Source organism: Pleurodeles waltl, chromosome 3_1 (assembly GCF_031143425.1).
Source record: "Pleurodeles waltl isolate 20211129_DDA chromosome 3_1, aPleWal1.hap1.20221129, whole genome shotgun sequence".
In the NCBI taxonomy this organism is placed as follows: Eukaryota; Metazoa; Chordata; class Amphibia; order Caudata; family Salamandridae; genus Pleurodeles; species Pleurodeles waltl.
This window is the reverse complement of record NC_090440.1, coordinates 1,561,200,174-1,561,344,352: the sequence shown is the minus strand read 5'-3', so window position 1 is coordinate 1,561,344,352 and position 144,179 is coordinate 1,561,200,174. Positions and strand designations below refer to the sequence as shown.

Below are 144,179 nucleotides of genomic sequence, written 5' to 3'. Positions count from 1 at the left end.
TTGCACATTTTCGTCACATAAAGCACTATCACTCAAGTTGTGTTCAAGGGTGTTTATTGTAGTGACAAATATAGAAGGAATATTGCAATGGAATGGGATGATGGTAGAGGTAAGTCCAGGGTATTGGTCCAGTCTGTTTGTAGCACAGGTCCAGTGTCCAGGGGGGCCATAGGAAGGGGAGCAATGGCAATTCAAAGTGGACAAGGTGACAGAGTGTTACAGAAGGGGGACATTCAGGAAGGTCTCATTTTTTGGCGGTAGTCTTAGTCTTGGTAAGTGTCTCTGGCATCTGTTGGGTCGCAGGGAATGTTTGTGGGGGGGCTCACCTTCTGCAGGGGGAGAGGTGCCGGTGGTCAGTGGGTCCTGGGGCAGGGCCACCTGTCCACTAGCTGCAGCAGATGTGGAGGGCTGTTCAGTTGACTGGCGAGTGGAAGGGGCCCGCTGGTGTGCTATGTAGTCCCTCATGATGTTGGCCATTTCACCCAGCACCCCTGCTAGGGAGACCAAGGTGGTGTTGATGGCCTGCAAATCTTTCCTAATCTCCTGGTGGTGTTCCTCCTGCAGCCGCTGGTTCTCCTGCATGATGTTGAACATCTGACCCATTTTGTTCTGGGATTGTTGGTAAGCCCACAGGACATTGGTGAGTGTCTCCTGGGCAGTTGATTCCCTGGCCTCCCCCTGGGGCACAGCTGTGCTCCGTGTGTCCCTGTCCCCCGATGCCTGTGTCCCCTGAACAGTGAGCCCACATCCATTGACCCCAGGACTCTGATTGTCTTGGCTGTGAGGTGTGGACTGGGGTCCTTGTATAGGTGGGCACACTGCTGATTGATGTGTTCTCGGATGGAGGTGTGGGGACTTCGGGTGGCTCTTGTGGTGTTGGATACTGAGGGGAGAGGCTCTGTGGTAGACTGGGTGTGGGCTGAGGTAGCCGACTGACCAGTGGTCCCTGATGGGCCAGGAAGTTCATCCAGATCCAGAAGTCCAGAGTTACTGTCATCACTGGGGGCATATTCTGATTGGGGACTGGGTAGCCATGACACCTCCTCACCGCTGAGATTGGCTGGTACACCTGTGGGGAGGTAAGTGGTGTCTTATGCTACATGTTTGTGACATTTTCTACATCCCTAGCTTCCCCTGTGTCATTGCTGTTGCCCTGCCACCTTTGTTTGTGTATGGTGATGTCTTGTGAGACTATTAGTTCTCCATGCTGTGCATGCATTGGTGGTGGGTGTACATGCAGGGCTGGGAGGGATGTTCATGCAATGAGTATGGCATGCAGGGTTTGGCATTCAGTTTAGTCAATTGTGGTGGTGCACTGTGTGGGATGGAGTGGAGTGATGGGTGTCAGGGTGAAGGATGGTGGTGGCATGCAGGTATATGGGGGGCTAGGTAGTAAATATTGTCTCACCAGTGTCCAGTCCTCCAGCAACTCCAGTGTGTCCCTCAGGATGCAGTATTGCCATGACTTGCTCCTCCCATGCTGTCAGCTGTGGGGGAGGAGATGGGGGTAAACCGCCAGTTCTCTGGTTGGCGAACTGGTGCCTTGCTGCCATGAACGTACCTTCCCCTGTAGGTCGTTCCACCTCTTCCTGATGTTGTCCCTTGTTCTTTGATGCTGTCCCACGGCGTTCACCCTGTCCACAATTCTCTGCCATAGGTCCATCTTCCTGTCAACGGAGATTTTCTGTACCTGTGCTCCAAACAACTGTGGCTCTATCTGACTATTTCCTCCACCATGACCCGCAACTCCTCATCAGTGAAACAGGGGTGCTTTTGTGGGACATAGGTGTTGTGTGGTTTGTGTTGTGCAGTGGGTGTTGAGTTATGTGGTGGGGTGTGGGGTGAGTGACGGATGGATGGGTGTTTGTGGTGTGTGTGTGTAGTTGTGTCTCTAATTTGTTTTGGCTATCTCTTGGCTATTCTTCGTGTTCGTAAAGGGTTGTGAGTGATGGGGTGTGTGTTTTATAGTGCTGTGGGTGTGTGTGTGTGGTGTGTGTATCAGTGTTAGGTGTGTGAATTTAGTTTTGGCCAATGTTGTGCTGTTATATATTTGGGTGGCCCTTCTGGTTGCGCTGGTGTGTACCTCCAATGGTTTACTGCCGTTGAATATCCACTGTGGTGATTTGTGGGTCATAATGTGGTTGGCGTTGTTTTGTTAGCATACCGGTATGTGTGTTCGTACTGACAGTTTACCACTAACCTTTGGTCTGGTGGATATGTGTTTGTGGCAGTATTCTGTCGGTTTAGTGTGTGTGTGTCATGATATGGCGAATGGATGTTCACCTCCGCAACAGTATGTTGGTGGCCTTCACCACGGTGGAAAGCTGGATTTACCGCCAATGTCATAATAAGGGCCTTTGTCACTTTCTACGTCGGCGTGGATGGCACTGTGTCAATCCTATGCTTACAAACTTTGCTAGAAGAAGACATTTGAGGTGAGCAAATCAATAGTGTTTCTGGTGTTGCAGGGTGCTTCTTCCTGGAGCTGCTCTCCACCTAAACTTGGTAACTACCCAGAGTTCTCTCTTTTGTTTAGCATAATTTCTGCGTCACTCTAACCCCGAAAAGGTGTTGTTTTGCCTTATACTGGGTGCTTCCTTGTGTCTGGACAAAGCTAATCCTCTCTGAAGAGATGTAATGACATCAAAACACATGTCAGGGGTTGCTTTTGCTCATTCCAGGTTGGCTTGGATGGTATTTTACCAGTGTGAAGCTGAAATACTGTGCCTGGAGTGGTGACATTGTTTTGTCTTTTTAGAGCTCTGCAAGGATGGCGCTGGGCCAATCATATGCTTAAGGGTGCTCCTTACTAGAGCTGCTCTCCACCCAAACTTTGCAACTACACAGAGTTCTCTTTTTTGTTTTGCATAATTTATGCGTCAGTATAACGGTGAAAGAGTGTTGTTTTGCCACACACACATATAGATATAATATAGGTAATAAAATGTTATAATACCGAAAAATACATTGATACACTGAAATACAGATTCAATTGCAGTTCTTCTTTATTCCTTCTTTTGTGATTATCACTGGAATCTCTCTATACAGGACATACAGCCAAAATGTGTTTCGTGCACACCGCGCTTCTACAGGGCTGTTTTTAAAATCAGTACATACAAACATCTGTATTAAATGACTTCACAACTAAAAAGATTTTTTTAAAGTGAAAAATCACTTATGAAATTATTCCAAAGTCTTTTTATAATTTATGAAATATTGCCAAATTTAACAAAACTTGTATACCACCCCATGACCCAGGGGACAGATAAGAAAGCACTGACGTTAAGAGCGTTAATAAGTCTGAATGATAATGTGATGTATGGCATTGCAGCAGGTGAGGTTGGTGGGAGAGCTAGTGCCCTCCCAAATGGATCATAGAAATGTAATAATTGCATATGCTGTAAGCATGTGTTAGATTGCACTAAGGAGCTCTCAGATAGTATGACGTGTAGGAAGTGTGCAATTGCTGCATTTATCAATTGTAATACATGTAGCTGTGTATATGCAATGACATGTATATGTGGAAAAATGTATGTGGGATCGAAAGTTAGGAAACTTAAAACTCGCTGGATGGAGCATCTAAGGGCAATTAAGAACTGGGACAACAAATATCCAGTGGCAATACATTTTTATGACAATCACAAAACTTACTGAAATTGGGGGTATACAATTTATGGGTATAGAACACGTTACTTTAAATCGCAGAGGAGGAGAGTTAGACAAAAAGACTAAAATTAGAGAGACTTTCTGGATAAATGAATTGCAAGCTGTCCCATATGGACTTAATATTGATGGGGAACTGTATACTATGAAGTAGCACTTAACATCTAGGTATGAATTTTTTGTAGGAAGTCTGTTTTGTGGAATTGACTTAGTGAGTATTGTATTTTAAATTTTGTTTTTTTATTATTGATTTGGAGAAATGGATTGTAGGCAGTGAACATGATAGATGGTTGCATAAGGGGAAAGACATGTAGGCCCTCATTTCAACATTGGCGGGCCCCCCTCGGCCACCAATGCGGCCGCACTCCTGCAGTGTCTATTTTGAGATCCCTGCTGGGCCGGCGAGCGGAAACCTAGTTTCCACCCGCCAGCCCAGCGGGGATCTCGGCCGCAACACGGGAGCCGGCTCCAAAGGGAGCCGGCGGTGTTGCGGCTGTGCGATGGGTGCAGTTGCACCCATTGCGCTTTTCACTGTCTGCTGTGCAGACAGTGAAAAGCTCCATGGGGCCGTGGCAGGGGGCCCACGACTCCCCTTTCCGCCAGCCTTTTCATGGCGGTTCATACCGCCATGAAAAGGCTGGCGGAAGGGGGACTCATAATCTCCTGGGCAGCGATGTAAGCAGCGCTGCCCTGGGGGATTACACCCGCTGGGTCAAAAGTGGTGGGAAACCGCCAGTCCCGGCGGTGCGACTGCAGCGCTTCCACCGCGGTCGCAATGCCCAGGTTTGTACCGCCAGCCTGTTGGTGGTACAAACTCCTAAACAGCCCTGGCGGTCTTTGACCGCCAGGGTTGTAATGAGGGCCATAATGTGCAGCAGAAGTATGTTGATGGGTTCGAGCCCACAGTAAGGCAGTTACCAATGAATACATTTAATTCTTGTTATTCTCCTATTTTGACTTCTGTTGCCTTCTAAGGCTGATCTATTTTATAGTTAATTTATCTTAGCTTATGACATAATGTCCTGTACTGAGAGGTTTCACTGCATTAAGTGAAGAGGAGAGATGATAGCACAAGGGAAAGACACGTCGTGTGAAGTATAAGCAGGTTTTTGGGTTCTAGCATGCAGTACGGGCAAGCCGCGTGGTTCATTAAGTTTCACTGATTTTTGTTGCAGATTTGAAGTGTAATGCTGTGTTGAGAGGTTTTGTTTTGGAAAATAGAAAAGAGACCCCATAGAATTATGGACAAGACACATCATGTGCAGTACTCACGGGTTCAAGTCCGCAGCACTGAGACAATAATGATTCATGGGAGAGCAGATTTTATTAATTTGATTTCTATAGCCTATCATGGCAGATGTATTTAAAAATTAACGGTTCTTAGCTTTTGACTTAACATAAGAATCGCTTTCAGAGATGGCAGTAGTTGGTTGGAGGAGGCAATCAGTCGATTACATTTCTCTGTTTTTAGCGTCATAATTTGGGTTTTTTAAATTTTTTTTTTTCCTTTCTGACCATCAAGTAGAGGGTGCATGAAGCCTTTGTACAGGTCGGCTGAATTGAGCTAATTATCAGTGTATAAATTGGAGTGGAAGCGTATCGTGTTCTATGCACTAACACTTTAATGGGGAGTACCCGCTCTAAAATATCGTTAAGGTGAGGGATTGGTATCGAGGTTGCAAATTTAACTAAGGAATGGGTAGAGCTTCTGCAATGTTGGTGTATACATTGCTAAGGTTATTGGGCAGTGAGGGACAAGCTGTTATGAGATATTGGAGGTACCATGTGAATTCTTTGGACTGCGTCTCTTATCGTAGGATAGGGTGCGTAGTATTGAATTTGAGACTGAATAAGCTATAGTAGTGCTGAATTTAATTTTTCTTGATTTAAAATATAAATCAATATTCCTCTATGTTTTGCAGGATCTCATAATATGGGGAGCACATGCAAAAAGTGCAACTATGATCAAGAATTTAGAATAAGAAACACAGACACGTTTGATTCGGTGAGATGACTATTTATGTATTTGGGAGGGTGACATAAAGGAATATTGGAGTTTTGAAAGTGATTTGTTGATTTGATAAATTTTTTAGAGGTGAAAAAAGTTGTGGTGATTGCAAAACATTTATTCAGATTGCCTTTTTATCATGGAGTTATAGATCATTTTCTTTACATTTAAAGAAAGTGCTTTAGGATTAAGAATTACATATATCCATTATGTAGACCTGTCTATGGGAGTGTAACATGCTGTGGATTATCACTTGCATTAATATTTGTATGCAGACTATTAGAATTTGAGACATGAAGTTGTGGCTCAACAAGGATTACACATTTCCAAAGAATAATTGTTAGCTTTACGTAAAGTGCACAGGACGAGAATAACATTGATGAGAGAAAAGAGACTAAACGTGCTATGTCCAGCCGAAAGTTACTGCTATGTATGGCTATTGTAATCTCAATTAAATTTGTCCCTGTCCCCTGGGTTATGGGGTGGTATATAAGTTTTGTTAAATTTGGCAATATTTGATCAATTATAAAAAGAATTTGGAATAATTTCATAAGTGATTTTTCACCTTTTTGAATTTTGTTTGCTGTGAAGTTAATACATATGGTCGTATTTACTGATTTTTTTATTTCGTATTTTATAAAAACAGCCCTGAAGAAGTCGGTATATATATATAAACCTTTTAAGTGCATTTATACATATATATATATATATATATATATATGTATGTCTGTATATATTTATCTATTTATGTGTTAAGTGCATATATACATATGTATATATATATGTGTGTGTGTGTGTATATATATATATATATATATATATATATATATATATATATATATATATATATGGATGATAGAGAGAGAGAGAGTGACAGGACCACCGAGGGAGCCCCAATGCCCCCCTGGTCCTAGCCGGCTGCCCCCAATCCTGTAGGAGCCGGCATTGCTCCCACAAGGAGGGAGCTGCTTTAACCCCTTCGCTGCCAGGCCTTTTCCCCCTCCTGTGCCAGGCCTTTTTTTGCCTATTTGGGGCAGTTTGCGCTTTGGCCCTCATAACTTTTTGTCCACATAAGCTAGCCAAGCCAAATTTGCGTCCTTTTTTTCCAACATCCTAGGGATTCTAGAGGTACCCAGACTTTGTGGGTTCCCCTGAAGGAGGCCAAGAAATTAGCCAAAATACAGTGAAAATGTCGTTTTTTTAAAAAAAATGGGAAAAAGTGGCTGCAGAAGAAGGCTTGTGGTTTTTCCCCTGAAAATGGCATCAACAAAGGGTTTGCAGTGCTAAACTCACCAGCTTCCCAGCTTTCAGGAACTGGCAGACTTGAATCAGAAAACCCAATTTTTCAACACAAATTTGGCATTTTACTGGGACATACCCCATTTTTACAATTTTTTGTGCTTTCAGCCTCCTTCCAGTCAGTGACAGAAATGGGCATGAAACCAATGCTGGATCCCAGAAACCTAAACATTTCTGAAAAGTAGACAAAATTCTGAATTCAGCAAGGGGTCATTTGTGTAGATCCTACAAGGGTTTCCTACAGAAAATAACAACTGAAAAAGAAAAATATTGAAATTGAGGTGAAAAAAACATCAATTTTTCTTTACGTTTTACTCTGTAACTTTTTCCTGCAATGTCAGATTTTCGAAAGCTATATACCGTTACGTCTGCTGGACTCCTCTGGTTGCGGGGATATATAGGGCTTGTAGGTTCATCAAGAACCCTAGGTACCCAGAGCCCATAAATGAGCTGCACCCTGCAGTGTGTTTTCATTCTATGCCGGGTATACAGCAATTCATTTGCTGAAAAATAAAGAGTAAAAAATAGCTATCAAGAAAACCTTTGTATTTCCAAAAAGGGCACAAGATAAGGTGTTGAGGAGCAGTGGTTATTTGCACATCTCTGAATTCCGGGGTGACCATACTAGCATGTGAATTACAGGGCATTTCTCAAATAGATGTCTTTTTTACACACTCTCCTATATTTGGAAGGTAAAAATGTAGAGAAAGACAAGGGGCAATAACACTTGTTTTGCTAATCTATGTTCCCCCAAGTCTCCCGATAAAAATGATACCTCACTTGTGTGGGCAGGCCTAGCGCAGGAAACGCCCCAAAACGCAACGTGGACACATCCCATTTTTTAAAAAGAAAACAGAGGTGTTTTTTGCAAAGTGCCTACCTGTAGATTTTGGCCTCTAGCTCAGCCGGCACCAAGGGAAACCTACCAAACCTGTGCATTTTTGAAAACTAGAGACCTAGGGGAATCCAAGATGGGGTGACTTGTGGGGCTCTGACCAGGTTCTGTTACCCAGAATCCTTTGCAAACCTCAAAATTTGGCTAAAAAAACAAATGTTCCTCACATTTCTGTGACAGAAAGTTCTGGAATCTGAGAGGAGCCACAAATTTCCTTCCACTCAGCATTCCCCCAAGTCTCCCGATAAAAATGATACCTCACTTGTGTGGGTAGGCCTAGCGCCCGCGACAGGAAATGCCCCAAAACGCAACGTGGACACATCACATTTTTTTAAAGAAAACAGATGTGTTTTTCGCAAAGTGCCTACCTGTAGATTTTGGCCTCTAGCTCAGCCGGCACCTAGGGAAACCTACCAAACCTGTGCATTTTTTAAAACTAGAGACCTAGGGGAATCCAAGATGGGGTGACTTGTGGGGCTCTGACCAGGTTTTGTTACCCAGAATCCTTTGCAAACCTCAAAATTTGGCAAAAAAAACACATTTTCCTCACATTTTGGTGACAGAAAGTTCTGGAATCAGAGAGGAGCCACACATTTCCTTCCACCCAGTGTTCCCCCAAGTCTCCCGATAAAAATGATACCTCACTTTTGTGGGTAGGCCTAGTGCCCGCAACAAGAAATGCCCCAAAACGCAACGTGGACACATCACATTTTTTTAAAGAAAACAGAGGTGTTTTTTGCAAAGTGCCTACCTGTAGATTTTGGCCTCTAGCTCAGCCGGCACCTAGGGAAACCTACCAAACCTATGCATTTTTGAAAACTAGATACCTAGGGAAATCCAAGATGGGGTGACTTGTGGGGCTCTGACCAGGTTTTGTTACCCAGAATCTTTTGCAAACCTCAAATTTTGGCTAAAAAAACACATTCTCCTCACATTTTGGTGACAGAAAGTTCTGGAATCAGAGAGGAGCCACAAATTTCCTTCCACCCAGCGTTCCCCCAAGTCTCCCGATAAAAATGATACCTCACTTGTGTGGGTAGGCCTAGCGCCCGCGACAGGAAATGCCCCAAAATGCAACGTGGACACATCACATTTTTTTAAAGAAAACAGAGGTGTTTTTTGCAAAGTGCCTACCTGTAGATTTTGGCCTCTAGCTCAGCCGGAACCTAGGGAAACCTACCAAACCTATGCATTTTTGAAAACTAGAGACCTAGGGGAATCGAAGATAGGGTGACTTGTGGGGCTCTGACCAGGTTTTGTTACCCAGAATCCTTTGCAAACCTCACAATTTGGCTAAAAAAACACATTTTCCTCATATTTTGGTGACAGAAAGTTCTGGAATCAGAGAGGAGCCACAAATTTCCTTCCACCCAGCGTTCACCCAAGTCTCCCGATACAAATAATACCTCACTTGTGTGGGTAGGCCTAGCGCCCGCGACAGGAAATGCCCCAAAACGCAACGTGCACACATCACATTTTTTGAAAGAAAACAGAGGTGTTTTTTGCAAAGTGCCTACCTGTAGATTTTGGCCTCTAGCTCAGCCGGCACCTAGGGAAACCTACCAAACCTGTGCATTTTTTAAAACTAGAGACCTAGGGGAATCCAAGATGGGGTGACTTGTGGGGCTCTGACCAGGTTTTGTTACCCAGAATCCTTTACAAACCTCAAAATTTGGCCAAAAAAACACTTTTTCCTCTCATTTCGGTGACAGAAAGTTCTGGAATCTGAGAGGAGCCACAAATTTCCTCCCACCCAGCGTTCCCCTAAGTCTCTCGATAAAAATGGTACCTCACTTCTGTGGGTAGGCCTAGCGCCCACGAAAGAAAATAGCCCAAAACACAACGTCGACACAACATATTTTTTCACAGAAAACAGAGGTGTTTTTTGCAAAGTGCCTACCTGTGGATTTTGGCCTCTAGCTCAGCCGGCCCCGGGGGGGCAGAAATGGCCTAAAATAAATTTGACCCCCCAAACCCCCCCTGCCCGGGAGCGACCCTTGCCTACGGGGTCGCTCCCCCTGCGTGACATTGGCGCCAAAAAAAAAATCCCTGGTGCCTAGTGGTTTCTGCCCCCTTGGGGGCAGATTGACCTAAAATCAGCCAATCTGCCCCCAAGGGGGGCATAAATGGTCTAAATACAATTTGCCCCCTAGGGGAGCGACCCTTGCCTAATGGGTCGCTCCCCATCTCTAAAAAAAAAAACAAAGCAAAAAAAAACACACAAAAAAAATTGCCCTGGCGCCTAGAGGTATCTGCCCCCAGGGTGGGCAGAAATGGTCTAAAATAAATTTGCCCCCCAAACCCCCCCCCCGGAGCGACCCTTGCCTACGAGGTCGCTCCCCCTGTGTGACATTGGCGCCAAAAAACAAATCCCCGGTGCCTAGTGGTTTCTACCCCCTTGGGGGCAGATTGACCTAAAATCAGCCAATCTGCCCCCAAGGGGGGCAGAAATGTTCTAAATACAATTTGCCCCCCAGGGGAGCAACCCTTGCCTAATGGGTCGCTCCCCATCTCTAAGACAACAAACAAACAAAAAAAAATAGCCCTGGCGCCTAGAGGTTTCTGCCCCCCCTGGGGGCAGATCGGCCTAATAATAGGCCGAACTGCCCCCAGGGGGGGCAGAAATGGGCTAAAATAATTCCCCCCCCAGGGAGCGACCCTTGCCTAAGGGGTCGCTCCCCTTGCGTGAAATTCACGTAAAGAAAAAAAACTCCCTGGTGTCAAGTGGTTTCTGCCCCGCATGGGGGCAGATTGGCCTCATCAAAATAGGCCAATCTGCCCCCAAGGGGGGCAGAAATGGCCTAAATATAATTTGCCCCCTAGGGGAGCGACCCTTGCCTAAGGGGTCGCTCCCCACCTAAAAAAAAAAAAAAACATAACAAAAAGAAAAAAAAAAAAAATCCCTGGTGCCTATAGGTTTCTGCCCCCAGGGGGGGCAGAAAAGGCCTTCCCAAAAAAATGCCCCCCCTGGGAGCGACCCTTGCCCAAGGGGTCGCTCCCTTATGTCTATTTCAAACCAAAAAAAAAAAATCCCTGGTGTCTAGTGGGGTTTCAAAGGGAAGGAAATACATTTCCTTCCCTTTGAAGCCTCTCCTGGCCTCCCCCACGTGATTGAAAGAGAAATGCTGAGCAGAGCAGAGCTTCCAGCGCGATGGGGGAGACCCTGTGACTAATCAGCGCGCGCTCGCGAGCTGACGTCACAGGGGGGGTGGGCGGGGTCGGGGGTGGAAGGGAAAGGGCTTCCCCTTCCATCCCCGCCTTGGGGAGGAGGGTGCACAGGGGGGGCGCGCTAGCACTCCCCCAAGTTCCCGTGCCTTGGACGAGGTGACCTCGTCCAAGGCACACGGGAACTGTAGCCCTGGACGAGGTCACCTCGTCCAAGGCACAGAAGAGGTTAAATAAACACACTGACGTACCCACTCACAAACCCACTCAGACCCTCATGCACTCCTCAGAGACCCACGTCGACACGAACGCACCCACTCACAGACCCACTCAGACACTAATACACTGACTCACAGACCCACTCAGACCCTCATGCACCCATTAACAGACCCAGTCAGACACTCATGCACCCACTCACAAACCCACTCAGACACTCATGCACCCATTTACAGACCCAGTCAGACACTGACATACCAACTCACAGACCCAGTCAGACACTGACACACCCACTCACTAACCAGCCTCGGACCCTCTGGCACCTACTCACCAACCCACTCAGACAGTAATGTACCCACTCAAAAACCCACTCAGACACTCATGCTCCCATTCAGAGACCAACTCAGACCCTGACGCACCCACTTACAGACCCACTCAGACATTGGTGCACCCTCTCACATACCCACTCATACACTCACACACCCACTCACAGACCACTCAGACACTCATGCACCTACCCACAAGCCCACTCAGAGACTGATGCACCCACTCACAGGCTCACTCAGACACTGGCACAACTACTCACAGACCCACTCAGATCCTCTTGCACCCAGTCACAGACCCACTGAGACACTCATACACCCACACACAGACCCACTCAGACCTTCATGCACCCACTCATAGACCCACTCAGACACTGAAGCACCCACTCACAGGCCCTTTCAGACCCTCATGCACCACTCATGGACCCACTCAGACACTCACGCACCCATTCACAGACCCACTCAGACCCTCATGCATCCTCTAGCAGACCCACTCAGACACTGACACACCCACTCACAGATCTCATCAGACCCTCATGCACCCACTCACAGAAACACTCAGACCCTCACTCATCCACTTTCACACCCAGACTGACACTTTTACACCCAGAGAAACCCTCTCACACCTATTCTCATATGAAAAGAGGCAGACTGTTTGGCTGTGCTTGGTGGGGGTTGGGTGGTTCTCAGGGATTGGTAGCAGGGCCTGGCCACAGGCCTGGCCCTGCGGCCAATTCCCACTGTGCATGGCTGAATGCAGTGTGCCATGGTGGTTGGATTAACATATAGCACTGAAAACTACTATACATTAAAAATAATAGAAATTCACCGAAAAAAGCAAAGGTTACAGGGTTTTTATAGTTAGGAAAGAGAATTTTTAAAAACATAGAAATTCACTGAAAAAAGCAAAGGTTACAGGGACGTTATAAATAAGCTCACATTTTAAACGTTCAAAACCATAGAAATTCACCTGTTATAGTTACAGTTATCTCAAGTAATTGTAAGTCATGCCCTAAAGTACCTATAACTCAAGTTCCTGCCATGCACAGTTTTTTCATTTTTTTTTTTACAGCAAATATCATATTGATATTATCAGTGATGTTATCAAAGATGTCATGAGTGCTGTAATTTGTGGGGTAATTAGCATGCAAGGTGAAGGTGCGAGTTATAGTTACTTGAGATAACTCTACCTATAACAGGAACAGGTGAATTTCTATGGTTTTGTATGTTTAAAATGTGATCTTAACTATAACGTCCCTGTAACCTTTGTTTTTTTCAGTGAGTATATAGCTGGTCAGCCTGCCAGGAACATTGTAGTACGGCCAGGGGGGGGACTCCACCGTGTGGTGGGACCGCTAATGTTGTAATCAGGCCGTAAGCGTTTTCCCGATGAGTTCTTTTTAAAGTGCAATATAGTTGTAAACTTTAAAAAAAAGTAAGGTAGGTATGTTTTTGCACCCCCGTAAATATTTGTGAATTCATAGCAAAGTTACATGGGGGCCTTCTTGAAGGTCGCAACAAATTGGTGAATGATCAGAAATAGGCTTTCATTTAAACTTTTTCACAGTAGTGAAGAAAGGGTAATAAACAGCAGCCATTCAGAAGTGCAGTAAAATGAGATAAAAATGGAAGGTATCTTTTGATTTGCTGCCTTTAGCAATATTGGAGAGTGCAAAGCTGAAAAGGTTTCCATTTATGGTTGCTTTGTATGAGAGTGGTATGCTATTCTAATGCTTAGTTTTAACATTTTCTTAGGGTAAACTATTGAATAAGAGCAGAAAAAATACCTTTTTGATCATCACACTCAATTTACATGTATTTAATTTCAATTACATTTAAAAAATGCTATTTAAAATATATAGGTGTATCACATATTTACAAAACTTTCTCTGAAATATATGGATCTGTGAGTGGTTGTATGACTCTTGTTATATATTTCACAAGATATATGTGTGATGTTTGTATGTACAGAATGATTTTGTGTTTTAATCTTGGCAGTTGTAGACTCCTTTATTTAATTGTAAATCAATAGTACAAGTCCCAGAATTCATAGTAGAAATAGGTAAGTGTAACAGTATTTTATATATTTGTGAGTTTTCGTATATATTTCACAGAGATATGTGTGATATGCTTACATGCCAAAATACATTTGTGTAAATATTACAAGTTGTAAACCACTTTATTCCGTTGTAAATGAATACTCTAAGTTCCAGAATTCACAGAAAAAACAGTACAGTGTAACCGTATATGATGCATTTACAAGTTAAAGTTTCTGGCTATGTACTACATACCTTTTAGTAAGGGTGTAGATTTGGCATACAGTGGGCTTCAATGTGATTAGATAGTAACACATGCGCTTTTAAATGTTAGTGAGTCATGTGTACTTTGATAGTTTCATATATATTGAAATATGTAGTGTCATAGCTATACTAAAAAGTTTATACATATGTAGAAAACTATTGTTATTCACATACTGTGTGACAGACAGTGAGAATTATGTAGATATTTAGTGGAAAAATTATACATATGTAGGCAGCTGTTGACATAGTCTAGTCTCCTATCCAGAAAAGTAGTGTTTTGAACATGGGTGAGGTGTACTTCTGCTGAGCCTTAGTGTGTAGTTTTAAACGTCATCTCAACTTAGCAGTAGAAAATCTGCTTGACAATTGTTAAACTGTGCATTTACTGTAGAAACCCCACTCCTCACCTAGGCTGTAGATAGGGCATGAACTATACTGATATGTGATAAAAAGGTGAGATATGTCCTTGAGAGTTTCACTAAGTTTGATGTGCACTGTCAAACTATTATGTCCAGTTTTACATGCAGAGTCCTACCCATACTGTAACTCATGTGCATACTTATGAGTTGATAGACACATTCAGACATGCAGCCAGACACTGGAAGAGACAATGGGAGCTGTGCATACTGGACAATCAGAACTAGTTGCTAACTGATACACTCACTCACAAATTTAGTCATCTACTGAAATAACTCAGTGTCCCATCCACAGAAGTAATGCTTTAAACATGGGTTGGGCCTACTACTGCTGAGCCTGAGTGTCATTTAAATATCAGCTCCTCTTAGCACTTGAACATTTGCTTGACATGTCTTAAAGTCAGCATTTACTACAGAAAAGCCACCTCTCACCTAGGTTGTAGGTAGGGCATGGTTTATGCTACAATGTCATTTAAAGATGATGCATGTTTGAGAGTTTCTGTAAGTTAGATGTGCATTAGCAGAGCCTTATGCCCAGTCATATATGCAGAGTCCCACCCATACCAAAAAGATAGAAGCACTCAGTCATGTACTCAGACACTAGAAAAGACACTCATACATATGTATACATCCCAAGAGCAACTGTGGATATTGCAGTATCAGAACCAGTTGCTAACTGATCCAGTCACTCAGATATATACAGGCAACTATTTAAACAGTCTAGTCTCACATCCACTCAAGTAATTGTCCAAACATGGATTGGGCCTACTACTGCTCAACATGAGTGTGTAGTTTTAAACATCAGTTTCTCTTAGAGTCTTAAACTGAGCATTTACTTGAGAAGAACACCTCCTCACCTAGGCTATGGAGGATGGTGTGATGTGATTAAAGGTGATACATGTCCTTGAGAGTTTTAATGACTAAGATGTACATAGGGAGACACCTATACCCATTTATATATTCAAAGTCCCACCCATACTGCAACTGACATACCTGCTAACAAGGCAATGTAAGCATTCAGACACCTAGGTGACAGTTATACATTCATACTAAGATTAAAAAGCAGCAGTCCATAGTACAGTAACACAACTAGTTGTTACCTGATACAGTCACTCAGATATGTACTTAACCTAGTCTCTGATTCAGAACAATAGTGCTTTAATCATAGTTCTGGCCTAGTGATACTGAGCATGAGTGTGTGCTTTTTTAAGATTAGCTGGACTTGGCACTTGGAAATCAGCTTGGCAACACTTAAAATATGATTTTATTACAGAAACTTACGCTTTAGTTACCTTGCAGGTAGTCCATGGAGTATGGTTACATTTGATTAAAAGTTGAAAACCATGTTTAAGAGTTTACTTACTTAGATGTGTACTGCAACACTCTTATACCCAGTTATATATGCAGAGTCCCACTCATACTGCAGCTGATATACCTACTTATAAGAGGATAGAAGCTCAGAGACATGCAGTGAGACAGTTAAAGAGCCACTCACACATGCCTGCAAACAGCAGCTGTGCATAGTACAGTATAAGTACTAATTGGTCATTGATACAATTACTGACATAAATAGTAAGTAGTGGCACAGACCAGTGCACAATACAATGAACTAGACCTTTAACCGGTTCTGTGCCCTGGACGAGATGATCTCGTCCAAGGCTACAGTTCCCCTGTGCCTTGGACGAGATCATCTTGTCCTAGGCACAGGGGAACTTGGGGGCGCGCTAGCGCGCCCCCGTGCACCCCCCTCCCCCCCCAGGCGGGGATGGAAGGGGAAGACCTTCCCCTTCCACCCCCGCCACCCCCTACGGCAATCCGATGACATCAGCGCGCGCACAGCGCGCTGACGTCATCTAGTGTTGCCGGGCGCGCTGGAAGCCATTTGCTTCCAGCGCGTCTTCGGAGGAGGACCTGTTAGGTGAGTCCTCTCCGTTTTTGGGGGGCGGGGGGTTGAGAAAACAGACACAGTGGGAAAGGAAAGGGTTTTTCCTTTCCCCCTGTGTCTGTTTTCACAAGATTCCTGCTCCACGATCGCGGGCAGGGCCCGCGATCGTGGAGCAGGAATCTCCACTAGCCACCAGGGATTTTCTTTTTGGGTAAATTTGGGGGCGAACCCTTGGGCAAGGGTCGCCCCCCCGGGGGCAATTTTTATTTGTATTTTGCCCCCCCCCTGGGGGCAGATCCGCCGATTTTAAGGCGGATCTGCCCCCGGGGGGGGCGAAAACCACTAGACACCAGGGATATGTTTGTTTATGTGTGTTTTTGGGGGCGACCCCTTGGGCAAGTGTCGCCCCCCCCGGGGGCAATTTTTATTTGTATTTCGCCCCCCCCCCTGGGGGCAGATCCGCCGTTTTTTCGGCCGATCTGCCGCCGGGGGGGGGGGGCGAAAACCACTAGACACCAGGGATATGTTTGTTTATGTGTGTTTTTGGGGGCGACCCCTTGGGCAAGGGTCGCCCCCCCCGGGGGCAATTTTTATTTGTATTTCGCCCCCCCCGGGGGCAGATCCGCCATTTTTTCGGCGGATCTGCCCCCGGGGGGGCGAAAACCACTAGACACCAGGGATATGTTTGTTTATATGTGTTTTTGGGGGCGACCCCTTGGGCAAGGTTCGCCCCCCCCGGGGGCAATTTTTATTTGTATTTCACCCCCCCCGGGGGCAGATCCGCCGTTTTTTCTGCGGATCTGCCGCCAGGGGGGGGCGAAAACCACTAGACACCAGGGATATGTTTGTTTATGTGTGTTTTTGGGGGCGACCCCTTGGGCAAGGTTCGCCCCCCGGGGGCAATTTTTATTTGTATTTCGCCCCCCCCCGGGGGCAGATCCGCCGTTTTTTCGGCGGATCTGCCGCCAGGGGGGGGCGAAAACCACTAGACACCAGGGATATGTTTGTTTATGTGTGTTTTTGGGGGCGACCCCTTGGGCAAGGGTCGCCCCCCCGGGGGCAATTTTTATTTGTATTTCGCCCCCCCCTGGGGGCAGATCCGCCGATTTTTCGGCGGATCTGCCCCCAGGGGGGGGCGAAAACCACTAGACACCAGGGATATGTTTGTTTATGTGTGTTTTTGGGGGCGACCCCTTGGGCAAGGGTCGCCCTCCCCCGGGGCAATTTTTATTTGTATTTGGCCCCCCCCTGGGGGCAGATCCGCCGATTTTTCGGCAGATCTGCCCCCGGGGGGGGGGGCGAAAACCACTAGACACCAGGGATTTTGTTTTTATTGTTTATTTTGGGGGCAACTCCTTGGGCAAGGGTCGCTCCCCTGGGGAGCTTTTTTTTTTCTGTTTCGGCCCCCCCCCGATGGCAGACCAGCCATTTTTTGGACGATCTGGCCCGGGGGGGGGGTGGAAGCACAGTAGGTGCCAGGGATTGTGTTTGGTGTGTGTTTGGGGGCACCCCTTGGGCAACGGTCGCCCCCCTAAGGTGGGGAAACTTTGTATTGCCCATCTCTGCCCGTAATTTTGTAGGCCCATCTGCCCCCAAGGAGGGCAGAGACCACCAATACGGCAGGGATTTTTTTGTTTTGTGTTGTGCTTGGGGTGCCCCCTTTGGGAAGGGTCGCCCCCTGAAAGGGGGAACAGAGGTGTTGCCCATTTCTGCCCCCCTTGGGGTCAGATTGGCCAATTTTTTACGCCCATCTACCCCCGAGGGGGGCAGGATCCACTTAGGTACCAGGGACAACTTCTAAGTTCTTGGTGGTGGGGTGTTTGTCAACTGGCAAAGTATTTGTATTTGTGATTATAACAATTTATTTCTTCTTTTTCTTCTAGTTCAACGCTTTTGCTTCCTTTGCTGTGGATCTTTGCGGTTTTGGCAGTAGTTGTCTTGTGGTTTGCATAGTTGCATGTTTTAGGTAAGTGAAAGCAATTTACTCCAAAGGAGTATTGTTGACATGTTTGTAGGTGGTGTACTAAATGCAGGATTGTGTGTTTGACATTGTCTTTAGATTTGAGCACAGTGATGTTTGTGTTGTCATATGTCTAAATTGCTTTTTTCTTTTTTCTTTTTAGTGGGATATCATTGGTGATTGCTGTCTGTGCAGAGTAGTTGCTTGGTGAGTAGCTATTTCAGGCAACTGAGTGGCATAGTTTTTTGTAGTACATAACTCTTTGTGATAAAGCTACACTTTGTTTATTACTTATTTTAGTGCTAGTTGTTGTTGGCAATCCATTTGTTGTTAGGATCTTGGCTAGCCGCAAAGTGACCGCTCAGCAGGTTGTTCGCATGCTCTTTGAGTCGTCTTCAGACCATGATTACGACACGGACTCTGCATCTGAGGCAGAGGAGGAAGCAGGAGATTCTGGAAGTGAGTTTTCTGTCCGAGAGTATTCTTCTGATGAGGAAGCTACTCTCAGTGCAGATGAAGGGCCTGTGTTAGAGGAGGACATTGATGTGCCAAGAGTGCAGCAGCCTGGGGCTGCAGGGTTTCCCATTGGAAGACCTGACACCTGGATTGCCCCAAACATGGAGCAGCCACAGTTACCTGCATTTACTGGTCTCCCAGGGTGTAGAGTTAATACGGAAAACTTTCTGCCTGTCCATTTCTTTCACTTGTTTATGGACAATGTATTTTTGGAAGAGATTGTGGAGCAGACAAATGTGTATGCAGAGCAATATTTGCGGGACAACGCTGCCAGACTTAAGCCTCAGTCTAGAGCTACTCATTGGGTTCCCACATATCTGGAAGAGATGAAAAGGTTTTTAGGTTTGTCTTTTTTGATGGGGTTGATCAGGAAGCCGTCACTGGCTTCTTATTGGTCTACTAGTCCCTTGATGGCAACTGCTATATTTCCTGCAACTATGACACGTAATCGGTATTTGCTTCTTCTTCGTATGCTGCATTTTGTAGACAATGCTTTAGCCTTGCCACGAGATCACCCTGATTGTGACCGCCTTTTTAAGATTAGGCCTGTCCTTGATCATTTTGTGGATCGGTTTTCAGAGGTCTATGTCCCAGGCAAAGAGATAAGTGTGGACGAGTCTTTGGTCCTTTTCAAGGGGTGTTTAGTTTTTAAGCAGTACATTCCTAGTAAGAGGGCACGGTATGGGATTAAATTGTATCTGCTGTCAGAAAGCAGTACAGGATATGTGTATAATTTCCGGGTCTACACTGGTAGGGATTCCAGTATTGACCCTCCTGGTTGTCCGGCCACTTTTGGAGTTAGCGAAAAAATTGTGTGGGAACTTGCTAGACGGCTGTTTAACAAAGGTCACCATTTGTACGTAGATAATTTCTACACTGGAGAGCAGTTGTTCAAGGAGTTGTTTAGGGTGGACACTGTTGCTTGTGGCACAATCCGTTCTAACCGGAAAGGCTATCCAAGGGAGCTTGTCTGTAAAAAACTTGAGAGGGGACAGTGCAGTGCCTTGCGGAATAATGAGCTGCTAGCTCTGAAATTTTCAGACAGGAGGGATGTGTACATGCTATCGACCATCCATGATGAGAGTACTTCCCCTGTGGCTGTTTGGGGTCAGGTTGCGGAAGTGCGCAAACCTGCGTGCATTTTGGACTACAATAGGCACATGGGTGGTGTTGATAGAGTAGATCAGAGGTTAGAACCTTACACTGCTCTTCGTAAGTCATATGTGTGGTATAAAAAGTTGGCCCTACATTTATTTCATTTGGCAACTTTTAATGCCTTTATTGTATACAAGGATTGTTCACCCGAGTCAAGGATGACATTTGTTAAATTTCAGGAGTCGGTGATAGAAAGCCTTATTGTGGTGGAACCGGCAAGAGTTCCTAGAGTAGAAGTGGTGGAGGATGTGGCTAGATTGAAAGATCGGCACTTTCCAGATCACATTCCTCCCACTCCCAAAAAAGACATGCCCACAAAGAAATGTAGAGTATGTGCCCGGAGATCAATCCGGAGGGAGAGCCGGATGTACTGCCCCGAATGCCCTTCAAAGCCTGGGCTGTGTGTGCCCAGCTGTTTTAGAAGTTACTACACAAGGAAAAACTTTTGGGAAATACCGTGAGCGTAAGCTGTCTGTTTTATATTTTCATATGTTTCACGATTGGCATCTGTTGTGTATTTAGTTAGAGCTTTTGTGTTTGTAGTTTTGTGCTTATTTTATAATTAGTAGTTTCTTTGTTGTTTATAAATAAAAAAAAGTGATTGCGGTGTGCGTGGGGTGGCGCTTGGCTGGCGGTGTGCGTGGGGTGGCGCTTGGCTGGCGGTGTGCGTGGGGTGGCGCATGGCTGGCGGTGTGCTTGGGGTGGCGCTTGGCTGGCGGTGTGCTTGGGGTGGCGCTTGGCTGGCGGTGTGCTTGGGGTGGCGCTTGGCTGGCGGTGTGCGTGGGGTGGTGCTTGGCTGGCGGTGTGTGTGGGGTGGCGCTTGGCTGGCGGTGTGCGTGGGGTGGCGCTTGGCTGGCGGTGTGTGTGGGGTGGCGCTTGGCTGGCGGTGTGTGTGGGGTGGCGCTTGGCTGGCGGTGTGCGTGGGGTGGCGCTTGGCTGGCGGTGCCAGCCAAACGGCAGTCCACACTCCCATCAGCTGGTGTGATTCTTGTATCAGGCATGTGGGCGTATGTACGTGATGGGCCCTTGAGTGGCGCGGTCTGTCGATGTGAGTGTTGTAATGTGCTGGGCCCGTGGCTGGCGGTGTAAATGGTCTTGTGCGTTTCATGTATGAAAGGTGTGTGAATGGACTGTAAAGCGGTTGGTGCCTTGTCGCGGCTTTACAGCTCACGAGCTGTGAGTCATTGGTTCACTTTTTTGCCTTTCACTTATTAGCAGTGCATTTCATTTTTGTGAAATCTCTTGTTAATAAAATTTGATCCACTGAACCATCACTCACCCTCGTGCCAAATCCAACCAGTATGTGTTGTAAAAAATGACAAAACCTGCTCCGCTGTAATCAGGCGTCGCAGCACACCTGTGACACGCTAGGTGCCTCGGGTGGGACCCCGATGATGAAGCATGCCGCCAACTTGGTTGGTGGGTGAGGGGTCTTCTTCACATAACCTAAGTGTGTTTCTTTTCACAATTTTAGTGTTTGGCACATCACGGATGTATGTGCACACATCAAAGTGATATATTCCAAAAATACCTGTGTTTGGGGGGGAGGGCCCACCTATGTTTTTGGTCCTGGGTGCGGCCTTCATGTAGGGAAACCTACAAAACCCAGAAACTTTTTAAAACTAGGCACCCCAAGGAGTCCAGGGAGGTGTGGCTTGCGTGGCTCCCATAACATTTTCTTACCCAGACTCCTCTGTAAACCTCAAAATTTGCATAAAAAAGCATATTTTCCTGATTTTTCTTAGTAGGATCACCGCTCCAGTACAAAATTCCTACTCACCCAGTTTTCCCCTCAGTCTCCCAAGTAAAATGACACCTCACTTATGTGGGTCCCCAAAGCAGAGTCCGTCTCAAGATGTATAAAAGAATATGCCCTTATAAACTTGCTGTGCTATCCCTTCTATCCCTTCAGGTTTTGGGCCTTATTCTGTTGCAGGCACCTGGCCCACCCACACAAGTGAGGTATCATTTTTATCGGGTGACTTGGGGGAACGCTGGGTGGAAGGAAATTTGTGGCTCCTCTCAGATTCCAGAACTTTCTCCCACAGAAATGTGAGGAACATGTGTTTTTTTAGCCACATTTTGAGGTTTGCAAAGGATTCTGGGTAACAGAACCTGGTCCGAGCCCCGCAAGTCACCCCTCCTTGGATTCCCCTAGGTCTCTAGTTTTCAGAAATGCACAGGTTTGGTAAGTTTCCCTAGATGCCGGCTGAGCTACAGGCCAAAATCCACAGGTAGGCAATGCTATCTTTAAAAAAATGGGATGTGTCCACGTTGCGTTTTGGGGCGTTTCCTGTCGCGGGCGCTAGGCCTACCCACGCAAGTGAGGTATCATTTTTATTGGGAGACTTGGGGGAACGCTGGGTGGAAGGAAATTTGTGGCTCCTCTCAGATGCCAGAACTTTCTGCCACAGAAATGTGAGGAACATGTGTTTTTTTAGCCAAATTTTGAGGTTTGCAAAGGATTCTGGGTAACAGAACCTGGTCCGAGCCCCGCAAGTCACCCCATCTTGGATTCCCCTAGGTCTCTAGTTTTCAGAAATGCACAGGTTTGGTAGGTTTCCCTAGGTGCCGGCTGAGCTAATTTTGGATGTGTCCACGTTCGCTTTGGGGTGTTTCCTGTCGCGGGCGCTAGTCCTACCCACGCAAGTGAGGTATCATTTTTATCGGGAGACTTGGGGGAACGCTGGGTGGAAGGAAATTTGTGGCTCCTCTCAGATTCCAGAACTTTCTGCCACAGAAATGTGAGGAACATGTGTTTTTTTAGCCAAATTTTGAGGTTTGCAAAGGATTCTGGGTAACAGAACCTGGTCCGAGCCCCGCAAGTCACCCCTCCTTGGATTCCCCTAGGTCTCTAGTTTTCAGAAATGCACAGGTTTGGTAGGTTTCCCTAGGTGCCGGCTGAGCTAGAGGCCAAAATCTACAGTTAGGCACTTCGCAAAAAACACCTCTGTTTTCTTCCAAAATTTTGGATGTGTCCACGTTGCGCTTTGGGGTGTTTCCTGTCGCGGGCGCTAGTCCTACCCACGCAAGTGAGGTATCATTTTTATCGGGAGACTTGGGGGAACGCTGGGTGGAAGGAAATTTGTGGCTCCTCTCAGATGCCAGAACTTTCTGCCACAGAAATGTGAGGAACATTTGTTTTTTTAGCCAAATTTTGAGGTTTGCAAAGGATTCTGGGTAACAGAACCTGGTCCGAGCCCCGCAAGTCACCCCATCTTGGATTCCCCTAGGTCTCTAGTTTTCAGAAATGCACAGGTTTGGTAGGTTTCCCTAGGTGCCGGCTGAGCTAGAGGCCAAAATCTACAGGTAGGCACTTCGCAAAAAACACCTCTGTTTTCTTCCAAAATTTTGGATGTGTCCACGTTCGCTTTGGGGTGTTTCCTGTCGCGGGCGCTAGTCCTACCCACGCAAGTGAGGTATCATTTTTATCGGGAGACTTGGGGGAACGCTGGGTGGAAGGAAATTTGTGGCTCCTCTCAGATTCCAGAACTTTCTGCCACAGAAATGTGAGGAACATGTGTTTTTTTAGCCAAATTTTGAGGTTTGCAAAGGATTCTGGGTAACAGAACCTGGTCCGAGCCCCGCAAGTCACCCCTCCTTGGATTCCCCTAGGTCTCTAGTTTTCAGAAATGCACAGGTTTGGTAGGTTTCCCTAGGTGCCGGCTGAGCTAGAGGCCAAAATCTACAGGTAGGCACTTCGCAAAAAACACCTCTGTTGTCTTCAAAATTTTTGGATGTGTCCACGTTGCGCTTTGGGGTGTTTCTTGTCGCGGGCGCTAGGCCTACCCACGCAAGTGAGGTATCATTTTTATCGGGAGACTTGGGGGAACGCTGGGTGGATGGAAATTTGTGGCTCCTCTCAGATTCCAGAACTTTCTGCCACAGAAATGTGAGGAACATGTGTTTTTTTAGCCAAATTTTGAGGTTTGCAAAGGATTCTGGGTAACAGAACCTGGTCCGAGCCCCGCAAGTCACCCCTCCTTGGATTCCCCTAGGTCTCTAGTTTTCAGAAATGCACAGGTTTGGTAGGTTTCCCTAGGTGCCGGCTGAGCTAGAGGCCAAAATCTACAGGTAGGCACTTCGCAAAAAACACCTCTGTTTTCTTCCAAAATTTTGGATGTGTCCACGTTGCGCTTTGGGGTGTTTCCTGTCGCGGGCGCTAGGCCTACCCACGCAAGTGAGGTATCATTTTTATCGGGAGACTTGGGGGAACGCTGGGTAGAAGGAAATTTGTGGCTCCTCTCAGATTCCAGAACTTTCTGCCACAGAAATGTGAGGAACATGTGTTTTTTTAGCCAAATTTTGAGGTTTGCAAAGGATTCTGGGTAACAGAACCTGGTCCGAGCCCCGCAAGTCACCCCTCGTTGGATTCCCCTAGGTCTCTAGTTTTCAGAAATGCACAGGTTTGGTAGGTTTCCCTAGGTGCCGGCTGAGCTAGAGGCAAAAATCTACAGGTAGGCACTTCGCAAAAAACACCTCTGTTTTCTTCCAAAATTTTGGATGTGTCCACGTTGCACTTTGGGGTGTTTCCTGTCGCGGGCGCTAGGCCTACCGACGCAAGTGAGGTATCATTTTTATCGGGAGACTTGGGGGAACGCTGGGTAGAAGGAAATTTGTGGCTCCTCTCAGGTTCCAGAACTTTCTGCCACAGAAATGTGAGGAACATGTGTTTTTTTAGCCAAATTTTGAGGTTTGCAAAGGATTCTGGGTAACAGAACCTGGTCCGAGCCCCGCAAGTCAGCCCTCCTTGGATTCCCCTAGGTCTCTAGTTTTCAGAAATGCACAGGTTTGGTAGGTTTCCCTAGGTGCCGGCTGAGCTAGAGGCCAAAATCTACAGGTAGGCACTTCGCAAAAAACACCTCTGTTTTCTTCCAAAATTTTGGATGTGTCCACGTTGCGCTTTGGGGTGTTTCCTGTCGCGGGCGCTAGGCCTACCCATGCAAGTGAGGTATCATTTTTATCGGGAGACTTGGGGGAACGCTGGGTAGAAGGACATTTGTGGCTCCTCTCAGATTCCAGAACTTTCTGCCACAGAAATGTGAGGAACATGTGTTTTTTTAGCCAAATTTTGAGGTTTGCAAAGGATTCTGGGTAACAGAACCTGGTCCGAGCCCCGCAAGTCACCCCTCCTTGGATTCCCCTAGGTCTCTAGTTTTCAGAAATGCACAGGTTTGGTAGGTTTCCCTAGGTGCCGGCTGAGCTAGAGGCCAAAATCTACAGGTAGGCACTTCGCAAAAAACACCTCTGTTTTCTTCCAAAATTTTGGATGTGTCCACGTTGCGCTTTGGGGTGTTTCCTTTCGCAGGCGCTAGGCCTACCCACGCAAGTGAGGTATCATTTGTATCGGGAGACTTGGGGGAACGCTGGGTAGAAGGAAATTTGTGGCTCCTCTCAGATTCCAGAACTTTCTGCCACAGAAATGTGAGGAACTTGTGTTTTTTTAGCCAAATTTTGAGGTTTGCAAAGGATTCTGGGTAACAGAACCTGGTCCGAGCCCCGCAAGTCACCCCTCCTTGGATTCCCCTAGGTCTCTAGTTTTCAGAAATGCACAGGTTTGGTAGGTTTCCCTAGGTGCCGGCTGAGCTAGAGGCCAAAATCTACAGGTAGGCACTTCGCAAAAAACACCTCTGTTTTCTTCAAAAATTTTGGATGTGTCCACGGTGCGCTCTGGGGTGTTTCCTGTCGCGGGCGCTAGGCCTACCCACGCAAGTGAGGTATCATTTTTATCGGGAGACTTGGGGGAACGCTGGGTAGAAGGAAATTTGTGGCTCCTCTCAGATTCCAGAACTTTCTGCCACAGAAATGTGAGGAACATGTGTTTTTTTAGCCAAATTTTGAGGTTTGCAAAGGATTCTGGGTAACAGAACCTGGTCCGAGCCCCGCAAGTCACCCCTCCTTGGATTCCCCTAGGTCTCTAGTTTTCAGAAATGCACAGGTTTGGTAGGTTTCTCTAGGTGCCGGCTGAGCTAGAGGCCAAAATCTACAGGTAGGCACTTCGCAAAAAACACCTCTGTTTTCTTCAAAAATTTTGGATGTGTCCATGTTGCGCTTTGGGGTGTTTCCTGTCGCCGGCGCTAGGCCTACCCACGCAAGTGAGGTATCATTTTTATCGGGAGACTTGGGGGAACGCTGGGTAGAAGGAAATTTGTGGCTCCTCTCAGATTCCAGAACTTTCTGCCACAGAAATGTGAGGAACATGTGTTTTTTAGCCAAATTTTGAGGTTTGCAAAGGATTCTGGGTAACAGAACCTGGTCCGAGCCCCGCAAGTCACCCCTCCTTGGATTCCCCTAGGTCTCTAGTTTTCAGAAATGCACAGGTTTGGTAGATTTCCCTAGGTGCCGGCTGAGCTAGAGGCCAAAATCTACAGGTAGGCACTTCGCAAAAAACACCTCTGTTTTCTTCCAAAATTTTGGATGTGTCCACGTTGCCCTTTGGGGTGTTTCCTGTCGCCAGCGCTAGGCCTACCCACGCAAGTGAGGTATCATTTTTATCGGGAGACTTGGGGGAACATAGATTAGCAAAACAAGTGCTATTGCCCCTTGTCTTTCTCTACATTTTTTCCTTCCAAATATAGGAGAGTGTGTAAAAAAGACATCTAGTTGAGAAATTCCCTATAATTCACATGCTAGTATGGTCACCCCGGAATTCAGAGATGTGCAAATAACCACTGCTCCTCAGCACCTTATCTTGTGCCCTTTTTTGGAAATGCAAAGGTTTTCTTGATAGCAATTTTTTACTCTTTATATTTCAGCAAATGAATTGCTGTATACCCGGTATAGAATGAAAACGCACTGCAGGGTGCAGCTCATTTATTGGCTCTGGGTTCCTCGGGTTCTTGATGAACCTACAAGCCCTATATATCCCCGAAACCAGAGGAGTCCAGCAGACGTAACGGTATATTGCTTTCCATAATCTGACATTGCAGGGAAAAATTACAGAGTAAAACGTAGAGAAAAATTGATGTTTTTTTCACCTCAATTTCAATATTTTTCTTTTTCAGCTGTTATTTTCTGTAGGAAACCCTTGTAGGATCTACACAAATGACCCCTTGCTGAATTCAGAATGTTGTCTACGTTTCAGAAATGGTTAGGTTTCTGGGATCCAGCATTGGTTTCATGCCCATTCCTGTCACTGACTGGAAGGTGGCTGAAAGCTCAAAAAATTGCAAAAATGGGGTATGCCCCAGTAAAATGACAAAATTGGGTTGAAAAATTGGGTTTTCTGATTCAAGTCTGCCTGTTCCTGAAAGCTAGGAAGCTGCTGAGTTTAGCACTGCAAACCCTTTGTTGATGCCATTTTCAGGGGGAAATCCACAAGCCTTCTTCTGCAGCCACTTTTTCCAATTTTTAAAAAAAAAACGAAATTTTCACTGTATTTTGGCCAATTTCTTGGCCTCCTTCAAGGGAACCCACAAAGTCTGGGTACCTCTAGAATCCCTAGGATGTTGGAAAAAAAGGACGCAAATTTGGCTTGGTTAGCTTATGTGGACAAAAAGTTATGAGGGCCTAAGCGCGAACTGCCCCAAATAGGCAAAAAAAGGCCTGGCACAGGAGGGGGAAAAGGCCTGGCAGCGAAGGGGTTAAACATGGTTTGAGGCCTACTACTGCTCATTTTGACTGTGTTCCTTTTAAATGTCAGGTCGACTTGGCAGAAGAAACCTGCTCGAGAACTGTTAAACTATCCACTCACAACTGAAAACTAACCATTCAGCTAAGCTGGAAGTAGGCCATAAAGCATGCTCCTTTCTAATTAAAAGGTGAGATATTTCCTTTAGAGTTTTACTGACTTACATAGGCACTTACAGACTTCTATGCTCAGAGAGTGTAGTATGGGTGAGAGACTCACCCATACTACAAGTTACATACATACTTATGAGAAGATAGATGCATTGACAAACATACATTTATTCATTCATCCAAACAGCAGTGCAACATAATGCAGCACCAAAACCAGTTGCTAATTGATACACTGACTTACATATATTGGCAACTACTAACAGAGCCTACTCTCCCATCCAGAGAATTACTCCTCTAAACTCGGGTTGGGGTTACTACTGCTGAGCTTGAGTGCGCACTTTTAAATGTCATCTGGATTTAGCACTATAAAACCTGCTTGATGAGACTAAAGCTTGTGTGTTACTACATAAATAATGACTTAAATAGTATCCAACATAAGCTAAATGTAATTATTTGGTTTTTTGATTTCGGGCATAGCTTCAAGTTAACTACACACAGCTACAATGCCAACAAAAACTGTCAGAAGTAAACAACAGAAGCAAGGATACTATCTCGTCAGAAATGATAAAGAAAAGAGTCAACATGAAGAGACTTTGTTAGAATAGAAAAGAGCTGCAGGTAAGAAAACACAAATTTATTTTTTAAAAGTATGTGGAAAATTCAACATGAGCAATATCAAGTAAAAAAAAGCAAATGTACAAGTCAACTAAGAAAGGAGAAGAAGTACATGAAATGAAGAATAAAAAAACTTACAATGAAGGACAGAGTTTACCTAGAAGACAAAGGCAGTATAAAGACATTAGAGTTATAATGTTCTGTAGTAGGGTAATTCAGAATATTTTAAGAACTATGAAGAAGCATAAAAGAAGGAGAGAAGCTGTAAAACAAAAGGAACGTGTTGAGGGTGTTGTCGATATGGCCGTTGCTCTCAAAAGGAGGCTCTTTCATTTTGATTATAAACAGAATGAAGAGTCTGGATAAAATAGTGTTGAGTATGAGGAGAAGAAGCCAAAAGAAAATGCTTATCAATAAAACTAAATTTTTAAAATTTTCCACTGGTGAATGGAGACATACTTCTGGTACTGAACCTTTCTTTAATGAAGTAAGATACTTCAAGAGAACACTTTAGAGCATGCAGTTGATGAATCTGGACAATGTCATGAGATGAAAGATGGTTCTCCTATTCCAAAAGAAGTAATGGTACCTAGTAATCTAGAGGAAGTCCTAGCTGATAAGGTACAGGTAAGGTATAGATAGTCTACAGCAATCCATTGATATGTCAAGAAAGTTCCTACAAGTCTTTCTATGCAAAAGTCTTAAACAGAAAATATGCATTTTACAAGGATTAGATCTATGCAAAGTAAGGAAATATACAAATGTACAGGGACATTCACTAGCTTGTTTATCTAAGAAAGTGTGCCAAAGCACCTTTCATAGTTTTAGAATGTTAGTTGCACATCACTCAAAAATGCAAACTTTAGTTAGGAGGCTTTACTAGCTTAAAACTCCTGCACTATGTTTAGGAGAAATTAATTGAGCTCTTTTGCATGGTTCGGTGGCAGAGGTAGAAAAGGTTTGTGGTGATGTACAGTTTTGTTTCTTTGGTCCTTAAGAGCAGTGTAGGGAAAATGAACACTTGGTATCTGCAGGTGTAGCAGAAGAGGACACAGCTATTACTGTTGAAACGTTTCAGGAAGAGACTGGAAACTTTAGCACACAGAGAAACCAAACTATGCTTGTATATGTTATTGATGCACTTACTACAAAACCTGAATATGTTATGTTATTGTGTCTTTGGAAACTGGAGAAGGCAACAGCGAGAAGTAGTAAGAATTCACAGCTTATTTACTTGAAGAGGAGCGGTTTGATTATTCTACACAACAAATTATATGTAAGTATTGTTATAATAAGCTAGAGGATAATAAAATGCCAGCTAGAGCAGTGCATAATAATTTAGAACTAATTCCAATTACCCTAGAACTTAAATATTTGAATATTTATGAATCTATACTTTTACAATGTATACATCCAGTCCAAGCAATAGTATGTGTAGAGCCAAAGACAGGGAAGTTACCCCCAACTGACCTACAGAAAGGTCTTAAAGGGAGAGTTGTGTACCTGCTATTACATGTCAAGCAGAATATTGAAACTGTTAAGGTGCAGAGAGTTTTGGAAGAAGGACTTGTAATTCTAGTGAATGGTGTCCCTACCAAGAGAAAAAACATATGGCAAGAGTTAGTAGATGTTAGTAAAGTGAAAAAGCAACATTATATTTAAAAATATAGATGTTCTTCAAGATACTACACATATGAAGGATGACACATTACCATCAAGAGGACAGACTGAGAAGGTAGATCAATCCAGATCAGAAAAAAATCATGAACACTACATTATTCATCCTCTGCATTGTAAAGAGATTATTGGTGACGCTTATAATTTGTTTCAAATGAAGGAAGGGAAAGGAGCTCCCTTTAGTTGTATGAAAAAAAAGCTTAAAAGTTCACTGTTTTCCTCATCTGTTTCCCACTGGAGTAGGTGGTCGGTTTGATGACCAGCCTGTACAAATTCCAGCAGCTGAGTATACAGGTCAACTAGAGTTTATTCAGCGGACCCTAGAATTCGCCAACATATTCTCTATATATTTAATCTACTATTTGAGAGTGACTTTCCTGGACTACCTTATGCAGAAATTCACATTCTTAAAACATGACTGAATTTGCAAAATCTGTCAGCAAGCATATTTGTTGGAAAAGTTCATTGAAAAGATGAAAACCTAGAATACAACTTGATAAACTGGGTAGCGTGTCAACCTGGTACCAATGAGTATTGGTATTGTCATCATGGTGAGCTGAAATGCATGTTGAGAAACCTTTGAACTCCTATTTGATTTCTAACACACTGTTGGACTGAGTATGCATGGAATGACCTGCTTGAATTTTTAATATAAGTAAACTCAAACATAAAAGACATCAGTCTGAAGATACCAAAATAACTGCCCGTTGGACCCTGCAAACGTTTGCAGATATTTTACCCACAGGTGTCAAGTAATGATGGCTTTCATCTGCAACAAAACTATTCCTCCTCTTGGCGAAGTGACTGATTTATTTTGGAACAAAGAGGTGCTCCACATATTCACATGCTGTTATGGGTAAAAGATGCCCTGAAGTTTGGAACACACACTGATGAGTCTGTTTTGTATTTTATAGAACAGTATGTGACACGTGCCATCTCAAAACATACTAGTGACAAGGACTTAAGACAACGAGTTCTCCAATTTCACAATCATAGGTGTGTAAAATACTGTCATTGAACATACAGATCAAAAGAATTTTTTTACACAGGATGTTGTTTCGGATTCCCACAACCTGTGATCTCAGAAGGAAGAGTGAACAGCTTATTGTCTGCAGCCAGACACTCTGACACAGAAATCACCAAAAAATATATATGACCTCAGATTAACAGATATATATAAATGGCTACAACCCTGTCATTTTAAAGATGTGAATGCAAATATGGATCTACAATTTGTTGCAGGCAACTCCATCGCTGCTGCTTTCTATGTGACTTCTTGTATAACAAAGTCAGAGAAAGCAGAGAGGAAAGAGATGTGAGAAGAGATTTCTGCAGAAAGGAGTCTTATAAATGTATTATACAGTATTAGTTTAAAAATGCTTTCCCACAGGGAAATTGGATTGCATGAATGCGCAGAAAGGTTGAGCTCGGCTAGTTTGTTCTCCAAGTCCAGAGAAATTGTGTGGCTAAGCCTAGACCTTGCAAGCAGTCGTAATAGAGTATTAAAGTGTTTCCCAGAAATAGAGTATATTGCAGAATTTGATCCTGACAGTATAGACATGCTGGATAACATACTACCCAAGTAGGAATCCACAGATTGAAAACATGTGTCTCTGTGAAGTACTTCAGCATTATACATATCGAACTAATGTAAGTGAAAACATTGAAGAAAGAATATGTGCAGTCATTACCCACAGAAAGCTTAGGCCCATATTTATACTTTTTTAGCACCGCATTTGCGCCCCTTTTTGATGCACAAACGGCGCAAACTTTCAAAATACAATTGTATTTTGCAAGTTTGCGCCACTTTTGTGTCAAAAAATTATACAAGTACGGCGCTAAAAAAGAATAAATATGGGCCTTAGTTGCCAAACTCCAGAGAGAAGAGAGTTTTTCTACCTGTCATTTTTGCAGCTGTTCAAGCCATGGCGTGCTGAATCAAATTTACTGGGACACTATGGGCCAAATTTACGAAAAGCTGCGCTGCATCTAATGCAGCGCCACTTTTCTTGCTCCCCCTGCATCCCCTCCAACGCCACCATATGTGCACTGTATTTATGATACTGCACACAATGGTGATAGTTAGAACACCAGTATCAACATTTGTGACGCTAATGTGGTGCTTTGCTACACTTGCGTCAAAAATGTTGACACTAGTGTAGCAAAGTGAAAGGAAGCCCATTGATTTGGATGGGTGCATCATTTTAATGCCTGCTCTGAGCAGGTGTTAAAAATGACAGAAAAAACGGCACAGTGAAATCTTTTACATTTCACTGCACCATTTTTTCGGGCCTCATAACAGGGGACTGCTCCCCTTGCATACATTATGTCTGGCCCATGCATGACGCGGCGCAAGGGGTTACAAAGTATATAGGGCGCAGGAAAAAGGCCGCCTTAGCGTAAAAAAATGACGCCAAGGCAGGGCTAAAATGGTGCAAGGGGCTCTTAAATCTGCCACTATGACTGTTATGAAGACTCATTCAACACTGTCAAAGACAGCATTCAGTGTTCTATCTTTCCAAAGTACTTGCAAATGTTGAAAGATGAGATTGAAGAAGAAGAAACCATCACTGCTGAGATTGACAGGGAGAGTTCACATAGCGGCCAAAATTCTGCACCAGGAAGTCAAGATCCTCTTGGAGAACCAATAATTCAAAAAGAAGCAGCTATACCAATAAATGAGGTGGACAATGCAATACAGCAAGCAAGAGAAGAAAGTGTAGATTTTGGACAGTTAGTGGAACTACTGTACAATGAACAGTGACAAATTTACAATGAAATTAAAGGTAAAATAGAGCATGGATTTTTCCATGAGACGAAATAATGTGAATGTTCTTTGCATAAATCAATATTACTGTACATCAGTGGACAAGCTGGCAGTGGCAAAAGCTTTCTAATTATCGCTCTCACCAGCTATCTACAGAAGAGTACAGATTCAAATGTGTCACGTATAGTAACAGCATCAACAAAGAAACAAAGCTATTGCATTGAGTTGTGGAGATGAAGTGTCGCTGGAGCCAGTGTAGCGTTGGTCCCTTACGGCGTCCAGGGAGTGAGGCATTGGTTCCCTACTGCAAGGCAGGGGAGGCAAGGTGTCGGTTCCATCCAGTTACAGATGGAGCTGGTACGGCATTGGTGCCAAGATGTCTGTTCCTTGCGACCCGGCGGGGTAGATGAATCCAGTTGGTCAAGACTTGATGAATGGACTTCGCAGTGTCGTGATCACACTGCATGACATCAGAGGGATCACAGCAATGTAGGACTTATGTTGCAGGCTGCGTCATTGCAAGCAGTGAGGTTCACGGGGCAGAGCAGCTGCGGCATCGGTGCTGACGTTGCTGAAGTAAGAAAACTATCTAGAAGCTAGTAGGTGAAGTCTTTGTTGGCCCTGAGACTTCAGAACAGGAGGCAAGTTTAATCCAAGCCCTTGGAGAACACTTTTGGGAAAGGCAGAGTTCTTCCAGCAAGGTCATAGGCCTGCAGGGCAGCAGGGCAACAAGCAGGGCAGCAGTCCTTCTCAGCAAAGCAGTCCAGATGAGTCCTTTGGGCAGCCAGGCAGGCCCTCTGACAGAGTACAAGTGTAGATCCAGAAGTGTCTGATGTGGTGGGGATCAGAGACCCAGTTTATGTACCCAAAAATGCCTGTGAAGTAGGGGAAACTTCAAAGAGTGGTTTTGAAGTGCACAAGTTCCCCTTTCAGTCCAATCCTGTCTGCCAGGATCTATGCAGGGGTCATCAGTCCTTTGTGTGAGGCAAGCCACTGGCCTTTGAAGTGTAAGATAGAGCCCTTCTACCCTTCCTAACCAGGGAGACCCATTAAGTATGCAGATAAATGCAGATGTGACTGAGGGGGTCATTATGACCCTGGCGGTGAGTGTAAATGTGGCAGTAGTACTGCCAACAGGCTGGCGGTACATACTGCCACATTATGAGAATGGCGGCTTGGCTGCAGCCAACCCGCCACTTCTCCACTCATACCGCCATGGTGGTATGAGCCACCAGGCTGGAGATATCAATCTCCAGCCCAGCATCCGGCACAGTACCGCCGCCGCATTATGAGCAGCCTACCACCATGGTTTTTGTGGTGAAAACCATGGTGGTAGGCCCTACCGATGAGGGCAGTTCTAATGCTGGTCTATAAGAGGAGCAGGCCTCACAGTAGTGGAAAACAAATATATGAGTTTTTTACTACCAGGACATGTCAAACACATAGGTACATGTCCTGACTTTTACCTACATAGTACCATGCCACATGGGTTACCTAGGGCCTACCTTAGGGGTGACAAATATAGAAAAATTGGAGTTTAAGGCTTAGCAAGTAGTTTTGAATGCCAAGTCGAAGTAGCAGTGCATCTGCACACACAGGCCTTGCAATGGCAGGCCTGAGACATGGTGAAAGAGCTACTTATGTGGGTGACACAATCAGTGCTGCAGACCCACTAGTAGCATTTAATTACAGGCCCTGGGCACATGTAGTGCACTTTACTAGGGACTTACAGGTAAATTAAATATGCCAAGTGGGTAGGAACCAATGTTACTATGTTTAGGAGAGAGAGCACATGCACTTTAGCACTGGTCAGCAGTGGTAAAGTGCACAGAGTCCAAAAACCAGCAAAAACAGGGTCAGAAAAATGGAGGGGGGAAGGCAAAAAGTTAGGAGATGACCACCCTAAGGCTCTCAGGTCTAACACAAGATATTTTGGAAATGTCAGCTATTGAAAAAAGTCGAACATCAGGGAGTCACTATACTACTGACAGATAAACTGCAAGTAAAATTTGAATTTTTGGGAGAAATTGGTATCCAAAACTGCAGGATTAGAGAAGCATTTACACATAAGCAAAAACTGTCATGTAATTTTATGTTGTCATTTTAATGTCCAAGAAGGGTTAGTAAATGGTGCAATGGGTAAAGTTGGTGAGTTTATTACATTTCCAAATAGGAATGAGGTTGAATACTTGACCATAAAATGTGATCAGATTGATGGTGTTGGAAAATGGGTTATTGGTAAGGGCAGGTAAGTAACTACACTTAGCAATAGGCCACTAACCTCCACTTAGGTCCAGTTAGCTCTCAGTAAATTAAACCCAGCTGAATCCTTGGTAGCTTGGCAACGAGCGACAAGGCTTAACTTAGGAGACAGAGTGTAAAGCATTCAAATATCACAAAACAATATATAAATAAAACACAGGAAACAGTTTAAAAATCCAAAATCAATTTATAAAAATAGATTATATTTTTATCTTTAAAATGACACAAAAACAAATAAAATTGGATGAGGGGAACCGGAGATATTCATTTTTAAAGAATTTTTGTTTTCTAGCGCATAGAAACAAAAAGCGTCAATTTGGTCATCTGGTCGCACCACAACCAGGGCAAACTCAAAGTTTAAGGCCGACCGCGATGGAGCCCGGCTCTGCTACAGGCCACAGGAGACCTCGGTCAAAAGTTTACCGTAGGACTTAGTCGTTTTTTCTGAAGATTTTCTTCAGCGGGACGAACCTGCCAGTCCAATCCGACCTCCTGGAACCCTTCTTCGGATACGCATCGTGGGAGCCCTCTGTGGAGATTTTTACCTTCGGACTTAGTTGTTTTTTCAAGGTGAAAATCCTTCAACCGGGGCATTCCTGGATCTTGATCCGACGTCCTTGGAGCCTTCCTCGGATACCCTGGCTGTAAGGTCCCGGGCAACTTCCTACGTTCGTTCTTAGGCCTTCATTACAACCCTGGCAGTCGGTGTTAAAGCGGCGGCAAGACCGCCAACAGTCCGGTGGTAAAAAAAGATGGAATCATGACCATGGCGGAAACCACCAACATAGACAGCCACTTTCACACTCTTACTGCCACGGCGGTTGAAACAAACAGCATGGCGGTTGCCGCCAACAGACAGGCGGAAGACAATGTACCGCCCACACTATTATGAGAGGCCAATCCACCACCTTTTCCGGGGCGGAACCAACGCAGACAAAAACACAGTGGAAACAGGAGTTGGAAGGGAAAACACTCACCTCTACACATTCCAGGAGGAACCAGGACGCCATGGAGCCAGAACTCCAAATACTCCCTGTGATAGTATTCCTGCCCCTCTACCAGGAGCACAAACAACGGCCGCTACGATCGGGAGGGGGAGGGAAAAGAGAGTGACACACACGCAACACGCAAAACCCCCACCCTCACCCACAACAACATACACACAAATACATGCTGCAACATTACCTTTACCCCCCTCCACCCCACTAGAAGAACGCAAGGACAAAATTAAATAAGTTGAATGATTGTAATCAATAAAAATCCATTAGACAAAACTTTAAATACAGTATAAACAATTATGTGCACCAACTATACAAGTCCGGATAGTGCACCATTCATAGTCCGTGGACCAGTGGGCCCAAAATGCATGGGTGAGGCCCACACTCGATACCAGACTCCAAACGGAGAGAACACTGCTGGGGCATCAGATCGAAATGAAACAGGCACCTCAGGGGGAAGGGAAGGGGGGCCGGATGAGTGCACGCGCCAGCTCCATGAGGGGGCTCCCTGCCCATTGATGTATCCTGGGGAGTGCAAAGCCACAGTCTCTCAAGTCTTTCCAGTGGGTGGTTTGCCCACTGCTTTATCCTGGGGAGTGCAGAGCCACAGTCTATCAAGTCTCTCCGGGGGGTGGGTTGCCCACTGCTTTATCCTAGGGAGTGCAAAGCCACAGTCTCTCAAGTTTCTCCAGTGGGTGGTTTGCCCACTGCTTTATCCTGGGGAGTGCAAAGCCACAGTCTCTCAAGTCTCTCCAGTGGGTGGGTTGCCCACTGCTTTATCCTGGGGAGTGCAAAGCCACAGTCTCTCAAGTCTCTCCAGTGGGTGGTTTGCCCACTGCTTTATCCTGAGGAGTGCAAACCCACCGTCTCTCAAGTCTCTCCAGTGGGTGGTTTGCCCACTGCTTTATCCTGGGGAGTACAAAGCCACAGTCTCTCAAGTGGATAACAGTCTCCACTGGTTCTGGAGGGGGCTTTGTGCCCAGAGTGCTTCATCCTACCAAGGACTGAGGTAGTGGATGCCTTTATCCACTGGTTCTGGAGAGGGCTTTGTGCCCAGAGTGCTTCATCCTGCCAAGGCCTGAGGTAGTGGATGTCTTTCTCCACTGGTTCTGGAGGGGGCTATGTGCCCAGACTGCTTTATCCTGCCAAGGACTGAGGTAGTGGATGTGACACTCCACTGACGGTGGTGCAAAATGCAAGCCTTGAACTGACCACCAGCCTCGGATGACTGACCACTGGGGATGGCAGCCATGCCTGCGGTGGTGCCACTGGTTCAGGATGTCGCAGGGCTGCTGGCGGTGCTGGCGGTGGTGTCAGTAGTGGCGGTGCTTGCGGCGGACTCTGTGGCATCGGTGCTGGCGGCGGGCTGTGTGGAATCGGTGCTGGCGGCGGCCTCTGTGGAATCGGTGCTGGCCGCGGTCTTTGTGGCGGCGGTGCTGGTGGCGGGCTCAGTGACTGCGGTGCTGGTGGCGGGCTCAGTGACTGAGGTGCTGGTGGCGGGGCTCAGTGACTGCGGTGCTGGCAGCGGGCTCAGTGACTGTGGTGCTGGTGGAGGTGTGTGTGGCGGTGCTGGTGGCGGTCTTGTCCGCTGTGCAGGTTGGCGTCGATGTGGACCTGCCCTTGATCTTCTGGCCCTTCACCACCTTGGATGGTGGTGCAGCTGTCTTGCCACTATCCACTTTTGTTTTGCCTGAGCCCTTGCTGGCAGGTGTTTTCGCCTTCTCCCTCTGGGATGTGGGCAACTTTTTTACTTTTGGAGGTGGCGGAATGTCCTTGCCCTCGCTCCGTGGAACACTGGCAGCCCTGTTGCTTGGCGCACTCCAAAAGCCCGCAATTGCTGGCACCACTGTGCCCGGATGTGGTGGCTGAGGTGCTGGGTTGGGGCCTGGGAAGGCGGGCCCTAGGGGATGGACAGGGGGGAGGTGTAGGGAAGAGGTCAACATTAGATAGGAAAAGCTTTTTAGACACACTGGGACGGGTAGATGGAGGGGGCTTGGGAGTGGAGGAAGAGGTAGTGGATGTAGGAGGTGTAAGTTCGCTGACTTTGGGTGAAGGTGCATGGGCTGGAGGCTGTTGTGAGGTGGATGGCTGTTGGGTGGGTGTGTGGCTGCGTTTGTGTACTTTGGGAGGAGGGCTCACAGACACACTGGTAGAGGACACTGGGGATGTGTGAATGGTAGTGGGGGTGGTGAGTGCACGTGAGTGGTGTGTGGTGATGGGCGTGCTGGAGATGGAGGTAGTGGCTGAATATGTAGTGCATGCAGGTGTGAGTGGAGACAAGACAGGGAGGGAAGAGGGAGACATGGAGGAGGAGGATACAGTGGAGGTAGTGGATGTTGGTATGTGTGCATGGGTGTGATGCTTGTGTGAGTGCCTGTGGGATGTGTGGTGTTTATGTTTGCCAGAGCCACCCTTGTGTGTTGAGGTGTGTGCGTGCTGGTCTGATGGTGTGCTTGGGATAGACTGAGGTAAAGGGGATTGGGTCTGGATATAGTAAGCTGGAGGGAGTAGGCTGGGCACAGGGACAATGGCTGCCATCAGTGCAGAGGCCAGAGCCTGAAATGCTCTCTGTTGGGCTGCCTGGCCAGAATGAATGCCCTCCAGGTATGCATTTGTTTGTTGCAAATGCCTCTCGACACCCTGGATGGCATTCATAATGGTAGACTGCCCAACAGTGAGGGATCTCAGGAGGTCAATAGCCTCTTCCCTGAAGGCAGCAGGGCTGACTGGGGCAGGGCCTGAGGTGCCTGGGGCGAAGGAAATGCCCACCCTCCTGGGTGAGCAGCCACGGGACACACGCTGAGGGGCTGCTGGGAGGGCAGTGCAGGTAGGGAGGTGGCGGCTGTACCTGTTGATGCTGGGGGCACAGAGGGGCCCGCCACCGCAAGGGAGCTCCCATCAGAGGAGGGGCCGCTGTCGCTGATGTCACCTCCTGTCCCTGCCGTGGAGCTCCACTCGCCCTCTGTCCCACTGGTGGCTTCATACTCGTTGTCTCGCCCTCCAGGGCCATGTGGGATGCAGCTCCCTCCTGCTCCGGTGACACTGCTCCTCCGCCTGATTATGCTAATGCACACAAGAACAGGGAGACCACAAAAAGGGGGGGAAGACAGAAGAAAGACATGTTCAGTGTATGCAATACCGCTACCATTGGCGGACACAACAGACACAGCAGCCCTCTGCACTACACCATGCACTTAGAGTTCCCTAATTAATCACAGGGACATGGGGAACAAGGCCTATGCCCGATTGCTGCTCACATGGAAGTCACAGGAGCCTGACTAGGTGGAGATGGCTCTTACCACTGGTGGGGTTGGGGTGCCACACAGCCTGCCTCACAAAGGGTCCTTGCCTACAAAGCTCCCCCTGGCCTATGGTAACCCACTGCCCACCTCCCCCACCCAGACACCTCTTAATGCATGCAGAGTCAGATGGATGTGACTATACTCACCCCCTTGTGGCTGCTGTGATGCCCTCAAACACCCATACAACTCCTGATACACCACCGCCAGGATCCGGAACATCAGGTGGGTCATGGTGCGATGGGCACCCCTCCCACGTTGGGAGGCCATCCCCAGCTGGGCCTCCGCCGTCTTCTTGCTCCAGCGGCGAATGCCCTCCCATCTTTTCCAGCAGTGGGTGCTCCGTCTGTGGTGGACCCCAAGGGTCCAGACGTCCTTGGCGATGGCACGCCAAATATCCTTCTCCTGGTGGGTGCTGACCTAGAGGAATAGTACAGGGGAAAAGGATAATCTTTAACAATCCGGACCGTCACAGTCATTGACCCATGTTCCCACCCTTGCCCTGACGCACATACACTCACCGTCCGCTCATGCAGGCCTCAGTATCCCCCCTGTATCTTCCATCCACACCACTCCAAACAGGCATTGCCCATACAGCAAGCTCACAGTTTGTCTGGAGGACCGTAGAGTAGCGTTTACTGGTGAAGGACCCCATCCACTAACTTCTCCAACTCCTCCGAAGTGAAGGCAGGGGCCCTTTCCCCAGACACATGAGCCATCGTCACTTCCAGACGGAGGTTACAGCAGCACTTGCAGTGTAGGTCCTCTCCTGTCGAAGGTCAGGTATCAAGTGAGTGAACAGACAGAAAATGGCGGTCACGTCCGCGGCGGTGCGTACCGTCACCGCCGGCGTACATCGTCATTGGCTCCTGGGACCCATAGGGTCCAATGTTAACCAATGCAGGATTGCGCCACAGTCTTCGACCGTCTACCGCGACGGTGGACATCGCCAGCGCAGTTACCGCATATCCCCTTGTCCCACATTACAGGTCAGGCAGCCGCCATTTCAGGGGGCCACATGGCATTAATTTTAAATGCGTCACATCTATCTAGGCCTTGCATACACACAGTGACAAGCACATTGCGGATTGACAAATGTGTGCAATAAATATTTTTTTTAATACCTCATTGTTGGCTGACTCTGTGCTCGCTGTTCTCGTCCATAGGGCACGTCCGCTAGGGCAGGTGAGGAGATGGCGGCATCCTCCGGTGTACAGACCGCTGGTGGACCTGTCGACAATGGAAGACAGACACATCATTATCACTTACAGACTTGATCGTGCCACAATCCAGGAACTGTTACGTAATGCGCTGGACTTCTCACCTCTGGATACCGGGTGGCGAATACACCAAGTCTTCTACAGGCTCTGGATACTCCCAGCGCGGCGTTACAGGAACTGTGTGCCCAGTTGGAGCCAGACCTTATGCCAGCTATCTGCCATCCCACAGGAATCCCCCCTCTAGTGCAGATCCTGTCAGTACTCCATTTCCTGGCAAGTGGGTCTTTTCAAACAACAGTGGCCATTGCATCAGGGATGTCCCAGCCTATGTTCTCAAACGTGTTGCCCAGAGTGTTGTCTGCCCTGCTGAAACACATGCGCAGCTACATTGTTTTCCCTCAGGTGGAGGATTTGCCCACAGTGAAAGGTGACTTCTATGCCCTGGGACATATCCCCAACATCATAGGTGCCATTGATGGGACACATCTGGCCTTGGTACCCCCGCAGGAGTGAAAAGGTGTACAGAAACCGGAAGAGCTACCATTCAATTAATGTGCAGATGGTGTGTTTGGCCAACCAGTACGTGTCCCATGTGAATGCCAAGTTTCCAGGCTCAGTGCATGACACTTACATTTTGAGGAATAGCAGCATCCCTTATGTGATGGGGCAACTCCAGAGGCACCGTGTGTGGCTAATAGGTGAGGACAAGGACCCTATATTGTGTGAATGATTGTCTGGGTCTGGGGTTGTCCCTAAGTGTTAGTGTGTGTCTAACAGTTGTCCCTCAACATTTGCAGATGACTCTGGGTACCCCAACCTGTCCTGGCTACTGACCCCAGTGAGAAATCCCAGGAGAAGGGCAGAGGAATGCTACAATGAGGCACATGGGCGAACTAGGAGAGTGATCGAAAGGACCTTGGGCCTCCTGAAGGCCAGGTTCCGCTGCCTCCATATGACAGGTGGTTCTCTCTACTACTCACCAAAGAAAGTGTGCCAGATCATCGTGGCCTGCTGTATGCTGCACAACCTGGCTTTGCGACGACAGGTGCCTTTTCTGCAGGAGGATGGTCCAGAAAGAGGTCTTGTGGCAGCTGTGGAGCCTGTGGGCAGTGAAGAAGAGGAGGCAGAAGAAGAGGATATCGACAACAGAAACAACGTTATCCAGCAATACTTCCAGTGAGACACAGGTAAGAAGACATAACTGCCTCCCACATCTCATACAATTGTTAGACCTATCATATGTCTGTCACTTTTACCCAGTGTATGCACCCAGACTTATCACTTTGCATTTCAGTTTCACAGATGTGGGTCCCACTGTGTGACCTCTGCTATATTACCTCATGGACTAGAGCTGTGTGACATAGGTATGTTGACAATACAATCGACATTGCTATTTTCCTGAGTTATAGCAAATACACATTTGTGAAAGCACAGACTGACTCCAGATTGTTTGTGATTCAAGGGTGTTTATTTAAGTGCAAATTAGTGGAGGGGGTTGTAAAATGGGCAGGGGTGATGGTGGAGGAATGTCCATGGCAGAGTTCAGTCTATTTGTTTCGCAGGTGCATTGTCCAAAGGGGCATAGGAAGTGGAGCTAGGGCAGTTGATGGATGGACAGGGTGACGAAGTGGGACAGAAGGATGACATTCAGGGTGGTCTCATTTCTTGGCGGGGGTCTTGGCATTGTTCTCTGTCTTTGTCCTGAATCTCAGGGACCGTTGGAGGGGTGGTTCTCCATCTGCAGGGGGTGGGGTGCTGGTGTCGTGGTCCTATGCGGGGCCTCCTGTCCACTAGCGCCGGCGGAGGTGGTGGGCTGTTCATCATCCAGGCTAGTGTCAGGGGCCCCTTGTTGTGCCACAGTGTCCCTCCTGGTGTTCACAAGGTCCTTCAGCACCCCTACAATGGTGACCAGGGTGGTGTTGATGGACTTGGGTTCCTCCCTGATCCCCAAATACTGTACCTCCTGCAGCCGCTGGGTCTCCTGAAACTTGGCCAGTACCGTTGCCATCGTCTCCTGGGAATGATGGTACGCTCCCATGATGTTGGAGAGGGCCTTGTGAAGAGTGGGTTCCCTGGGCCTGTCCTCCCCTTGTCGCACAGCAGTCCTCCCAGTTCCCCGGTTTTCCTGTTCCTCTGTCCCGTGTGCCCACTGCCATTGCCCCCAGGTCCCTGATGTTCTTGGGGTGGTGGGTTTGCCTGGGTTCCCTGTAGTGGTGGACACACTGCTGCTTGACGTGTCCTGGGGACAGAGGTATGGGCCCGCTGGGTGGGTGCTGTGCTGGTGTCTCCTGAGGGGGGAGGCTCTGTGGTGGCATGTGCCAGTGTGTGGGGAACCGACTGTCCCGAGGTCCCAGATGGGCTGGGCTGGTCATCTAGATCCAGTTGGACAGAGCTGCCGTCATCACTGTGGGCCTCTTCTGTGGGGGGAGTGGACATGTCTAGAACCTCCTGTCTGGTGACGTTGGGTAGGGGTCCTGCAGGGGTGTAAAGGCATGATTATTGCATCTGTGTGTGCCATTGTGTGCAACGGGTGGGTGACCCTGTACCCCAGTGCTTACATACTTGTCTAGGACTGTGTGTGATATTTGGTTTGGGGATCTGTGTGGGTATGTGTAGTGGACATGCTTTGGTGATGGGTGTCCATGCTTTGGTGTTGCATGCAGGGCTTGTGTTGGTATGTGTGGGTTGTGACAGTGGGGCATATGTGTGGTGTTGGAGTGGTAGGGGTGAGGGCGGGTTATGTGATAGCATGCAGGTACGGTGGGAGATGTAATAGTTAAGATTTGACTCACCAGAGTCCATTCCTCCTGCTACTCCTGCGAGGCCCGCAGGATGCAGTATAGCCAAGACCTGCTCCTCCCATGTTGTAAGTTGTGGGGGAGGAGGTGGGGGTCTGCCGCCAGGCCTCTGAACTGCAATCTGGTATCTTGAGACCACGGAACGCACCTTCCCCCGTAGGTCGTTCAACCTCTTCCTGATGTCATCCCTAGTTCTTGGATGCTGTCCCACTGCGTTGACCCTGTCTACGATTCTGCGCCATAGCTCCATCTTCCTAGCAATGGAGGTGTGCTGCACCTGTGATCCGAATAGCTGTGGCTCTACCCGGACGATTTCCTCCACCATGACCCTGAGCTCCTCCTCAGGGAACCTGGGGTGTCTTTGCGGTGCCATGGGGGTGATGTATGAGGTGGTGTGTGTTGTGATGTGTGAGGGGATGTGTTTGTGTGTGTTGTCTGAGGTGCGTGGATGTTGTGTGAGTGATGGTGTTGTGTGCCTGTGGATGCTAGTATTGTTGATGGTGGTGTCTCTCTCTGGGCTTCTTTCTCAATTTTTGTCGTAGGGGTTGGTGGGTGATGTGGGTGTGTGTTTTATATTGGTTTGGGTGTATGTGTATCAGGTGTGTGTATTTCGAATTGTCCAATGTGGTTGTGTTTTGTAAGAGTGTGTGTATTTTGAGCGAGGCGGTGTGTACCGCCAATGGAATACCGCGGTTGAAAGACCGCCGCGTGGATTCGTGGGTCGTGATAGTGTGGGCGTACTCCTGTTGGCGTGACGGTGTCAGTTTTGTTATCGCCAGTTTATCACTGACCATTGGTGTGGTGGACTTGTGTGGGTGTCTGGATTTTGTCGGATTCCGGCCTGTGGGTCGTAAAAGCTGTAGCGGAATTCCGCCACCGCAGCGATGAGTTGGCGGTCTTCTGCGCGGCGGTAAGCGGGATTTAGCGCCAATGTTGTAATGAGGGCCTTAGTCTCTTTTTTGGAGATTTTCTTCACTGGGACGAACCTGCAAGTCAGGCCGGGTCGCGGTTGAGGCAATCCGGCTAGAGTTGCAGCGGCGAGTCGGTCCCTCTATGGAGCTTTTTTTCAGAAGTTCTCCAAACTTCTCCAAACTTCTGGATCTTGTTCCAGATGTTCTTTTAAGGTTCTTTCTAGGTCCACAGCTCACCCCAAGGTTCCAGAAGCTCTGAGATGTTCCTTGGGGGTGTGGACTACAACTCCCAGAATGCACCTGGCGCAAACTCCTTTTTGACCACTGGGCAGTGGTCAGCTGGTTGGTTTCTTCAGGAGTTGGTGCAGGGGACTCTGGTTAGCAATTTTTCACCTGTAGCAAACAGGGAGCCCCTCCTTGAACCAGTTGAAGCCAGGCAAAGTCCTTCTTGTGGTGAAGCCCAAGTGTGCAGCTGGTGCAGTAGTCCTTCAGAGTGCAGGGTCCGGGTGCAGGCCAGGGGTCCAGCAGGGCAATCCTTCTTCTTCTGTAGTTCTTCCTGGTAGGGATCTGGTAGAGAACTGAGGTGTGGGTGCAGGTCTGCCAGTTTTATCCTTGCTCCTGGGTGAAAAACAGGGGGGTCCTGGTTCTCCAATCAGGGGCAGGGTCATTCCCTCTGTGATGACCACTTCCTGGAAAGTGTGGCAAAAATCGATCCTAGGGAGCAATATTCCTCAAAAATCCATCATGGCTGAAATTTTTGTAGGTTACATCTGGCTGAGCCCATCCACTGGTGTGGCTAAAAATCCTAAACACACCCCTCTCCTGCCCTCTCCTAATCTAATCAAGGGGGCACCTAATTGTCTGGGTTTGCAGGATGTGAGGTTGTTGCTGGGTTGCTCCAAATGTCCTTCTCTGCCTTTGAAGACCAGTTTGTCAGCCCTCCCTCTTCCTGCTTCACCATCTGCTGAGGGGAGATCTCCTCCCACAGGCACATCTCCTTGTGTGGAGCCAGGCCACTTCACACCTCATCAAAGCAGCCTGGCCAGGCTCCCAGAGGCTAGCCAATCAGAGCACAGCAGCAAAAACACTGCAGGGCTGAAGTTGGCAACTTTTCAGGTAACTTTTAAAACTCTTTACCTGAACATGTTATATTAAATCCAACAACTGGAAGTTGTGGGATTTATTATAACAATTCATTTGATACCAAACTTCTTGTATCTGTTACTTAAGGGGACTTTTAAAATTAAAATAAAGTCTCCCTATTCTAGCCTATGGAGGCCTTTCACTACAATGAGGGAAAAACAAATTTGGCTGTTATACCTCACCAGGGCTTATAAAACTATTTTGATAAGATCCCTGCTTATAGTTACATGGCACCCAGCCCTAGGGGCACATGGGGCACACCTTAGAGGTGACTTATATGTAGAAATAAGGTAGTTTAAGACTTTGGAACTACTTTTAATTCCAAAGTTGAATTTGCATGTAACTTTAATTTAAAAGCAGCCAGCAAGGCAGGCCTGCCTTTAAAATGACACTGGGCACCTCAGCAGTGCACCTACGGGGGCACCGCCTATGCTGGGGTCCCTAAATCTCCATGCCCTACCATATATTCGGGACTTGTAGGTAGGTTGACTTAGCCAATTATAATTGCCTAATTTGCATACTGATTTTACATGGCACATGCCCTGGGACTGGTTAGCAGTACCCAGGGCACCATTAGAGTCAGGAAAATACCAGCAAAAAGTGGAACATGGGGGCAAAAAGTTAGGGGGCCTCTGCAATCAGCCCTGTTCTCTCACAGATGGTGTCAAGCAAACTGGCCGATGAATTGTCCATCTTTTGTTAGTGAAAGACTCACATTTGTGGCTCTAGCAGTTTCCACTCTCTCTAGCATATGCTGTAACCATTCACAAATCAATGGGTTTAAGTGTAGATGTGGTTTTTGTTAATATTGGAAGTTCTGTATTCAAAGAAGAAATGTTGTATGTAGAATTGTTGTGAGTTAGAGCATTGTTTGGTTTGTGTTTGATTGATTTTGATAAAAGGAAAGTTAGTGCTGAGACAAGATGTGTTAGAGAAGATAATTGGTTAAGAAGTATATACGCTCCTCATTTAGGCCAGTACCCTGTTTTAGAGGAAAAAAAAAAATCTATAGTCGAAGATTACAAAACAGTCTACAGATCCTCAAGAAAAGAAAGCAAACAACAACGCAGAGGGTGCTAAGAAGAAAAAACTGGAAAATGATGGTGGTATTGTAGGATACCAGTTGGAGAACAGTTCAGGTATCAACTGCTCTGCAAATGTTTTTCTCAATGTACTGTTCCATTTACCCCATGTAGTAAACAAAATTGAACAAAAATCAGTTAAAAATGTCTTCCTCACTATATAATTTACCATAACATATAGTGACTGACATAAATGTAACACATTCTGCATTAGGGATCCAAGATCTTTTAGCTGTATGTACTGGATCGTTAATGTTTACTTTCAACATTCAACCAGACGCACAAGAATTCATGATGGTCATTGTTGAGTCTTAAAACAAGAAGAAGTAAACATTGACGATTTATTTGGAGTCAGTTACAAATAAAACCATGAATGCGAAGATTGATTTTTTACATCTAGAACTGAAATCAATTCTGAACGATTTCTCTACTTAACGTTACTGGGTTCTAAAACTGTGCCTTTTAAGAAATTGTACAGAAATGCTAACCAAATCATGCCCAAACTGCAGTTCAAATGTTATGTCTATATTGTTTCTATAAACCACTGGAAAATACCTTATAGTAATGCTACAATGATTCAGAGCAGATGGTTCCAAATTGGAAACTCAAATTACAAATTTCAAAGCTGGACAAATATCACTTTTGGGAAGAACTTTTATTACTTTGGTGATCATCCTTCACAAAGGAGTTAATACAACTTCTGGACACTTCACTGTCTATTTAAAGAGTGAAACTGGATGGATAGAATGCAGTGATATCAACCTAAAATATCAATCAAAACTTCCATTCAAACTACTGAACTCATATCTTTTGTTTCTTCAATTGAAGTTCTAAGGATGAATTCCGGCTAAAAAAGTGGCGTACGGAGATTCATTCACATGGTTCACCTCTTTTTTAGACATTGTTCGGCCTATTGAGGGTAATATTTTAAAAAAGATCTTCAAAAATGAAAGGAGTTAATATAACAACTCAATACAACACTCTCTAATTAAAATCTGAAACAGGATGGACATAGATCAATTACAGCAGCCTTAAGTTAAAACCAAAAACTGCCTTAAAAAATACAAAATTGTCCCCTTTTGTTTCTCCAACCAAATTTCTGTGCCCTAATTGTTGAAAACAACTACTGCATGGTATTTTCTGCACATGGGTCATTAGCAGTTCAGACATCATTTGGCCCACGAAGGATGATATTTTGGAAATGATCTCTAAAATTGAAGCGTAAAACATAACTATTTCTGATATTGCACCAGACATAACAATGTAAGTAATACTGTAAGATATGGTTGTTTAGATTACTGGAGTAAGTCTAGACTAATTATTGAATTGTAGTGAGTGCAATGCATACTATTATTTATAGTCATCCTCTGTGCAGGTTTCTTTTTTTTTTACAATCCCTTGGTTGTTTTTTCCCCTCTGTTCAAAGATGATGCTTTATACAGATCATCATTTTTGATGAAGTATAAAGCCTGAGAACAGTAAAAAAGTGAAAATAATATTTTTACTACATTGTAATGCAGTCTTACAGTATGTGCAATGTGTATTGTTAAATTTGTGCAACTTTGAAGATTAAATACTAACACATCTTTATCTTTCTCAGTAGTGGCTGCAGATCAATGTCATTAGATGTCTTAAAACGCTTCTTGAACCACAGACATATTACTTTGAGATATCCATGAACAGTATTTTCAAACATAAAGTGCTCTTGGCATACTTTCCTACTAATCTCGGATGCCTATTTCGCACTTGAACTTTCAGTGTAAGACAACAGTTTTTCAGATGGTCCCACAGCAACTTACTCAATCATTTGAGCACTTATTTATGTAGACACTCACACAACCAATCACTTACTTCTGCATCCTCTCACAGAAGTAGCAGCTCAGTGGTAGAGACACTCATATACTTACTATTTCACTCAAAGAGTAGATAACATCACCACTCAATCACTAAAACAACCACTGACACACCCATTCACTCACTCATAATTCACTGGCACACTCTCTCAGTAACTGATACAGCCCCTCACACATCTACTCACTCACGTGTACAGTCACTTTCACACCCACTCACTCACCCATACACCCAATGACACACCCAGTTATTCCCCAATGCAGTCAGTCACACAGCCACTTACTGACCAATTCACCTACAGAAACATCCATTCACATATCCAAACATCCACTTAGACAGCCACTAATTCACACACAGAGTAACTCACACTAACACTCACTCAACCATACTTTCACTAACACTCACTTGTCCATATACCCAGATACACTGTCTCATTCACACACACACACTTATGCACTCATTCAGTCACTGATATACTGTCCATGCATTCACTTACTCAAACATACATACATTCAGACACTCAGTCAGTCACCCATACATGCACCCATGCACTCAGTCTATCACCCATACACCACTCATCCACTCACTCACATATGCACTCATATACTCAGACAATCTCCCATACACACATTCATGCACTCAGTCAATCACCCATACACCTCTCATGAACTCACTCTCTCACCTATGCACCACTCACACACTCACTTATACATGCACTCATGCATTCATTCACTCACCCATACACCACTCATGCATTCACTCACCCATACACCACTCACACACTCACTCACCAATGCACTCATGCACTTGGTCAATCACCCATACACCACTCATGCACTCACTCACCCATACATACACTCATACACACAAGTCTATCACCCATACACACACCCATGCACTCAATCACTCATACATGACTTATGCACTCATCCACTCATCCATACATGCTCTCCTGCACTCAATCACCCATACACACACTGATACACTCACTTACTCACCTATACATGCACTCACTCACTTACTCTTACATTTACCCATGCAGTCAGTCAATCACCCATATGCAACTCCTGCACTCCGTCAATTACTCATACACCACATATGGACTCACTCACCCATACATGCTCTCATACACTCAGTCAGTCACCCATACATCACTCATGCACTCACTCAGTCATCCATACACACACACTCATGCACTCAGTTAATCACCCATACACCACTCACACACACTCTCACCCATGCACACACTCATACACTTAAGTCATCCATACACCACTCCTGCACTCAGTGAATCACCCATACACTACTGATGCACGCAATCATTCACCCATACGACACTCATGCAGTCATTCACTCACTGATAAATGCACTCAGTCAGTTACCCATACACCATTCATCACTTACTCAGCTATCCATATACACACTCATGCACTCAATCACCCATACAACACTCATGCAGTCACTCACTCATACATGCACTCATACACTTACTCAATCACTCATACACCACCCATGCACTCACTGACTCACCAATATAAGCACATATGCACTATCAATCACCCATATGCTACTCATGCACCCATCCACACACTCATGCACTCAGTTAATCACCCATACATTACTCACACGCTCACTCACCCGTACACACACTCATACACCACACATGCACTAAGTGAATCACCATACACTACTGATGCACTCAGTCAGTCACCTGTACACCACTCATGCAGTCAGTCACTCACCCATTCATGCACCCATTCACTCAGTCAATTATCCATACACCATTCAGCACTCACTCACTTATGCATATATACACTCATGTACTCAATCACCCATACACCACTCATGCACTCACTCACCCATACATGCACTTATGCATTCCCTCAATCATCCATACACTACTCATGTACTCACTCACCCATAAATGCACTCATGCACTCAATCACTTACTCATACATACACTCAGTTGCCTATACATGCCCTCATTCATTTATTCAATGGCCCATACACCACTCATACACTCAATCACCCATACACCACTCATGAACTCATTCACTCACCCCTACAAGCACTCACTCATTCACCTGTACATGCACTCAGTCAACCACCCATACAACACTCGTGCACTCTCCAGCTCACCCATACATGCACTCTGCCGATCTCCCATACATGCACTCATGCATTCACTCACTCACCCATACATGCACTCAGTCAGTAACCTATACACCACTCATGAACTCATCACTCAGCCATACATGCACTCATGCACTCACTCACCCGCTCATGCATGCACTCATGCACTTAATCACCCATACACCACGCATGCACTCACTAACTCACAATACATGCAGTCATGCACCATGTTGATCACCCATGCATACACTCATGCACGAACTCTCTCACCCATGCACCCCTCACACACTCACTCACTCCTACAAGCACTAATGCATACTCTCACTCACCCATACATGCATGTATACACTGACTCACTTAGCTATACATGCACTCATGCACTAACTCAGTCATCCATACATGCAATCTGCACTCATTTAATCACCCATGCACAATTCATATACAAACCTACCCATACCTGCACTCATGCTCTCACTGACTCACCCATACATGCACTCATACACCCACTCTCTCACACATGAACCACTCACACACTCACTCACTCATACAATCAGTCATACACTAAGTCACTCCCTCATGCAGGCACTCATGCACTTATTCAATCACTCATAAACCACTCTTGTACTCACTCTCTCACCCTTACATGCACTCATGCACTCAATCATCCATACACCACTCATTCACTCACTCACCTGCCCATACATGCAATCATACACTCAAGTCTATCACACATACACACACCCATGCACTCAATCACCCATACACCACCTATGCACTCACTCAGTCACCAATAAGGCTCTCAGGCACTCAGTAGATCACCCGTACACACACTCATGCACTCACTTACTCATTCATGTATGCACTCATGCACTTACTCTTACATGTACTCATGCAGTCAGTCAGTCAGTCACCCATACACTACTCATGCACTCACTCACCCATACATGCACTCGTAAACACAGTTATCCATACACAATTCCTGCACTCAGTCAATCACCCATACACCACTCTTGCAGTCAATCACCCACCCACTACTGATGCACTGTCACTCATACACCACTTATACACTCACCCATACACACACACATCCACTCAGTAAATCACCCATACATCACTCACAAACTCACTTACTCACCCATACACACACTCATACACTCAGTCATCTATACACCACTCATGCACTCAATGAATCACCCATACACTACTCAGCACTCACTCACTTATTCAGACATGCACTCATACACGTAGTCAATCACCCATACACAATTCATGCTCTCACTCGCTCACCCATACATGCACTTGTGCGCTCACTCAGTCACCCAAAAACCACTCATATACCCACTCACTCACCCATACATGTACTCATACACTCACTCACTTAGTCATACATGCACTCATACAGTCAGTCAAACACCCACACACCCTTCATGCACTCACTCACCCATACATGCACTTATTCACTCGTCAATCACCCTTACACCACCTATGCACTCACTCACCCATAATGCTCTCATGCACTCAGTCAATCACCCATACACACACTCATGCACTCACCTATCCTTACATGCACTCATGCACTCACGCACTTATTCTTACATGTACTCATGCAGTCAGTCAGTCACCCATACACTACTCATGCACTCACTCACCCATACATGCAATCATACACTTATTCAATCATCCATACACCACTCAAGCACTCAATGAATCACTCATACACTACTGCTGCACAAAATCAGTCACACATACACCACTCATGCAGTCACTCACTCATCCATACATGCACTCAGTCAATCACAGATACACCACTCAGCACTCACTCACTTATCCATATATGCACCCATGCACTCAATCACCTGTGCACCACTCATGCAGTCACTCACTTTTTCAAAGATGCACTCATACACTTAGCCAGTCACCCACACACAACTCCTGCACTCACTCACCCATACATGCACTTATGCACTCATTCAATCACCCATACACCACTCAGGTACTCACTCACCCATACATGCACTCATATACTCACTCAGTCATACATGCACTGATACAGTCAGTCAATCACCCACACACCACACATGCACTACCTCACTCACGTGTATACACACACTTATGCACTCAGTCAATCACTCTTACACCACTCATGCACTCACTCACCCATGCATGCACTGAGTCAATTGCCCATATACCACTCATGCACTCAGTCAGTCACCCATACATGCCCTCTGCACTGGGTCAATTGCCAATAAACCCCTCACACACCCCGGCAATCACCCATGCAACATTCATGCACTCATTCACTCACCATACATGCACTCATGCACTATCTCATCCATACATGCACTCAATCAGTCAACTATACACCACTCATGCAGTCACTCACGTTCTCACTCACCCATACAGGAACTTATGTACTCACCCAATCACCCATACAACACTCCTATACTCACTCCCCCACACATGCACTCATGCACTCAATCCCTTGCTCATACATTCACTCCTGCAGTCACTTACTCATACATACACTCATACACTCAGTCAATCGCCAAACACCACTCATGCAGTTACTCACTTGCCCATACATGCACTCATGCACTAACTCATACAAGCACTCATACACTTATTCGATCGTCCAGAAACCAATCATGCACTCACTCATTTACTCATACATGCATTCATACACTCAGCTAATCACCCATACACTACTCACTCACCCATGCACTCATTCATGAACGCACTAATGCATTCACTCATTCACCCATCCATGCACTCATACTTACTCACTCATACATGCACTCATGCACTCACTCAATCACCAATACACCACTCATACACTCCCTCACTCATAGAAGCAGTCATCCACTTAGTCAATCACCCATGCACACACTCATGCACTCAATCACCCTTATATCACTCGTGGACTGACTCACTCACCCCTACATGCACTCATGCTCTTAGTGAATCACCCATACACCACTCATGCACTCCCTCACTCATTCATATATGCACTCATAAACTCAGTTAACTACCCATACACACACTTATGCACTCACCCCTTCAGCCATACATGCATTTATGCATTTGCTCAATCACTCATTCACCACCCATGCATTCACTCACTTATTCAAACATGCACTCATACACTTAGTCAGTCACCCACACACAAATCATGCACTCGTTCACCCATACGTGCACTTATGCACTCATTCCATCACCCATACACCACTCATGTACTCACCCACCCATACATGCACTCATGCACTCACTCAGTCATACATGCACTCATACAGTCAGTCAATCATCCACACACTCACACATACACACACCTATGCACCCAGTCAATCACTCTTACACCACTCATGCACTCACTCACCCATACCTGCACTCAGTCAATTGCCCATACACCACTCATGCACTGAGTCAGTCACCCATACATGCCCTCTGCACTTGGTCAATTGCCAATAAACCCCTCACACACCCAGGCAATCACCCATGCAGCATTCATGCACTCATTCACTCACCATACATGCACTCATGCACTATCTTACCCATACACGCACCCAGTCAATCACTCATACACCACTTATGCAGTCACTCATGTACTCACTCTCCCATACAGGCACTTATGCAGTCACCCAATCACCCATACAACACTCAGATACTCACTCACCCATACATGCACTCAATCACTTGCTCATACATTCACTCTTACACTCAATCAGTGACCCATACACCACTCATGCAGTCCCTTACTCATACATGCACTCATACACTCCCTCAATCACCCATGCACCACTCATACACTCACTCACTCATAGAAGCAGTCATCCACTCACCCATGCACACACTCCTGCCCTCAATCACCCATTTACGACTCATGGATTGACTCACTCACCCCTACATGCACTCATGCTCTTAGTCAATCACCCATACACCACTCATGCACTCAGTCACTCACCCATACATGCACTCATGCGCTCACTCACTCATACATTCACTCAATCACCCATACACCCCTCATGCACTCATGCACTCACTCACTTACTCAAAGATGCATTCATGCACTTAGTCAGCCACCTGTACACCACTCATGCAGTCACTCACTCACAAATACATGCACTCATGCAATCACTCGCCCATACATACACTCAGTCACTTACTCATAGATGCATTCATGCACTTAGTCAATCACCTGTACACCACCCATGCACTCACTCACTTACCCATACATGCACTCATAACTCAATCATCCATACACACGCTCATGCACTCACTCACCTATACACACACTTATGCATTCAGTGGATCACCCATACACACACTCATACACTTGATTACTCACCCATACATGCACTCATCTACTCAATCACTTACTCATACATGCACTCATGCACTTAGACAATCACAAATACACCTCTTATACATTCATTCACTCACCCATACACCACTTATACACTCATTCATTCAACCATACATGCACTCATGGACTCAGTCCATCACCCATAAACACACTCATGCACTCATACACTCAGTCACTGAATCATACACTCAGGGTTTCTTTCTAACTTTGGAGGAGTGTTAATCCGTCCCAAAAGTGACGGTAAAGTGACGGATATACCACCAGCCGTATTACGAGTTCCATAGGATATAATGGACTCGTAATACGGCTGGTGGTAAATCCGTCACTTTTCCGTCACTTTTGGGACGGATTAACACCTCCTCCAAAGTTAGAATAACCCCCTCAATGAATTGTGCACTGAGACACTTTCTGAATCATACGAACTCTCTTTGTTATACATCCACACATATACCTTATTTATTTTTTAACCAAGAAATTAGGTTCTAAAGAGAACCATTTTTTCTGGAACTTTAAAAAAAAAAAAAAAAATTTCAGAAACCTTTGTATATTTTATTCTATTTGTTTTAAATGAAATGGGAACCAGACTAAAACAAATTCCTTAAAACTCAAAAAACAGTTGAACAAAAATCAGAAACAAAAAAAAAACAAATTTGCACTGGTGTTTTTTTTGCAGCTTCCCACAGGAGTGACTGACTGCTCGCCTGCAGATACTATTTTTTTCTACTATCAAGGCAGAAGCTCCCCACACTTTGGAATTCTGGAGCAATGTCTACAAGGTGGCTCTCTAACTGTGGTGGCACAACTTCCCCTGCAGATGGTCTTGGTCCACCTAAAGTTGAGGCTTTTCCAGCTCTTTGGTCTCTCTGAACTCTTACGTACTGCCTATTGTGGTACACCTTCTAATGGTAGAGCATGCTTGTTGTTTGGCATGAGTATTTTTTACTAGTGCCCTTAGAAAGGGTTTTCTCACACAGTGTATAGTTCATCAGTTTGCCCACTGTCTTCTTTTCTACTAAAGGGATTACAAAAAACTCCCAAACAATCAACTGCCTCTTCTGGGGTGATTCCTCATCTAAGCAAAAGGGAAGACTGGTTGTGGTCTTCGCATAAAATATAGCTGAATTCTTTGGTGTCTGATAAAATACTGCAACATCATCACGAATAATGACAACATTGTGAATTCGCAAAAACAAATAAAAAACAGTTTTGGAATTAAATTACTCAAAGAAATACTACTTTCTACACCAAATTAATGAAATACTGATGTCTAACGAACAAGTTATTTACCTTTGGTAATGCTTTTTCTGGTGGATACAATAGCTACCTGTGGATTCCTCACCTTATGAATTCACCTTGCGCCAGCATCAGACGGAAAATCTTCTTCCCAGCTCTCCACGTCGACGAGGACGTCAAAATTGCACGGCTCCACGCGACTCCGTCTGACGTCACCGTGCCAATAAGAGGTCCTTGCCTGCGTGCTGATGTCAGTTTTACCCATTTTTTACGTGCCTTTGAGGCGAACAGGTGAGAACTGACTCCAGAATAACTCCAATAAATACATATATACATAAAGTCTTCATGATACAACATAATCACAACCATCATCAATATATACAGGAAAAATATCAAAATATACATACACCTATACACTACATATCCTAGTGAAATCAGACAGGCAACAGGGAGGAGGGTGGGACTGTGGGGAATCCACAGGTAGCTATTGTATCCACCAGAAAAAGCATTACCGAAGGTAAGTAACTTGTTCTTCTGATGGATACAAACTACCTGTGGATTCCTCACCTTATGAATAGAGTCCCAAAGCAGTACCACACTCGGAGGTGAGTGCCTGTCTGATTACACCAAGAAATCCTGCAAAACCGATCGTGCAAAGTGGCATCCCTCCGAACCGCAGAGTCCAAGCAGTAATGTTTTGCAAAGGTATGGAGGGACGCCCAAGTTGCTGCCTTGCAAATATCCACCACCGGAATCCCCCTTGCCAGGGCCGAAGTAGCAGACTTAGCCCTGGTGGAATGGGCTCTGATACCCTCAGGGGGAACCTTTTTCACCAACGAGTAGCAGATGTTGATACAAAGGATAACCCACCTGGAGATAGTTCTTTTATGGACTGCTCTGCCCTTCCTCTGTCCAACGTACCCCACGAACAGCTGATCTTCCAGGCGAAAGTCAAGTCCTTTGGCCTTTCAATGTAAAAACTAAACGCCCTTTTAAGGGCCCAACCGGTGAAGCCTTTCTTCCTCCTTAGAGGGGTGAGGAGGAGGGTAGAAAGAAGGAAGGGTAATAGTCTGCCCTATATGAAAAGGAGTGACAACTTTTGGCAGGAAAGCCGCCCTGGTTTTCAACACCACTTTATCTGGGAAAAACAAGGAAAAAGGGGGTTTAACAGAAAGAGCTTGGAGCTCACTAACCCGCCTAGCCGAGGTTATGGCAACAAGAAAAACTGTCTTAAGCACTAAAAACGTTAACGGGCAAGAGTGCATGGGCTCAAAAGGAGACCCCCATTAAAAAGGTCAAAACAAGATTTAGGTCCCACTGAGGCACATGAAAAGGAATGGGAGGAAACGTATTAAGTAAACCCTTAAGAAACCTAACTACAATAGGTGATTTAAACAATGAGGGCTGATCCGGGAGGCAAAGAAAGGCTGACAGAGCAGCTAAATAACCCTTAACCGTAGACAATGCACAACCCTTCTTTGCTAAGTCCAAAGCAAATCATGAAATATCAGAAAGGTGGGCCTTCAAAGGGTCAATTTGACTATCTCCACATCAAGCCACAAATTCCGCCCACCTACCAGCATAAATGGTCTTAGTGGAGTGTCGCCTGGCCGATAAAATAACATCCACTACATCTGGTGGGAGAGAAAAGGAACTCAGGTTGCCCCGTTCAATCTCCAGCAATGGAGGTGCAGGCTCTGAAGGTGGGGGTGTAGAACCTGCCCCTGTGACTGCGAGAGGAGGTCTGCCCTGAGAGGCAGATGAAGCGGAGGGCCCAGCGATAGTTGGAGAAGGTCCGTGTACCACACCCTTCTTGGCCAATCGGGGGCTATTAAAATAACCTGAGCCCGATCTTGGCGAATCTTCCCAAGAACCCGAGGAATCAAGGGTATGGGGGGAAACGCGCAAAGCAACTCGTTGCACCAAGAGATCTGAAATGCATCCCCCAAAGCTCCTTGCACAGGATACTGGAGGCTGCAGAATGACGAGCAGTGCACGTTCTCCCGAGTGGCAAACAGATCTTTCACCGGAGAACCCCACATCTGCAAGACCAGATCCGGATGGAGATGCCACTCGTGATTGGCCGAAAGGAGCTGACTGAGAGAGTCCGCATGCACGTTGAGTACCCCGGCCAGATGATTTGCTATCAAGCAAATCCGATGATCCTGAAGCCAGGACCAGAGACGCAGAGCTTCTCTGCAGAGAGCCTTGAGAGCCAACCGTATCGCTTGCAATTCCAACAGATTGATATGAAGAGTCTGTTCCACTGGAGACCAACGACCCTTGATCTCCAGGTCCCCCAGATGAGCTCCCCACCCTAGAGTGGAAGCACCCGTCATGACCGTGGCCACCGGCGGTGGCAGTGAAAACGGCCTTCTCTGCGAAAGGTTGCAGTTCACAGCCCACCATCGCAAATCCGCTGCAGCGTCTCTGGAGATCGTTATCGACTCCTCGAGATCCCCTTTGTGTTGAAACCACTGCCTGCAGAGACACCATTGGGGAGCCCTCATGTGCCAATGTGCATGAGTGCCCAACAGAATGCAAGAAGCGAACAGACCGAGCAGGCGTAAGACCTTGAGGACTTGAACGACCGCTCCATTTTGAAACATTGAAATCAAAGCCTGAATATCCTGAATCCGCTGAGGCAGAGGATAGGCCTGATTCAATGTTGTGTCCAGTACTGCCCTTATGAACAGGAGGCGTTGAGGGGGCTCCAGGTGAGATTTGGGTACATTGATCGAAAAACCCAGCCTGAACAGCAACTGAGTTGTCATCCGCAAGTGACGCAACACAAGCTCTGGAGACTTGGCTTTGATCAACCAATCGTCCAGGTAAGGGAATACCGATATCCCTTCCCTTTTGAGACTTGCTGCCACCACTGCCATCACCTTTGTGAAGACTCGAGGTGCTGAAGTAAGACCAAACAGAAGGACCGCGAACTGGTAGTGTTGCGACCCCACCACAAACCGGAGATACTTCCTGTGCGACTTGAGTATAGGGAAATGAAAATACGCATCCTGCAAGTCGACAGACACCATCCAATCCTCTTTGTTCAACGCCAGAAGCACCTGCGCTAGAGTCAGCATTTTGAATTTCTCCTGTTTGAGGAACCAATTCAAAATCCTCAGGTCTAGGATCGGTCTCAAACGACCGTCCTTCTTGGGGATCAGGAAGTATCTTGAATAACAACCCTGACTCCCTTCCTGCTCTGGAACCAACTCCACCGCACCTTTTGACAATAGGGTCTGAACTTCCTGCTGTAACAACAGGAGATGGTCTTCTGAACAAAACGAGAGACGGGGAGGTATCGGTAAACTCCCTAAAAGGGAGAGCATATCCTTTTCTCACAATATTTAGAACCTATGAGTCCGATGTAACTAACTCCCACTCGTGGAGAAAAAGATGTAATCTTCCCCCTACAGGAGAAGTATGGTCGACAAAGGGGAGAAAACTAGGGCTGCTTCCCTTGCTGTTGTCCTCCAGAGGAAGAGGATGACGTAGGGTGCTGCTGGGTGGCTCCTCTTGTTCTAACCCTCCCCCACCCTCTAAAGGACCGATATGGGAGGCTGGTAGGCTGCTGGACCAAGGACTGGGGTCTCCCTCGATAAACTGCCCCACGTCCAAACCTACGAAAGGACCTAAAAGGGGTAGCAGAGGAGGCTTGCAATCCTAAAGACTTTGCCGTGGCCCGGCTATCTTTAAAGCGCTCTAGGGCAGAGTCTGCTTTATCTCCAAACAGTTTTTCCCCATCAAATGGCAAATCCAACAAGGTGGTCTGTACATCCGGAGAAAACCCAGAGGACCTCAACCAAGCATGCCTCCTGGTAGCAATAGATGTACCCATTGCCCTGGCCACCGAGTCCGTAGAGTCCAGGCCAGGCTGAATTATTTGTTTCGCCGCAGCCTGCGCATCAGACAGGAGTTCCCCAAATGGTCTCTGTACATCTTGCGGCAGATCAGGAACCATGGCTTTCGCGGAGTCCATGAGGGCGTGGACATACCTACCCAGCACACAGGTAGCATTTGCAGCCTTGAGAGCCATGCTGCAAGACAAAAAAGTCTTCTTTGCGGATTGTTCTATCCACTTGGATTCCCTGTCAGATGGAATCACAGGGAAGGAGCCCGGAGCAGACCTTGTAGAGCAAGAGGCCTGGATCACCAAACTCTCCGGGGTAGGATGCCGTGATAAAAACTCCGGATTACCAGGCGCCACTCTATATCTCCTTGCCATGGCTCTATTCACCACAGGCGACGATAAAGGCTTCCTCCAAAGTTCTAATATGGGTTCCGTAAAAGCCTCATTGAAAGGAAGCAAAGGGTCTGCGGAAGGCGAAGAAGGATGCTGCACCTCCGTTAAAATGTTTGTTTTAAATTCCACAGCTGGCAATGGAAGTTCTAAAAAGTCCGCTGCCTTCCTGATCACCATGTGAAAAGAAGCTGCTTCCTCTGTAAATTCCCCCGGTGAAGACAAGTCCCATTCTGGGGATGTATCCAGCCCACTGGCCAACTCCAGGCCCTGATACTCTCCCAAAGGCTCGACAATCTCTCCTTCCTCCAACAACTGCGTTTGATATTCTTCCTCTTCCAAGAGACGCAAGGCCTTCCTGCATGACCTCATTCGAGCCTCCAACCTTGGCGTCGAGTTGGACTTTGCAGACGTCGAAGACACTGGCTTCAACACCTGACGAGGAACAGGAGACGAAGGTTGACTCCATTCGAATCCATCACCTGGATCCGGCGCTGGCACGGATCCTAATGGCGCCGAAGATGCATGTGGCTCCACCATCGGCTCCATAGATCTAGAAGGCAAAGTCATGGGATTCACAGGACCTCGAGGCGATGTCAGTGGCGCCGGTCCGGTACCCTCAGCCGGATAGAGTGGCATAAACGGTGCCGCCTTGTACTGAGCAGGGGAGCCCAACGAAAATGCCAATAGACATGGCATTCAAAAATGCCGCCGTATCTGCTCCCAGAGCCGGGAAGGCAGAATACCGCTGGTCTCCCTGTTGCACCTGTGCTTGCTGAACATCAGACTCCTGAGCAGCAGGTGAAAATCGAGGACTGTCCTGAGGTGCCACAACCTCAAAAACTGACAGCACCGGAGAAGCCTCAGGACTCTGGGGTTGAGGAGTCACCGTCGGACTCACCTCCCACGTCGCACGGCGCTGATGAGATGGAGACCTCGATCTTGATCGTCTCCGAGCCGAACGGTGCCGAGAGTCATGAGGGCACCGTTTTTTATGCTTCTTCTTCGAAGAAGCATGGGAAGAGGATCGTCTATGGCTTCTATGACCCTTCTTCATCTTGGCCAAAAACTGTTTGGCCTCCCTTTCCTTTAAAGCCTTAGGATTCATGCCCTGGCAAGACACACACTCCTCAACGTCATGCTCAGAGCTAAGGCACCAAAGACAATCGTCATGAGGGTCAGTGACGGACATGCAACTCCCACACTCTCTGCAAGGCTTGAAACCGGACTTTCTAGGGGGAGACATTGTAACTACAAAGAACAACTAGATGAAACCTCCAACAGAAGCGAGAGCTGGGAGAAAAATGTTAGCGTCGAAGGCACGGAAAAAAGGGAACTGACGTCAGCACGCCAGCGAGGACCTCTTATTGGCACGGTGACGTCAGACGGAGTCGCCTGGAGCCGTGCAATTGTGACGTCCTTGTCCACATGTAGAGCTGGGAAGAAGATTTTCTGTTGGATGCTGGCGCAAGGGTGAATTCATAAGGTGAGGAATCCACAGGTAGTTTGTATCCATCTGAAATTAGATGCAAAATGTGCATACATATATTTCAAACGTTTTCAAAAACACGCCAAATTCTCAAATGCTTGCAACGACCACAACATACGTCACATACAAATTCACGGCGAAAGCACAAATATTTTTTAAACATTAGAAAAATAAAAATAAGTACACACGCTACCAAATACCGCCCTGCAAACTATAAAGTATCAGCAATTATAGATATGTAAATTAGTGATTAGCCCTAGAATATCAAATTTGCACATATGTCTCACACAGCTTACCGCTCCAAACTCAGATGGAGGTATTTGTGATTTACTAAAGTTTCTGCTATTATTATTTGGATATCAACCATCTGTACATCCCTGCTGCTGACTGGTGTTGTAAACATTATTTCAGACAATGTATAATTTGGTGCTACACTTAGACCTTTGCGTTTATCCATGTTTTCTGAATTGACATGCATTAGTGCATGCATGAATGATGCATAGAGCACTATGTCATTAGGATTCAATGTCTTACTTTTGCGTCACCACAAGACCCACTCAGTAATTGCGGGCATAAGAAATGCTCAGTCGAATATGGTGCTGGATTTTAGAGCTTAGATCAAACCTCTAATAATAAGCCGAAAATTAGACTACAGTGTCTGTAGAGTTCGGATTAGAAGCTAAGGGGTTTATATGTGGTGAGACATGCAGAAAAACAAATGCACATTGGTTCTCTGTGCCATACAACTTGTGTGTACAACTAATGTAATCTGCACTCCAGCCATTATTTGCCACTAATCCAGAACAAGCTTTATGTGTTTTCATCGAACTCCCTGCTTCCCCCACCCTACTGTCTCACCAAGTTCTCCTTACTGTATACTGATTATTAACAAAAGAAAGATCAGTCCTTTAATGCTTTTCTCGCTCCCATATTGTTTGTTACTAGTATATAACTTACCTATTATTTTACTTGTATCCTTTTACTATGAGATGCATTGATTATATCTGTGCGTATGCAATTCAGTCCAACTGAAAGTTTTTCATGAAAACTTTGTTAATTAAGAGCAGTATCGTAAAATATACTATAAACATAGAAATATTACGTAGCTATATTACCTTATGGTAAATAATATGCCTTCTGGAATATACTGTATAAAACCACGTTTCAAATGGGAAAATCCCCTATATAACATGCTAACATGCACTAAATTAATTATGAAGTGTTGGCCACAGGGCTTGGCCACTGGCCAGGCCAAGTGCACAACGACTGCAGAGCACAGCTGCAGGCCGTGTGCTCCTGGGGTTGGACTACCATAAAATAATTAAATTGCTTAGTGCTCAAAAAAACATACAAATTCACTAAAGTTACAGGAACATTTAGTTAGGAAATAGACTTTTAAAAAACCTTAGAAATTCAAAGGAAAAAAACAAAGGTTATAGGGACGTTATTGTTAGGAAATAGAATTTAAAAAACCTTAGGAATTCAGTGAAAAAAACAAAGATTACAGGGACGCTATGTATAGGTACTGAATTTACTTACACAAAACCATAGAAATTCAGCAGTTATAGTTAGCAGCCCTTAATATAACTTATGCCCCCGCAATGCACTGCTTATGACCTCACATACTACATCACTCATGACATGCTCAGTGACATCACTAATGACATCACTGATGACATCATCTAGTCTGCGTTAAGTGTGTAAAAAACTTTTACGTGAGTTAAGGATACATTGCAAGACACTGCATAAATTAAATTAGTACTCTTCTAGAGCTATTACGAGCCGGCACCAATGTTGTGGTGTGTTTCCCACTGGGCGCCGGCGAGCGGAAACGCTGTTTCCACCTGTCGGCCCAGCAGGAAACTCATAATAGGTATTGCGAGGGACAGGCGCATATGCAGTCATCCCGAAGCTGGACTTTGGCAGGCGGCCTCCACCGCCCACCAAATTTATAATGAGGGCCTCGGTCTTGTATAAGTATCTAGTAGAGGACATTTTTCTCCTGTGAAAAACATTCCCTCTTTCCTAACATTGAAATAAACAGTACGGCTGTATTTTGATTATAGGTGTTTTATTTGGCTTAATGGTAGTGCAATGATTTATATATGAGTTAACAGAATCTCCAGTTATCCGAGTATTATAGAACTGATGCCTTTTTGGAAATATATGATAGACATTTGATACATAATTTATATGGCCGCCTTGTAAAGGTTATGAATTACATTATTCTCTCTTCCTATCACTGAATCATTTGACAGTCACTCGTTCTCTCCACGAAAGTAAAGTATCAATACACAAAAGGTAAACTTACACTAGTGTGTAAATTAAATTTTTTGCTCTTCAGAAATAGTAGTTTGTGAATTTCAAAATAACTATAGTTACAAAAAACTGAAATTTTACCTTTGTGATTAAGGCTTATCAGCTTCTATTTTTATTATGACATGTTTACTCCTGCACAGATTGCCGAAGTGATTGTAAAGTATTTCCATCAGGTTAGCAAACTACAACATCTTCTCTCATTGCTCTCAAACTACTATAATACTATGGTAACTTGAGATTCTGTTACCTCATATAAATCATTGTACTACCATTAAGCCAAATAAAACATCTGTAATCAAAACATCACACATCAAAATACAGCTGTACTGTTTATTTCAATGTTAGGTAAGAGGGAACGTTTTTCACAGGAAAAGAATGTCCTCTACTAGATACTTGTACAAGACTGAGGCTCTAATTATGACTTTGGCGGGTGCCGGATGTCGCTTGCCAAAGTCCTGCATCAGGAAGACTGCACATGCGGCCGTCCCTTTGCGGTACCTATCACAAGTTTCCTGCTGGGGCGACTTGTGGAAACAGCTTTTCTGCCTGCCATCCCAGTGGGAAACACACCACAACATTGACGCCGGCTCGTAATAGAGCCGGCGGCAATGTTGCATTGTGTTGGGTGTGACTTAATTTGGGCAGTGAAAAGCATGACAGGGCTGTCCATGGGGGCCCCTGCACTGCCCATGCCAACTGCATGGGCAGTGCAGGGGCCCTCCTTGGGCCCCCGGCACCTCCTTTCTGCCAGTCTTTGCATGATGGTGGGTCCACCATGCAAAGGCTGGGGGAAACACAGGTCCTAATCTGGAGGGCAGCGCTGCCCTGGCTGATTGAGACCTCCGGCACTGCCAGGACATCGGCTGGCGGTCAGACTGTGGCGGCTGCGCCAAGGTCATATTATGGCGGTTGGACTGCCCTTGTCAGCAGCGGTCCGAGCGCCACCGCTAGTCCGGCGGTCCATGAACCGCCAGACTCGTAATGATGCCATGACTTTTGTTCAGACTACAAAGTTTCAAGGTTGACAGCAATATGACCTCTAGGTATCTTAATGAAAGAAGCCCTTTGTATCAGCCAGTGTGTTATGAATTTCTTACTTAATAAATCATTCATCAACTTCAAAGGCGAAGTAGGGTTTAACTAAATATTTGAGGGTAACCCAGAGGTGCTCATGATAAAAGCGTAGGAAGTTAAAATCATTATAATGCTATTTTATCCCACAGAGTTCTTGGTACAAAATGAATTCTTACTGTAGAAGATAGTGATAACTAAGTTAAGAAGGTAGGTGTAATACTTGATTTGGGTCTCGGGCTACGGTCACATCAATCATAACATAACTCAGACTAAAATCAGCTAAGTCCAACACAAGTTCAGACTGCACATCTTCTCCTTGGAAAAAAGAGATGTTCCCTTCTACTTTCTAAGTATGTGTTTGGGTGATTTGGAAGAAGTGTGGTAATCATTCCTTACTTCAAGGAGTTAGAATTCCATGTTTGATATGATTGCCGTATATTTAATAAGCACACTAATACTCAGGGAAGTGTCCTAGAGAAGCTATCACCACGTAGACCAAAGAAGGTAACAATTTCTCAAAAATAACGCCATATTTTTGGCCACTGTAATAAAGAAAAGTGATTTCTGTGATCAATCACCGCTAAGCAGTGCTAAAGTGCTTGTGCTCGTTACCTAATGTATGGTTGAATTTTCCTATACCAAATTGGCACATATATTTACTTGTATGTCTCTAGTAAGTGGCACTATGTGTACCCAGGGCTTATAAATTGAATGTTACTAGTGAACCTGCAGTACTTATTGTGCCACCCACAAGCACTGTCTCAGGTCTGCCACTGCAGCCTGTAGTGCAGTTTAAAACTACAATTTCAACATGCCAAATAAACCTTTTGACAGGCCCACACTTTCCTATTTAATACTTATGTGTCAAACTAAGTTAGGTTTTAACCGGCCAGAGTGCAGGGTGCATACTGTTTAAAAAGTAGGACATGTGTGTTTGAGTTTTAATTGTCCTGGCAGAGAAAAACTCCTAAAACAGTTTTTCCCTGTTGCAAGGCCTATCTCTCTCATTGACTAACACTGGGTTACCTTATTACATCTGATAACTGCTAACTTTGTATTGGGAGCAGATAGAGATATGCTGTTGAGACTCAAGTTTAAGTTCAAATGTATTTGTAAAGTGCATGGTTAATTAATTAATTAAAACAATTACACTAACAATAAAAACACAGAAAGGGCATTTTTCAGAACAAACTTTAACATTGCACAACAGATTCTCATTCATTAACATTTTAAGCGACCTTGAGATAAAAGTAAAGTGCAAAGTGTGCTCATTAGAATATAAGCTTAGCTGTGCAACTGATCAAGTTTAGCAAAGTGGCAACTGATTTAAATAGCAAGGCTCAATGACAGCAGTCTTGGCCAGATACAGTTACATTTCCAGGCTCCTTCATGCAGGGCCAGATGAAGATAGTAGTGAGTGGACGGAACACTTGTGCATGGAGTCTTTGCTCTGCTTACAATTTTCTCAGGAGGAGGTAGCCAGAGAAGGGGAGAGGAGGAATGGGATATGTGTCTGTTCAATGCTGTACCTAGGCTGTGGAAAAAGAAGTAAGAAAGTCATTATCATGTATCTGTCATCTATGTGTGCAAACAGGGCTGGGGGTTCTCAACCTTTTGTTGCTGATTATTTCCTCATACTCTACTCTCATTAGGTATTATTTCACCAGCCTACAGTTCAACTGTGTCTCGGTTGGAATGAAACAAGCTATGATGGCATGTCTACAGTGGTGTAGCCCCCTGATGTTAAACATTAGTCGACTCTCATTAGGTATTTCACCAGCCTATAGTTCAAATGTGTGTCTATCAGAATAAAACAAGCCATGATCCCTGTTTGGAGTGGTGTAACCCCCTGATAATAAACATTGGTGTTAGTATAAATTTGCTGTCCTTCAGGGTCGATTTACACAGACACATTTTGTGGAGCATAGTTTCGGGACCCTGTGTAGAACTCAATATAATAAGTAGTCTAGAAGAAATGGATGGCACTCCAGTCAATATTTCAGAAATCTCCCTTTAATGGGAAAGTTAAAACCAAGGTTGTGGTACAGTTGGGGTTTCAGCACAGAGTAGCAAGCTATTTTCATCCATGCTTGGTGTTCGTTGGAGAAAACATTTTTGTCAGTCAATAGTGAGATTTGCTCGATTTTTTTACAAACTATAGTTTTAAATTGAAGGTAGCTGGTCTGAGTGTCCCAGAGAGAATTTAGACCAAGAGCTGCTGATGACAATACAAGGTAGGCTCTAGCCAGGGAGTGGGCTCTTGTGCAAATTTCCTGCCATAGATGGTAGTTTAAGTTCTGCGTGTAGGCATTTTTTAGTCTAACCCAGCATTTGTGACACGCCCCTTGCCTAGCCAAGGTTTGTTTTGTTAGGCTGAATTCCATCCTCATCTGGGGAGGTGACATGTGTTGAGGTAGATGGAATAGAGACCATAAGATCTTGCTTGTGATCTGGTCTAGGAGGAGGCCGTCTTTTCCCTTTAGTGCTTCCCCTCTGTATGCTAGAGATGGCACCAATTTTGTGTGTATGACTTGAGGGAGTGGCATAAGTGATGCTCTGAGTCGATGAAATGCCATCATTAAAGAGTTGGCTTTCAAAGCAAGCATGCTTAATGCTGATTAAAAGACCCAAACCTATCAGTCCAAGATATCTATATTTAGTAGATGAGTCAAGTTTTGCTGTTTACAGATGCCCTGACAGGGAATTGGTGGCTCACTTTCCTATAACCATGGTTTTTGTTTTTTTAGGTTTATTTCCATTGTGTTCTTCATTGAATTGAATAGGCTGAGGTGACATTCAGGAGTCTTTGGGGGCTGATCTTTGTGTGGCTAATCAAAACCAGGTCATCAAGATACATTAAACTTGACAGATGAATACTTCTTATTTTTGCTGCATGTGCAATGACCTTATCTACGATTGGTAGTAGATCTGACAGACTCAAATGAATTGCAATTAAAAATCCTCTTTACTGGTACATTCACAGTTTAAGTCCCAATTCTAACAATCCCTCTTTTAGAACTATGACATTTTTTATCCTAACTATTTGTGCCACCTATCAGTATCCTAGGTCACATGACTGTGAATGGCTCTGCGGATGGTGTTTGTGTGTTCTTCCCAGACAGTGATACAAAGGGGACTAGATGCGGGCAGGATGGGTCATCCTGCCAGAATGGTTGGGGGTGAAGCTGTACCCTGCCCCACCTACACTCAAATGACTTCCCTCCAGCACACTTAAAGAAACCTGACACAGGCCTTTAGTCACCCCTGACAGTTTAGAGCCTTGACAAGGGAAGAATTTTACCTCCAACACAAAGGCTGGCAATCCCAGACCTGTGCAAGTTACAGAAGAAGGACTGCCATGCTGACAGAGAATTGGCCTGGTGTTTGAAGGACTGCTGTGATGTCTGAAAAGGAAGACGTGACCTGCTTGCCTTCCTCCCAGGTTAAGCAGAGTGACACCAACGGTCAGCTGACTGACCTCCAGTGTGAGCTACAGGGATACAAGTTTCAGAGGCCTCCCTGTAACTGCCCAGCTCACCTTCTGTACTCAACCTGCCTGAACCTGCAACTTGAATTGCCTGAGCCCTGATGTCGGCCTCTGCCTGGAGTAAGTCCTGATTGCCAAGAGGTGCCCCTAGGTCCTGGACCGTTAGCTGGCATCAAAGTGTATGCCTACCTGCCTAACTGTGGGCTCCATCAAATCCCACATAGAGCGATGCAGGACTTCGCCTTCTAGCCTTTGCAGCTCCTGATCGGTGACCTCATCGGAACTGACATAGTGTTGTACAACTTGACACAGGACCTCACTTTGCACCCTTACAGCTTCTGAACCAACACAGCTTGAGGCGAAGCCTTGCATCAAGGACATAAGGTAAAATAAATATAAATACTCTGATTTGTGCAGCGCAACTAATCACCCATGAGAGCATGCAGGTGCTGTTCATAAGCATGGGGTGATTACGTTATTTGCCCAGAATCACAAACTTTTGAGCCGATGCCAAGACTCGAGCCTGGGTCGCCCACTCTGGAGTGTGAAGCACTGGCTGCTGTGCCACATCTTCCCAAATCTCAGTGAAACTAACCTGGTTCCTGTATCTGGCCTGTTCTTCATTGCGGTCGACCTGACCTTGTGTCTTTGTCCTGGTCCTGTGCGACCAAATAACAACAATTGGCGCATTGGGCTTTTGCGGCTATTTTTACAAAAAACTCTAATAGTCAATATCATTGGTTCTACTTATTAGTTTTTTGTTATTCTATTTTCATCTTTTTTTAGAATGTACTCTATTTTTAAAATTAGTTTGGGATTTTTCTTATGTTGTATTTGTGGCTTTATTATTGTAAAAATACTTTGCAGTTTGCCTCTAAATTGAGCCACACTGCTTTTGTGCCAAACTACCAGACAGTTAAGCCCAGGTTAATTTAGTGATTTTTGTAGTTCATCCTGACAAGGATTGTGGATGTTGCCTCAATGTGGACTCCTAATCCCCTCAGCACCCAACCCAATTTCTTACAGGAATGTTTGTCAAACAACGAGTCATTTTCTTGGCATTTTCTTGGCATGCTGGGTGGGGAGCATTCAAGATCTGATTCATTTTCTGTTCATCTGTCTAAGGTTTTATGGTCTACAAGCACGCCTATTTAACCTGACTATCCATCAGTACAATGTGCATAACAATGCATTTAAACTGTAAGATTGTGAATATGTTGTTACTCCATGGATTACATTTTTTGATATTTTTCAGAGATTGCATCTTTCTATTTTTAAGCCTATGCTGTAACACATTTCTAAAGTGTTAGTCACAGTTTTCTCCGCTTTCATGTTTTATAGATTGCAATTAATTTGTATGGCCTGCACAATAAAGGAAAGCAAAAAATTTAACTAAAAAATCCCAAAATAAGAAAGAAGGCAGGTTTAGTCGTCCATCACACCCTTCAAACGGATTGAACTCTGTCCTTACCTTTGACCGGTCCCCTCTGTCTTTGTGTTGAGTAAGCGCTAAAGACTATCCTCTTCACCATTCACGTTCCTCCCCCAGTCATTCCTAAATTGTTTATGGTGATCTGCTCATGAACATAGGTCTACCTCTCCTCTCGCTACTAGCTTGCGTTGATCCCTAGTCATTGGTTTACCAGAGTCAACTCCGCTTATATAATTCTGTATTCTAAATCTAGTGCTCCATGTATATCTCTGTATAATGTTTTCATTGTGTCTGTAAACGTGTCTATATTATTTCAGGTCTACTGTCCCCATGAAAAGCTCTTGTGCTCTTTTGGGTGTCCACTTGGACCAATGTAATCAATATCGATCTAGTCGAATCCTATCTACGGTTTTCTGTTAACCACTCCATTGCCAACTAAGCTTGGCAAAAATTGTAAAAACACTCCAAGAAATAGATCCCTTTACTGATTAAAAGCTTATTATTTATGAATATGGTGATCAAGCATTTTCCGCCTATGATAAATATTTACTAAATATAGCTAAGTGATCTGCTTAAAATACTTGTCAGTAGAAATGTGCCTGGTCAGAATGAATCCCTATCGATGTTAATTAATACTTTCATTAATGTTTAATTTTTCATTAAAGATTCAGCAGTAAGCTTCATCAGCTGCGTTCTATACCTATCATCGTCTGGATGGTCCATCTGTGTAAATGGATTAAATAATCTGCTATTTTAGGCCTACTCCTGGGCACTACCTAACGATTCTATCCTAGCTCTGCTTGCCAAACATTTATGAAAAACACATGGCTTTCAGAAATGTTTGGCAAGCGGAGCTTTGTGACACAAGAAAACAGAGATTGAGGGGGCCTGGGAAAATTGAACAGCAGTCTAGGATCAATGAAGCCTAGACATTGTCTCTGAATAGCCCTCTTCCGGAGTAGTAAACGCCCAGCCCATCTCTGAAGCATCCACTGAGGTAATTGTTTATCATCTCTAATAAATTCAGTTCAGAAAATGAGCAGACTGGTGAAAACCCCCTTAATTGGTAAGAACGAAATTGTAGGTAAAATTGGCTCAGTGCTAATTTAACAGCAGTGTTAATAATTGTTAAATAATACTACCGTCCCATGGCTTTCCAGTATCTGTGGCTTTTAGCTGCCAGCAAGACTCCTCGGTGAAAGACCAACACTCTTATTACTTAATTACAGTGCTTGCTATCATTAAGAGAAATTTTAGTACCACATACACATTCATGTCAAGCACCTAATACTCAGTGAAGGCTTACTGAACCATTACTAATTGACTAAAACATAGAAATTATCTTTCGCTCAACTCGTGTGTTTTTAATGCCATGAAATTAAAGACGGTGGTTAAAATGAAATGCGACTTATTATGTTATTGTGGTTACCGCACTGGCACTTTGGTCCGTTAAATTGAATTGGAAGACTGTCAGACTGACTATTCTACAACATTTCCGAGGCGGCCCCACATCGATATATAGTAAATGATTTGTAATTCGTTTCTATTAGAGCATTGCACATGCAATGGTGTGTGAATCGACGTTGTCCTTTCAGTGGACAGACCTGGGTATAAGAAATCATATTTATCGAATGTCAGTTTCAAAATTTATCAAACCATAAATCACCCAACTCTCCCTGCAATATTTGCGCAGTATTATACATTTTTTATTTATGTTATTTTATATGTAACTTTGTTCCACAGTGCTGAAAGGTCAACGAGCTAGAAAACAAGCATTGGCAAAGCTAGTAGGTCTCCCCTATGCATGAGTTATTGGCTTGTCAATGTGTTTTTCCCTGTTGTACACCAATGTGGCCGCTGTTCATCATGGCTAAAAGTTAGTGGTGTGAAGTGCCATAGAGTGGAGTGGGGGAATATTGTTGTAGAGTAGATTTGTTGGAATACAGTGTGGTAGAGTAGGAGGAGTACATTGTTGTAGAGTTGAGTAGAGGGGGTTGAGTTCAGTGTCAGAGAGTGTTGTAGAGAGCAGTGTCATAGACTGGAGTGGTGCAGAGTGAAATGGAGTGAAGTGAAATAGGGTGGAGTGGGTTGGAGTGGAATGAGGTAGTGGACTGGATTGGATTTGAGTAGAGTTGATTGGATTGGGTAGAGTGGATTGAGTGGCCTAGGGTGGATTGGAGTGGGTGAATTCAAATGGGTGAGATGGATTGGATTGGGGTGGATTGGGTGGGGTGGATTGGAGTAAAGTGGATTACATTAGGTTGGGGTGGGTGGATTGAATTGGTGTGATAGGACAGGGGTGGGTGGATTGGATTTAGGTGGGGTGGATGGGATTGGAGTTGGGTGAAGTGGAGTGGAGTTAGATTGAATTGAATGGGGTAGATTAGAGTTGGTGGATTTGATTTATTGGACTGGAGTGGGATGAATTGGAATTAGTTGACTGGAGTGAGGTTGATTGGACTGGAGTGGGGTAGATTGGATTACAGTAGGGTTGAATGAACTGGGGCAGGTGGATTGGATTGGGGTAGAGTTGTGTATTTGAGTAAATTGGATTGGAGTGGAGTAGGTGGATTGGAGTAGAGTGTGGTGTATTCGGGTAGGGTAAACAGGATGTGGTGGATTGGAGTGGGGTGGATCAGAGTAGGGTGGATTACATTAGATTTGGATGGGTGGATTGAATTGGTGTGATGACTAGGGTGGGTGGATTTGATTGGGGTGGGTGGCTTTGAGTGGAGTGAATAGGAATGGGGTGTAGTGGAGTGGGATGGATTAGACTGAACTGGAGTGGGGTGGATTGGAGTTGGGTGAACTGGATTTATTGGATTGGAGTGGGGTGAATTAGAATTATTGGACTGGAATGGGGTGGGGAGGATTGGATGGGAGTTGGGTGGATTGGACTAGAGTAGTGTGAAGTGGATTGGAGTGGGGTGGATTTGACTGGGGTAGGGTAGACTGGATTGGCATGGGGATGACTGAACTGGCATGGGATGGATTGGGTTGGTGTGGTGAATTTTAAGTAAATTGGATTGTAGTGGCAAAGGATGAATTAGAATAGAGCGGGTGGACTGGTTGGGGTGGATTGGATTGGAGTGGCGTGGATTGAAATGTGGTGGATTGGGGTCTATTGGAGTGGGGTGGGATGGATTGAAGTGGGTGGTAGGATTGGATTGGGGTGGGTGAATTAGAGTAGGGTAGATTTGAGTGGGGTGGATTGGATTAGAGTGAGGTGGACTGGAGTGGGTGTATTGGAGTGGGATGGGGTGATTTGGAGTGGGGTCGAATAGATTTCAGTTGGTGGATTGTGGTGGATTGGACTGGAGTGGGGTGGGGTGGATTGGACTGGGGTGAATAGGATTGGAGTGGGGTGGATTGGATTGGGGTGAACTGGAGTGGTATGGGTTGGATTGGACTGGAGAGGGATCGATTAAGGAAGTTTGGCATGGGGTGGAATGCAGTAGGGTGGATAAAGGTGGACCAGGTTGGACTGGAATGGGATGGATTAAGGTGAATTGGAGTGCAATTGAGTGGGGTGGTGTAGATGATTGGAGTGGGTGGATTGGGTTGTGATGTATTTCATTGGAGTGGGATGGATTGGCTTGGAATGTGTGGAACATAATTGAATGGGTGGGTTGGAATGGAGTGACCTGGTTGGATTGGAATCGTGTGCGTTGGATTGGAATGGAGTGGGGTGAATTGGACTGGAGTGAAGTGCATTGGGGTGGAGTGGATTGGATTGTGGTGGAGTAGTGTTAGTGTATTGGATTGATATGTGGTGGATTGAATTGGTATGGGGTTGATTGGATTGGAGTGGGGAGTATTGTGGTGGATTGGATTGGGGTGATTTGGGATATAGTGCAGTGGATTGGATTGGGGTGAGGTGGATTGGATTCAAGTGGTGCAGATTGGAGTGGGGCAGATCTCTGTGGACTGGAGTGATGAAGTTTGGAGCGCGGCAGATTGTTTTGGATTGTGTGAGGCCCATTGGAGTGGGGCAGCTTGTTTTGGATTGATGTGGGACAGATTGTTTTAGATTGCAAGGGGGTAGATTGGAGTAGAGTGGATTGTTTTGTATTTGAGTCAGGGCAGATTGGAGTGGGGCATACTGGAATGGGTCAGATTGTTTTGAATTTGAATGGGGCAGATTGTTTTGGATTGGAATGGAAAAGATGGTTTTTGATTGGAATGGGGCAGATTGTTTTGGATTGGACTGGGGCAGATTGTTTTACATTGGAGTGGGGCCGGAATTTTGGATGTATGTGGGAAAATCGGAGTGGGACGGATTGTTTTGGATTGGATTGGGGCAAATTGTTTTGGATTGGAGTAGGGCAGACTGGAGTAGGGCAGATGGGGCAGATTTGAGTGTGGTGGGTTGGGATGACTGGAATGCAGATTTAAGTGGATTGGGGTGAGTAATTGGAATGGAGGTGGCTGGATGGTTTGGTCTTTGGTGGATTGGATTGGTCTGGGGTGGATTGGATTGAGTGTGGTGGATTGGATTAAGTGGGGTGGATTGGTATGGGTGAGGTGGGGTGAATTGACTTGGATTGGAGTGGGGCGGTTTGGATTGGAGTGGGGTGGATTGGAGTAGGGTGGATTAAGGTGGACCAGGTTGGACTGGAGTGGGATGGATTAAGGAGTATGTAATATACGTATGCATCCTCTAACGAGGACTTTATCAGTGTATCCTATCTATACTACTTCCATGCTCTGAAGGTTTGACGGACTGTCCTCCTTCCTCTACCAACCTTGACGCACAGAAAACATCTTGGGTCTCCCTTTCAGGTCTGCCATGATTTACACCTCCTCCTAACACTTCTATTAGAAAGTGGCTCAGGCTCTCATGTGTGTGACCTTCTAAGTTATCTGTGGTATGCGAGAACCAACTGTAAGTGCTTTTCCCTGCACCTGGGCTTCCCCTCCGTTTTCCTGTGTGTCCCTGTACTCCATTCTAACATGGTACTTAGGTTTAGGCCTGTACTTGTCTTTCACAGTGTACACTTCTGCATGTTTCCCTCTTAAGCCATGTACTCACCAGAGTAGGCCTTCTTTCTTTTTCTTGAGGTCTGTTACATGACCATGGCGGTGTAATGACCGGAACACAGCCAAGTCACCGCCAGTCCCGCCAGTGTGGGCAGGCCACCGTGGCAGGTGGTAGGCATCTCCAGGCCGGCAGGGAGCATGTTTCCGCCGCCCATATTACAAGGTTTCACACCTCCAGGATTTCCACCATGGTTGCCCTGCCACGAAAAGGCTGGCGGAAATGAACCATATAAAGGGGACACTTACCTTCAGGAACACAGGCACGTCCGTAGCCTCCATGGAACCCAAACTGGAAGTCTTCCCAATGCTCCTGCTGGGCATACGAGTCCAGAATCAGTGACGGCGACGAAGACACCAACCGTAAGTACAGCCACCTAGCACACACTGGGGGGAAGGACATTAGTGTACACATACAACACACACACCTGGCATGGTTAGCGACAGCTATACACATATGCAAACACCTGTAGCAGCACAGACACATGTACACACACACACATACACAAATCACACACAATAAATTGCACATTTGCAACACATACCTGTAGAAGGAAAGCCAGGACAAGTATGTTACCCTGGACACCAAGGGGTCCCTGGTGCAGGTATATTAAATCAAAATTCCTAATAAATTAATAACTATATACAATCCTATGCCTACTGGTCAGTCCAACTGTATTGTGTGCCCTAGGCACATAGGGCAATGTCCATGGCCCCAACTAGACTTCTGACTGCAAAGTGGCCTCCACATGGCAGTGGCGTCAATGGGCATGCTGGCACCTCAGGGGTGAGGGGCGGTCCGAGGTGGAGGTTTGCATTTTGAATGGGGGTACTTAGGTGGGGGAGCAAAGGGGGGTCCTTTGGTTTGGGTTGGGGCTTTTGTTCTAGATTTAGATTTTGGGGAAGGGGCTTGGCTTTTGCTTTAGGAGGGGTAACCTTGGCCTTGGTGGGGCAAATGTCCTAGGTGGGGGAGGGGCATGGCTACTTCCAGGTGACTATGGGAGGCTTGGGAGTTGGAAGGCAGGGGTTTTGGGAGTGGAACAGGGTACTTGGAGGGCCAGGTACTGGGTCAGTAGGAAGGAACAGGCAAAACTCATCTAGGAAACGTTTTTTAGGGGGACAAGGTTGGGAATGGGAGTAACGTTTGGGAGTGGAGGGAGAGGGAGTGGTAGTGAGGTGTGTACGGTGAGGTGTGTACGGTGAGGTGCTTGGGGTACATATGGGAGCATGGATGTCATGTGTGTGCTGTGTGATAGTTAGGTGTATGAGTGTGGGCATTTAGGTGTAGTGGGAGGAGAGGGGAGGAGATGCAGGGAGATGGAAGGGGGATGTGTGAATGTATGCTGTGGTGTTTGTGCAGGTAGGGTGGATGTGCTGCATGTGGGGGTGTTGACAGTTGTGCTGAGTGCGCATTTGATGTTTGGGGTGCATGCATGGGGGTCTGCTATTGTGGTGACGGTGGAAATGAATGCACTTGTGGCAGGATCTGGGAGTGATGATGTGGTGACTGCAGGTATGAGTGGTGTAGTGCCTGTGAGGGTGGAGGTGATGGGTGAGTCCATGTAGGGAGTGGATGATGTTGTGTCTATGTCTGAACATTGTGTGTGTGCATTGCGGTGGTGTCTTTTGTGGTGCCTGTGTTTGTCTTTGCAATCTGGGTCTGTTGATGTGGATGCATGTTGGTATGAAGATGTACCTTGGATGGGTGAGGTAAGAGAGATGTGGGATTTGCAACAGGTAGTTGGAGGGGGGACAGAAGAAGAAGGAACACTGGCTGCCATCAATGTGGAGGCCAGAGCCTGAAACCATCTCTGCAGGGCAGACAGGGCACTGTGAATGCCTTCCAGGTAGGCATTTGACTGCTGCATCTGTGATGCCAGTCCCTGGATGGCATTCACGATGGTTGACTGTCCGACAGAGATGGACCTCAGGAGGTCAATAGCCTCCTCATTGAGGGCAGGAGGGCTGTCTGGGAAAGTGGCAGAATGCCTGTGGTGAAAGAGATGCCCACACTCCTTAGTGAGTGGGCACGGGCAAATAGTTGGGGAACTAAAGGGATGGCGGTGCTCGTAAGGGGGTGGTGAACAAGGATGGTGCTGAGATGGTCCCAGATGGGTCCGTCCCCACCAGGGAACGTCCAATGGATGAGGAATGCGAAGATGTAGTCATTGATCCTGTCTCCCCGTGACACTCCCCTCATCCTCCATCCCACTGGTCCCCTCAGCTCCACTGGTATCAGCCTCCTGGGTCCTGTGGGCTGCAGTTTCCCTACTCATTGGTGCCCCTTCTCCTTTGCTTGATGATGCTGATGCACACAAAGACAGTGGTGGAGAGGGAGGGTGGTAGAGAAAGACAGGGTGCAATGGATCAATAACAACCCTACATACACACAGAGTAACAACAACATTATCTGATGCTATGCCATGGCAGGTGATGCCCTCACCTATACATGCCACAACAGGAGGACATCATGGGGGATACTACAGCCATGTTGATGGAAACTGCTAATGGTGGAACAGTAGCACTCCTGTACTTGATGAGGGACAACCTAGTCACTCTTGCCCAGTACTTGGCACATTTCCATGGTCGTGGATGGAGACATTTCCTGTAAACCTTACCCAACAGAATCCTGCATGCGTGGGTAGCATGCCCACTAATCCATTGACAAATAGCACAGTAACATCTGGCCCCATTGTACCTATCTACACATACGGTACATGGCAGCTGATTGAGGGCACACTAATTACCTCGCTCACTGGTAGGCTGATACCGATGGCAATGCCCTGTCACCTCACTTGTACTAATGTTGATGATAGGAGCTTAGATTTTAAACCTTGTTGAGGGCAACCACACAATTCCCAAATTAGAAGTAACTGCCCACATAAGTCACTGTCTGCATGGTATGGGCATACATCTATGAAGCAATCCTGCCAGAGTGGATGATGCCCATAGTCAGCGTACTATTAACAATGACCTACGCTGCATCATTCCACTAGTAGGAAACCCAAAGCCATACAGTCAGAACATCATCGAGGTGTCAGTGTGTACTTACCCCCTTGTGACTGCTATGTTGCCCTCAAGTGCCCATCCACCTCAGGGTAGGCCACTACCAACATGCAGGACATTGGGGGGACAGGCTCCGACGGGCACCCCTCCCTCGTTGGGAGGACACTCCCAGCTGGGCCTCTGCGGTCTTTCAGGCCCAGCCTCTCAGGTCCTCCCACCGCTTTCTGCAGTGGGTGCTCCGCCAGGCATGTACCCCCAGGGTCCACACTTGCTTGGCGATGGCACGTCAAATCCCTTTCTTTTGATGTGCACTGACCTGCATGGGTGACACAGACAGAAGGACAAAGTCATGTAGATTGGCATTACAGGGTCAGCAGTGGACATCAGACATCAAACACATTTCATGACCACAGCCACCTGTCCTCATGCCACTAAATCTTACACTCCTCACCCATCTCCATGCATCCTCTCCATCTGCCTCGTCCCAACTCCTTTCATCCTCATGCACATCACAATCACACATGACAGTTACCTGAGACTCACCTGCTGCTCTGGTGCCCCATACAACTGTCCACTCAGGGGTAGGACCCTGTCCACAAGCTTCTCAAGCACTTCCTGGGTGAAGGGTCAAAGCACAGCAGCACACGCAGTGGAGGTCTTGCTTGCATGAGTGTCAGGAGTCACATGAGCTATGTAACAGTAAACAGCAGTTACAGCCGCTGCATACAGGACCGTCACTGCCGGCGGTGATCACCACTGGCCCCAGTCTCCCGTAGGTGACAATGTCATCCAATGAGCAGTTGCATGGTGGTTTAGACCGTCTACCTCCATGACGTTTAACGCCGGCACGGAATGAGGTCACTTCCAACTGTCCTGTGCATACAGGACAGGCGGTTTCCATTTACATGCAATAAGTGAATAGTAGATTAGTTTTATGTGCGTCATGGATGATATGTACTGATTACTGCATAGACTGACAATGTCGACACATTGCATACATCAACTTCTCCTCTTTCCTGTTCCTGGAAATGGTGCAATGGTGATGATGAGATATGCCCCTGTGTACCAGCCCCTAGTCGACCTGGCTAACCTGGAAAAGAGGCACATCATTCAGATGTATCGTCTGAACCATCTGATCATCATGAAGCTGTGTAGCCAGTTGGAGTCCGATCTGTTGCCTGACATATGCCGTCCCTCCCTTAGTGCAGGTGTTGTCTGTACTCCACTTCCTTGCTTCAGGGTTGTTTCAGATGAGAGTGGGCTTGGCAGCAGGGATGTTACAGCTGATGTTCATCAATGTGTTGAAGAATGTATTGTGTGCTTTGCTCAGACAACTGCCCTGCTACATCATGTCCCCTCAACGTGTGGATTTGACCACTGTTAAGGCTGCCTTCTACGATTTGGCAAATGTCCCTCATGTGATAGGGGCCATAGATGGCACCCACATTGCCTTGGTTCCACCCAGGATAACTGAACAAGTGTACAGGAATCTGAAAAACTTTCCTTCCATTCATGTTCAGGTGGTGTGTCTCGCTGAACAATATATCTTGAAGGTTACAGCGAGGTTCTCTGGTTCTGTACATGACTCATTCTGTGGAACAGCAACGTCCCACACATGATGGCACAACTACAGAAGGACCGAGCATGGCTCATTAGTATGTATCTAATAGGATGTGTACCCCTGTCATCTCATGTCACTTCACAATCTGCCCTGTGCCCTACCTTTGTGCACACAGATAACGCTGAGTACTCAAACCTTCCCTGACTGCTGACACGTGTGAGGTATCCATCAACAGATGGCGAACACTGTTTCAATGAGGCCCACGGCAGGACAAGGCGTGTCATCGATAGGACCTTTGGCCTACTGAAGGCCAGATTCCACTGCCTACATGTCTCCAGAGGTGCCATACCCTACAATCTACTTAAAGTCTGCCAGATCGTTGTTGTCTGATGTATGCTGCACAATCTGGCCCTGAGGCGTCACATCCCATTGCTGGATGTAGAGGAGATGGCAGCTGGACCAGTGACTGATGAAGAGGACATAGTGAGTGATAAGGAGGAAAATGATGAGGATGCCGCTGACTCCATAGCAGAGTTTATTCAACAATACTTCCCATGAGAAACAGCTATGTGTCATGTGTAATGTATGTTACCTGTATTCCTGTCTGCATAGTGCCATTGCTCCTCCTGGTGTCTGTCATCAGTGGAGGCATTGAGCGCAGCTCACCCTCTTGGTGGGTTGGGAGGGCCTTTTTTCCCATCAGAGGAGGTGTTTCAGTTCAAATGTGAGTGCTATTTCCACTGTGCTGTTGTGTAGCATCACTCGTGCAATTTATTGTCCATGTGCTATGTTCCCTGTACTTCTTTGCCTACTGCAATTGTTGTGCCAAGGATAGTGGTGTCATCAGTATTGCTATTATTCCTCACAGTCCACAGTGGTAGAATGTGTAACCCAACTTTTACAGCCTGTGGAACATGCCTTTAGATGGGATTTGTCAGCTGTGAGGGAAGGACTATAGGGTATGGATGCCGTGGAAATGTAGACCTGACATGGGCATATGGTTTGTGATTCCACATGCTAACTTACACTAGGGATTGAGACATTGTTCAACATGTGTGTTGAGTGGCCTACGGTGCTTCCTATCATGATTGTTTTCACTGTCTTGGTCTATTTGCAGGGCATTCATGTGGTGCAACTCTGGTTCCTGCCTTGCCTGGTGGCTCCCTTGACACATGTACCCAGATTATCTCTGCTCTACCATCAACCTTGCTGCATATTACTTCCCCTTCTGTCTATCTCACAGACATTTGCAGGACAATGGCTTGACTGTGGTGACATCGGTCAAATGCGTATCTTACTCATTACAATAAAGACACATAGGCAGTAGGTTTTTAATGTTACTCACAAGTCCAATGTGTGATGAGTGGGGTCATGGTGGGTGTAATCATCAGAGTAGTTGTCCCGGCTGTAGGTAGTCCAGGTCCAGTATCCAAGGGGGCATGGGAAAATGGATGTGTGACAGTGGAGAGTCAACAGGGTGTGTCAGTGGCAGACAAGGGAGAATGTTCAGGAGAGGCTCACTTCCTGGCAGTGGTCCTGGTCTTGGCATCAGGTCCTGCAGGATGTCTGGATTGACGTCCTCGCTTGCGTGTGGGTTCCTCAGCTACAGGATGAGGGGTGCTAGTGGTCTGCAGGTCCTCTGACAGGGCTTCCATTCCTCTAGCTGGCATAGAAGTGGAGAGCTCATTTGGAATGTGGCTAGTGGAGGTGGCCTGTTGGTGGGAGGATGACGCACACAGGATGGTGGTCAGTTCCTTCAGTACCCCTGCAATGGAGCCATGGTGGCATTGAGGGTCAATCAATCAATCAGTATTTGTAAAGTGTGGCTACTCACCCGTGAGGGTCTCAAGGCACGGGGGAGGGGAGGGTCTGCCACTCTGCATGGTCTCCTGGTGGTATTCCCTCTGCAGCTTCTGGTTCTCTTGGATGGTTGCGAGGATCTTGCCCATAGTGTCCTCGGACTGGTGGTATGCTCCCAGGATTTGGGAAATGGCCACCTGACCAGTCATTTGTTTTGGGTGCCCCACCCTTTAGGCCATAGGTGCCCTCCCACTGCACCTAGTCCCCTGTGCCTGTGCCCCTGGCGCAGTGAGCCCACTCCCATTTACACCAGGACCTTCATCATCTTGGGTGTGCAGCCTTGACTCTGGTTCCTGTACTGTTGGGCACACTGCTGAATGACCTGTCCTTGGGACACAGGTGTGGGGATGTAGAGCTGGCTGTGCTGTGGCAGCCACATGGGAGGGGGACTCAGATGTGTCCAGGATGGGGCTTTTGGTAGTGGACTGACCAATTGTCCCAGATGTCCCAGGCAAGTGGTCAATATCCAGACATACACTGGGGCCTTCATCCTGGGGAGGGCTGTCTGCCTCTGGTATCAGCTGCCGGGTAGCAGTGGCAGCAGGACCTGTGGATGGAAAGGGAGGGAGTTACATTGTGGAGATATACTTGTTGGTATCATCGTCTGATGCTTGGAGTAGCTTGACTTGCTTCCCAGGGATGGCAATGGCAGCACTGCAGACATTGCTTGCGTGTGAAATGTTATGCCATTGTTTCCATTTGGAATTTAAGGTTGGGGAGTGTGGATTGCATTGTTGTCAGTGCCATGTGTTGGTACACAACCGAAGCATCCAGGTGGTGCGGCATGTGCTATGGTTTTCCTTGCAGGAGTTCCACTGTGAAGGGAGTGATGCATTATGGGAGTTGTGGTGTTTGGCATTGTGACTGATATCTGTGCATTAGGGAGGGACTATGTGGGGATAGTGGCAGTGGGGTGGGGTGGCATGCAGTGGAGGGGGTGATGGGACAAAAGAGTGGGATGGGGAGGATTAGCGAGTGATGGGTGGTGGGGGTGCATGCTGGGCATGAGGGGTTGGTGTCGGGGGAGTATTGTGAGCTTACCAGAGTCGAGACCCCCGATGATTCCAGTCAGGCCCTCAGGATGCATGATGTCCAAGACCTTTTCTTCTCATGATGTGAACTCAGGGGGAGGAGGTGGGGGGTCCATTGCCAGTCTTGTGGATGGTATTCTGGTACCTGAATTCCATGGAATGCACCTTCTCCAGTAGGTTATTCCTCCTCTTCCTGGTGTCCTCCCTTGTGCTTGGCAGGGTGCCCACTGAGTTGACCCTGTCAACAATCTTCCGCAATACCTCAATTTTCCTGGATATCTAGGTTTGCTGGACCTGGGCTTCAAACAGTTGTGGCTCTACCCTGACGATTCCATCTACCATGACCCTCAACTCATCATCAGTGAAACGTAGGTGCTTGTGACAGGACATGGTGGTTGTGTTGGGGGGTGTAGTGTAGGGTGGTTGGTGGGGTGAGAGTGTTTGGCTGTGTGTGCTGGTGGTATCTGGCATATGTGTGCAGTAGTGATGTGTGTATTGTGTTGGTGTAGCAGTTGTGTGGTGTGTTATTGTTGGGAAGTGTGTTGGTGCCTATGGTTTAGATGTGCAGTGTCCTCTGTTGGTGTGGTCGTTAGTCTCTCTGTTGGTAGTTGTGGTTGCAAATGATTGTGGGTGTGTGTGAGGGAGTATTATATAGTGCAGTTAGCAGGTATGTGTAGAGTGTGTCAGATGTGGGGTATTCAGACTATCTAATGTGGTGTCAGGTTCTGGTGGAGGTGATGTTTTGACAGCAGAGATTTTGCGCCACCAATGGTTTACAGCTGTGCAATTTGTTGGTCGTAGTATTGAGGGCAGGGTGTTGTTGGCATGGCAGTGGGGGTGGTGGGACCGCCTCTCTCCCACCCTTGTCGGGCTGGAGGTTTAGGATTTGTGGCTGTATTTGGGAAGTCTTAAGCTTGTGTCTCATAATACAGCGGTCACTATACTGCCATCACTGGTGGTATTTTGGAGGTCACCAGCATGGCGGTCTTTCAAAAAGACCGCCCAAGTCGCAAAGAGGGGCTAAGTGTTATCTTCAGATTGAGAAAGGATAGAAAGGATAGAGATGTACAGATAATTACAATGGTATGAAAGGATCCACACAGGAATGAAAACACATACATCAACACGTACTAGTTATCAATAGAGTATATTAGAAAAAAAATGTAGTTCAACTTTACACATAAACATGTTTTTTGGCATCAACACTGTATACCCTCCTGCCTGGATCACAATCCAAATGACATCCAAAATCCAGGATAGAGAAGTATAACACCTCTTGACTTTAACCATATTCAATCAGAGTCCCAACGTAATCAGTTCCTGGCATTTTCACAAAGTATGTCAATGAGGTGTCCTCATCTTTTTTTTGTTATCAATTGAGTATATTAGATAATCAATGTAGTTCAAATATACACATATGCACATAAATATGTGTTTTCGGCATTGTTAGACCTGGCAGCTCTTTGTGTGGATTCCCCTGTACTTTTTGCTTTTGACCTCCTCTTCTGATCCTGTGCTGAACTTTGTTTTTGCTGGCTTTAGGACTCTTGGTACTTTACCACTGCTGACCAGTGCTAAAGTGCAAGTGTTCTCTGTCTAAATTGGATTGGTGATTGATGTATCTCCGATTGGCACATTTGATTTTCTGGTAAGTCCCTAGTAAAGTGCACTAGAGGAGCCCAAGGCCTGTAAATCAAATGCTACTTGTAGGCCTGCAGCAGTGATTGTGCCACTTACGTGAGTACCCCTATAAACATGTCTCAGACCTGCCACTGCAGTGTCTGTATGGGCAGTATTGAACTGCCAGTTCAACCTGGCAAGTGTTCCCACTTCCCAGCCTCCAACCTTTCCTTTCCCTACATGTCTGTTATCCCTAAGGTAGAGCCAAGGCAGCCAGATGGGCAGAGTAAAGGTAGAACATGCACTAGTGTGTTTTAAATGTCCTGATAATGAAATACTGCTACATTTGTTTTTTTAACTAATGTAAGGCCTATCTCTTCCAGAGGGCAACATTGGGATTGACTTGAAATATCTTTTAAGTGCAGTTTACAATAGGGAGCAGATAGAGATCGGGAGTTTGGGGTCTCTGAACTCACAATTTAAAACTGTATATTTTGGTGAAGTTGTTTTTTAGATTGTAAGTTTGAAGATGCCACTTTTAGAAAGTGAGTATTTTCTTGCTTAACAATTCTGTGCCTCTGCTTGGCTGCTGAATCCACGTCTGGGACAGATTGACAGTTGGGCTGTTTGTGAATTCTTTCTAGACAGTGACACAAAAGGAGATGAGGTGTGTCCTGCATATCCTGATGAGTTTTTCTGGCTTAGAGTGGGTGGGAGGAGCTGACACCTGCACTTGAAAGGGATGTGCCTGTCCTCTCACAATACAGTCTCCCACCCCCTAATGTGTGTTTGGGGCAAGGCAAGGAAGAGGCAGGGTCCTGGCCACTACAATTAATTTCCTTTGATGTTTGCCTACTTCAACGGCAGAAACGAGTATTAGTATTGGACTGCTGACCCCACAACCTTAGAACACTTTTGGAGTGGAGACATTCTGCTAGGAAGAAGAGCTGGATGCTAGAGGAGAAACTGCTACTCTACCTGTTGTTTTACTGTGCTGGGCTGCTGCTTGCTGCTTCTGTCCTGGGAGTGAAAGGACTGGACTTGGCATTCTACATCTTCTCTGAGGGCTTGAACTGGGCTTGCCTACTGTTGTGAAGCCTCAGAGACATCAGAGACTTCATCTGCCAGCGCTTGGGCTCCTATGCTGAGAGTCCTGACTTACCAAGTGGTGCCAAATCCAGTCCCCGGGCCCCTAAAAGTGGAAGCTGGTGACCTACAGCGAAGTACACGCACAGAGGATGTTGCGCAGAAAAATCGATGCAGCACCTGCACTGCGGCTGAAAAATTGACACAGCGTCTGTCTCACGGCTGCAAAATCGACCCATCACCTGCTTCAGTGCAGATCCATCATTGCTGTGCATCTGGTTTTCCATGCAACATCCCTGGACATCATTTGCTTCATCAACACTGCAAAGCACTAAGGAATCGACGCATCGCCAGCCTAACGGGAAAATAATCCATGCATCGCCTATCTGGCAGGAAAATAATCAATACATCGCAAACCTGACCGGAAAATAATCCACGCATCACCCTACCAGGAAATAATCGACATATTGCTTGCTTTTTTGACGTACCACCTTCTTTGTGGCCTGCATCATCTTTGTTTTTGGCGCCTCCAATGTACTGTGTGCTATAAGGATACAACCACTAATTTTTCAGGATTAAGGCCGTCATTACAACCCTGGCGGTCGGTGATAAAGCGGCAGTAACACCACCAACAGGCCGGCGGTAAAAGAAAATGGAATCATGACCATGGCGGAAACTGCCAACACATACAGTCACTTTAACACTCCGACCACCACGGTGGTAGCAACAAACACTGCGGCAGTAACCGCCAACAGCCTGGTGGAAGACAATGTACTGCCCACTGCATTACAACCTGCCCATCCACCAGCTTTTCCGGGACGTACCAACGCCATCAAAAGCATAGCGGAAACAGAAAACTGAAGAGAAACGACTCACCTCTCAACACTCAAGGAAAAACCAGGACGCCATGGAGCCCGAGCTGCAGGTGTTCCTCATGCTGGTGTATCTTCTCATACACCAGGAACATGAACGCCAGTGATGAAGCCCACGGTGCGTACTGCACCCAGCACACAATGGAGGGGGGAATTAAAAGAGAGTTACACACACACACAACACCCCCACCCTCAATCCCAACACTATACACACAAACACATGCAACAGCATTACATATACACCCCGTAACCCTCTGGAATAACGCAAGGACAAAAGGAATGGAGTAAAATTAGTGTAATATTAGTAATACTTAGAAATATGTTCAGAAACAAAAAAACAGTATGTACAATATATACAATATATACAAAAGGTGGGACAATGCCCACTCAAAATGTTTCTGTGGCCCTCTGGGCCAAAACACATAGGCCAAACCCATACTTGACTCCTGCCTCAATACGGATAGAACACTGCGGGGCATCAGGTCGAAAACAAACAGGCACCTCAGGGGGACGGGGAATGGGGGGGCACCTCAGCCGGAAGATGGTACAACGCCACTGCTCCCGGAGGGGGCTCCATGCCCCCTGCTTGGTCCTGGGGAATGCAAAGCCACAGTCTCTCAAGTGGGTGGTTTGCCCACTGCTTGGTCCTGGGAGTGCAAGGCCACAGTCTCTCAAGTGGGTGATTAGCCCACTGCTTGCTCCTGGGGAGTGCAAAACCACAGTCTCTCTAGTGGGTGGTTTACCCACTGCTTGGTCCTGGGGAGTGCAAGGCCACAGTCTCTCAAGTGGGTGGTTGCCTACTGGTTCTGGAGGGGGCCTTGTGCCCAGTGTGCCTCATCCTGACAAGAATGGGCTGAGTGGATGACTTCTTCCACTGGTTCTGGAGGAGGCCTTGTGCCCAGTATGCTTCATCCTGGCAAGGAGGGGCTGAGTAGATTCCTTCTTCCACTGGTTCTGTAGGGGGCCTTGTGTCCAGTGTGCATCATCCTGGCAAGGAGGGGCTGAGTGGATGGCTTCTTCTACTGGTTCTGGAGGAGGCCTTGTGCCCAGTATGCTTCATCCTGGCAAGGAGGGGCTGAGTGGATTCCTTCTTCCACTGGATCTGTAGGGGGCCTTGTGCCCAGTGTGCATCATCCTGGCAAGGAGGGGCTGAGTGGATGGCTTCTTCTACTGGTTCTGGAGGGGGCATGGTGCCCAGTGTGCTTCATCCTGGCAAGGAGGGGCTGAGTGGATGCGTTCTTCCACTGGTTCTGGAGGGGGCCTTGTGCCCAGTGTGCTTCATCCTGGCAAAGAGGGGCTGAGTGGATGCTTTCTTCCACTGGTTCTGGGGGGGCATGGTGCCTAGTGTGCTTCATCCTTCCAAGGAGTGGCTGTGTGGATGCCTTCTTCCATTGGTTCTGGAGGGTGCATTGCGCCCTGTGATGCAGATGTTTTCCAGTGCAGGGTCACAGTCTCTCACCTGGGTGTCACAATGACAGCTTTTGCAGGGGCCAGGACGCACTGCAGCCCATGTAGTCACCACTACACTCTGCTCTCCGGCAGTGACGGCTGCTCAGTGTATGCCAGTTGCGCCACAGGTGGCGTTGCTAGCAGTTGTGGTGGTAGCCTCCAGGCCTTCACCTGCAGCCTCGAATGGCTGCCCACTGGGGCTGGTGCTGCTGGCAGTGGTGCTGCTGGCGGCGGGGCAGGTGGCGGTACTGTCCGCGGTGCAGGTGGCGGTGCTGGCTGTTGTGGTGGTAGCCTCCAGGCCTTCACCTGCAGCCTTGGACGGCTGCCCACTGGGGCTGATGCTGCTGGCAGTGGTGCTGCTGGTGGTGGCACAGGTGGCGGTGCTGGCCATGGTGCAGATGGCAGTGCTGGCCACGGTGCAGGTGGCAGTGCTGGCCGCGGTGCAGGTGGCGCTACTGGCAGTTGTGGTGGTAGCCTCCAGGCCTTCACCTGCAGCCTCGGATGGCTGAAGTGCCATGGCTGGTGTTCTGTGCCCCTTCCTGCCCTTGGCAGATGGTGGTACCTCCTTGCATCTGCTAGCTGGAGTCTTTGACTTGGCCTTGCTGGGTGGTTGTGCCTCCTTCCCCTTGCTGGATGCTGTCCCCTTCTTGCCCTTGCCAGGTGGCGGACCCTTCTTGGCCTTGGCAGGTGTTGGTGGTACACTGGCTGGGCTGATGGGTGACTCCTTGGAGCCTCTCACAGCTGCAGAAACCACAGTGGCTGTGGACTAGGTGGCTGAGGTGCTGGGCTGGATTCTAGCTTCTTAAGAACACTGGGGCGGGAAGAGGGTGAAGGTTTGGGAGTGGAGGAAGAGTGAGTGGTTGTAGGAGGTGTCAGTTTGCTGTGTTTGGGTGCAGGTGCATGGGCTGGATGCTGTTGTGAGGTGGATGCCTGTTGGGTGGGTGTGTGCTTGCTTTTGTGTACTTTGGGAGGGGGGTGAGAGACAGAGTGGAATAGGACACAGGGGACGTGTGCATGGATGTGGGGTGGTGACTGCCAGTGAGGGGCGTGTAGTGATAGTCATGCTGGCGATGGAGGTAGTGGAGGAGGATGTAGTGCATGCAGGTGTGAGTTGAGACGCTACCGGTAGGGGGAGGATGAGGATGAGGAGGGGGGCACAGTAGAGGCAGTGGATGTTGGTGTGTCTGCATGGGGATGGTGCTTGTGTGAGTGCCTGTGAGATTAAGTGTGTGCTTGTGTTTGCCAGAACCACTTCGGTATGTTGCTTTGGGTGCATGCTGGTTCTGAAGGTGTGCTTGGGATAGGCTGGGGTTGAGGGGATTGGGACTGGGTAGAGAAAGTTGGAGGGGGGAGGCTGGAGACAGGGACAATGGCTGCCATCAGTGCAGAGGCCAGAGCCTGAAATGCTCTCTGTTGGTCCGCTACACCAGAGTGAATGCCCTCTAGGTATGCATTTGTTTGTTGCAAATTCCCTGCTACACCTTGGATGACATTCAGTATGGTTGACTGCCCAACAGTGAGGGATCTCAGGAAGTCAATAGCCTCTTCACTGTGGACAGCCTGGGACGAAGGAGATGCCCACCCTCCTGGGTGAGCGGGCACGGGAAACACGCTGATGGGCTGCTGGGAGGGCGGTGCTAGTATGGGGGTGGTGGCTGTACCTGTTGTTGGGGTGGGCACAGAGGTGTCCGCCAATGCCAGGGAGCTTTCATTGGAGGAGGAGTCACTGTTGGTAGTGTCCCCTCCTGTCTCCGTTGTGGTGCTCCCCTCGTCCTCCGTCCCACTGGTGCCCTCACCATCGGTGGATTCGTCCTCCAGGCCCATGTGGGATGCATTGCCGTTGCCTCTGCTCCTCCGCCAGATGATGCTAATGCACACAAGGACAGGGTGACAAAACAAGAAGTGGGGGAAAGACAATGGATACACTTGGTCAATGCCAGCAACAACACTACCTTTGGTGTGTCCAACACACAGGGATCAGCCCTATGCACTAGGCCATGCACTACCTGTTACAATGCTAGTCACCAGCCCATGGGGTACAATGCCTAACACCATTTGCTGCACACCTGAAATCGACAGGACCCTGCCCAGTACTAGATGCCCACTAACACTATTGGGGTCGGAGTGCTTCAGATCCTGCCCAACGTGGGACCTACCCTGCCATGTTTCCCCTCGCCTAGGCACCCACAGCCCCCCCCACCCCCCCCCAGGTAAAACCTTAGCGCACGCAACTTCATTATTCTGAATCTGTACTCACCCCCTTGTGGCTGCTGTGATGCCTTCAAGCGCCCATCCAACTCCGGATAGGCCGCAGCCAGGATGTGGAACATCAAGGGGGTCAGGGTACGACAGGCACCTCGCTTTTCTGCAGGAGGATGAGCCTGGAGATGGCCGTGTGGCAGTGGTGGAGCCTGTGGACAGTGATAAAGAGGAGGCAGAGGAAGAAGATGTGGACAACAGAAGTACACTCATTCAACAGTACTTCTAGTGACACACAGGTGAGACACTGCAACTTCACCTTCTATTGCAGTTTTGTCTTTTACATTGAACATGGCAGCCTGATGTCCCTATTTACATGGCCACTTACTGTACCCTTTGGCATCTCTATTTTCAGATCTCTGTGCCCCACTCTGGCTCCTGGTGTGTTTACTGCTGCCCACTAAAGGTTACACCTATGTTAATATTACAGCAGATTAGAAATGCAATGTTTACAGTTTGTGAAACTAATACATTTGTCAAATAATCCACAGACTCCATACTTGAATTTGTTCAAAGTGTGTTTATTTAGGTTCTAATAAGTGGAGGGGGTATTGCAATGGGCTAGGTTGCGTATGGAGGAAAGTCCAGGGTAGAGTCCAGTCTATTTGTATCACAGGTGCATTGTCCAAGGGGGCATAGGAAGGGGAGCAATGGCAGTTCAAGGTGGACAGGGTGTCAGAGTGGGACAGAAGGGTGACAATCAGGAGAGTCTTATTTCCTGGCGGGGTCTTTGCAATGTTCTCTGGCTTCTGCCTGGATCGCAGGGACCGTTTGTGGGGTGGTTCTCCTTCCGCAGGGGGTGGGGTGCTGGTGGCCTGTTGGTCCTGTGGCGAGACCTCCTGTCCCCTAGCGCCAGAGGAGGTGGAGGGCTGTTCATTAGCGTGGCTAGTGTTAGGGGCCAGTTGGTGTGCCACTGCCTCCCTCATGGTGTTGGCCATGTCTACCAGCAGCCCTGCAATGGTGACCATGGTGGTGTGGATGTCTTTCAGGTCCTCCCTGAGCCCCAGGTACTGTCCCTCTTGCAGCCGCTGGATCTCCTGCAACTTGTACAGTATCTGGCCCATGGTCTCCTGGGAATGGTGGTATGCTCCAAGGATGTTGGCGAGTGCCTCGTGGAGAGTCAGTTCCCTGGGCCTGTCCTCCCCTGTCGCGCAGCAGTCCTCCCAGCTTCCCTGTTGTCCTGTGCCTCTGTCCCCTGAACTGTGTGCCCACTGACCCCAGGTCCCTGATTGTCCTGTGTTTGTGGGGTTGCCTGGGGTCCCTGTAGTGGTGGACACACTGCTGATTGAGGCGTCCTGGGGACAGAGGTATGGGCCCGCTTGGTGGGTGCTGTGCTGGTGTTTCCTGAGGGTGTTGAAGTAAGCCTCAGCAAGGCCTACTAGTGCAAGGGGTTCACCTTTCTCTGCACAAAGTCCTCAGACCATGTAGGAAGAAGTTGGCACAGAAACTGGAATAAAAGACAAAAGTTTATTAACCTCATGAGGTGGTACTACAGTTCAAACAGCACCCTAGGGTAATGTCTGAAGTAGCACACTGAAATGAGAGAGCATGGTCCTTTCATACCCACGCAGGGGCTAAAAGGAGATGGTACAATTATGGAAACAAGACTTGTATACATGTAAGGTCATGTGGAAAATGCACAGTCGACAGGTAGGAGGAGCTAACAGTTTCCAAGGATTAACAGCTGCAGACCTTACTGAGCATGTGCGAAAGTAAGAGATGCTAAATATAACTTGTCACTAGGCAGATTTCAAGAGCAGTTAACAGAAAGGTAGGACAGAGCACATGGTGAGCACATGGCAGCATGTAGCAGAGAACAATGGCTGCCATGAATACAAAATGGATTCTGCAAAATGTTCACAATAGTTACTAAATACAAGATGTCTTCTGCTAATGCTTAATCTAATCACTGCTAAATTACAACAGACTACCCTTTCAGCATTAGCTGAAGACATTCGTCTTTCTGGGATAATCTAAATATTCATCCTGTATATTTATGCTCATCATTTCAGCTATTTCCTTATCTAACATATATTGTGCCTTCATTTCTGTAATATTTCTTTTGGTAGGCATACAAGCAGTAATACACATGGAGCAGAACATTGGACCACACTGAATACAGATACAGCATGTAAAAAATATTGCAATTATTACACACAGGATAGTCAGTAGTTTCCAGCCCCAGGCGGAAACAAGAGCCCAAAACGATCCAGAAAAAGTCCAAGTACCAGTCTCTGTATGGATTTCTGCAGCAATTTTATGCAATTTAGATATTGCATCATATACTGAAGGTGAGTGATCTGGGATAAAAACACAACAACTACTACCGATGATTCAACATGCACCACCTCGATCAGCTAATATCACATCTAGTACCATACGATTTTGGAGCGCTACAATCCTCGCAACTTGGAGCTCCTCAGTAATATTCCCAAGTGCCAGAGCTGCCTGATTGGTAACAGCTTCCACAACCCTAGTCAATTGTCTCACTTTCCTACTGTTTAACGCAACACCTACAAAGGGGAACAGTCCTAAATTAAAATCAACATATTGTTGCAGGCTAGTATCCGTTTGGTCTACCTCATTTGTACCTCTTTCCCTTTTATATCTATTGTTAATGATGTCATTGAACAGTTTTAAATCTCGGTGATATGATGCAGGAGCCAAAAACACAGGGGGTAATAGAAAAGATACATAACACACACCTGACCACCCAACAGGTAGTTGGTAATATCCATAGTTACCACAAACAAAATATGTATTATGTGAAGCTGTAAAACTACTATTATTTACACTCTCAATAGTTAAAATCAAGGTACAATCGCTTATCCCTACTGGAATTCGTCCAATGCTTTGTATACATAAATCTGCTTTCGTTTTTTGTAACAGAAATCACAAATTGTTCTTTCTTGTCAGAGTCTCGTATATTTGTGAAGACATATGGTATTGAAACATTGTCCGGTTGATACTCTTCCGATTCCCATTTAGTTCCTTTAGCTTGGGGATACCCATCTTTGTCTTGGTAGCACACTTTATTAAGGCGAAAAAGAAGTCCGCCCTCTGTACGTTTTCCAGATGCAAACAAAAGCATGTACCAAGCTTGACAAGAACCATTGTGTGAAAAAGGAAGAGGAATGAAAGGTGTTCCTCCTTTCTTTTGATGCGCAGGTATCATTCCACATACCCAACAGTTAGTAGTATTTGTAGCATTATGAGTATGATGCAACATCTGAATGAAAGTATTATTGAAGTACGATTGACGGTGCTTCTGCTCCTGATAGGGAAGCGTAAAGTAATAGTGATCCTCTGGTACTGGAGTAGTGGCAACAAAAAACTCACGAGCAGGAGACTTCTTTTCAATAAACCAGGTGATTGTTGCTGTAACCACCAAAACAACAACAAACCCCATAATACTAATGATCAATTTGTTATTCATTTTAGCAACAGTGATAATCGACCCTTTCAGTAATGAATTAAAAACAATCGTTGGAGCTCTTATCCCTGGGCAGCCGCTGATTTCTTCACCAAGGGCCAAGACGGGTGTCACTACACTAATGTACGGCTGATCCACCCCCCTTGCCACATTGGCTCTCCGTTTCACTAACCCAGGGCGGTAGCTCAACCAGTCTTTTCAAAACAATTTTCAGATTCTTTCCTTGGTCTCAAATTATATCGCGACACTCCAGAAATCGTATGGTCCGGGAAGACCTCTGCAGATTCGTCAGGTGATATAGCACGGCCTTTCTCCGTAGTCAAAATCTCTCGATGATCGGTCAGCACAGCAGGTTCCACCAAGGTAGTTAGCACTCTCTTGCAGTGAGTACTATGGACCCAATTCTTTCGGTTTGTCACTCGAACTGCTGTCCTTGTCGCAAGGAGCACCTGTTCTGGGCCTCGCCACCTTGGTTCCAAGCTGCTTGATCTTTCAAAAGACTTAATCATCACCTGATCACCAGGTCGGAGTTCATGGCCTTCACCTGTAGATCTGTCAGGAAGTGCTTCTCGAACCTGTTGATGAATAGAAACCAAATTGTCGGTTAACTGTGCCAAATAATCATTCATCAGGACACAAGGTACATCATATACAGATTTTGGTTTAGGAACTCCCCAAATATTCATTGGTCTCCCAAATACTACTTCATAGGGGCTAAGGCCAAGTCGGGAGTGTGGCACTGACCTAATAGACAATAATGCCAATGGTAATGCATCCGGCCAAGTTAAGGATGTGGAAGCCTGTATCTTCGCTAATTTCAGCTTCAATGTAGCATTATACCTTTCCACCAACCCTGCTGATTGTGGGTGGAAAACCGCATGGAACTTCTGTTTGATCCCTAATCCTTTCAGGACATACTTAATAACTTCCCCAACAAAATGAGGTCCGTTATCACTCCATAAAAGTCTGCAAACACCAAACCGAGGGAAAAATTCTTTCAAAAGCACCTTCGCTGTAGTAATGGCAGTATTATCCTTTGTGGGGTACGCCTCTATCCATTTACTGAAGGCACAAACCACCACCAAGACATACTTTAAATTGTTGCAGCGTTCAAGCTGAATATAATCCATTTGTAGAACTTCAAAAGGTGCAGTTGGTGTAGCAAACCCTCCTGCAGGAGTACGTGTCCCTTTTCCAGGATTGTATTGTAAACAGATCAAACAAGACTGTACTACTCCCTTAGCTGTACTGGAAATTTCTGGATGCTCCCAAACTTGCGTAAGCAACTTCGTTATTGTTGAAGCTCCAACATGTGCCAGCCCATGTGCCATCTGAACCATAGGTTGTACAAAAGCTATAGGCAATTTCCATTTATCCATCTGCTTATTCCGCCAACAGCCCTCATCATCCAATTCTCCATCTTTAGACCATTGCTCACGTTCTTTCACAGAAGCAGATTTCTGTATATCTAATACGTCTTGTCTAGCATTATGCCAACGTTCAGCTTGTGACTTCACTACATACATAGAAGTAGTACTTCGCTGCATCGCAGTCTCACGTGCTACACGGTCTGCAAGAGCATTACCTTGCCCTATCTTATCGGTCACTTTCTTATGTGCACTACATTTCACAATAGCTAGTTTATTTGGATATGTCAATGCAGTCAAGAGGTTATGCACTAATTCTCCGTGCATTATCTGCATCCCGTGGGATGTGAGAAAACCTCTCTCCTTCCAAAGCAAACCAAAATCATGAGCCACTCCAAAAGCATAGCGGCTGTCTGTGTAAATGTTCACACTTAAATCAGTACTAAGCTCACATGCTCGTGTCAAAGCTATTAGTTCAGCTGCTTGAGCTGACTTCTGTGGTATACGAGCTGTCTCCACTACCGTGTGTATTGTGGTGATTGCATATGCAGCTGAGGTCGTACCATCTGGCAACTTCAAACAAGACCCATCAACCCACAGTTCCCAGTCTACATCTAAAAGGGGCGTATCTTGTAAATCAACACAACCCTTTGTCTGTTCTTCGGTAAGGAATATACAATCATGTGTTTCTTGTGACTGAGGCTGAATCACCGGATATGGCAACAAAGTAGCTGGATTTAGTGTCGCACATCTCTTCAGTGTAATGTGAGGAGCCAACAATGTCAACTCATAACCTGTCATACGGTCGCTAGTTAAATGTTGTGTCTTTGTTTGATTTAAAAGAGCATCAACCGCATGGGGTACTAGCACCAACAGCTTATGTGACAAAACTATCCCTTCACTCTGACGTATTGAGACAGCTGTTGCGGCAACTGAACGAAAACACCCAGGCAACGCTCGAGCGACAGGATCAAGTACTGCTGAAAAATATGCACAGGGACGCTGCTTATCGCCATGTGTCTGTACTAAAACTGACAATGCACATCCATCTTTCTCGTGTACGTAAAGTGCAAAAGGCTTCATGTAATCTGGAGTACCTAACACTGGTGCAGAACAAAGGGCTTGTTGCAGCTGCCGGAAAGCAGTCTCACATTCATCTGTCCATGGGAGGGGCATTGGAGTATCTTTAGTCAAAAGTGCTAGCAAAGGTTTGGCAATGTGTGAAAAACCTAATATCCATTGCCTACAAAAAGAAGTAAGACCAAGGAATGCATGAACATCTTTCTGAGTAGAGGGTACTGGTGTGTCTAAAATTGCTTGAATACGATCTGATGTAAGTGCATTGCCCTCCTTAGACAAAAGGTGACCTAAATAGGTTACCTTAGGTCTACAATATTGCAATTTTTTTCGTGACACTTTATGATGGTGTGAAGCAAGAAAAGAAAGTAAGGACAAAGTGCTTTCACATTGCTCCGGGGTATCAGCTGCCAACAAAATATCATCAACATATAGTATGAGAGCCACACCTTCAAGCAAAACAAAAGAATCAAGTTGTTGTTTTAACGCTTGACTATAAATACTTGGACTCTCCGTATAGCCTTGAGGAACTCTGCAAAATCTATGTGATCGTTTATTCAAAGTAAAACCAAACAAATATCGGCTGTCAGGATGAATAGGGATCGAAAAAAAAGCATTCTTCAAGTCTATCACAGAGAACGTAGTTGCTGTCGGGGGAACCAAAGTAAGGAGTGTCGTGATGTCAGATACCACAGGATATTGTGGTATCACAATCTTATTGACTTCTCGTAAAACAATAATGAATCGGTAAATCCTAGTATCAGTATCCTTTTTCAGAATAGGAAGAATCGGACTGTTACAAACATTATACAGAACTTCCTCGACAACTCCAACTGCAATAAGATCATGCACAATTCGTGTGAGTGCTTCTTCACCCTTTGTATTGAGGCAAACGTGGCAATATAGCTCCCTCCTTGACACTAATATGTACCGGTGGAATAATCATTTGTCCCACATCAGTATCTGAAGTAGCCCACAAAGTACTAGGGAGTGAAGCTAATGCAACATCCTCTTTAACAAGACAAACTCTTTCCATCACAGGATGATTATCATTTAAAATAACACGCACCCCTTCAGGAGAGCATCGTATTGTAGCCCTGAAATACTTGAGCATATCAAGACCCACAATATTGTCTGGTGTATTTGAAGAAAGCAAAAATGGACATGGAGCAGTAAATTTATCAACATGGAATGCAAGTGGCTGTGACAATGGGCTAGGGGAAGGTGTTCCATCGAAACCTATCGATGTAATGGTTAAGCCAGACAGGGGAGCCCTTGGAATCAATTGTTTAGACAAGGCGCTACGAGTAGCTCCTGTATCAACCAGAAACTGATCAGTAAGACCCAAAACATGTGCTGTAACATAGGGACCCCTCTGATCTACTGGAATTTCAACTGATTCCTTACCCCATCCTAGGCAATCCTTTGCATAAGCAGAATCTTGGAAATCAGGCTGCACATGATCAGACATCCTGTATTGGTTCCGTCTATCAAAAGTGTTAAACCCATCCTGCCCTCGTGTATTAGCATCAACCCTAGCATGATCATTTGTGCTTCTTCTAGGTCCTGAATATCCTGAGCGATTTCTCATTTGTCCCCGATCACGTGAACACTGCTGAACACGTAGTGCTGGACAATCGGCAGCCCAGTGCCCAAATTTCTTACAATACGCACACTGATCATCAGACAAATTCGAACGAGTGTAAGAAGAACCATAAGATCCACGTCCACCTCTATCACTACCTCTAAAAGGCGGACCATAAGCTTGAGCCAACATAACCTTCGTCTTTAATTCTTTAATCTTTTTCTCCTCGCTACCTCTTGCTTCTAATTCCTGTCGTTCATAATACTGAGCCATAGTCAAAAGAGAAACCGGAGTAGAGGTAGTCCATGAACTTTCACTAGCTTTTAGACGACTAGCTATTCCTGGTAACAGATTTGCAACATATTTATCGACGAACAAATGTCTGCCCGTATCATCTGACAATGACTGACCGCTAAAATCATGAAATGCTTCTTCAAAGCGTGTAAAGAAATCAGAGACCGATTCATCTGCCTTTTGTTTACAAGACGCTAAAACAGTCCAATCTATCTTTTTAGGGGGAATAATCGTTTTCAACTTAACTAATATGGCTGCAGGAAGATCTAGAATCAACTGATATGGCTTTTTCGCAGGTTCCCTATCCCCGTCCATCTGTTCTATTTCTTTCCATGATGCCCCAAAAACTGTACGATCATCAATTTTACGAACAGTTCTCCACATATCTGGCGGTAATATCAATCCGAAAAATAAATCAATGTCAGCCAAAGTCATAGTACAAGAACTAATTGCTCCCTCAACTTCCTCATAAAAGGCGGCTGGATTTTTCCGCGGGTCAGGTAATGCTGTTTTAAGTGCCATTACATCTGCCCTATTCCAAGGAGTATACACCCAATTATAAATAAAATAACCCTTAGCATCAACAGAAGTTTTATCATCATTTGTACCCAATCCTTTAGGAGGAACATACAAAGGCGCGGCCTCCCGCATTGGTTTCGCGTGAACTATCATAGTCTTATCTGTTTCAAAGATGGAAGCTTGCGCCCCTTCGGTCTGTGATGCTCGTGCAACTGCGTCCGCAGCCCTTTTCTCTTCTTGCAAACGGACTGCCACAATACGTAATTTCATTAAACGCCTGATTGCATCAGCCACCTGGGAGAAAACAAAAAGACCATCACGCATTTGCTTATGATCAGCTGCTACATCATCGGGCTCTAACTCATCAGAATATTTCCGATATAGTTCAATAACTTGTGAGCCAAATGCCTCAGTAAAATATAGCTGCTCCTTTTCCGTCCACCCTTTCATGTTGTCTAAAAGTTCAGAAGCAGAAACAACGCTACGAATTGTTTTACGAGCAATAGATCTAAGCTCAGACGCACGGTCAGCAGACAGCATAGAGCGACTGTCCCGCATCTTCTGTTGCTCCGAACTGGAGACTTTAGGTAACTCATGAGGGGCAGAAGGGACGACATACGGAGGTGGAGGGCGATCTAGTAACAATAAATCATCATGTGGTTTATTAAGGATAGGATAGAGAGGTTGCCTAACAGTGTATTGGCCAGTTACCTGTAGCTTACGTTCTTTCTCTTCTAGCTCCTTTAAGTCATTTATTTCTTTCTTTCTCATTTCCAATGCTTTCACATATACATTCTTCCGCTGCTCTTTCTCAAGCAAGGCTTGCTCACGCTTCACTCGTCCATGCGCTTCTTTCTCCCACATTCGTACACAGTCAAACATATCTTGCCTAGACTTTCGCTTACACATACATTGTTCCACATACTCAATCTTTCGCAAATCAAATGACCCATGCATAGGCCAACGTAACTCAGGATCCGCGCGGGTGTATTTATTCCATAATGTGCTGTACATTATAGAAGAAAGACCATGTTTAACATACATATCTCTATTTGGCGTCCCCTCTGGGGGTGCCGGTTGCAATTCTTCCAGTCTCAAATTGGTACCATTACAAAAGCAACACATCCTACGAAGTGCGCTAAAAACAGGCATGCCAAAAATAGTGCAGAATATGCAATATTATAATCAAAGTAGCACTTAAGGTGCCGTTCAAATCAAAATTAAATTGGAGAAAATTCTCCTCATTACCTGCCTATATAAATTGCAATTTATATATCAAATCCAAAGAATACAAATTGACTAGTCACCCAAATCACGAGAGCCACAGTAAGTAGTGCTAAACTACATTACCAAACACAGGCATTAAAACCCACAGCAAGTGCCGTAAAACGGCTCTTACCAATCACAGGGTGTCCAGGTTCCAACTGCCAAGTTCTAAAATCGACCAAATGGTCACTGCATGACGAATGAACAAAAAGGATCTCAGTCGAGGACCAGCGCCACCTGGATGGTCAAATCAGAAAGAAGGGAAAAACGCCATGGTTGCCAAGACTCGGGTCTCCTCAGGCATTGATCGTCCGCAGCGAGATTCCAATCCTTCGTCGCGACCAATCCGTTGGGCATCCGAGTCGCCGATGAGTCCCTGTTCGGGCACCAATTTGTTGAAGTAAGCCTCAGCAAGGCCTACTAGTGCAAGGGGTTCACCTTTCTCTGCACAAAGTCCTCAGACCATGTAGGAAGAAGTTGGCACAGAAACTGGAATAAAAGACAAAAGTTTATTAACCTCATGAGGTGGTACTACAGTTCAAACAGCACCCTAGGGTAATGTCTGAAGTAGCACACTGAACTGAGAGAGCATGGTCCTTTTATACCCACGCAGGGGCTAAAAGGAGATGGTACAATTATGGAAACAAGACTTGTATACATGTAAGGTCATGTGGAAAATGCACAGTCGACAGGTAGGAGGAGCTAACAGTTTCCAAGGACTAACAGCTGCAGACCTTACTGAGCATGTGCAAAAGTAAGAGATGCTAAATATAACTTGTCACTAGGCAGATTTCAAGAGCAGTTAACAGAAAGGTAGGACAGAGCACATGGTGAGCACATGGCAGCATGTAGCAGAGAAAAATGGCTGCCATGAATACAAAATGGATTCCGCAAAATGTTCACAATAGTTACTAAATACAAGATGTCTTCTGCTAATGCTTAATCTAATCACTGCTAAATTACAACAAGGGGGAGGCTCTGTGGTGGTTTGGGACTGTGGTAGGGTCACCGACTGTCCAGAGGTTCTGATGGGACAGGTTGGTCATCGTGATCCGGGAGTGCAGAGCTGCTGTCATCACTGTGGGCCTCTTCTGTGGGGGGATTGGATGTGGCTGGCACCTCCTCTCCGGTGACGTTGAGTGGGGGTCCTGTGGGGATGTAAATGCAGTGTTATTGTATCTGCGTGTGCCATCTTGTGCATGGATATGTTCCCCTCTATGGTTGTTATTAGCAAGGCAGCTTTGGCTTATGTGAGTTGTGCTTGGTTTGGTTAAGTGATTGTCACTAGTGTGCATGCTGTGGTGATGAGTGTCCATGCAGGTCTGTGATGGGGGTCCCTGCATTGGTGTAGCATGCAGGGCTTGGTATTGGGATGGGTGGGTTGTGATGGTGGGGTGTATGTGAGGTGGTGGAGTGATGGCGTCAGGGTAGGGGTATTAGTTTTCAATGGCATGTGTAGGAGGCTGGTCTGGCTTATAGTGGGTACCTGATGGTACTTACACCTTGTGCCAGGTCCAATTATCCCTTATCATTAGATTAGTAGTGTTCTAGCAGCTTAGGCTTATAGAGGTAGGTATAGCAGAGCAGCTTAGGCTGAACTAGGAGACATGCAAAGCTCCTACTATACCACTTATATCATATAGCACTATATCATAAGAAACACAAAACTCAGAGTTACTAAAAATAAAAGTACTTTATGCTAGTGACAATGTGTCAGAAATATCTCAGAGGCTATACTCCCTAAGGAGGTAAGTAAAATACACAGAATAGACACACAAACCAAAATCACGTAAGTAAACAGTTTGAAAAATAGTGCAAACTTCTAAAAGTGGAATGCGAAACACGAATGGACCCCAGGCCTAGTGTAGTGTGTAGAGGGTCGCTGAGAGTGTAAGAAAACACTAAGGCCCTCATTACGACCCTGGCGGTATAGAACCGCCAGGGCCGCGGCACGCGGGAGCACCGCCGACAGGCCGGCGGTGCCCCGCGGGGCATTCTGACCGCGGCGGCTTAGCCGCGGTCAGAGAAGGGAAACCGGCGGTCTCCCGCCGGTTTCCCGCTGCCCCCAAGGAATCCTCCAAGCCGGCGCAGCTTGCTGCGCTGGCTTGGGGATTCCGACTCCCCCTCCCGCCATCCAGTTCCTGGCGGTTCTCCCGCCGGGAACCGGATGGCGGGAGGGGGAGTTGCGGGGCCCCTGGGGGCCCCTGCAGTGCCCATGCCAACAGCATGGGCACTGCAGGGGCCCCCGTAAGAGGGCCCCAAAATGTATTTCACTGTCTGCATAGCAGACAGTGAAATACGCGACGGGTGCAGTAGCACCCGTCGCACCTTCCCACTCCGCCGGCTCGATTACGAGCCGGCTTCATGGTGGGAAGGTCGTTTTCCCCTGGGCTGGCGGGCGGCCTTTCGGCGGCCGCCCACCAGCCCAGGGGAAAACTCTGAATACCCGCCGCGGTCTTCCGACCGCGGTGCGGTATTCACGACGCGCAACTTTGGCGGGCGGCCTCCGCCGCCCGCCAAAGTTGTAATGAGGGCCTAAGTGTGTCCAATATACCCCACCCCAAGACCCTGGAACGTAGGAGTAAAGTTACCCTACTTCCCCAGAAACACACTAAAGCTGTGATAGGAAATTCTGCAAGGACAACAACTGACTGCAAAGCACTGAAGACGGATTCCTGGACCTGAGGACCTGTAAAGGAAGGGGACCAAGTCTAAGAGTCATGCAAGTGTCCAGGGGGGCAGGAGCCCACTAAACCCCAGATGAAGGTGCAAAAGGGCTGCCTCCGGGTGGAAGAAGCTGAAGATTCTGCAACAATGGAAGATGCCAGGAACTTTTCTTTTGCACAAAAGATGTCCCATGGCGTGCTGGAGGATGCAGAGTTGTTTCCATGCAGAAAGACCACAAACAAGCCTTGCTAGCTGCAAGAGTTGCAGTTGAAGAAAATGGGTGCTGCCCAGGTCCAGGAAGGACCAGGAGGCCGCCCCTTGGAGGAGGAGACAGGGAGGGTACTCAGCAGCACAGAGAGCCCATGCAGAAGCAGGCAGCACCCGCAGAAGCACTTGAACAGGTATTCAAGAAATCTGAGCATGGTGGTCATCTCAACACTACAAAATAGGGTCCCACGAAGTCCGTGGTCAACTCAGCAAGTTGAGCAATGCAGGACGGAGTGCTGGGGACCTGGGCTGTGCATGAAGGATTCCTTGCAAAAGTGCACAGAAGCCCTAGCAGCTGCAGATCACGCAGTACACAGGATTACTGTCTGCCGTGGGGAGGCAAGGACTTACCTCCACCAAATTTGGACAGAAGGACCACTGGCCTGTCGGGGTCACTTGGATCCAGCTCCTGTGTTCCAGGGACCACACTCGTCAAGATGAGAAGGGATCCAGTGGACTGGTGAAGCAGAAGTTTGGTGCCTGCGTTATCAGGGGGGAAAATTCCGTCGACCCACCGGAGACTTCTTCTTGGCTTCCAGTGCAGGTTGAAGGCAGACAGCCCTCAGAGCATGCTCCACCAGGAAACAGTCGAGAAAGCTGGCAGAATTAGGCGCTACAATGTTGCTGGTAGTCATCTTGCTACTTTATTGAGGTTTTGCAGGTGTCCTGGAGCAGTCAGCGGTCGATCCTTGACAGAAGTTGAAGAGAGAGATGCAGAGGAACTCTGGTGAGCTCTTGCATTCGTTATCTGATGAGAAACCCACAGGGGAGACCCGAAATGGCCCTCAGAGGAGGATTGGCCACCTAATCAGGTAAGCACCTATCAGGAGGGGTCTCTGACATCACCTGCTGGCACTGGCCACTCAGAGGCCTCCACTGTGCCCTTCACACCTCTGCATTCAAGATGGCAGAGGTCTGGGACACACTGGAGGAGCTCTGGGCACCACCCCTGTGGTGGTGATGGACAGTGGAGTGGTCATTCCACTTTCCTTTGTCCAGTTTTGCCCAGAGCAGGGGCTGGGGGATCCCTGAACAGGTGTGGACTGGCTTATGCAAGGAGGGCACCATCTGTGCACTTCAAAGCATTTCCATAGACTGGGGAGGCTACACCTCCCAAGCCCTCAACACCTATTTCCAAAGGGAGAGGGTGTAAGACCCTCTCTCAGAGGAAATCCTTTGTTCTGCCTTCCTGGGACTGGTCTGCCCAGACCCCAGGAGGGCAGAAGCCTGTCTGTGGGTTGGCAGCAGCGGTAGCTGCAGTGAAAACCCCAGAGAGCTAGTTTGGCAGTACCCGTGGTCCATGCTGGAGCACCTCGGATGCATGGAATTGGCACCCCAATACTAGATTTTGCATGGGGGCACAATTCCATGATCTTAGACATGTTCCATGGCCATTTGTGAAGCTACATATAGGTATTGACCTATATGTAGTGCACACGTGTAATGGTGTCCCGGCACTCACAAAGTCCGGGGAAATTGCCCTGAACAATGTGGAGGCACCTTGGCTAGTGCCAGGGTGCCCTCACACTTAGTAACTTTGCACCTAACCTTCACTAAGTGAGGGATAGACATATAGGTGACTTATAAGTTACTTAAGTGCAGTGTAAAATGGCTGTGAAATAACATGGACGTTATTTCATTCATGCTGCAGTGGCAGTCCTGTGTAAGAATTGTCTGACCTCCCTCTGGGTGGCAAAAGAAATGCTGCAGCCCTTAGGGATCTCCTGGAACCCCAATATATACTAGGGAATTATAAGGGTGTTCCAGTGTGCCAATCAGAATTGGTAAAAATGGTCACTAGCCTGCAGTGACAATTTTAAAAGCAGAGAGAGCATAAGCACTGAGATTCTGGTTAGCAGAGTCTCAGTGACACAGTTAGGCACCACACAGGGAACACATATAGGCCACAAACTGTGAGCACTGTGGTCCTGGCTAGCAGGGTCCCAGTGAGACATATAAAACATACTGACAAATAGGGTTTCCACTATGAGCACTGGGGTCCTGGCTAGCAGGATCCCAGTGAGACAGTAAAAACACCCTGACATATACTCACAAACAGGTCAAAAGTGGGGGTAACAAGGCTAGAAAGAGGCTACCTTCCTACAGCATGCAGGTGGGGGGGAGTAGTAAAGATGTGACTTACCAGAGTCCAGTCCTCCTGCTACTCCTGTGAGGCCCTCAGGATGCATGATCGCCAAGACTTGCTCCTCCCATGTTGTTAGTTGTTGGGGAGGAGGTGGGGGTCCACCGCCAGTCCTCTGTAGAGCTACCTGGTGTCTTGCAACCACGGAACGCACCTTCCCCCGTATATCGTTCCACCTCTTCCTGATGTCATCCCTTGCTCTGAGGTGCTGTCCCACGTCATTGACCCTGTCCACGACTCTCCACCATAGCTCCATCTTCTTAGCAATGGATGTCTGCTGCACCTGTGATCTGAATAGCTGTGGCTCTACCCGGATGATTTCCTCCACCATGACCCTTAGCTCCTTCTCGGAGAGGCTGGGGTGTCTTTGTGGTGCCATGGGTGTAGTGTGAGTGGTATGTGTGAGGGTGTGTGGGGTGATGTGTTGGGGTGTGTGCTGTGAGATGCGTGGATGGTGTATGGGTGATGGTGTTATGTGGCCCAGATTCAGTGGGTACTCCTGGCTTGTCTCTCTCTCAGTTGGCAATATATTTTTTTCGTTGTAAGGGGTTGTGGGTATTGTGGGTGTGTGTTTTATATTGGATTGGGTGTGTGGGTGTGGTGTGTGTAGTTTGAATTGTCCAATGTGGTGTAGTTTTGTTAGTGTGTGTGTATTTTTAGCGCAGGGGTGTGTACCGCCAATGGTTTACCGCGGTTAAATCCGCCACGGTGATTCGTGGGTCATGATGCTGTGGTTGTGTTTCTGTTGGTGTAACGGTGTGAGTTTTGGTACTGCCAGTTTATCACTGACCTTTGGGCTGGCGGAATTGTGTGGGTGTCTGTATAGTGGTTGATTTCTCTGTGTGGTTCATAATACCCGTAGCAGTATATCGCTGCAGTCACAGTATGTTGGCAGTCGCCAGCACGGCGGTAAGCGGCATTTACCGCCAATGTTGTAATGAGGGCCTAAGACTCTTTTAAACCTTCAAAAGGTGATGACGTTATTTGTGCATGTTGGCCTTGTTTTACTCAGATAAATATTGGAAATTTTTCTAAACTGGTGTTGAGTACTTTTGTGGTGTTTTCACAGTGTTACTGTGTATGTGTGTGTACAAATACTTTATACATTGCCCCTGCGACATGCCTGATTGCTTGTGCCAAGCTACCATGGGGGTGAGCAGTGGTTGTCTTAGGTGTGTGACTCCCTTGCCCTGACTATAGTGATGGTCTCTACCTGACTGTCAACTAGAGACCCCATTTCTAACACTCCCCATCTTCCATATACTGATCGTCTAACTCTTCCTGCTCATCATTGTCATTGGGCGATGGGAGATTATGGCCTGCGCATGTGTTCTGTAATGTGCAACGCAGTAGTATTGGTTTAGTTGCTATTGGTGGGGAGTAGATTTAGGGCCTGATTCTAACTTTGGAGGACGGTGTTAAACCGTCCCAAAAGTGGCGAATATACCACCTACCGTATTACGAGTTCCATAGGATATAATGGATTCGTAATACGGTAGGTGGTATATCCGCCACTTTTGGGACGGTTTAACACCGTCCTCCAAAGTTAGAATCAGGCCCTAAATCTTCCCAAAATCTATCCTGACTCCAGGAGTGATACTGGTGGACTCTGGGAGTCCCCTCCACAACGTATCTGGTCCTGTTTAGGTGATGATTGAGACTCTGCTGAGCTCTCATGTGGGTGGGTTTGTGAGGAGTAGTGACCCAAAGCTACAGACTACATAATTTGACAGTAAGTAGGGGTGGTTTGGAGGAATGATCTTTGCAACTAGTGGTCCCACATACATATACTGGTCAGTCTATGTCCTAATGTACTCAAACATATTTCTAACATCATGAGACATGAATGGACACTGTGCTGCACATACAGATGTACTGTCCTCTGTGACACACTTACTATTCATCAGACATGTGAGTGCAAAAGATGTGGATGCTGTGGTTTCTCAGCAGTATTATGAATCTTTTACCCATTTACCTGACACATATCACATACTGTTCAACTGTTGCAGTTCCTGACAACTATTTACAGAGCTTGGCATACAGTGTTGACCTGATGCATCACATAGTGATCCCTATCTATCTGTTTTCCTTTTGGAACAACAGTTCAATGGCAGCTTTGAGTGTTTTCAGATGAAGATGTTTGGCAGACAATGCAAACATTACATACCATACTTTTCAGACCTCAGTGCATTGTGTCTTGTACTTAGATGATGACAACAGTGTTCACACTATATTGATGATGCTTGTGGCCTTCTCATGATTTCATGGATGTTGTTTATCAAGAAAATGTGACTGTGACAAACACTTCAGGGCATATATTGTATAGATTAGTCCATTAACATGTTTTGCAGGCATGGCTTTCTCCACATGTTTTCAGGAAAAGAAATGCTGCACAATGTGGTCATGACACTGTGACCCGCAGCAGGGTTCTGTATGTCTGGATGATTTAGGATCTCATCCTCTTCCAGGTGAGCCTCCAGCTCCTCATCCCAGGGGACATTGTTTTTTTACGCAGATATTGTGCAATATGATAATCTTGCATTCATTGGTGGGGATTACAGCAGTCGCCCACCTGATAGATCAAGGCATAGAAAGCAAGCATTTAGCAAGCCAAAGGTCCCCTCCACAGTGTTCCAGGACCGAACATGTGCCTGGTTGTAGGTCCTCTCATAGTCTATTTGTTGGTTTGCCAAAGGTGTCATCGCCCATGGCTGGATGCCGAAACCTTGGTCAGCTGAAAAGTTAAAGGATAAAAATGGGTCATTGCTTTGGATTACTGCCTTCACCTACATCCTGGCCATGTGTGTCATATGTATTGGTATTGTCATGCACTTCTCTCAATTATGAACACATGATCTGTCAATCATGCCAGTGTAATATCATTTCTAGGCGCCTGTTTCCTCACCGTATGTGATGTCAAATGCAATGCATGGGAAGATACATTGTACAATTCAACTTCCTGACGGGCCTGTTTGTGTAGCAGGTTTGGCTGTTGGTTGATTTCCATCACTCTAATCCACTCAATGTTTTGTGTTGTCACTACATGTGTGGTGAGATGGAATGGGGCTGTGTATCTTTTTTGTAGGTCTGGGCTAGGTTGTTGGTGACATGCCAGACATGGCTGACACAGACACATCTATGGGTCCATGCTCCTCCCCAGATATTGGTGTTGCCCTACATTACATTTGGCAATGCCTTTGAGTGCCCTACATTGTCCATAACAGTTGACATGATGCTATCCACACAGTATGCCCTCACACATCCCAATTGAGTGGAATGATATAACAAATGCCATTTCCAAATCCATGGCTCAATGTCACGGTGGTGTAACATTGTGTACCTGTGTGACAGAATTGTGCCCAATTTCTGTACACAACACATATATCCTGCAGATTTGAGTGTGGTCTTCTATAGTCCAGCAACACAACTTCCTGCACTATACTACAACCCTAAGAAGAGGAACTTGAACACATTACTTGGGGCCTCCTGCAAATTTGGGGTCCATGCAACTAGATAACACACAGGTTACCTAGTGAGTACACATTCACACTTGCATCAGGAGTTGTAGGTGTTCCACTTAGCTTTCAGGATGGAATTTTATATGTGGGAGCACCTTCCAGCCAAGGCTGCTGCCTCCAAGGCATGGTGAGTGCTATCTGTATGTAGCATTACACTCCACACATGTGAGATGTGAATTCTGTGACAATGCATTGTACATTTGTACAGTTACATGTTATCTGCCTATGGGCTGTGGTTTGTCAGCTACCACCTAGGGCCTCTGTTAGGAGGCCCATGTCAAAGGGAAGGCTACCAAGGTCATTACTGTGCTGTCATGTGCCACCAGGTAAGGGCAGGAAAGTGCCATGTTTACAAGATACATCACCTTTCTATCTGCTCCCCCTGCTCTGATGCACAAATTGTTGTCTAGAGCCAATGCAGGCAGCCTTGAACCATGGTGTCAGGATGCCTGCATTGTAAGTATGATTGTTTTTGTGCAGGAAGAAACACCTTTCTACACAAAAAAGCATCACAAGAGATATTTCCATTGTACTATGTGTGCTGCAGAATGCAGCATACATGGGAAGGGTAAGATACAGGGAGTGATAAAGCTATTTCTCCCCATTGCATCACTCTTGCACCCTCCCTGAGATGGTGTAAACATATGATACATTTGCAGCCTTGTAACTCTGTTGGTACATCAGATACCTTCAACTTCCTTGGATATTGCATGGGTATACCCCAAGACACAGAATTGAGACACCCCTTTCACACAGTGTCATGTGTGTATGTTGTCTATATTTGCAAGGCTATGAAAAACCACACAAGGTGGCTTTGCATGGCCTTGTAAATGGGAAGTGGCACTATGCCAATAGAGCATCCATAATATTTTGCTTTGGTAGTGCAGAGTGGCACAAGGGCCTGGTAACTGAGGCTGCTAGTCAGTGATGTAAGGGTCTTGACACAGCCGATGTCCCATGAGTGTTGAATGTGACCACCCCCCAGTATAGATGTTACACCTTCCTTGCACACAGAGATGTAGTGCAGATATCCTATCTGCCATGCATGGGTGTGTGCCTTTAAAGCATGCAACCTGTGCAATAGTGGCTTGAGATGTGTTCACCTATATGTCAGGATGATTTGATGTGATCTGTGTACCCCTGTGCATGGTGCATGTATGTGTGGCAGGCCTCATCGTGCAGGCCCTATCTGTGCAGGTAGATAGTTGTCTTTGTATTGTGTCCACTATATCTGTTGGTGTGTGTGTTAGTTACTTGTTGTTAGCTTAACTACAAGCAGGCCATTTCCATATTGTCTGACCTTGAATCTCTGGTTCATGATGGAGTGGTGGAAGATGTAAGCATCATTGATGCTGCCTGGGTATTTGGCCACCACATTCATCAACAACACATGATGGTCCACGATGGCCTGCACATTTATCGAGTGGGTGTGTTTCCTGTTGCAGTATACATGTTCCATTGCAGCAGGGGGTACAAGTAGCACATTTGAGCAGTCCATGGGTCCCAGCACATGGGGATACCCAGCAATGGCATAGAAACCCTGTTTGATTTGTTGCTGCAATTGCTGGGTCTTGGTGAAGAGGATGTGGCGGGGTATGAGCTGGATGACTGCATCCAAGACAGAGGGCAGAAATGCAGACAGGGATGGCTCTGATACTCCAGCCACTTGTGCTACAGTGGTTTGAGAGGATCCACATGCAAGAAGATGAAGCACAGCCAGGAGCATGGTCAGTGGCAGGATGGTGGAGTCCCTCTCAACGTTGCCTGCAGTTGGGGCACAATGAGGTGGAGCAGTTGTATGATGGACTCTCTGCACAGCCAGTAGAAGGTGATAACCTCCTCCTCCCTGAGGACAATGAGGGAAGCCCGCTGGTGGTAGATGTGCTCTTTTCTTCTGTGCTGCCTCTGTGGTATGGGTAGTGGTGACTGTGGTGGTGCTGGTGGATGTGGCAGTGATGGTGGGGGTTGCAGTAGTCTCCTTGGTGCCCCAAGTTATAGCAAGAGTAGATACACTGTGTATTCCATATTGCCAGGGTGTTTTGGATGTGTTCTCCTTATTTACCAGTGCCTAAGTGTCATTTTAATGCCTGGTCTGACCAGGCATTAAAATTTTGATGCTATTTTGAGTTAGCGCAACCTTTCCTATGCACGTTTCATTTTTGGGGAGGCTGGTAAATATGATGCTAGTGTCACAGCATCATTTTTAAAGAAGGAATGCCTACCTCTCATATAATTGTTGATATCTGACGCAGTCAGATCTGATGCTCAGGAACATTATGCACACACAGGAAAAGTGGCGCTAGACAGCTTTAGCACCACTTTGTAAATATGGCTTTAAGTTACCGCCACTGCTGCATCCAAAAATATGAAGCTACAGCAGCGCTAAATTAGGAATTTATTGTCTGTTTCATCCTACTCTGGATAGTGCTTGGACAAATTAAATCAGAGAGAAGTATTCACCGGGCTGAATGTGCCACATCATTCAGGTTGGTTTTGATCTTGCACATTGTAGGTGCATTGATGGTTGGTGTTTTGGCTGCCAGAGCTGTGTGCGCCAAATCCAAAGATTAATTTGTATTGAACCAATCTGCTTTAAAGTAAAAAAAAACACATGAACAGTGAATGTAGTGTGATGTTTGTAGGAGGCTGTCTCTCTATATAGTGTACAATGAGGTGCACCATACAGAGAGTCCAGGCAACCCTACCCTGGTATCCAAAGGTATTAAGTAGACCATGTAATGCTCCCTTATTTTAGTGGTAGCTTGGTTGAGCAGTTAGGCTAATCTTCGATGAGTGCTAAGCATTTGTTATACTCACAGTATCAATAAATGTGGACACACACTCAAAAGAATAACTCAAAATCAATTTACAAAAATACTTCAGGTTTTTACAAAATGTTTAAGACCAAGATCATCAAAATTGGGTAAGTACTTTTAAAGTTATGTTTTTTTCAAAGTTTTGCAAAAATAGTTTTTTGTGCGTAATTACGCACCATAGGAATCAAGGAGAGGAAACTTAAAAAATGCGTATAAAATCAGGCCATACTCTCCCAAGTGTCACCTTCTGTTCTTAGGTTGAGTTCATTGAGATGTCCTGTGGGCCAACCAGAGAAGTTCAGACAGTTCCCGGTTCAAGTGGGAGCAGAGACTGAATGTCCTGGAGCTGGTGCAGAACAGAGAAGGGAAACACTTGAAAACACACTGCAAAGGAGGACTTAAAGGGAATTTGGGTGGGTTCCTTTGGACTGTAGAGGTCACAAGTGGTTAGGGACCTCTAGAGCACAGATGCATTTCTGATGCAGGGACCAGGGAGGCCAGGTGCAGTGCAGATACGTCAGCCAGGGTCTGTGAGTAAAGGAGCCTTTGGAACCAGGGGCAGGTTACTTTGAGGGTGGATTGCAGGTCAGGAGGGCCACTCTGCCCTGGGGGACCCTGCACTGCCCATGCACTTGGCCCCTGTGCAGTGCCCCATTGCGCAGGTTACTGCCTGATTAAGGGCAGTGATCTGCACAACGGGTGCAGCTGTACCCGCCGCACATAGGCATTGACGGCAGCTCCATGTGGAGCCGCGGCCAAAGGCCCAGTAGAATGTTCTCTATGCGGCCAGCAAGGTCCCAGGGAGTCTGGCCGTCAGTTAAATGACCGTCAGCCTGAACACCGCGATAAACACCACTGTGTTCATAATGAGGGCCAATATCTGAGCATCTGTAAAAGCTTCATGGAGTGATCATGGAACTGTTTTGGCTTGTCTCCAAAAAAATGCCTACATGCAGAGATACTTTGCTCATGATTGATACAACTATATAAAGAAGCATCTATTGTAACCAACATGTAAGTGTTTGACCAAGGAATCCCACTGATCTTAGAAATGAAGTCAGTGCCGTCTCGACAATGAGAGTGTAAACTGATAACATAAGACAACAAATAATAGTCCAGAAAAATTGACCTAGGTTCCAGCAAACTGTTGTTGGCAGATACTATAGGCCTACCAGGTGGAATGTCCCTGTCTTTATGTATTTTAGGGAGCAAATAGAAACAAAGAGCTGCTGTTTTTTTTCACGTACAGAAATTGGTATTCCTTGTCTCACAAAATACCTTTCTCTCTCCATCCATCCATTATGATATGGTATTTTACAATAGACTGTTTGTATGCCTTATATGTTACTAACTTTTAATTCCTACATCAGATCATTTATCTTTCGGCTTCATCAATACATTTCCTGAGATCCCACAATACAACATTTCCCCCCTTATCGGAGGGTTCAATAACAATACTGAGGTCCTGCATTAATGTATTGATTGCCTGCCTATGTGTCTGTGACAAATGATCAGGTTGGCGGGCCTTAGAACTTTTCCAAATATGAAAAAGATTCTTCACCACTACATCATGAAAGGTATCAATGTTATCATGAGGTGTTATGGGGTTTCACATCGAGATTGGTTTGAAAGGGTTTAGTGAAATTTTGTCAAGTTCCAAATTCAAATCACATAGCAAATTCCTCTCAGTTGCTCAAACCACTTCACCCAATTCTAGATCCCTCAGTGCAGAAAGGCCCTCTATATCGACCAAAAATAAATTGTCACAAGTTAGTTTCAGCATGTCACACGCAGAAGTGCCTTTTTTCCACCTCTTTTCTTGTTGTTTAAAAATCCTCATAAGTTTCAGTTTGTGTATGAAAAGGAAAATATCAGTCATGGGTTCTACAATAATCCATATAATTAACTGGACAGAAAGACAGACCTAATTTTAAAAGTGACTGTTTGTCCTTTGTTAGAGCATGGTCAGATAGATTCATAACTATTAATGAACTCTCACCCATTATCTCTGCTATGTCTGTCGAGTTGTCCTCCCATGTGGCATCCTGTTTGTGTTTTGATCCCCGGTGGGTCTTTTTCCATTTCCATTTCCATTGATGTCTCTTGTTTTTTCTGGTGGCTACTTGTGGGGACCTTTGCTTTGTTGGAAAAACAATATTCATCTGCAGCAGTAAGGGACACAGAATCCTTATCTGATGTACCTGGGTGATCATACAGATCTGAATAAATATCTGAGCCAGACTCCGAAGTTACCAGTGCTTGTTGTTTCAAAGCAACCATCCATATGAATTGCTTTATAGCTCCATCATATCTCCTGCCAAAAATAAGTATCCAACAACTTGCATAATCCTGTTTGTCCTGAAGGAACTTGCATCGTTTTTTCACCTGAATCTCCTCCTCATATTTAGCAACTCTGGCCTTCATCTCAGAAGTAAATGTCACAATTTCTGTCTGATCTGGATGTTGATCCAAGAGATCTTTTAGTCTAGTAATGTCATCACAGTTCTCCCTAATTCATTTTTGGCATATTTTGAAAGTAAGCCCATCATCTGTTTACAAGTTGTGGCCATCAGAGCGGACCATTCCTCCAAGAGATTTGGTTTAAGTTTTTGATAGGTAGGGGTAATAAGTATACTCAGACCACTTGAGACACTGCCTATCTCAATATAGTTATCAAGAGAAGTCACTTCCTACCACCTATTAATTTCCCTTTCCAATAATTTCTCATACTGAAATAAATTTTGTTTCAAGGTCCGAGTCACATCCTTATTACCACCCCCTTGTGTTGAGGGAGTAATGTAGTCAGTGTCATCATGCTCATTGAAAAGGCTTTGTGCTTTCTCTAGCTTTTTCAGATGTGCTTGTTCCATATTGTGCACTGTGTGTAAAGAGAGTCCATAACAAAATAATTTTAAAAGTTAAATCTTGCATTCATGCATCCCGTTCCATGTCGGTCAACACAATACTTGACACAAAACCTCTGCCTCATTCAATTGTTTAGAAAGCACACAGCTGTTAGGAAGCATTCTAGAAATCGCACTCCCATAAGCCTGAAATAGCGTTCTGCATACCCTCAGTTTCCACCGGCTACAGCCGCAGCGCATACCTCGCTCCATGTGAGCTCTACTGGTGAGGTGCTGGGGACCTGCCAAAACTGAAAAAAATTGACTACTCAGCTAGCGCCGGTCACATCCAGCTAGCGAGGCCGGTGCACTGAGCTAGAAGCCAGGATCCGGCATATATCACCCAACAGCTCAGTTCTTTCTTGTGGACATCACAGTGCACTCCAGGACAGACAGTGTTTGAAAGAAAAGGTTTATTGGCAACGTGTTTCGACCGTTGCAATCTTTTTCACTGCCATTTTAAAAACCGTACTCCAATTTCCATAAATACAAATCTTTCACCACAGTTACATAAGTAGAAAATAGACTTTTACACCTGCAGTTATTAAAGAAAAAAAAGACTACGTCCCTGATTAAACAATTTGCTTGATATCCAATTCCAGCATTTCCCAATATCAACATTTTTTAACATAATCAAATTTAATTTAAAAAAAAATGAGCACATAAATTCTCAAGAATGCTGATTTGGAAGTTTGTAAAATATATACTAAATCCATTGTACTATTCCCAGCTACTCATTTCACTGATTCCGATGTTATTTCTACTGACTCGACAACTACATCAACTCCTCTCTTTTCATACACTAGTATATATATAAAATTGATAGTCGCCACTAAATAGTTATAGTTAGGACCATGTTTCCATTGAAAAAGCATTTTTGACTTGCTTATAACTATGGCACCATTTGATGAATCTTCACGAAATCTTCCCCAAAAAAGTTCCGTGGTGGTTCTTGCTGTGCACGGAAAGGTTCGGGGTGACCAGTCAAGTGGGGGCAGAGAAAAAGAAGGGTAAAAAAAGTTGACTCTCCCATGTTAATTCCCTTGGGGCCTTTAGACACGACTGCAGCCCGAGCTGCTGGACGGAATTATACCAAATTTGGCAGAAAGCTAGCTTTTGGTATACAGATTGTGCTTTTGCTTATTTGGTGTAAATCTGTTCAGTAATTTTGGAGATATTAAAGGGAAAATAAATGTAGATATCTCTGGCCACGACAATTTTGCAAATAATGACAAGCTCATGCAGGGAAATGCACAGCTCTGATTGGCTGTCAACACTTCAAACCAGAAAGTGTTGGCAGCCATCTTGGGACTCGGCTTCAGCCGAGTCCCAGAAAAAAACACAATAAAAAAGAAAAAGGGCTAGGGTAGGGACACCGTGACCCCTTAGCTCTGGTGATGGGGCCCCAGAGGAACCCTGCAAGAGCAGGAAAGCATGTCATTTTTTTTTTTTTGCATCGAATTCACAATATTTGCAGCAGGAAAATTAAAAAGAAAAACAAGCACAGGCTCCAGCGCTTGTTTTTTTCTAAAGCGCCTGGGTGGGCGGGTCCCATGGTCATGGAATTTTTTTAATAGGGGAGACCTTTCGGCCCCCCTGAGCCCTGGGGACCACCACCTTGCTGGGGCATTTGTGGAATTTGTTGCAGGGGCCATGTGGTCCACCTGATTATATCTGCTTATACAGACAATACTTTGCTGTATATACATAACCCCAGGCATACCCTCGGACCTGCACTCAGAGAGGTCACAATATTTGGCACTGTTTCCAGATTGTGGATTAACTGGAATAAATCTATAGCATTACCCCTCACACAGGCCACAACTCCAATAGTCACATATTTCCCTCTTAAATGGGAAATGTACTCTGTACGCTACCTAGGTGTTCACATCCACACATTCACAGACAGTCATGATGGACAATTACGGAAAAGCAATACAAAAGCTGACTGAAAATGTGGAGAGGTGGATTGGGCTGCCATTTTCACTGGTGGGATGCGTAGCCCTTATGAAGATAGTGATACTGCCACGGTTTCTATTACTTTTCCAGAACATCCCTACCCTGCCACCGAGGACAGTCTTCTCCGCCTTGAGGACTCTTCTCATTAAGTTAGCATGGGATGCTAAGCAGCCCAGAGTACAGTGGAAGGTACTGACCCTGCCATATGAGATGGGTGAACTTAGTGCACCTGACCTGGAGGCATATTACAAAGTAGCTCACTAAATATTTGCACATCACTGGATGCACGGACCCCCTGAGATGCCCTATTTGGCATTAGAATGAGACATGTCAGCGCCGCACCCCCGGCCAAGTCGGTTGTTTCAGCCCCCGGTCGGCAGGCATGGAACATTTGACTCTCTAAATACCACCTCCCATGCATGGCATAGCCTCATGGCTAGAAAAGCGCTATCCCAATTATATTCTCCTCACATACCAATCAAATGGTGCATGTTTCCCACTGGGGCTAAACAAGAGTGCGGTTGCAACCTTCCGTAAACTGAACATCAAGACAATGGGAGATTTTTTTTTGCGAGGGGGTAATGCGTACTTGGGTATCAATCATGGAACAGATGCAGAAAACGACCCCACTCATGCAGATTCAGTACTACAGGGCACGTCAAACTATGCGCACACTACTGGGGGACGAGTTGCAGAAACCACCTGAAATACAAGCTCTCTCCATGGCCATTGTGGATACCCTGCCCCGCAAGCTAGTGACTAGATTATACACATATGGACAAGAGGCACAAGGGACAGGGTTGACAAAAGCCAGAGTGGAATGGCAAAGGGACACAGGGACACAGTTCATGGACACACAGTGGCGATATTGCTGTGCGGTGACCCAAAACATATCACTAATTGGAAGGCACCATTTGGTCCACTTCAAATACATCAACAGAACATACTACACACCCCTTAGACTATTCAAATATAGGCTACGTAACACATCAGATTGCCCCAGGTGTGGAGAGGTAGAACTGGGCTTTTTACAAATGGCATGGGTTTGCCTGGATATACAGCATTTTTGGGGGAGCGTGTTTACCGAGCTGGAGGTCATCGTGGGGGGCCAGCTGGAGCGCACACCACTCCTGGCCCTCCTAGGATACAACAGGAAAGTGGCGAAAGAAAGCCAACGTCAATGTGTATGCTGCTGGCAAAATACAGGACAACTATGAGATGGGACCGTGGCCCTCTACCGACCTTAAAAAAATGTCATTCAGATATGTTATACTGCAATACACAGACAGACACATTCAATTAATTAATATCCCCAAAAAGTCGGCCCAAAAAGTACCAGGAACCCTATCAAAGGTACTTAGTTGGAAAGGAGACAGGTGAACCAGAGGGAGAATAGACAAGAAATATTGATATGCATGTGTCACATGAATCGACGGTTTGCAACGTGGCAGTTTGCAAGTTTACGATTAATACGAATTAGCAGCACGCACTATTAATCCGGAGAGACTGGGCTGCTGCTTTGATGCCACTACTGTAATGCGCTGTCCTAATTGGCCCAGTAGAAGGGGCATGATCAAGCACTGCGACACTGTTTACAAAGTTTTCATGCATTGCATGTATGTAACCAATGGTGTCGTAACTGTCGCTTGCTTGAGTTTGAATTGATGTATATGTAAAAGTAAAAATAAAACATTTAAAAAATACACTTTTCTTTTTAATTTCTGCAGAAATATCTTATTCTAAGCATATCATCCATTAAAGCCCCAAAAAATCTTTGTCTCCCTCTCGCGCTCTTTCTCCCACTCTCGCTTTCAATCTCTTTCTCCCAGTCAAACATCCGCTCAGGCCCTTATTCGCCCACTCAAAGACCCACTCAGACACTCATGCATGCACTCACATACCCACTTAGACACTCATGCACCCACTCACAGCCCCAGTCAGACACTTACGCACCCACTCACAGGACCACTGATGCCCTCATGCACCCATTCACAGACCTGCACAGACTCTGATGCACCCACTTAAACTCTGATGTACGTACTCTCACATCTACACAGACAACCTGACAATCTCTCTCACTCCCAGATGCACTCTCTCACACCTATTTGTTCTAGAGAAGATGCGGCCAACTCCTGCCGTGCATGACAAAAGAGCTGTGCACAGCTTTGTTTTGGGTGGTTAGGGGGTGTTGGCTACTGGATCTTGCTGCAGGCCAGGTCTTACAGGCAACCTCCCCTGTGCACGTGTGAAGGCCGTGCACGGTGCAAGGTGGGTGCTTACAGGGCCTGGCCAGAGGCTGTGTGAGCGGTGGTTGGATTAACATATAGTAATGAAAATCACTATAGGTTAAAAAAACATAGAAATTCACTGAAAAAAACAAAGGTTACAGGGACGTTATAGTTAGGAAATATAATTTTTTTTTTAAACATAGAAATTCACCTAAAAACAAAGGTTACAGGGACGTTATAGTTAGGCTCACATTTTAAATGTATGAAACCATAGAGATTCACCAGCTATAGTTAGAGTTATCTCATGTAACTATAACTAGTGCCCAAAGGTAACTATAACTCGCTCCTATGCACTGCTAATTACCAAAAAAAATCGGCATTCATGCCATCTTTTATAACATCACTGAAACATAGAAATTCACCTAAAAACAAAGGTTACAGGGACGTTATAGTTAGGCTCACATTTTAAACGTATGAAACCATAGAAATTCACCAGCTATAGTTAGAGTTATCTCATGTAACTATAACTAGTGCCCAAAGGTAACTATAACTCGCTCCTATGCACTGCTAAATACCAAAACAATTCGGCATTCATGCCATCTTTTATAACATCACTGATAAATTCAATGTAATACTTGCAGTAAAAAAAATTATGTGAAAACTGTGCATGGCGGGCGCAGGAGTTATAGTTACCTTAGGGCACAAGTTATAGTAATTGAGGTAACTATAACTAGTGAATTTCTATTGTTTTGTACTTTTAAAATGTGAATCTAAATAGATCGACCCTGTAACTTGTGCCTTCTCCATGGACAACTAATTACTCCACATATTATATCGTTGATAACATCTTCTATGGTATTTTTGATATTATCACTGCAGCATTTGCAATAAAATTATCGATAAGAAAACTGTGCATGGCAAGGGCACGAGTTATAATTAACTTAGGACGCGGGTTATAGTTAATTGAAAGAACTATGGCTATAATTGCTTAATTTCTATGGTTTTGTACGAGTACGTTATACTATAACGTCCCTGTAACTTTTGTTTTTTCAGTGAAAAAATATATCTACATATATATATATATATATATATATATGTAGGATTTCTCTCCCTCTTTATAGAGAGTCTCTCTCTCCTTTCTCTCTCTCTGTGAATATATAGATCACATTGTTTGTATAGATGAGTGTTTTCCCTGGGGGTCGATCGTGGCCACCAGGAAAACCTTACATCTATAAAAAAAAATTAGCCCCCACAGCCCTGCTTAGGGGCGACCCCCATCAATTTCTATTTTTTTTCAACTTTAAACCCCGGGGGGGGGGCAATCGCACCACTCAGGGATAAACCAACATATTTATTATTTTAAAAAATGCTCGCCTGGGGGACTGTCCCATTTTCATGAAAGACGATCCCCCAGATGAAATCCCTGGTGGTTAGTTGGGTTTCCTGGCCATGGATTGTAGCATTGCTGCAGTCCACAGCCAGGAACCCATTTCAGGAAGGAGTCATTTGAAAGGGGAGAAATATCAGATAGGGCTTCTCTCTATTGCTGCTTGTCAACATTCCAACAAAAAAATCATAACCATTGTCAGAGTTGCAGTTTCCAATAGATGTATTGCCATCATAAATATCCTATATTTGATGGAAATGTATTGAGCTCTATAGACTGAAGAAACTATTCAAATATGAATAAAATCGGATGGATCTATGGACACACAAAATTTACCCAGAGCTTCACAGTGTAATTCACCTTTTTATTACCACTTAATATTTGGGTGCTCAAACATGTTGTTTTCTCTGCAATTAAACACCTTTAAACAAGCAGCTCTTTGGTCTACTTTAATAAGACACATTTTCGCCATTCAATATCAGCATGTTAAGCCTTAAACATAGTCGAAATTACCTACTATCCATAGAAAATCTGAGTTAATAAATCTAGAGTAGATTTTAATCTTTGATCTCTCAAAGTCTTAGGGCCTGATTAAGTTCTTAGTGGTAACAGTCCCGTCATCAACTGTTTTTACTGAAAACCTCTCTGAAGCCGTGGCATCCTCCTGCCGAATTTAGATGTTAGCTGTCCCATAGACTAAAGCCTTCATTTGAACCTCGGTCTTCGCCAAGAAACGCCATCCACGTCGATGGTGGGATAGGATAAGTGGATGTCGACGGGACCCCAGGCACCCTTTCCACCATGCAAATTTGGATGTGCCTCACCACCAAGAAAAAAGGGATGGTCCGACCTCCTTGTCTGAGTTAGCAGATGGATTGAGGGGAAATTAGTGAAAGCTCACCTTTATTCCCCATTCCACCCCTGTCTTTGACTGGACATGACTGGACAACACCTGCCGTCCCTGCTGCCACTAACCCATGAAGAACACATGACCCATCCCCATCGCCGGACTCAAATGTAGGGATGCTGCATTGCCAGGGTACATTGGGTGGGCACTGCATGGAAGTCGGTACCACTGCAGACACATATATATATATATCACAGTATTTTCTTATAAATTACTGTCACATCCATAATTGGGGTACACAATGGTGTCACACATGGCTGGGGACACACTGGCACAAGATACATATCGCACAAGTACACACGTGTCATTGTGGTGTCATCATTCATTGCAAAATGAATGCTGGCACTACAATTACGGTACACTCACACTGGACAATGGTGTCGATGTGTGCATTGCAATGAGACATGTATGCATAGATTTGTGCTATCTGTTCTGTATGTGAGTCAGTATGTGTATGTCTGTGTGTGTGTGTGGATTGGCTGGTTGAGGTGTAGGGAGCTGGAGTAGGTGATGTGGTTGTGTCTGTATGTGTCACTTGCATGTGAGACCAATTTTGTTGTGTATGTTGTATTGCTGTGAGCAACATTCAGGTGAGTGTTGTTGTTGTCTGGTGGATGTTGTTGCGATGTGTGTAATTGTGCCTCGTGTTAGTGTGTTTGTGTTTGTGTAGCTGAGTGTGTAGTTGTGTTGGTTGTTGTGTCCTGTGTGGGTGCAGTGTCAATGGTGTGTGTATGTTGTGTTATAGATGTCCGTAAATGTGTGTTTGCTGCATGTATGTTTTGTGTTGTGGTGGAATGGCAATGTGATATAGATATGTACGTGGTGTTTTGTGTCATGGATGGGACGGCGGACACAGGTGGCAAAGGTAGAGTGTGTGTGAGACTTACCTGTAGTTCTGCAGCATCTAAATACGGCAAAAGGAAGACCGTCGACTCAATAGTCTTCTCTGGTCTGCACCTGACACAGGTTGGTGGTGTGAAGGCCAAGATCTAAATCAGGCCCTTAGTATATTTTAGGTAGGAGCACAATATGTGTCCCTTCAAGTGACTTGTGCCAGCAATGTTCTTTCCTGCATATCATATGTATTATCTTTTTGTATAGACTGATTGCACTTTTTGCTCTTGTAAAAAACATTTGGCTAAATCAGGAAAAGTCTGACATAATCTAATAAAAGAAGCTTTTTTTTGCTTCTGCATAACAATCTCGCCATTGGTAGAGCAATCTTTTTGGACTAGGGCACATGTTGTTAATCGTGGGTGAAGTGTAGTTGAAATGGCATATGTCGCCTTTGGAACAATTGTCACTATTTTTCTGTTCCCAACTAGAAGAGGGACTTATAACTGAACTCAAAAATGTGTCACTTCATTTTAGAACTATATTGCTTTCCAGGTGACGGCATTTTAATTTTACATACAACAACATACATGTAAAAGAACTAAAAAATTAAAATTGTCTCTCCTTATGTTTCTAATGACATATTTATAAAATATGGTAGTTTTTGGTTTTCCGTTTTACCCAAGCAAATACTCAATTTAAATGTGAAGCTCTAATTTGCTGCCTTTAAAAGCACACACATACATTTCTGTCATACACAATGGACATTCATAATATAATTTGATTTTTGATTCTTCATAGCTTTTGGAAGCTAGCCAAAAAAATATACATTTTGACTATAGGAAAAAAGGTAGAGAAAATCAACAAAGGTGTCATTATCAAAGTGATGCAAATTGTTCTAGTAAAACATGTAATCAAACAAGTATGCCAAAGCACATGATTGGCTGCAATCTCCTATCTTAGTTTGGGTTAATGTGGCACACATACATTTGAAAGAAGCACATTCCCATGGAGGGGGACCTCTCCTGTGAGCCATTCCAGGAGAAGGTAATACTCAAAATATTGGACAAGAGCTGGAGTTATATAGATGCAACATTCATAATGAGCAGTGCGTGTCATACAATTATAATTACCACATATATCCACCCATGCACTAAACCATGATGGTTTCTGGATCTAAAAGTGCATAACAGCAGTCTGACTAATGGAGAGAAGATAAACCTACCCCCTAAGGAAACAAGAGTCAATAACAGACTGTGCCCTCTTGTTCCTTAAGCTCACCAGAAATGTGTCTTGATCCGAAAAGGAATATAGAACAGAGTGTATGAATATAATGAACTCTGCCATGGTCTTCCTCAGGTGGTGGCGGCTGGGGCGCACGCACAGTGATTAAATGTGGAGTACTGGGAGCAGAGGGCAGAGGGAGTGGGCAGTATAAATGGTACCAAAGCGGGAGCCCAGACCCACATTCACCAAAGAGAAGCCTGTTTTGTGGACCTGTTCTTTATGAGCTAAGTGTGGGAAGGTTTCCATAAAGTAGAAGCATGTGAAATGCTTCATACATTACAGAGGTGAGAATAAAAACTGGGATGAAAGAGTGCCAGAGAGCAGAGTATTCAAATGAGTTGAGTTGAAACCAACCTGCAGAAGCAGTGGGTATCCTTCAGAAGGATAATCTGAGAGGTGCAGCACTAAAGAAGGCCGAGGGTCCAGAGCAGAAACATGTGAAATTAAAAATGAAGAAGAATAAATAGAAAACTCCAGGAGCTGGAGAAGGCAGCAGTACGAGTGAAGCTCCTCAACAACAGCACAGGTAGGGGTCTAGACAAGGAGACAGCTCGTGTAGGTTCCAGCGTGGAAACTAAGGAAACTTTTGTGAACAGACATGAGGTGAAAGTAAAGATTCTAGAGGAGCTGAAACAGTGGTTCATTGATGATTGGGACTTGATCACAAGGCAAAGACAGCCTGTTTTATCTCCCTGCCAAAAGACGTGTTGATGCCATTTGGGAGGATTATGCAAATTACAAGAAATCACGAGGCAAGACAGACAACAAGGAAAATGTAGTGAATAAAGTGGTTGCTGGAATTAAGGAATACTTTAACATCATGCTAGGCACACAGCTGCTGTATACATTTGAGAGGCTACAGCATGCAGAAATTCTGGATGGTCATTCAGATGAACAGATATTGCACGTCTGTGGGACACCTCAGCTACCCCTTCTGGGCCATGGACATAATGGTTACAGCCTCAGCTGTGGTGCTCCTGTGCCGAGGACGTAACCATTATGCCGAATCACCCACCCACGGGGAAGCACCGTTGCTCCCCGTGGATTGCTAATTAATGGGCTCCCACCTGGGAAGGCAGCAGAAGTGCTTCCTCTGCCACCCTAACCCCTCCCTCATGGCATCAAATGATGTCAGTGTGCACCGTGCGCTGACATCATTAGAGATCGCCTGATGTGCTAGAAGCCGTTTGCTTCCAGCATGTCGAAGGGTAAACAGGTAAAGTTCTTGTGGGGGGGGGGGTTGTTACAAAAGAAGTATTGGGGGAAAGGAAAGGCTTTTTCTTTACTCTGATGCCTCTTTGAGCATTCCTGCTGTAAGATCACACCACGATCGTGCAGCAGGAATGCCCACTAGACACTAGGGAGTATATTTTGTTAGTTTCGTGCACTGTTTGGGGAGCATTATGTTGGCTGGGGGCAGATAGACTATTTTTTAAGCTGATTTGCCCCCAAGGGGGGCAGAAACCACTAAACACCAGGGATTCATTTTTATAATGTTGATGCATGTGTTTGAGGAGCAGCCCTTTTGGCAATGGGCAGAAACCACTAGACCACCAGAGGTTCTTATTTTGGGCATTGTATTTGTTTGTTTGGGGGCGGCCCTTTGGGGGCAATTTGTTAAGGCTGTTTCTGTCCCCCTAGGGGGTCAAATCAGCCTTTTTTAAGGCTTATCTGCCCCAAAAGACATCTACTACTTGACCACTGGTGATTGTGTTTGGTGGTGGGAGTTTGTTGACTGGTGCAGTATTTGCATTTGTGATCATAGGGCCAGATTTACAGGGCCCTTGCACCTCCTTGCACCACACTAGTGTCATTTTTTTTTACACTAGTGTGGCATTAAGGAGGCTTTTTCCCTATGCAATATTTACAAATAGGTGCAATGCTAGGATTGCGCCACTTTCTAGCCCCTTGTGCCACATTATACCTGTGCCAGGTATAATTTATGGAAGGGAGGCAGTCCCACGCAGGGAGGCCTCAAAAAGTGGTGCAGTAAAATCTACAAGGTTTCACTGCAACATTTTTCAGTCATTCATACTAGGGGCAGGCATTAAAGTGACAGGCCCATAGCAACCTATGGGCCTCCCTAGTGCTTTGCTGCACTAGTGCCATAATTTATGGCACTAATCTAGAAAAGCACTACAATAGCATCATAAATTTATTATGCTATTGTGGAAGCGAGTGCCATGGTGCACTGTATTGTAATACAGCACAACCATGGTGTCGTTAGGTGGTACAGGGGACAACGCAAGAAAAGTGATGCATTGGGACCGATGCGCCACTTTCTTGTAAAGCTTGCCCATAATGTTTTATTTCCCATTTTTGTCCTAGTTCAAAACTTTTGATTACTTTGCTGTGATTCCTTGTGGTTTTGGCAGTGGTAGATCTTCAGTTTGAGTAGTTCCATGTGTTTGGTAAGAAAAACGTTTTTGTTCTGTTTTCTCCAAATGAGTGTCTTTGTCATGCATGAATGACTTTTTTGTAAATGGTGCAATAATAGCAGCATATTTAGCCTATGCTCCATTGTGTGTGAAATTCTCACTAGATATGTGGATGATGATAATTGTGTTATCTTATGTGCCATTTTATTTTGTAATTTCTTTTTGGTGGGATATCATTGGTGTTTGCTTTGTCTGTGCAGAGTAGGAGCTTGTGAGTCTAGCTGTCTCAGGCAAGTGAGGGGTATTGTTTTTGAGTATATAGGCCTTTGTGGTAAAGGGACACTTTGTTTATTACTTATTTTACACAGTGTTGGTTGATGTTGACGTATTTGTTAAGTTACTTTTATTAGGAAGGATAATGGCTAGCTGCAGGATGACAGCTCAGCAGGTTGCTGGTATGCTTTATGAGTCTTCTTCTGACCATGATTATGGGACTGGGTCTGCATCTGAGGCAAAGAAGGAAGTGCAAGATTCTGGCAGTGAATTTTCTGTCTGAGAGGAATCATCTCATGATGAAGCCACTCTCAGTGCCTGTTTTAGAGGAGGACACTGATGTGTCAATAGTACAGCACCCTGGGGCTGAAAGGCTTCCCATTAGAAGACCTGAACTCTGGGTTGCCCCAAACATGGTGCAGCTGGAATTGCTGCTTTTACTGATCTCCCAGGGTGTAGAGTGAATACAGAAAAGCTTTGGCCTATAAATTTCTTTGAGCTGTTTATGGATGATATATTATTGGGTGCGATTGTAGAGCAGACTAATTTGTATGCCGAATAGTATTTGAGGGACAACAATGCCAGACTTGGGGCCCACTCTAGAGCTACCCGGTGGCCACCCACAAACCTGGACGAGCTGAAGAAGTTCCTTGGTTTAACTTTTTTGATGGGCCTGATTAGGAAGCCGTCACTGCCTTCATATTGGTCAACTAGTCCCTTGATGGTAACAGCTATATGAGTCGTAATTGGTATTTGCTTCTTTTTCAGAATCTGCATTTTGTTAATAATGCTTTAGCATTGCCATGAGATCACCCTGATTGTGACCGTCTTTTTAATATTCGACCTATCCTTGATCACTTTGTAGATCATTTTTCAGAGATCTAGGTTCCAGGAAAAGAAATAGCTGTGGACAAGAATTGGTCCTGTTTAAGGGCCATTTGGTTTTTAAGTAGTACATTTCTAGCAAGAGGCCACGTTATGGAATTAAGACGTTTATGCTGTCTGAGAATAGTACAGGATATGTCCATAATTTCCGGGTCTACACTGGTAGGGGTTTCAGTACTGGCCCCCTGGTTGTCGTTCACTTTTGGAGTTAGTGAGAAAATTGTGTGGAACTTGGTAGATGACTATTTAACAAAGGACCACTAAGAAATGTCTGTTCTTTAAGGGGTATCCGGTAGGAAAGTCGTATGTACTGCCACAATTATCCTTTTAAGCCTGAGCTGTGTGTGCCCACATGTTTTAAACTGCGCCACGCACAGCAGAGTTTTTGGTTGCAACCATGTGCATAAAAGTAACTGACTGGTCTGTATTATTTTATATTTTTTGTTCAGATTTCATGGTTGGCATTAGAGTGATGTATTTAGTTAGAGCTGTTGTGTTTGTGCTTATAGTTTTGTATCTACTTCCAATTGGTTTGTGCTTTCTTTTTTGTATGAAGAAATGTGATGGCGGTGTGCGTGGAGTGGCTCTTGTCTGGCAGTGTGTGTAGATTGATGCTTGATTGGCACTGTGAGTGACCTGGCGCTTGGCTGGCGGTGTGCATGGACTGGCAAATGGCTGGCGGTGCGCGTGACCTGGCGTTTGGCTGGTGGTGTGTGTGGATTGGTGCTTGGCTGGCGGTGTGTGAGAGTTAGCACTTGGCTGGCATTGTAAGTAGTGACTTGCTGCTGTCACTACAACACACTTCTAGATAAACGCCAGTCCACTCACTCCCTCAGCTGATGTGATTGCTGTTTCAGGCATGTGGGCCTATGAAAGTGATGGGCCCTTAAATGGCAGTGTCTGTTGATGTGAGTGTTGTAATTTGCTGGGCCCACAGCTTACGGCTTGAATGTTCTTGTGTCTGTCATGTATGAAAGGTGTGTGAATGGACTGAAAGTGGTTGGTACCTTGACGCGTCTTTACAGCTCATAAACTGTGAGTCTTTGGCTCCTTTTTTTGGCCTTTCAGTTATTAACAGTGCATTTCATTTTTGTGAAATCTCTTGTTAATAAAATTTGATCTATTGAACCATCGCTCATCCTCGTACCAAATCCAACTAGTATGTGTCTGTATTCAATGAATGCATGGTTGTGCAATAATAATTGTCTTTTCTTTCTTTCTCTGCCAGGATGTACATTCTCTCTACATTGCCTCTTGTTGTGAATGTTGTAATGTGCTGGGCCCTCGGCTAGTGGTGTGAGTGATCTTGTGTGAAAGGTGTGTAAATGGCCTGTAAAGCAGTTGCTGCCTTGTTGTGACTTTACAGCTCACAAGCTGTGAGTCATTGGTTCAGTTTTTTGGCCTTTCAGTTATTAACAATGTATTTCATTTTTGTGAAATCTCTTGTTAATAAAATTTGATCTATTGAACCATCACTCACCCTTGTGCCAAATCCAACCAGTATGTCTTGTCATGAAAGATACCTGCTCTGCTGTAATCAGGTGTCGAAGCACACCTTGACACGTAAGGTGTCTCAGGTGGGACCCCAATGATGAAGCATGCCACCAACTAGGTTGGTGGGTGATGGGTCTTATCAACAAAACCTAAGGGTGTTTTTTCACAATTTGAGTGTTTGGAACATCACAGAAGTAAGAGACTTGGTAGCGTTCTCACTTCAAAATTATTTATCACAAACCAACCTGTTTTTGCACGAGGCATCTGCGTTTTTGGTCCTGGGCTTGGCAGTCATCTAGGGAAACTTACCAAACCCAGACATTTGTGAAAACTAGACACTTGGGGTAGTCCAGGGAGGTGTGGCTTGCATGGATCCCCCAATGTTTTCGTACCCAGAATCTAGATTAAAAAAACACATTTTCCTCACATTTCTGTATAGGATCATTTCTCCAGCACAAATTTTCTACCACCCAGCGTTCCTCCTCAGTATCCCAAGTAAAATGATCCCTCACTTGTGTGGGTGGCCAAAGCAGAGTCAGCTTAAAAATGTATAAACAAATTGTGCTTATGAACTTGCGGTGATATCCCACCAATCTCTGCAAATCTTTGGCCCTTATTTGAATGCAGATTACAAAATCCTGGCAAAAGTCTTAGCTGATCGCCTGTCGCTATTAGTGCTGCGCTTAATTAATTTAGACCAAAATGGATTAGTATCATCTAGGAACATGTCTCGTAACATGTGGTGCTTTGTTCGCCACAACGGAATATGCTCCATCAGCATGGCCTTGGGCAGGCTGTTTGGTCCTTGATCTGGAAAGGACATTCAATTCTTTGGCATGGTCATACCTGTTTACTGTCCTGCCCCATTATGGGTTTGGTGAAAGATTCTTGAAACTCATTTGTTTATTATACTCACATCCCACGGTTAGAGTGAAAACAAGCTCACTGGTGTCGGAACCTATCCACATGGGCAGGGACACACACCAGGAATGCCCATTATCTCTATAGCTATTTTCATTAGCTGTGGAATCTCCTGCAGCTCCCCTCCGTGGGCTGGATCATGACTTGGATATTCATCTTGGAGACAATGTTAATGCAGTCTCACTTTATGCAGATGACCTTCTTATACACTTGAGGGATATATCGACCATTACTGAGTCGATCACGTGCGCCCTCCACCACTTCGTTACTCTTTTATGACTCAGGGTTTTTTGCGTCAAGTCCTGCCTTTTCCTGACCTCTCCTAGCACCCAGTCCCTGGCTTATGCTCCTTAGCACCCCTTCTGCTATGGCAGCCTCACATGCTCAAGTATCTGGGACTACAGATCTATAATGCACCCACGGATCTGCTGGAGGGCAACCTGATGAGTGCTATTGCATCGTTGTGCACACAGATGTTCTTCTGTCAAACTTTACCTTTATCCATAATGGGCATGGTAGCTCTACTGAAAATGGTAGTCCTCCCTTGGCTGCTATATTACTTTGCCAACCTGCCGATTTATATTCACACCTCAATTTTTCTTTCTTTTGAGGAGTCATCAGACGTTTTGTGTGTGGCACTTCCAGATGTCGTGTAGCACTTAAAAAGCTATACCAGCTCATGGACAGAGGGGGACTAGCTGCCCCTAACTTTGAACACTATTATCTAACATTGCAACTCCAATGGGTTGTGAAATGGCTTGCCGCACTGTAGCTCGCAGACACCGCTACATTAATGCTGGCCTAGAACCAAGACAGTATATTCAGGATATTCCTCCCTGCAACCGACCTCCGCAGCCCCAATCAATATTATTACTGGTGGCACACCGATGCTACAGGCGTAGCTTTCACCTTACCAAATCGGCCAAGCCCCATGCCCCAGCCTTGGCACTTCAGGGCATGCCATGTGGGAACAGATTCACCACTGTGTCAGAACTGGCCTCATGGGTGGCAGTGGGAATACTGACAGTGAATGATCTGTATAGGGATGGTGCACTCCTATCCTATGACTCATTGGTGGAGGAAACAGGCCTTCCCTCTGGCAATTTGTGCTGCATGCATCCATCATTGGGACATGAAGACGACAGTAGGGAGAGATATCTAGCGAACTTCCTATGCAGTTAGCCATACAATACCTCCATGTTATGTTTTCAGGATGTCACTTGGTACACTGGCTAGCCAGCTCCCTGCGCACATAAAAGGCACCATCGCTTGCATCTTTATGCGAGAGATGGGGGCCAAACCTCAATCGTCCTTGCTCTGATAAAGAATGGTCTGCCATACTTGAGAGTTCTATTCCTATACCACGAAACACATGATTCCTATTGATTCAACTGTACATAGTACACAGGGCCTACCTCATCCCCTCTAACATAAACAGATATTTCCACTGCTCAGATGCCACCTGCCCACGGTGTGAGCTGATTAATGCAGGCATTGTACATATGCTTTGGGCCTGTCCATGATTGTATATGTGCTGGGATGGGGTGATGAACCGGCTAGCACCCTGCACAGATAGAGCAATTTCTAACACCTAGGAGGTGTGCATATTGGGGTTCTACCGTAGTAGCAAAAAAACACAAACTCACGTCCCGCTTCATTAACCTGGGTGTGATCCTAGCCAAACATCTGATCACACGCAGATGGAGGTCACTTGACCCTCCTCACCTAGCAGCCTGAATCCGTTCAATAGCAAATTGGGCACAGGCTGAAAGTACAGCTTTTCATAGGGAAGATGTCATGGGCTTGGATAGTCACCAAATAGGAAACAGCTGGGACACTATAATGACGGACCTCCACTGAGAAATCCCTCATGCATCTACGCCTCTTGAATTGCAACCATCCCCTGCTGGCACAGTCTGAAGGGAATTCCAGAAAGTACAACTCTTTCTGCACACAGGTTATCCTCCAATAGGCAATTGAACTCACTTGGAGCATGCGTGGTGTGTTTCTTGTTACGAGATTATACGCTGCCGCATACCTCTTTCAATTTTTTAACATTGAGGGCGGAAAGTAATGTAGGGAGAATTAGCATGTATGGTTCAAATGTGTGATTTAAATGTTTGTTTTTCTCTCTCTTCTCTGCAAACTTTGAACAGCACGTTTGTACTAATTCATCTGCATACACAATTCGTTATACATTGTTGTTATGACCAGATGGCATACTTCTATGCTTGTGTTGACATTTCTACTTGTAATTGATACAGTGTTGTTTGCTATCATGTTTCTTAATTCGTCATACTTGTTGTCAGGCGACGATTATCAATGGGACAACTGTACGGTATCTTTAAATGCCGCTATGAACTCTATGCCTCACCTTGGCACATATATACTCAGAACAGCACAACACATGTAAGTCAGGATAAACGGTACTATGTTGTGACCTGAATAATATGTTCAAGTTTGTATGTCAGCTGTACTAAAAGAAACAAATGAAACACTAAACAGATTTAAACACAATTATTGAACTATTTGCATGATTGAATGAAATGCATTGCAAAGAATGGCCCCATGTAGTTCAGTACCAGTGACTATTAAGTCGCACTTCCTGAATACCATCGAAAAGCAGTGTAGTTGTGCCTCGTTAATACTACTACCAGGGACTCCTGCTAGAAGACATGGCTCTTGGCACACTCTTCGTTTCATTAGAAGAGAACCACTCTAAATTATATTTTTTTCAAAGGACTCCAAGAACGTGAATCAGTCATACTGTTGGCATTTGAGTTCAGTCAACATCCTGATCTTGTCTGTGTTTCCAGAGTTTACTGGAACCTGCAGACATTTGGTGCTGCTTCTGTCCTTCACATTGGCGGGAGCAGGGACGCAATGGACCAGATGGTGTGAAAGCCAGAAGTGCTGGACCCCAGCAAAGACTCTAAACTGTACTCTTTTGTGCAGCATGGCACTGAACGGTCTTTTTGCTCACTGGGCCACAGACATTTTCTGCCACTAGTGGACTCCAGAGACTTTTCTCCTCTATGACATTTTCCCCATGTGTGAAAGGAAGGAGGAGCTTGACGCTTCTACCTTGAGACTGTCCTCCCTCTTTGCCAAAGTTCTTAAGAGTGGGTTCGCAAAGCCGCATAATTTTGCCCAGACTTTATGTGCATGCCTTGGCACATTGGGGGCAATATGTCCTTCACTCTAAGAAAAGGGTTGATCTTTCAGGATCTTGTTTGCAAGTGACAGTAGGATAAGTTGTCTTTTTTGTAGAATATGATCGAAGTGCCAACATTTCTGATCAATTGCGTCAGTTTAATTAAATACTTGCCTATCCCTGCAACTTTTTGGGAGGATTACTGGTGGATGAATCGTGGCATGTTCAAAAGGAAAGGGAAAAGGTGATTAACTGAAGGGAAAGAGGCAAATAGTGAAAAGTATTGACAGAAAATTAGATTTTACTGCTCACTGAGAAATGCCTATCATGATAGAGACCTAACGGCAAGTGTAACGTGAGTAGCAGGTATAATAATCCCTGGAGATAAAAGGAGCTAGAAGCATTTAAACAATAGGAAGGCAAGGGGCATTGCTTATGTAACTGAAAAGCACTAGCAATCACATATGCTAAGGAATGTGACAATAAAAGGCAGGCAAAGTGGAAATGATGCTTGAATGGAAGAAAGAAAAATGCTTCTGGAGAACAATGTGATGCTATCAACACATGAACAACAATTATTGCCTCTGCCAGTTTGCAATTGTGATGCTAAAATATGCTATTAGGGATGTTGTGCTGAGTGAACATTTGAAAAATGTATGTTGACATTTTAATGCAGTCCAGTTGTCAGTATAACCTATTAATGGTAAATTAATCTTACGGAGTGACAACAAGTTCATTTGCTTTTTTTTTCTTTAACAAAGACTGTGAGATATTGAACTATCTCCAGCTATGCTAAACAATTATATTGATGAAATGTGTGTGGGTAGGCATGTCAAAGAGTTTTCTGTTACTTAGGTGAGAGACGGCAATATCCACAGCTTTGCATGCCAGACTGAAATAATAGAATAGTGGTTTGCATTTCAACTTTTCGCTGACTAAATTATTGAAACATATCATTCTCAGGTTTACAGTAAAATTGGACAAAGTGGTAAACGTGCACATTTTATTCTGATGGAGGCTGGCACATGTTGTGGTGTTTTTGTATAAAGAAATCAAACAGATCTATTACCTGCACATCATATAAGAAAGATGGTATGCATCTTCTCCTTTATGGACTTCAATTGTCATATTAGGATTTATGACGAAGCAGCAATATGGCTCAGGTGTATGTGTTCTGAAACTCCATCATCACAGCATTTTTGCATAGATGAGCTTAATATGTAACAAAAAGGTTCTTTCTATAATCTGCAAGAGATTTTGATCCAATAAAAACTGATAACACTGAGTAATTTTTGCACCATGATAGGTTCTATAGCACCCACATAAAAATGGTATTTAAACAAGTATGGAAAACGCTTGTACGTGGTAAATATCGCACCCAATAAAAACTGCATAGGCAATTTTCATCAGGTGCAATATTTTACACATGCAGTAAATTACTTGCATGCATAGAATAATAGGGAATGATCATTTTGTCAGTCACAGAGTCCTTGATGCATTGGCCATCAGTATATTACTGATAGAATTCTTGCATCTGGTCTGTAGCCATTTTCCTAGCTAGACAGAGAATCAAAGTCTGGTGACATAATCCTCCCACAGGATTCATTCCATGGGGCATATTTATACTTTGTTTGCGCTGAATTAGCGTCATTTTTATTGATGTAAATTCAGCGCGAGCTGAACTCCATATTTACATTTTGGCACTAGACCAGTTTAGCACCAAAATATAGGAGTTAGTGTCACTTTTTGGATGCACCAAAACACCTTGCATCCAATTGCAACAATGATATGCAAGGTAGGCGTTCCCGTCCAAAAAAGGAAAACTCACAGAAGCAACATTGGTAACCCACAGGACAAGGTGGAAGTTTTACTGCTCCAGCTTGGGACACAACGCAGAGGACAGCAACCACAACAGCACCCTCCACCGCTACCGCAGCAACCTCAGGCACCACCACGGCACCCACCAAGGCAACACAGAAGGAAGGAAAGGATATTCCGGAACAGGACAACCCTCCTTGGCCTCAGGGAACAAGATCTCACCCGGACTTACCGTCTTAGCGGGCAAGCCATGTCACAGATTACAGCCAGATGGTATGTTACGTGGTGTCTGCACGCTGAAGACACCACATAACATACCACCAGTCACAAAGCTGCTAGCTTTCCTGCATATGCTGCAAGTGGCTCATGCCAGACACCGGGTGTGCTGGTTGCTGGTGTGTCACAGCCATCTTTCTCGGTCTCTCTGCTGAAGGTATTAAATGCAATCATCTCCCTGACACCACCCACATCTGCTTCCCCCACACCCAGCAAATGCAGCAGGAGATAAAACAGGGCTTTTACCAAATTGCTGGGTTTCCGCATGTGCTGGGTGCAATGGACTGCACCCATGTCCGACTCGTCCCACCTGCAGTAACAGAACATTTATACAGGAACTGGAACCATACGCATTCCATAAATGTGCAGGCCATAGTGGACCACTGTGGACTATTTACCAACATTTTAGCCAAGTCTCCTGGTAGTGTCCATGACACCTACATAGTAAGGCACAGCAGGATCAACAAACACTTCCAGGATGGGCAATATGGCAATGGCCTACTTGTGGGTAAGTCAACAAACCTAGCAATATACACACAACACACCAGCCCTGTAGGACACACAAGACATACACCACTTCAAAAACACATGGCCAGGGTAACACAGATGTGCATGTAATAATATATATGTACCATGCTGTAGTACAGCACAATCAGTGCACAGCACAAACACATACACCCACATATACGTAACACACCCATACCTTGCCAGGCACAATATGTGAAGGACAGGAGAAGCTATGTACCCTTTGCTAGCAGAAGATGTCCACAAACCACTACAAGTGCCCACATGTTGGCTACTAAATACACGTCACACACACAAAGTACACCAAACAAAGAATAGCACAGCAATGTCAATGGCATTCACCATGGACATGTAAAGAAAGTCACACATAGGCACAGCCCCCTTATATCATGCGGTGCAAGACTCTGGCAGAACATACATCAAATGTCACACAACTGCTGCCAATGCCAACTACATCTCATCTACACATACCTGACTTACCTGTAGTGCGCATATACATCTCCTCATGCATTGGGTCACACACTTAGGAATACCAAATTAACTGCCATTATATACCATGTGCCAGATTTGTGAGAAGTGGCACCACACCTACTGTAGTGCCACCTCACATGCACCACTTACTGACCCCCAACACCATCATGTCTGTACTGTTGACAATAAATGACCCACCATGGGGGCAGAGTCACTGTTAGACAGTGCAGATCATGGATGCCATAGCAGGACCCTGTAGGTGTATAGAGGACATAACTGACCTTACATGCACTGTGCTAAGGGACATATTTGTAAAGTAGCTGTGCCTCATCCCATAGCCTGCACTGTGAATGTGTTCACAGTATAAATGCTGATTCATGTAGTGGAAGATATGAGAAACACTGATAGTTATGTTGATCATCCTGAAACAATGTAATACACACCCTTGTACACCTGATGGCAGGCATAAACATCAGCTGCCACTCAAGATCACTTAGGTTCATATGTAGGAGCCCCTAGTGCCATCATCATGCCCTGCACTGTATGTGCAAGTTGGCAGATGACCACTCTTTTGTGACTTGATGCCACCTTGTAAATAGGGCCCCCTCCCATGCAGCACTTTGTGTGGAAGGGGCTTGCAATGTGTGTTGCCGTAGTTGTGTAACCACAAGATACATAGCATGATAACACTGACGCAGATGTTGGTGTTTCCTAAAACCTGAGACAGTCCCAACATCAGGTTGCAAGAAGGAAATATACTGTGATTTGATCTCATATGAATGTGCCACCTATGTGTCGTGCATACTGCTGCACACATAGAAAGAGTATATTGCTCATAAAGATAGTATATGTATAGGAAGGTGTCCCTTCCTGCACAGATTTATCCTCCCCCAAAAGGCAGCCATCCAAGCACCCTGGTGCGAGGTTGGCAGCGTTGGTGCATGGCTGCATATTTAGCACCAGCGCAGAGGACAATAAAGGGTTGCCTTGTAACATGTTACACACAGTGTATTCCTGCATAGTGAAAATGGTGCAGCACGGTGCTGTCAATTTTGGAGCTGTGTTGTGCTCTGTCATTGACTCTTTAAAATGGGCCTAAGTGTTGCACTGCATCTGTACTGCCACAAGTTAAAATGTCTGTGATGTCCAGGCTTTGTAGGGCTACCATGTAGTCACTATGGGGGTCATTACGACCCTGGCGGAAGGCAGAGAAGCGGCGGTAAGACCGCCAACAGGCTGGTGGTCTTTCCTCAGCGTATTATGACCATGGCGGTTACCGCCATGGTCATCCGCCGCTTCTCTGTTCCGTCCGCCGGGCTGGAGACCTGGGTTTCCAGCCCGGAGGCCGTCACTATACCGCCGGCGGTATTTTGACCCGGCTTACCGCCGTGGATTTCCTGCGGTAGGAACCGCCATGAAATCTATGGTGGTAAGCACTATCAGTGCCAGGGAATTCCTTCCCTGGCACTGATAGGGGTCTCCCCCACCCCCCACCCCCACCCCGACTCCCTCCCCTACACCCCCCACCACCCCTGCCACCCCCCAAAGGTGGCAGGGCCCCCTCCCCACCCTGACCCCCAACATCACAAAACTCACACACACACGACACGCATGCAGACACCACCAACACACACACGCACACACACCGACATACATGCCTACATCCACACACTCAGTCAGACACGCACACCCATATACAAACATACACGCACACATGCATACAGACATACATAAAGACATACACGCACTCATTCCCAAATCACGCGACACCCCCGCAAGAATACACGCACTCACACACCCCCTCTACATACACACACGCACACCCCCATGCACCCACACAACACACAACACCCCCCCCACTCCCCTCCCCTAACGGAGGATTGACTTACCTGCTCTGTCGATCCTCCGGGAGGGGACGGGAGCCATGGGGGCAGCTCTTCCGACACCACACCGCCAACAGAACACCGCTGCGCCGAATCACAGGACGTGATTCGGTGGGCGGTGTTCTGTTGGCGTGGCGGTGGAGCAACCTCCACTTCCCCGCCGCCCGCCAGTATGGCTGTTGGCGGCTCTCCGCCCGTAAAAGGACAGAGAGCAGCCAACAGTCATAATACGCTGAGCGGCAAACCGCCACTACTGGCGGTCTTCCGCACGGCGGTCCCTCAGCGGTCTTGTAAAAAGACCACTGAGGTTGTAATGACCACCTATATCTGACCCCATTGTGGTGCAAGGATTTGTCATGTCCCCTCTAGTAATAGCACACTGCTGCAAAGATGCACTATACAACACATGGTACATACATACTGAGCATCAGTTAGGAATCCAAATTATATGCCCCAGGTCCTTGAGACAATACCCAAGATTATCATGTCCAACAGTACAGTGCTAGTAAAACTTAGCACAAGCCCAGGAACTCACACCATACCACAAACACATCTGAGTCACAACCAACTCCAACTAACAACTGCCATGCTACATACAAAACCTGTTGCAAGCTTTACCAACAACTTTCATCTCTTACCTTTTCAGTGGATCAGGGTTACGGCATAGAGTCGTGGGTGATGACCCCATTTGAAAACCCTAACACGGCAGCAGAGCATGCCTACAATAAGGGACACCGTCAGACACGCAATGTGGTGAAAAGGACATTTGGCAGCCTCCATTCCAGATTCAGGTGCCTGGACCTGACAGGAGGCAGCCTTCTTCATGCCCCACCCATTGTGTGTAAAATAATCCTGCACAACAAATGTGTGCAAATGAACGTGCCATTGTATGTCCAGGTTGCTGACCTGCCTGAGGAGGAGGATGATAGTGCTGATGGTTTTGAGGGGGAACAGCACAACACAGCTGCTGGAGTACGCCAGAGACAACATATTGTTGGCAACTTTTATACATAAGAACCACAGAAATCACCATGTAAAATTTGTATATAAACAGTTCACAATTTTCTACCAATCCTGCCTTGGTCTATTCAATCTCCACTACATATACCATAGGAATGGGACTCTAGAATCAGGGACCATGTAACAAACACTAAACTGAGTATTGTAGCAACATCATATGTGATGTTATAGATTATACTGCCACCATCACACTTATCACTTATAGCCTTATCACTGGTATGTGACAACAGAAGGACACAATCCATGGACCTCTACACATTTTGTACATTCACATTGCCAATTTGCTATTTATTAGCCCATCACACCCAACTACATCATGGCCTGATAGGATGTATACAAGGGGCCCAGACATGAGGTAGGGAATGTAAAAAAAAATAACTTAAGTAATGTTGTAACTGAACACTGTCATAAGTCAGTGTGATAGTTGCAAAGGGCTGCATGGAACGTGTGTGACGAGGGGGGACTTCATCGGTAACTATGGTCATCATGATATGCCTAGGGATAGTAACCAATGGAAGAAGTCAAGCCTGCACAGTCTATTCATGGGATACTGTCCTACCACTGCCATGGGGCACAACCTTGACACAGGGTAAACTTAACCTCACTTATTGCACATGCACCTCTGTGAAATGCACATTGGTTTGGATGTTAATTTCTGCAGCTAGAGCTGCAGGTCCACTATATGAATACAACAACTATTGGCAAAAGCAATGAGTTAAATTATAAATGTGTGATCAAAGCATATTTTGAGTGGAATGTAGGCAGAGTGTGTTACACACACTATGTACCAAGATGTACACATGTCAGACAAATATGCTGTCTTCACACATGTCTCCAGAAAATACATATCTAAATACGGAGACAGATGTGTGGTTGTATTTCCTAGGTAGCAACAGTTCGCCCATCATCAACAGTGCCTGACCTGTGTATGCAGCTTTAAATAGCATGCTCTGTATGACAACATCACACATCACATACCAAAACACAATACATAATCCCACTCACGATACAGAACAATTGCATGGTACTAACTGTAAAAATGCATCCCATACGTGTTTTGGACACCAAAAGCACAATCTGGAGTGGGTGCACTACTATGTGTTGTAATGTCCAATATGATCAGATATCCAACATCACATTGAGTCGGAGTACACTAGCCATGTAGGTAGGTTGTTCCAAGAGATGAACATAGACCTGAGATGATTTCTAACTGTTACATCATTCAGTCATGGTTAGAGTCAGCTAGGTTGTGGGATGCTGGATGAATTGCATGACCATGATCCATGGAGTGTGTGGATGGACAGCTCAGAGATAGTTCCAAATAGTACACACCACGTCACCCGGAGACTACACAAGTGCTGTGCCATAAATTATGATATGTGTGCATGGCACTCATTACATCTCACAAATGCCACTAATCGTACAAAAACTAACAAATTGCCAGTAGTAGGAGGAGGCAAGATCCCAACATCAGCCAAGTTATATTTTGGATTCTGTCCCCACATCACCACGCAATCTAGTGGTAGAAGATGCGTACAAAGCAGTAGCTGGCAAAAATCTGTAATTGATGGAGGACATAATACATAACCTAACAGTAATGCCAGATAATAATAGGGAAATGAACTGAGATACCCCAAAACAGACAGCGCAACACATCAATGATTGCACGTCTATCCTTCACATATGAATATTGAGGATGGACAGGTACGTACATGACCCAGACATATTTGACACTACCATGACATGACAACTGGTCTTTGTTAGACTTGGCATCCTTGGCGTGGTCTCCCCTAACTTTTTGCCTCTGTTTCCCAGGTTGTTGATGTGTGCTGGACTCTGTTTTTGCTGTTTTTGTTACTCTGGGTACTTTACCACTGCAATCCAGTGCTAAAGTGCTACTGTATAAAATGTGTATGTAATTGGCTTTCCATGATTGGCATATTTGATTTACTGGTAAGGCCCTAGTACAGTGCACTAGAGGTGCCCAGGATCTGTAAATCAAATGCTGCTAGTGGGCCTGCAGCACAGGTTGTGCCACTCACATTAGTAGCCCTGTAAATATAGCTCAGACCTGCCACTGCAATGTCTGTATGTGCAGATTTTAACTGCCAATTCGACTTGGCAAGTATACCCACTTGCCAGGCCTAAACCTTACATGTCAGACACCACTAAGGTACGCCCTAGATAGCCCCAAGGGCAGTGTGCAGTGTATGTTTAAGATAGGACATGTACTAATGTGTTTTATATATCCTGACAGTGAAATGTTGCCAAATTCGGTTGTCACTGTTGCAAGGCCTATCCCTCTCATAGATTAACATGGGAGCTACCTTTAAATATGATTAAAGCGTAGATTCCCTTTGGGAGCAGATAGACATGTGGAGTTTGGGCTCTCTAAGCTCACAATTTAAAAATACATCTTTTAGTAAAGTTGGTTTTGAGCTTGTGTGTTTGAAAATGCTACTTTTAGAAAGTAGGCATTTTCTTGCTGAAACCATTCTGTGACTGTCTGTTTGTGGATTCCCTGTCTGGGTCAGTTTGACAGTTGGGCTGTTTACACCTCTCTATACAGTGACACAAAGGGAGCTGGGGTGTAGCCTGCATATCCTGATGAGCCATCTGTGCTAGGAGGGAGGAGAAGAGTGGTCACTCACACCTAAAAGGGCTGTGCCTGCCCTCACACAATGCAGTCTCCAACCCCCTGATGAGTGTCTGGGGCCTGGCCTGGGCAAGGCAGGATTTCACAAACAAGAAAGACTTTCCTTTGAAGTAGGCCTTCTTCAAAGGCCAAAATGGGTATAAGAAGAGCATCCAAAACCACAGACTTTAGATCACTTCTTGACATCAAGCAAACCTCTGCCTGGAGAAGAGCTGAAGAGCTGAGGAGAAGTGCTGCCCTGCCTGTGACTGTGCTTTGTAGAGCTATCCTGCAGTTGCTGCTTCTGCCTGTGCAAGGGGATAAAGACTGGACATTGTTGTGCATTCCTGCTTGTGAAGAAATCTCCAAGGGCTTGTCCTGACCTTGCGTCCTGTTGTTGAAGTCTCAGGGTCATCAAAACCTTCTCCTGCCAGCACCTGGATTCTCTGCTGAGACCCCTGCCCTGCCAAGTGGAGGAGAGGAGTGGTCACTCATACCTAAAAGGGCTGTGCCTGCCCTTGCACAATGCAGTCTCCAACCCCCTGGTGAGTGTCTGGGGCCTGGCCTGGGCAAGGCAGGATTTCACAAACAAGAAAGACTTTCCTTTGAAGTAGGCCTACTTCAAAGGCCAAAATGGGTATAAGAAGAGCACCCAAAACCACAGACTTTAGATCACTTCTTGACATCAAGCGAAACCTCTGCCTGGAGAAAAGCTGAAGAGCTGAGGAGAAGTGCTGCCCTGCCTGTGACTGTGCTTTGTGGAGCTATCCTGTAGCTTCTGCTTCTGCCTGTGCAAGGGGATAAAGACTGGACTTTGTTGTGCATTCCTGCTTGTGAAGAAATCTCCAAGGGTTTGTCCTGACCTTGCGTCCTGTTGTTGAAGTCTCAGGGTCATCAAAACCTTCTCCTGCCAGCACCTGGATTCTCTGCTGAGACTCCTGCCCTGCCAAATGGTGCCCTATCCAGTTCCTGGGGCCTTGACAGGTGAAGCTGGCAGACCAAGACTGAAAATCCACGTACAGACCGCTGTGCGGGGAAAATATCAACGCACCTTCTGAGACACGGCTGAAAAGCGATGTGCCGCTGGCTTCGCGGCAGAAATCATCACTCCACTGGCATCGCGGCTGGAAGATCGATGCACGCAGCTGGAGAAATGACACGCAACACCCACTGAGAGGATGATAACGTTGCAACCCACAGAGAGCGGTTTTGCTGATACCCTGCAGCAGAATTTTCTACGCAAAACTTGCTGGGCGCGGAAAAATTATGCAACGCCTGCCCGGACCCGAGTGCTTGTCCGGATCAACGCATCGCTCTCCTGTGAAGAGGAAAGACGCATGCCGACCCGACCGGAGAAGGAGAAACAACGCACTGTCTTGCTTGCAGGTGAGAAATTGATGCATCGCTATCCTTTTTCGACGCGCACTCGCGGTGCGTGTTATTTTGATGCTACCCAGGTACTTTTCAATGTTAACAGTGTTTTTACTGTTTACTAAAGGATTTAAAGTTAATACCTTGACTTGTGTATGTTGGATTTTCATTGTTTTGGTCTTGCTTTGTTCAGATAAATATTTTATTTTTTTCTAAACCTGTGTTGTGTCATTTTGTAGTGTTTTCACTGAATTACTGTGTGTGTTGGTACAAATACTTCACACCTAGACTCTGAAGTTAAGCCGGCCTGCTTGTGCCAAGCTACCAAGGGGGAGAGCAGGAGTTAACTGAGGGTGATTCTCCTTTACCCTGACTAGAGTTAGGGTCCTTGCTTGGGCAGAGGGTAACCTGACTTCCAACCGAAGACCCCATTTCTAACAGCCTTCACCTGCCACCATGACATAAGCCACTTATGTACAACACCATCTGAGCCATGCCATTAGTTGATCGTTGAGATCACTACACTCATACAACCCCTACACATGCTGCACATGGAAACAGATAATGAGTCCCATGAATGAGACATGTCCTACATGTGCAAACATCCGATCACTGTACCTAAGAGGGGAAGGCCTGACATTAAGTTCTGCATTGCAAAGCAGCACATCCTGGTCTGTATGAACACATTTGTGCATGTGTTGAACCTCTGGGGAGTCAGCTTTGGCTGCTGAGTTCCAATCAATAATGTCTGAGATCCCAGCTTTGTTAAGCCACAGACCACTGTCTTGACCACATCCACATATGACATAGGGGGTCATTCCTACCCTGGCGGTCCAAGACCGCCAGGGTAGGGGACGGAGGAAGCACCGCCAACAGGCTGGCGGTGCTTCTGGGGCTATTCTGACCGCGGCGGTAAAGCCGCGGTCAGAAAAGGGAGGCCGGCGGTTTCCCGCTGGCTTCCCGCTGCCCCTGTGAATCCTCCACGGCGGCGCAGCAAGCAGCGCCGCCATGGGGATTCCGACCCCCTTCCCGCCAGCCTGGTTCTGGCGGTTTTCACCGCCAGAACCTGGCTGGCGGGAACGGGTGTCGTGGGGCCCCTGGGGGCCCCTGCAGTGCCAATGCCACTGGCATGGGCACTGCAGGGGCCCCCTAACAGGGCCCCACATTGATTTTCAGTGTCTGCTTGGCAGACACTGAAAATCGCGACGGGTGCAACTGCACCCGTCGCACACCAGCAACTCCGCTGGCTCCATTCGGAGCCGGCTTCCTCGTTGCTGGTGCTTTCCCGCTGGGCGGGCGGGCGGCCTTTTGGCGGTCGCCCGCCAGCCCAGCGGGAAAGTCAGAATGACCGCGGTACGGTCTTTTGACCGCGGTACGGTCTTCTGGTGGTTTCCCGCTGGCTTCCCGCTGCCCCTGTGAATCCTCCACGGCGGCGCAGCAAGCAGCGCCGCCATGGGGATTCCGACCCCCTTCCCGCCAGCCTGGTTCTGGCGGTTTTCACCGCCAGAACCTGGCTGGCGGGAACGGGTGTCGTGGGGCCCCTGGGGGCCCCTGCAGTGCCAATGCCACTGGCATGGGCACTGCAGGGGCCCCCTAACAGGGCCCCACATTGATTTTCAGTGTCTGCTTGGCAGACACTGAAAATCGCGACGGGTGCAACTGCACCCGTCGCACACCAGCAACTCCGCTGGCTCCATTCGGAGCCGGCTTCCTCGTTGCTGGTGCTTTCCCGCTGGGCGGGCGGGCGGCCTTTTGGCGGTCGCCCGCCAGCCCAGCGGGAAAGTCAGAATGACCGCGGTACGGTCTTTTGACCGCGGTACGGTCTTCTGGTGGTTCCCGCCAGGCGGGCGGCGACCGCCGCCCGCCAAGGTAGGAATGACCGCCATAGTCTGGTGCCTGATGTTTCCGCACAAGGGAAAGAACAAAGTGGAGCACCAGGAACCTGCAGCTTCCCAAACAAATATGTGTTTCTGTAGCCATTCATACCCAATAATGATAGAAAGTAGCCCTGCAAACTATGCCACACTGCAACACTGTTACTCCGTGGTACAGCAGAGTATGTGACAGTAATGACAAACATGAACAAGACAAATCTGAGAGTCCACTTGGAGGCTAGCACACATATACATCATATCTCAGCACACCTCCAACCATAATGGCCCATGCATTGTAAAGTGTCAGGATTCAGGACAGAAAATAGCCTAGCAGTACAATGATGGCATATGTAGCAAAACACCTGTGACATTTATATATTATCTCCACATATGTTCTCACATACAAATTGTATAGGTGCCAGTAATGTGACTGCATATGCAGTAGTCAAATTCCAATATCTGCCTATGTTGTAAGATTGTAATATGGCCTTGAACATCCCCTTCAGACACCTATCTTGTAATGTGTTACCAAAATGCACTTACACTTTGTTCTACACACTCATGACATATAACATATATCACTAACACAGGTGTACATGACATCAACAGCAACTGAGATACATGGGTAACCACATGGCACGCATATACCTGAGCAACAAGACGGAACATCCAAACACAAACCAGAGTCATCACACAGTGCCACATAACTCATCAGTGGAAATGTGATGTTACAGCAGTTCAAGTACACTGCATACTATGAGTTCAAATTGTAACGGGTGACACATGACTAAGGCTCTCATTATAACATTGGCAGCAAATGCCACCTACCACCACAGCGACGTCAGGCAACATACCGTCGCCGTGGCTACCAATCGTCCACCAAAATATGACCGTAGCCGGAAATTCGCCAGAAGGCTGGTGGAATTCCGGCGACGATCATGGCAGCAGACGGCGGTAAGGTGGCACTGCTGGCAGCAGCAGTGCCACGGCAGCAGAACGCCGCTGACCGTATCATGAGCCATGATA

At 46.0% G+C, this 144,179-nt stretch overlaps 1 pseudogene; it reads left to right on the top strand.

Annotated features, from left to right (window-relative positions):
* The first annotated feature begins 61,307 nt into the window (after positions 1-61,307).
* LOC138283599 (mortality factor 4-like protein 1 pseudogene) lies at positions 61,308-123,169 on the top strand (annotated as a pseudogene).
* The last annotated feature ends 21,010 nt before the right edge of the window (positions 123,170-144,179 follow it).